Here is a 125673-nt window from a genome sequence, read left to right on the forward strand (position 1 = left end):
TGCAGATCTTAGGAAAACATTAATTCCAAAGAATCAAAGATTTCGCCCAAATATGTTTAAGTTTATAGAACTACTTAATAGTTCAAAGAAAAAAGTGTTAAGAAAACTAGCCATGTTTTGTTTAAAAGGCTTTGAAATGCGAGAAAATGTCTTGTATATGTAGGAAATAAAATTATATATTTTTCACAAAGACAATACGCTTGCAATAATGTTACACGTGTTGCAATTATTAAACTACATTTTTACATTATGTATTAACCTCATCCATGTGACATTCTCACTAAAACAAGTTGTATTTAATTCCTTTTTTAAATTGATATTTCTTCGAAATGATGTATGTTTTGTATTTAATTAAAACGCATGCTGTTATTGCATATTTATGTTTATGACGATGAGCTATATGTATGCTTAAGTCGAAATAAACTATTCTGTTCATTCTGTTTATTTCGATATGTGATGTTATTTTCAAATTCTGAAGGACCATGCATATAAGGTCCTTAACAACTTACGAGGTAATTGGCATTGGGATATGAAAAAACCTATTCACGAGTGTCCAGAAAGTATGCTTTGATTCTGATTTTATCGTCAATATGTACTATATCGTATTAATGTATGCATTATCTTGAACCAAAATATTCTTTCACTTAAACAAAAACAAAAAATAAACAAACAAAAACATGTGTATTGAAATGGATACAAGAAAACAAGACAATAGCCTGAGATATGCACGCCCATAGCAACAATCAGTTCAAAATTATTTTACGTCAACAGAACCTTGATGACTTATATGCATTGACATGCATACCTATACTCGACAGGATAAATAAAAAGCATGCTTATCAACTGAAACGTTTTTCTTAAACTATACAATTTATTTTATAAACAAATAACTGTATGATGCATACTCAAACCACAACACAATTAGTTCAAACAACGTTTCATTGATAAAATCAACATATTGGTAATCTGACTGGGCTAATCCACGGTGTACCAATACTAAGTTTGTTGGTATTGCTCTGCCTTTAATTATTTAATAAATGGAAATTATATTTGTGTTATTTATTTAAATTAATGCTTTTATTAACTGTGTTTAAATAAAGACATGTTTTCATTGGAGTCTAGTTCACAAATAACATAAGCGCCAAATATGCTCAGTACAAATATCTAACGTCAAGTTTTAAAAGACGATCGATTTGTTCTCTGATATTTTATCAATCAATATTTCCCATTATTAAGTTTCTCGCCAGTGATATTCTATAGTATAACTTTATATGTTTAAATTACTTTCCACAGGTGCATACGAAGACCTTCTGTTTAATCGGTGATTTAAATTACCTTTTCCTATAAGACAGAGTTTTAAGGAATTAACACGTATCATAACGTTCATCTCACTAGATTTTTATTTACAACATTACCATGAACGGGAATGACAATGGGTACAGTGCAGTTGCTCGAGTCGTGGCACGGCTTCTGTTTTCTTGGCGATCTTAAGCCTATGTTCGGTGTCTACTTGGTACTAATTAACCGGGTTAGTATCAAATTCGATTCCGATGAAGAACAGGTTGTTCCGCATGGATTGTGATCTTAGGAAGGTAACGTCATCACTGTTTAACTGTCGTTTCTTTTCGATATCTGCTAACTGGAAATTCAACAGCAACTTCGACGTCGGCGGCTACAACCTTGTCTTCTTCAAGAGCCGAAGGTTACGTCGCTGCCGTTCACTGTACAACTTCGTGTACGCAGTTGCCTTTCATGTTCTTATTCTTATGTTATACTGCAAGTTTACATAGAACATGAAATCTCCACATATTCGATGATTGCATGTTGAAATGGCCGCATGGGCTAACGTATTATAGAAACAATGAATATCACAAAACAAAAATATCCCGATTCATACACACGCATAAAGACCTTATCGAACGAATAAAGAATGTATGGTTAAACAAAACAAATGAAAACGGGTACGATATTCTTTCTATGGATGTCTGACAACTACACTTATATACGATTGGGTCGGGAGGAGACAAAAAATCATTATATTCCTAATTTATTGTAATGTAATGGATTCAACGTGAGCCAACATTAATATCTTATTTTTCAAGTTTAATTTAATTAAAGTGTAACCATTCGTCGCTTCTTAAGTTTCCCACTATAGTCTCATAGTTTAAAACATAACAATATTTGTTTTAGTGACCATAAATCTGTGTTAAGCAGACATGCCGAAAAAAGAATATCATAACAAATGTCCTTAATGAAAACATGGTTTTTCCGTTTATCAAGATAGTAGAACAAAATAAGTATTGTCAGCCCTATTCGACGATTACGCGGGTATGCCTTCTTATTGGATGAATGGTTTCGTAGCCATTTTGACGGTTAGAATTAACCGATTGTTGAATCGTTTTTGGCGGTTTGACTTTTGACAAAAGCGCAATATCGTTTTGCAACAATCATCAAAATACAAGTCACCTTTACATGTAACAAATAAAAAGTATTGTTTTGTTCGTAAATATCGTATTTGTTCCTCAATCATGACGATATTTTAACCGAAACAAAGAGATTAGCGTGTTAAAACAAAGGGGATTCCTCACTATTGCTAACGGAGCGTTGTCGCCGAACGATATCAGATTTAACTATTTGTTCGCGAAAGAACTCTGACATTTACGATCTATGTCATAAACGAACGGAAATCAAATGCAAGTACAGTGTATAGCAACCAAGATGTTTATAAGATCACATCATTGATGAGCATGTTAAGTAAACAAACGTTAGCCAAAATTTGGTACATTATCACATTAATGTATTGAAACAAATAACACCACATCCGATAAAACGAGCGTTTTCAATCTTGTTGATTAGACCAAAAACTTTGTTTTCGATTCATCATAATTTTGATGGTCATGGAGTTATTCAATGCTGTTCTTTCATCAATGTTTAAAATTAAACAGACAATAATTTAAAACAAGACTAGCAATAAATACTTACTTTACATTACTCAGCTAAAACAATAGAAAAGCTTGCGAAAAATTCCGCATCTAAATCCTGCAAAATAACTCATGCATAGTCAACACTTATCAGCCAAAGTATTCTCAATCTAAATTACTTGATGCCACCATATTGTTGATGAATAAAGAACAGCTGTTTTTGCGTGCACAACTGCACCGCAGACAGCGACGGAATGACCGAAAATGACTGCTGGTATAAAGCATCAATCGCCGAACTCTATTAGGGTCACAGAGTTTGATGGCAGCATATCGGGTCCTTCACTTTCATGGATGAATTACACAGCGATAACTATGCCGTTAAAACATAGATAGTTTCCATTCGAGTGACTTTTATTAAACAGTTTCCGTGCTAAACATAAAATGTTTGTTTAGTGACATCGATGAAGGAACAAACGTTGAACTCAGCGACTCTCCGCCCTTCAAGCTGTTTATGCTAAACCCTCAATGTGACAAAATGCTAATAGGCAGCGTGTTTGAAAGACGAGATAACTCTTCATGTTTGATTTCTTGATTGAGTTGCAGCATCCTGACATGAGGGGGTCGGGGTTGTAGCCAAAGTTTACTTCAAAGATGTTTGCATTTGTCGTTAATAATCTTTGCTGAATAGGGGAAGTTGAATTAAAACTCTTCCTTACCATAAAAAATAAGGTGAACACTTCCTGTTCATGTTACAATTTGAAGCAAATTGATATGGCAATGTTACATATATTCTCAGTTTTAAAACGGGCATAACCTTTAATGTGTGTGCATAATTTGATCGTGGAACATAAAACACACAGAGTCAATATGCTTTGGTGAATAGTTACCTTTCATAAGAGTTGTCTTCTTCTCAGAGCAATAGCTGAAATATTAATAAACCAATACTTCATATGTTATACCCTGGCAACAAAGTAGCGGGTATGTAAACTGGATTCATAATGAACGCTATGAACATTGGCATGTAAAATGTTTATTTATACCCATATTTTACATAGTTACATCTTTATACCCATAACTTTTACAGGCGATACACACTTACGTATGATATTATAATTATAAAAAAATAAACAATATGACACAACTTTTGAAATTGTATTATATTATGTTAATGTATTAAGTATCATGGGCACAACTCTGAAAATGTTTTATTTTATGCCATAGTGTTCTGTACACATAAATATAATGTCCGGTCTTGTATGATAAAACCATTATCAATGACAAATGTAATTTAAAACATGTTGAATAATACAGACAAAAGAAAACCAGAAGTGGTCTTACTCATAAGGTTTTGTTTTTTTATTACTGTGTTGTCAGTCAATTTACAATATTTTTCTATTTTAATTCATGGCTATTGTGTGTCCGCAGTGACAAGCCTAGTTTTCGTTTTTATAATATTAGTTTTGATTTTAACAACACCAAAATATTTTATAGAGATTAATTCAGATAACATGAATGATTGCAACTTGTTTTTATTTTTAATAAGCATTGTAATTGTTATCAAGATTTTTCTTTTTCATTTATACGAGTACTGTTGTCATGTTTTAGACGTGCGTTTAAAACTGAGCCGCGTATTGCGAAAACGGGTCTTATGTCATATGAGCTCAGACGAACCTGCACATTCGCTATTGGAAAAAGACACTTTTTCGTATGACGCGGTTAAATCGACATATCGTTTAGAGTTGCTCAGCCGCTCAAATACTTACAAATTTATTACTCGGCCCGCTTACCACAACCATACATCAACGCTCGTCCAATGATGTTGATAAATATATTCATGACAATCCTAGTAGTTTAACTCTTATAGTTATCTATCGTTAACATGTGATTGCGCTTTTGAAATTACACAACTTTTGAAACTGTATTATTTGATGTTATTGTGTTATGTATGATGGACACAACTCTGGATACAACTCTGGACACAACTCTGAAATTATATTATGTCATTGTGCTATGTATAATGGGCCCGAGGCCTTGATTTACTGAATAAACTGTTCTGTTCTGAAAAAAAGCATGTATATGTATTTACAGATGCATCGCGTGTGAAACATCTAAAATATTGGAAGGCGATAAAACTGAATAATTTACTTTTTATTATAGATAACCAACCACGCGTAAGATTAAATTTTATGGGTAAAATTAGCAGGACCCATCAAGCCATACCCACTGGAATTTATGGTGGGCCATTAGATCTTTTAGAGAACTCCTATATCCCACCTAAATGAAGTACAGAAAAAGTGTGCAGGAAACTGTAAAAATAATTTATAACAATATGACTATTTGCATTCTAATTACTTAAACATAAAGGGAGTGGATTTAACTTGCATGGAATGTAGCTGGGGTTCTTTGCTTTGGGCTCGTTTCTGTCCATCTCTACCGACATTCATGACTGACTCCCTGGGATCGCTTCGTGTGTTTGGTCGAGCATCTGAGAAAAAATCAAATGGGCAGACATACCCATTACATACGCTTTACACTTGATATGTTGGTAAAACAGGAGTGTTTTAATATAGATTAAAAGACATTTTCTTGTTTAAGTTATAATATAAAAACTGTGATAAAAAGGAAAATGAGGCGGTTTATCTAACTTCCAACACGGGATATCATATTTTGGATATTGTCAGGAAAGATTGAATGGCTGATCTCTTAATTATATGGTCGCACGGTTGAAAAGAATGTGCATTAAAACACTAACGCTGCTAAACTCTTAATTTGAAAAATATACAAGATATACATACATCAAGAGAAGTTAATTTATGGTACCTAAGTACTGCGAGTTGAATCTTTTTTTGGTTGATGTCATCCTCAGCATCGGCATCCTTTCTGCTCTCGAGGAGGGGTTAATTATAGGAACAACCACTTACATTTACCATATAGACTGCTGTGTCAACTGCGTCCACATAGGAATATATTATATATTTTACTATATATTTTGCATTTAAACACAGTAAATGAGATTCAAACAGGAAAGACACTGTCATCTCTTGACTATAATACAACTCAGCCCCCAAATCTAAAGCAAACAAGCCTACCGGCCTTTAGGTGTTCCAATATCAGATATTTATGATGCGGCAGGAGACGTGGGCTTCGACTGGAGCTGATAAAGCCGATTTGGCGTTAAACAGACACGTAAGCAAAACTTTTATAATACAGTTTACAGAAAAAAATATGAACCTTGGTGTCTTCGACATTACTGAAAATAACATAATATTCAAGTTGGCTTAGACAAGCACAACACAAAAAGAATCACATTTTACTTTTATCCAGTCATCTTTGCAGTCCTCCGTAATATACATTTTTGTAGAAATTAAGGTCTAAAAATAGCGAAAGTGTCATGTACATGTAAATCTATTCAAAGACATTAAATTTACCCAGATAATAGAAGATTGGTCTGAATATGATACTACCTGTACTGAAATGATCATTCAAATACTGGTGTTACGACAATCAAACTATTTTGAATATGAAACACAATTTCTTGACTTGTTATTCGAGTTTCATCGAAACTTGGCCTATGTCGAATATGTGTAATAGACAAATAATCTGTTTTCTTTTTTAGTTAACAATGATCAAATTTATGCACTGGCATGAAATGTATCAAGAATCATTTTACATAATTTATTTCTTCACCAGTTTTAATGAGCTTAAACAATTTTTACATAAAAAGTGAAAGGATACATCAACACTAAAAAACTACCAAACATGTACCTGACATAAACATCAGTTATTTTATTTATCTCTTGACACAAAGTGCTCAAGTTTGAGATTTTCTTCTCTGTAACCGAATGAATTTCTAAAGCGGCATCTTATTGGTAGGTTAACACAATAACATAAACGTTAACTTATTTGGCAGTGTATCAACACTGAACCGTGTGTTTGCATGTGTATTTTGTAAGCATAAACAAGACAGAACTATAACGTTAAAACATGTAACCACAATTCTTATATAACTTTGAAATAATTGCACACGTTCAAACATTGCTGCTCACTAAGAATGTCGCATAAAATGTCACACAAATAAAGAGACATTTTTGATAGACTAACAAACACTGCTGCTATGCACAACAGCTAGCTGATCATGGTTTTGCAACAGGTGTAATCAGTAGATTATATTGTTGTTTTTTTGTATTTGGTAACTGATGGCAGTGCTTGAGAGTAATAGTATCGACTGTTGTTTCACAATTTAGAGAACGCATTGCATAATCGACCTGTAATGATTTCTGGAATAATTTATATACGTCCAGGACTGCGGGGCAGGTACTGCATTATTTGGATAATGCCATACGATCCGGGACATATGAAATGTATGGCATTGACAGACAGAATAATAGTAAATATAAGTACAATATGTATACTATATGTCATGATAAAAATATATTATGTACATTAAGAGTTATTATTGCACTAAGATGTGTTTTGTGTTTAGAAACATAAACATTTTACCTCTGGGGTAAATAAACAGGTCATACAATTTTCATATTTACCTCCAAACGTCTGTGAAATTTTATTAAATTATCTTCAGTACTCTCTGAAAATTCAGAGGTTCAAGTTCAGGAAACAGACAGATTGACAGGCAGATGGAAAAACTGACATAGAGATCGTTAGGGTAAACTTATTGTCCCCTTAGATGAAACTGTTAAAAAAGTCTAAACAGCAAGGGCCTTACTTATGTTGTGCTTATGGCAATTAAAACTAAGCAAAGTGATTTTAATGAAAAATATTATTCCGTGAAGATATGTTTTAACTAATTGCCCTTAGCGAGCAAAGGTTTTCCATGTCCAATCATACGAACGAATATTGTTATTGACTGATTAACATTGATAAAAACGCGATTCAAAACGCTCGTTTTTATTGTCTTCATACAAACGAGCATTGTGTATCTCGGTAAATCTATGGTATTTAACCAAATCAAGCGAACTTGTGAGTTGATAAACCCCGTCACATTTTAATTGCCAACGCTCGCAACGCGAAACTCTGTACACAACTTCTTGAATCATGAATTGATACACTTTGAGGTTTACTGAAACCTTTACTATCTGTTATAAAATAATGTTCCGCATTTTTTTAAATAACAAAGTAACAAAGGATGCTATTTAATGGTGTTATTAAATGATGTTGTGTGGAGACTTACAGTGGTTTTGCTTCATTCAGCTATAAATGTAGACACTCGCTACCAATATGTAATTTAATCTAATACAAATACTGCATATACACATATTGTTTAAGGAAGAAATGGTGATAATTCGGCTATTCTTGCATCTGCCTCACTGCCTGATAATGATGAACAATAAGATCAATTTACGTACGGTAAAATCCTAGTGTTAACGTGGAAAAATGCTGGTCCTTTGAGGGAAAATTCTACGCGCTTTTCAAAGGACACCAACACGCCACCCAGATAGCTTTCGCGGATTACAAACACTGGTTAACAAAGCCTTGGCCACGAAAGTCCTACTCTGAATCACTCAATACCTCCTCCCAGGCGAACTCTAGACGGTTAACAAGAAGCAAAATTTGACAGTTTAAACCGATTTGAATTATATATTGATATCTTATGAATGTATAATTACACTTAATTTATGAAAAATTACTCTTTTTGCACTCTTTTTCTCGAACAGGTTTTTACGTTCATATTGAACGAAAATCAAGTGTAGCTTTAAGCTGTTCTACCAAACATATTGCGGTCGTCCTTTTGTAAAATAATAAAAATATATTTTTTCAATCTTTTATCAATTGCACATATGTTGTAGCTACGTCCTAGCTTTCCGTGCACTACTTATCAACGCAGTTACTTCCCTTGTATTCAAACGTGTCAGTTAATCATCTTTAAGTAATTCAGTATAATAAAATTGATGATAAACGCAATTCTGTTTCTGTAATAAACAAATAATGCGTTGTTTGCAATCTACGTTTTTCTCTCTATCCTGTTATATAAAATAAACATGGTCAAAACACAAAAATATACTTGTAAATATGAACATATTGCAATTATTTTTTATATATAAATACTTATCACAACCCTGTATGTATTGAGTATTGATTTAGGTGTTAATTTACTGGAAAATATACAGGATAGGCTGCCTTTTTTTGTTTCTCCTCTCACTGTTAAAACATGAGGCAGAAACAAATAAGTACCTTTCTATTTAATATGTATTATATTACATGTATATAGATTTATCATAAAAATTCCCGTGTAAAATTGTATTTTTTATATGTATTGATATCAAATTTATGATATTTAAAATACAGCATTTAATACCATTTGCCACGATACTGCTTCTTTTTGTCTCATGTGTATGTAGTTCCAAGTAAGCAAGAAAGAATTCTGTTCCTATTAAGTATGAAATGCATAACATATACAACCTGGATAAATATTTTTGAAACGAAAAAATACGCAATCAAAGCGGCGCAATAGGGGGCGTTGTGGTTCACAAACGCAGCTCTTGTTTAAACTATTTTGGTATGCAGGCATTTAAAACTGTATGTAAACAGCTCATACATAAAAACATTAAATTTTTCCTATATCAGTAGTTTATAAATATAACACCCAATACACGATAACATATATAGCATACATGTTTGTAAAAACATATAGGATTATTAAATTCATTCATGCCATTACAATATGTCATAATTATTTTGGGATAGATGTCAAAACAATATTTTGTTTTTTTAAGATACCTCAACTTTAATAAAAAGTAAACGTATACACAAGCTACGCTAAAAAAAGTACAAGTACTATTTAAAGCTGTACTGACAGTTTTTAAACGCACGGTACATCAACCAACAATTATATACTCGTTCTATTATCTAGAGTAATAACCCGTTCACAGCTAACGGTTAAAACAAATGGAAGGCAGGGAATATGCATTTTTTTATGAGAGGTTGAATGCTAACGGTTGATAATATAATGGGTTATTTGTATTGATCCGTTGGGTAAATGCATTGTACGTCTGCTTATGAAAACACTTTGACTGCTGTTATGTTTTGCTTTTGTGTTTTTGAAATAGTCATATTTAAGTTGTGCGAACAATTTCTGTATATTTATTCTCTTCTTAATTGTGCGACTTTTTAGAAAAAACGATATATTTGTATTGAAGTTTTTTTATTACTATTTATTATTACTCCACATATGGTACAAGTGTCAATACAAACCATTATAGCATATAAAGAACGAAAACATTATATATTAAATATTAAATAAATTATAAAGTATTTATAAAGTTAATTTTAAATAAATAATATGTAAAATACATAAAGTTTGAGCAATTGATATATGAACAAATGTATTTAATTGGTATTAAATTGGTACTCATAAATATCTTAATTATATCTTAAGAGAATACACTACTCAGGCTTTATGAATACATGAGTACTGTATATATGCACACAAAGTTGTAGTTACGCCTTGTACGGGTTCTTATTTTAATTGCTGTGATTGTATACATGAGTACTGTATATATTCACACATTGTCGTTGTTACGCCTTGTACGTGTTCTTACTTTAATTGCTGTGATTGTATACATGAGTACTGTATATATGCACACATTGTTGTTGTTACGCCGTGTACGTGTTCTTACTTTAATTGCTGTGATTGTATACGTGAGTAATGTATATATGCACACATTGTTTTCTTTACGCCGTGTACGTGTTCTTACTTTAATTGCTGTGATTGTAAGAACACATCATTTTTTGCGTTTGAAGATTATGTTTTATGTAAGGCTACAGTAGTCGCGTCAAATTTAATAGTATACTATGTAATGCAATACTATTAGATATATTAGTTTTTCATGAGATGACAATATGCTATTGGGCGTATCATGCAAAAATAAACTCAGTCATACACAATTAAGAGCACACACACACGCGCGGACACATACACGCACTGCTATTTTTGTTACATACATATACACATCCACTGAAAATATTTTTGTTACATACATAGACACCTCATTAAAAAAGGCCATTATGGCTGTCTAAACTTTCGATTTTCGTGTTTTAGACTGCCATAGAGTGGCGTCTCTTAATACATACTAAACAATTTAAAATTATATTCTAGTTTTGCTTGGTAAACCGTTGCGGCAATTTAGCGTGCACTAGGTTGCCACAATGTACGGGAACTTTTTATGAATGAAATAAAATTATGAACACATGCATACACACACGAACATAATATTTACACTATGATAAATTCAATTATTAAAACTCCAAATATGACTAAAAATAAATAAGTAATTTTATTGTTTCTTTCAGTTGTATGCACTAAATAATATCTTGAAATAGTGATTTATGATTATATTTACTGACTTGTATGTTGAAGATAACACCCTTTTTTAAAATACACATCGAACTTTAAATCAAGAAGAAAAACTATTGTGTGACGGATTACTAAATGAATATGAATGTGGATTAGCACTAAAAGAAATGCAAAATAACAAAAGTCCAGGATCTTATGGCATCACCATTGAGTTTTATAAAATATTTTGGAATGATATCAAAACGCATTTAATTAATTCACTAAACCATTCATATAATATTAAAAACCTAACTACGCTTCAAAAACAAGGTATAATATCACTCATTCCAAAACCTGGAAAAAACTTAGAATCCTTATCAAACTGGCGCCCAATAAGCTTACTAAATAGTGATTATAAAATTGCAACTAAAAGTATAGCAAACAGAATAAAAAATCTATTACCATCAATCATTTCAAAATCTCAATCTGGTTTCATAAAAGGACGTTACATTGGTGAAAACTTTCGTCTTATCCAAGAATGCATAAACTATTTCAACAATTCAAACAATCCTGGTCTAATATTCTTTGCAGACTTTGAAAAGGCATTCGATTCGCTTGATCATTCATTTATGTTCTCTTGCTTAGAAAATATGAATTTTGGTGAAAGTCTCATTCAATGGGTCAAACTATTCTATACCGATATTAACAGTTTAATCATTAACAATGGCTTCTTTTCAAACAGTTTTAACATCGAACGAGGGGTTCGACAAGGATGTCCACTCTCTTCATCGCTATTTATTATTTGCATCGAGTATCTATTACATCACATCCAATCAAATAAACACATAAAAGGCATATCACTAGAACCTGATGAAGATATCAAACAGTCACTATTTGCTGACGATGCAACTTACTTCTTAAACGGCAATTACGATTCTTTCCATAACCTAATAGAGTCCCTAACCCTTTACGGAATGACATCGGGTCTTAAACTAAACAAAAGTAAATGTACTGTGCTACGAGTAGGTAAATTAAAACAAAGTAATGTCCTATATAAAAAAGAAATAAAATTTAATTGGACATCCGATGATGCCACAACGTTAGGAATTACTTTCACAAATAATGAAAAGGATACAGTTCTTAAAAACATACTACCTAAATTACAGAATTTTATAAACTGCTTAAAACCATGGCATCACCGTAAACTTACACTGATCGGAAAAAACACAGTATTGAAAACGTTTGCACTTCCTAAATTAATTTATGTATAAACAGTTCTCCCAAATCCACCAAATGATATTATTAACGATATAAAATCAGCAATTTTTAATTTCAAATGGGACGGTAAGCCTGATAAAATAAAACTAACTCAGTTAATTCAATCTGTAGAAAATGGAGGTATCCAATCAACGAACATTGACGCATTCTTGAATGCAATCAAATGCAGCTGGGTTAAAAGATACCTAGATAATACCAATACGAGTAAATGGAAATTATTCTACTAGAAAATCCTAAAAAAATATGGTGACTCCTTACTCTTTGAATGTAACATCAGCAATACTATCTTACATGAAATTGCAAACGAAAACATATTTCTTGCTGACGTTCTATCAGCATGGAGTGATGTCACTCATAACCTAAAAACCAAAACCAATAGTAAAACAATTTTATGGAACAATAAAGACATAACTTCAAACAATAAGACGATTTTCTATAAAGATTGGTTTGAACGAAGCATTAAATATGTCGACCAATTATATGACTACAGAATTAAAGATTTCTACTCTTTTGATGATATATGCTACATATACGGAATACCTTCAAATAATTTTCTGAAGTACTACACACTAATCAAAAGTATACCCATACATATTAAATCTGAAATCAATACAAATAAAACACCATGTACTCAAACAACATTCGTAGAAAACATACTTGGAAGAAAAAACAAATAAAATAAAATATTCGGTGTGTAAAAACAAGTAGAACAAAACCATAAAGCATACTACAAAAAGCATGTTTTGTTTCAGCCACTACTGATTCATTCTGGTGGGGACAACCCTATTTTGTCTGGTGAGGATTTTAAATACTTTGAACTTATTTTTGTATTATTTGTTATAAAACATTATTATTACTAACAGTGTTTCAAATTTGTATTGCAGGAGTGCTTGAATATGGTGATTATCTGTCATGAACTTCAGTGTGCATTTAAAAAATCTTGATAAAATTTGATAGCAAGATTGCATTGGGTAATGGGTGGTTATTGTATGTGATGCCAGTGGGCTAAACGGTACATTCACTTTTACTAAAAAAATGTAGGTGGGTTTTGGTTAATAACTTCAGTTTAGTTGGTATTGTTATGGGTGGCTTTATGGATAGATGGTTTCGGGTCATTAAGTTTAGTTTACATTGCCCTATCTTGGTGGATTTTAGATGTATAGCTAGTTTGTAAAGACACTTAGATGAAATTGCATTTTTACAATTCAGTTAAAGGTCAATCCAATGTTTCTTAGTTTTGAAAACAGCAATGTAGTTTCTGGTCAATTATTTTAGTTCTTATTGATCAATCTTAAACGTTGGATACAAAAAGCTTTTATTGAGACCAGTCATTTGTTGTATTTGTTCATAGGCTGGTCAATTATGGTTGGGATCACTGTTATTCAATATAGAACTTCCAAGTTATTAGCCTTGCATGCAAGATAACTTCACACAAAATTTTATGTAATACAATTTCTGAATTTAAGGCGCATAACGTCACCAAAAAACAATCAAAGTTAACGAAACTCAATAAGTAAGTGGGGGAGGATGATCGACCTACAAGCCAACAGGTAACGAACACGCCCGATCAACCGACAACGAATCAGAACACGGACTGGAAAAGAACATGTAGTTGTGGGTAGGTGTGTAAGAATAAGGTGGGACTGAAGATTCATCGCACAAAGATGGGATGCGCACCAATCCTAAATCTGTTGCAACGCGCAAGGAAACTTGGTGAGACGGAGGAGGAGCTGGATCAGGATGAACACCACAGTGTCCAGAGCCTCCACGCATCAGAAAAGGGTGATGTAACCATCGATAACGCAGAGAGGACTGAAGATCGAGCTGCGGTAGAATCTACAGAGCGGCGGAAGAAAGTGATGTGGCCCGCAAGTACAGAGAAAGCGAAGTGGAAGGCGTTTGAAGAGGAGCTGGAACTGGTGATGGAGAACGTTCTGAAAGGCAAAGTAGAGAGCAAGCTGCATGTCATGTCTGAGCTGATCTACACATTTGGAAAAGAGCGATTCGGAACAGCTAAAGAGAAAGTCGGACAACCCAAGGTTGGCGGGAATATAAGACTGCAAAAGATTTCCAACCTAAGGGGAGAACTCAGACGCTTGAAAAGCAGACAAGCAGAGGACGAGGAGAAACAAGGTCTGGCAAAACTGAGAGATGGTGTACGGAAGGAGATTCAGTGTTTACGGAGAGCAAAGAATCTGCGCAGGAAGAGACACGAGAGAAGGCGAAAGAGAGCTCAGTTTACTAGCAATCTATTTCAGTTTGTAAAGCGTTTGCTCGGAGAAAAGAAGACAGGCGAACTTCAATGCACAAAAGAGGAGGCAAACAAGTACATCAAAGATATGTACAGTGACAGTGACCGTCACAAGGAACTGGGCGAGTGCGACTTGTTGCTCACACCAGATGAGCCTGAACATGACTTTTATTGCGCAGAACCTAGGTTGCAAGAAGTCACGGACATTGTAAGGAAGGCCAGAGCGTCTTCAGCACCAGGACCCAATGGAGTACCGTACAGAGTATACAAGAACTGTCCCAAGATCTTGCTACGGTTGTGGAAGCTTATAAAGGTTGTTTGGAGGAAAGGAGAGCTTTGCAGAGAATGGCTGAAGGCAGAGGGATGTTTTATTCCTAAAGAAGAGGATTCATCAACCCTTGGTCAATTCAGGACTATCTCTTTGCTGAACGTGGAAGGGAAAATACTCCTCGCTGTCCTTTCAAAAAGAATGACCTCTTATTTGCTTCAGAACAAGTACATAGATATAGCTGTGTAAAAAGGAGGAGTACCCGGTGTATCTGGGTGCATCGAGCATACCAGTGTCATCACCCAAATCATCAAGGAAGCACGCGTGAACAAAGGAGACATCGCAGTGATCTGGCTTGACCTAGCAAATGCATATGGTTCTGTTCCGCATCAGATGATACAAAAGACTCTACAATTGTATCATGTAACCGTTCGATTTCGGCAGATGTTGCGGCACTATTTCGACGGCTTCATCATGAGATTTTCAACAAGGGCAATAACCACTGAATAACAGAGACTGGAAGTAGGCATCGTTACCGGGTGCACAAATTCAGTGGTGCAGCCATGAATCTGATAGTGAAGTCAGCGGAGAAGCCATCCAGAGGACCCAAAATGACTTCGGGGTGTATCCAACCACCAACGAGGGCATTTATGGACGATATGACTATTACAGCAAAGTCGTACGTCGAGGGAAGTCGGATGCTGCAAGACATTGGCGAACTTATCGAGTGGGCCAGAATGAAGTTCAAACCCCAGAAATCAAGGAGCATGGTTTTGAGGAAAGGAAAGATTCAAGAAAGTGCAAGATATAGAATCAAAGATCAGCTCATCCCGACTGTTAAGGAGCAACCTGTAAAGTGCCTCGGGAAGTGGTTTCGAGACTCACTCAATGATCAACAGAGTATCAAAGACACGGTAGTGCAAATGGAGAACTGATTGAAAGATGATGACACGTGTGGTCTGCCAGGTCAATTCAAGGCCTGGATTTACCAACATGGCATCCTACCACGCCTATTGTGGCCGCTGCTGGTGTACAGTGTACCGTCATCAACAGTGGAAGCAATGGAGAGGACAATAAATTCATTCCTCAGGAGGTGGATGGGGGTGCCAAAGAGTTTCACCAGCCTCGGTTTGTACTGCACAGGCAGCAAGCTGCAGATACCTCTCAGATCACTGACGGAGGAATGCAAGGTCACAAAGGCTCGGAAAGTCATTATGCTACGAGACAGTAGTGATGAGAAGGTTAGAGAAGCAGGAGTGCAGGTCAACACCGGGAAAAGTGGAGGGCTGACAAGGCAGTTGAAGAGGCTGAGGCTCGTCTTCGGCACAGCGAAATTGTCGGTAATGTCGCACACGGGCGACTAGGCTTCGGATGCGTCACCCGTTCGCAGTGGAGCAAAGCCAGTGCAAAAGACCGACGCACCCAAGTGCAGGAAGAGATTCGCCGAATGGAGGAAGAATCCAGGCTCACCAGAGCTGTTACCCTACGGAAACAGGGAAAATGGCTGAACTGGGAGGGAGTACCCCAGAGAAAGCTTACATGAGTGCGATCTGGACCATGGAAAGCGCCAGACTTCTTGCTCAAGTCTGTCTACGACTTGCTGCCAAGTCCAACAAACCTAGTGACTTGGGGTCTTGCCGAAAAGCCAGATTGCAAGCTCTGTGGAAGACCAGCGAATCTGGAACATGTCCTGAGCTCATGCAGGACAGCCCTGTCTGATGGTCGATACAGATAGCGTAACGATAGGGTTCTTGCTTCAATCGCCGATCATCTAGATCAAGCACGAAAAGCGCAGAAGACGACCAACAAAGGCCCCTCATTCATTTCCTTTGTCAGAGCTGGAGAAGAAGGGGCAAAGGCCAAACGCTCATGTGGGATTCTTGGAACGGCAACAGATTGGAGAATGGAAGCAGACTTGAAGAAACAGCTCAAGTTTCCACAGGAGATCACCGTGACAAACCAGAGACCCGACATAGTTCTGTGGTCAGCTGCATCAAAACAGGTTGTGATGGTGGAGCTCACAGTATCATTGGAGGAGCGGATTGAAGAGAGCTTCGAACGGAAGCGCGAAAAGTACCAGGCCCTCACAGATACCTGCACAGAGAAAGGCTGGAAGGCATGGTGTTTTCCAGTGGAGGTGGGCTGCATAGGTTTCCCAGCGCAATTACTGTGGCGCACTTTCAGCAGACTGGAGGTTACAGGACAGGTCCGGAAACGGGCAATATCGGTTGTTGCACGTGAAACGGAGTCTGCTTCCTTGTGGCTATGGCGGAAGAGAGAGGGGAAGTGGATAGGGGGACACAGGGCTGTCGATTAGAGACTGGCCACCGAGACCTGGCAGATAAGGAAGTGTAGCGGAGGCTTACTATCTCCTGGCCGATAATTGATCACTTCCGGTCGGCACACCATAGGAGGACGTAGTGGGACAGTGCCGAAACGTCCGATTAATATGGACCCACCTGATGAAGGAGATAGTAGCAGCATCACGGCTGTATCTGACTAAGGCATGCAGTTAGACTCACACAACAAAAATAATTTCAGAAACTGATACCGTGTCTAAAAACAAATCAGAAAAGTGTTATTTTGAAGAAAATTTCAAAGTCCAAGGCCCGTAACTTCGTAGAAATCAATTGAAAGGGACAAAACTCGAAAATGTTCATGTATTTAGGCTCACACACCCAAATTCAGGCTATTACCTGCGAGCGTTTCAGAAAGATGGTCCGCAAAACTGTGATTCGGGTAACTTTGCCAAAAATCAATGGACCGAAACGAAATCCAACTTTATCTGTAAGTCATGCAGGTAGACTTACCCACCAAAAACATGTTTTATATCTGATTGTGTTTAGGAGAAACAATCCGGAAACGGAACGGACGGACAGACGGGGTATACCAGTTCATTGTTAAATCATAATTTAGGGGACTGAAAACTGCCTTACCTTAAGCAGAATGTTTCTCGGCTTCTTGTTGCCCGCTTTTTAATGTTTCTTTCTCGACCGACATGGAAGACTTTCTCGACAGAACCGTTGTCGGCTGAGCACAGGATGTGCCAATTATGGGCTCAGAAACGTAATAAACTTCGAGTATATATAATCGAGCTGTTGGTTAAGCAGTCGTGTTTCACTTAACGTTATCAGACATTTAATTTTGAATTCAAATGACAAAAACTTCTGTGTGATACTGTTATATTCGCAGTATAAAATCGAAAGGAATCTTTTAATAGGGAGGGAACCAAGGCCAGGGGTGTTTGTATAGAAATAACTCTTAACAGAAGGTAATTAGCGGAATGACGCATTTTTGTTTTTCATTTCGAAAAAAAATGAAGGAGAACAGACAGAGAAGTGGTAAGAGCTAAAATATATTCGTTATTTATTCTAAATTTAATGGACTTCATTTCATTTTAAAACAAACTGAAACTTTCAAGCTCCAAGATCTCGAAAATATTTACTCAGTTTTAAGAATAACTGCATAAGTTGCATATGGATTCGTATTATTACTTCGAAGTTGTTGCATAAAAAGATTCTTTCTTGTTTATACCACACATTAGTTTTATTTAAAGCTTGTAATATTTATACAGATATGTATTGGTTCACTTTTTGCAGTTTTCGAAATGTGAGCTTAAGCTAATTCCGCTGAAAAGACTACATCTTTTGCACATGTTCTTTAAATCGGAGTCTGGTGTTAAAATTGTGTGCTTTAAACAATTTTACATACATTATTTCAGGGTTGAGTTTCAAACGGTTTTAATGCTGAATATGTTCGATGAAAAACAGCTTATCTTTTGATTTACTTTACAATAGCCAAACATACAGGAAATAACAAAGAAAAGATGCTATAACCCTCTGCCTTCTGCAAATACCAATTACTGTTGTGTTCAAATAGTGTACAATAAAACACTGTGAAATTTACTTAATTTATGTTTTAGAGTGCCAATTATACAGAAAATGTCACATGAAATAATAGCGGTCCAAAAATTCTGCCATTTATACCCAGGATTGTGGTGGTGAGCAATAAATAACATTACCGTTGGATATTAGCTCCAAAGTCGCAAAATGTAAAGAACAATGCACACAGAATAAATGAGCTAAATGTTATCTTCTGCAACAAAAAACACAGCATTGTGGTGTTGAACCTGTGGGCATTAAAGTGTTAACATTATTAAACTAACTTTTAATATAATGTTTGCCAAACAAACAAGAAATACGTAAGAAGTAAAGTAGGCTTTCCTTCTTAATTCGCATTGTTTTGTAGAGGTTATTGTCAGCATTATTGTTCTGACTCTGTCGTCACTTCAGTAGCTTGTTGATGTCCTTGTGGTCGATTGTCTTTCCATAAGTATAGTCTTTATTCAATTTGCTCTGCGGTTTCTCCTGCAATCTCTGTACTGGTCCTTACTTCGGGCACCGGCTGCTGTCCGCTGGCGAAATTCTTTTGTATACTTTTCAACTGTTGTCCACCTATGAAAATAGATTTAAAAAAGTTTATTACTTGCTTATAACATATCCATTGCGACTGTTGTGTTTGCTATGTCTAACATGTAATGGTTTTATATGTTACCTTTACAGTATTTAGTCAACCACAAGTGATTCAGATCAACAACAACAAAACATTACAAATAACCAGACATTATGACAATAATACATAACAGAAGCCCCCAACAAAAACAAACAACAAGCCTGCTGACCTTTTGGTCTTCCCAGATCAATTAGCCCGCGGTCGACATGGAGAGCTGACACAGCTTCCAAGATGGGGCATATTTGGTCTTCATGTCCTGTCCACCTGCATGATCATGGGTCATGCTAATTTGATTTGGTAAACATGTTCACGGAGCCAGGAGGGCTGGACAGGTGTCCGTGGCCTCACATTGAATACTGAGAATATGTACTAAAAAGAATTGTGTTGAATTTTTTCGATGAAAGGTCCCCTTGATATTATTGTAAAGTTAACAGCTTGGTGATGTTACTATTTATGTTATCCTGTTTGATGGTGAAGTACATCAATATATGTCTACCATCTTTTTCACAAAAAAAATGTTTTTAAGCAATTATTACCAGTTTTTCCAACACTTTTGAAATAATTGCTTGCCCTCACAATGTTTATTCTTCCGTTCGTAACCTGTCCAAATAACAGCCTTGCAAAATACTTTGCTTTTAGAGATCTTTGAATGACACGTGAGCCAAACTTTTATAATACAATTCACAAAAACAAATCAGAGAGTCTGGAAATACTGTTAAAATGAGTGTTTTTTTTGCAATTAACATTGCCCTCATGGAACTAGTTAGTACAGTGTTTATTGCACAGCAAAGAATGTCTTTCTGATAAATAATATAAAATAACAAAAGATCCTTGTTTACTTAGAAAAACATGTTACATCACAAAGAAAATACAAATTTTCTATAATCTGTGCATGTCTTCAGTTTGAACATGTGCAAAAGATGTAGCAACAATGTCATTGAGTAAACTGAAGTAATTGTCATGTAGGTTGTAAATGAAAACGGAAGACCTCGTATATATTTTATCTACTTTTAACCATTTATAGCATTCATATAACATTAAATTAATAATATATAAATCACTAAAAACAACAAGCATTTTAATAATATAGACTCTATTCCACTCTGAACACTAGGATGTCGTTGTTCAGCTGTCCCACAACTTTGGAGGATGTTTGTCTGCTGTATGATATTGAAAATGGGCTAAGCAATCCATCCCTTTCCCGTGTAGCCAGAGTGGCCAGCTTCCTCATCCCCTCACCGTCCACATGTAGTATATTAGATGACCGGTATCCACATACCAACACCTGGCCTGCAGGGGTAACATGAACACCACGCGGGTCTAGAAGTTCTGAAAGTGTGTATATAACAAGGACTGTTCCATCCCTAGCCAGTGTGAGAAGATTCGCCTGGTAGCTGTTTATGTAAAGCTTGTCCTCTGTGGGACTCAAAGCACATGCCCGTACTGCAAATCAAAGTAACATCAATATATTAAATAACTGTAAATGTTCAATATTCTTAATGAAAAACTGCACTGATATTGTATTTCATATGTGTTGTTAAAATAGACAATTACACCGCATTAATATGTCCGTAAATGCAATAATAATAAATAGTAAACCGTTTAATGAAGGTTCTGAATATATATATATATATATATATATATATATATATATATATATATATATATATATATATATATATATATATATATATATATATATATATTGTGTACATTATTTACGTGTGAATATGCGACTGGTGAGTTAGAAATGACATGTAGTACTGTACTATTACACAGATGGAAACAATTACACAGTACATACATTATGTGCCAACTGTGGTCAATTTGTGCCGAAATAATAGATTTCCTACATAAGTATACATGCTGTCAATGAATTCACATGACACTGAAATTAACACAAAATATACCCGTATATTAACAACAATCAAATTTGTTGAAGTGATATATGCGGACGAATAAAATTTGTTTATCTCGGTGCAAATTGACAAAGAGAACAATAACTGTAAAATAAAAGGTAAAGTGTTACTGTGTCCATCCATCCCAATTCTCCTTATTTATATAAATACACCCAAGAAGTTTTATTTTGAAATCTGGCATAGTATCGAAAATATAGCCCTGACAAGTTATTTCATTAAAACAAACTCCATAGTGCAAAAACTCTTTAAAAAGTAGTAGTTATGGTTCTTGAGCACAACAAATCCTCATTGATATCTATACACCCAGTTTTATGTTTAACTATTGTGTCTAATGTAAGCTATAGCCCTGAAAAGCTACATAATATAAAAACAACAAAGGATACTAACTCTTAGTAAGTTTTTTGTTATGGTTCCTGCGCAGAGCAGTTCAACACATTAATATATATTATAACGCCCATGAAGATGTTGAAATCCTCCTATATATTCTGAGATATAGCCCTGAAGATTTACATCATACAATTACAACTAAGGGCAATACATCTTATCTAACAAAGTGTATGGCTATGGTTCTTGAGCATGGCGCTGATATCTTTACACCCATTAAGTGTCATATTGAAATCTTCTATAGTTTTTTAGATGTAGCCGTGAAAAGTGTGACACGCCAAAACCCTAATCCTCCGCCTTTGGTGGGGGATAATAATATGAAATGTATTTGTGATTTTCATGTGTTTAAAAAAATATTATTAATGAAAACATATTTGAAACTGTTCTGTTAGGTTGTTCTTTAATTACAATTATCAAGATTTTGAAATGATTAATTATGTGTGTATAAAGCTGAAAATTTCTTAAAATTAAAATAAACAATCTCATTTTTTTCAACTTATACAATCTTAAAAAACAGTATTAATGACAAAACCGCCTGTACATATAGAGTAGTCACCACAAAATATGAAGACTAGGTAAGAAAGCGTATCTTTCCAAAAAAAAAAGTTTCTGTTCCTAAACATTTCATGTAGTGACAGCCAATATACATGCTTACTCGTGTGTTTATAAATAAAAATGATACGAACATATTTCAATCTGTTCTAGCAATAAATTGACACATGTTTACATTCAATAAATATGTAGGTTTACAATGACTTTTTATACATATTCCCAATAGCATCAAGATGAATCCATAATCATTCTTACCTGTAAAATAAGCAGATCTATCCTCATAGAGTCTGCAGACCAGTTTCCCACTCAGTGAGTACTTGTACAGTGCAGTGCCAGAAGAAATGTACAGGTCTCCCTGTTGGTGGGCAATACCTCTACACGTATGTGGTAACTGAAATTTCCTGGATGGCACCAGCTGATTATTCTTGACTGTGATAAACTGGACCCCATTGTCTTTTACTTACATTTGCATCCACAGTCACTGCAACCTCACTGGCTGTGATATAACATATGTGCCACAGATCAGCAGTCACAACACAGTGACTCCCCAACTGGAACTGCTGGTCCAGCAGCTTGACTTTCTTATTTACCATGTCTACAACCAGGATCTGCCCATCTGGAAGAACACACACACACCTGAGATCCAGCATGTGTCTGAATCACTTGGCACGTTCACATGGTACTCAGACTTCCTATTCACAGTGAATGTATAATTTGAAAAGATTGGAAAGTTTTTATCCCAATATGTTTCAAATTGTTGTATTTTTTTCTGACATTTTGTACTGGCTATAATGGAAAGTTCCAGCCAACCCAGTACTTTTTGTATGGCTACATGGGGTTGAAACAAATCATTGTAAAGCCTGATGCAGGTGTTGTTCACACTTATGAGAGGACCTATCTTAAGTTTCATCTCTTTTTTTGTTTTCCTTTCCTAGGTCTCTTCCGGGGGATATCTCTTGTTTGTCCAGATGGGCCATTAAAGGTACATACCCACTCGCCATGTAAATAGAGCATAATACGCTAAATAGGCTGTAGGTGACGCCGATCCTAATTAATGCCCGGGCCGAAACTAGATCAGCCCGACAGGCAGCCGACGGGAGTTCAGCGTGCACTAGGTCGCTTCCGGGGGATAACTCTTGTTTGTCCGAAATGGGCCCTTAAAAGTACATACCCACTCGCCATGTAAATAGAGCATAATACGCTAAATAGGCTGTAGGTGACGCCGACCCTAATTAAAACCCCGGGCCGAAACTAGATCAGCCCGACAGGCAGCCGACGGGAGTCTAGCGTGCACTAGGTCGCTTCCGGGGGATAACTCTTGTTTTTCCGAAATGGGCCCTTAAAGGTGCATACCGACTCGCTATGTAAATAGAGCATAATACGCTAAATAGGCTATATGTGACTCCGACCCTAATTAAAACCCCGGGCAGAAACTAGATGAGCCCGACAGGCAGCCGACGGGAGTTTAGCGTGCACTAGGTCGCTTCCGGGGGATAACTCTTGTTTGTCCGAAATGGGCCCTTAAAGGTGCATACCCACTCGCCATGTAAATAGAGCATAATACGCTAAATAGGCTATATGTGACTCCGACCCAAATTAAAACCCCGGGCCGAAACTAGATCAGCCCGACAGGCAGCCGACGGGAGTTCAGCGTGCACTAGGTCGCTTCCTGGGGATAACTCTTGTTTGTCCGAAATGGGCCCTTAAAGGTGCATACCTACTCGCCATGGGAATAATGCACAATCATATAATATATTCTGAAACTATGTACCAAACTTGCTAAATAAGCTTAATATTTCAGCGTCATAGGCTAAATAGTCTAAAAAGGATGTATGTATCAACCTTTGTACTTTACCGGCTTAATAGGCTAAATATGCTAAATTGGCTAACTTCACACACGTGGCCGATCGTGACAAATTGCAGGAGAAACGTAGTGGAGTCTTTATAAGCGCAGTATGATCGCGGTGAAGTCTTCATGATCGGAGAGCTCTACGCTCTCGCCACGCTTATTTTGAACATGCTCAAAACAAGCGTAGCGGGATCGTGGCCAACAAGAATCGTTGTAAAGTCTTAAAAAGAGCGTAGTAGAAGCGCCGTAATCGTACAGGCAGCGGGGAAGCATCGTAGATAGATCTTCATGATCGTAGCAGAAGCGCAGTAAAAGCTCTGCGTAGCGTCGAAGTATGATCTTGAATGTCGCGGCAGTAAACGCAGTAAGCGTTTGACGTAGGGGCATCGTAGAACGGTCGAAATGAAGAACATAATTTTCAAAATTGCTCGATTTAGACTCCGATCGGCCTCGATCCTTTTTTCAGATCGTGGCTTGATCGGGATGATCTTCGTAAAGTCGTAGCTATGTGAGAACGGAGGGTTAGATAGGATTGCTGGGACAACCTCCGGGTCCTTACATAATGCAGCCTCAGGCGCGAAAGATCCTCATAAACTTGAAAATACAAACACACACGCACGCTTGGAAAAGAACGCTATGAAAGTATTTATAAAGAACAGCATGTTTTGAAAGATACAGCTTTTAATTCTTTATTACCAAAGACATCTTTCTACACAACGGGGCGAGATTTACATTAATTGGTTTGTATTCTACGATCAGGTACATTAAGGATTGACATGTATATATATTAAATATATAAAATATAGCTAAAAATAATAGACAGAAAATCACCTGTTAAAACGATTGATTTTTATACATTCGAAACTTGAAGTTTTTGAGGAAAATACAATTACATGAAGTAAAAGATATGCTTGTATAAATCAAACTTTATGGCTTTTGGTATTTTCAGTCGTAGATAATTAAGGTTACATACAAAGCATTTTTGGATATCTGTCACCTAATAGCTATATGATATAAACTAATAACATGATCTATGTTAGACTTAGTTAAAGTACGTATTATTTAAGTATTATCCCATACTTTACTTCCTATAATAGAACGAAACAATAAATGGTCTTTAGGAATGTGTTTCCTCAATGACAATTAATACTATCATACTATTAAAAAGGAATATATAAGGTGTATATGTTTTCTCTCTATCTCTTTCTACGTCTGTCTCCGTCTGTCTCCGTCCGTCCGTCCGTTTGTCTGTCTGTCTGTTTGTCTGTGTACCCTACACCTACCCCATTCTATCCTCTCCAATAGACAAGGACCGAGAGAGAGAGAGAGAGCTCTCTTATCTCTCTCTCTCGAAAATAGTGAGAGAGCTTATCGCAGTCTATTTCATCTATCTCTTCTCTACTCTCTCTCTCTCTCTCCTCTCTCTCTCTCTCTATCTCTCTCTTCTCTCTTTATCTCTCTCTCTCGCTCTCTCTTCTTTGTTGTTTTAAATTGTTGAGTGTAACCTTTTAAAATAACCTTTACTGGCAGGTGTGGATTTATTAGTTGCTCGCAAGCACAACTAAGGTAAATAGTGGTGTTTTGAACATTGGTATGCAGATCACTACCGTTTACCATATCACTCAAAAATCGAGAATTGACGGCATTCCGAGCCAAGAAATAGTTCACATAACAGTTTTGCCTAATCAAAATAGTCCACTGTGTTACGTTATAATCGCGTAATACAGCTCTCCTTAAAGGTCACAGGGGCAGGTCTGCAAATAGATGCATTCGCGAAGACGCGGCGGGACTTCTCTAGATGAAGTCTAAATTGCACATACGCGTGTCCATATGAGGCTATTAGCCTTTATGACAGCCGATTCCTTATATGATCAACGGGGAAAAAAACGGAAAAATTCTGCGATATTTTTGTGAGTCACATCACTCGACTGGGGCATTCCAATGAGCATTTCGGATGGGGTTATTTGGCTTGATGCTTTTGCCAGCAGGTCGCACAGATGTGTATAGCATATCTCATTTTGCCTTTTCCTACGGCGGTATGGTCCGTTTTGTGCAGGCACTTGTTTCTCTGATATGAAGCACAAAACTAAACTGTGGAATCTTCTTTGAGTCGATTTTCAGCTTTTTTGTCTTGAAATTAACATGAGTTCCTTTTGATGCTGCCATGACCTTTAATTAAGAATCAGTTCAAAATTGCTATTTCCAGATATAGAAATTCAATACCCCATTTCCCATTTCTTTTTTCCCAATTCAATTTCTCTCAATACTTCTGCGTAATATCATTTTAGACCTTGGAATTGATACGATGAAGATAAAGAATTCGTTTAAGAAGTTCTAATCTGCTTTTTCTTTCAGTTCCATTTGTTTGTGAATCAGATATTATTTCCAACCTTCCAGCGATACATAAATTGAGTTCAAGATCTTCAAACGATATATTTTTGCTGACAAATAACATTTTCATAGAGTTTATATATGTTTGCAAGCAACTTCCCTTTTTAAATTATGTGGTTACACTACACTAGATTTTCCTACCATCGTTCTTTCCACTGTTTATAAAATTAATACTACACACAAGTAAACAAAACACAAAACAGAATACTGTTTTAATCTTGAGATGACGTTGATTTGTACTTTGTTTTTACTACATTTTTACTGTAAATAAATGTTCGATATAGAGATACTGATTGACAACCGACAGAATTATCTACATGACAAAATAATCCTGTCCACAATATTCCATCCAAATAAACCGAAGTCACAAACGATAACACTGACTTAAAACACTAATTAAAATGTGTTCTAGTTAATTTTAAACAACACTGTGTGTTCGTCTTTTACAAGAACAAGTATGATTTACTAAATGATCAATATAACCACTATTTCTTTATGTTAAGCAAAACAATATTAAAAGATTTTTTTTTATTTGAATATGCAGATATATCCCACTTCATTCATTATTGTTTCATAATGATAAGTAAAGCGCATTTCATTGGGAGAATAATGTATTCGTATTCGCTAAAACTGAAACAAAAACACCAAACCTGTTTGTTTTGATCAATTTTGATATTATTGTGTGTGATATATGTTCAAATGATACTTCGCATTTTACTCGGTACTTGGTCACTAAATCGTCCGGGGAAGACATAATTGACTATCGATAATCTTAGATAACACAGTAATTCTTGTAAGATGAGGAAACAAAAACTACCGAAATAAAATAGTGTCATGATAAGACGAAAATTGTTTCATTATCCAACCACAAATGTTTGCTGTACTCGTACAGTCGGCATGAAAATCGTTCTTGAAAAGCTACCGAAATTAGGCAGTTTGCTACAATGAGTTTGACTTCAATGTTCTATCGAAACATATTGTGCTAACATGTTCCATTTATCAGATACAAAGATATGTTTATAGACCCGCTTTATGCGAAAATGGGTCTTAAACCATATGCGGCTAACGTAGCTATGGTCCAACCTTCGCATCTCGCAGTAGGACACGGGATACCTAACTAAAAAACTTCGCGGACAGCTCAGGCACTGACAAGACTGCGCAACTACACAGACAGAGCTTTAGCTACGCTATCCAACACGCCATAAGACGCATTTTCGCATGACGCGGCAATAAAAGTATGCTTTGAATGTGTCGAAACAAAACGCCTGTTTATAAATATTAAAATACAATATGTTCCGATGATGAACAAATAAACTCAAAATAAGCAATGTAAGGACACAAATGATGTGATCTCCCGTAGTATATTTTTTATTTACGAACATTAACGTGTAGTTTGAATACACGTGTAATTAATAACACACATTTCATGCGGTGAATATGCGACTAACAAGTGACAAAAACAACAGCAACTATTTTAATCATTTTGTTTAATTAAATTATTTAACACGTATTTTTGTTACGTTATTTCAAAGTCAGGATATTATATTTTAGCGTTTCCGATTGAGAAAATCGAAAATGCCGGTGGAATCTGTTAGCTGGCGATTCTAGTTGAAAATGTAAAAGAAAAGGATGATTGCCAAAAAAATCAATTTTGCTCCATAAATTTTAAAAGACATCGCTTAGCAGCTGGAGCGTGCACGTCACGACCGGGGCGAGAGTCACCCGCAGAAGATTTTCTTGAAGACTCCGAAAGAGGGACTGGAGCACAGGTACTTGAAAAACAAATTGGTCCTTATATATATAATCTCTTATATATATATATATATATATATATATATATATATATATATATATATATATATATATAAGGACCCCTAAAAAAATTCAAGTACCTGTGGACTGGAGCAGCGGAGGTGGCAGCGTAGATGACGCCCGGGCGGACCTTGGCCAGAGATACAGGCCAGGATTTCGAGGGGGGTGGCCTTATGAAGATAATGGACGGCGGTACTTAGTAAGCTCAACGTGCAGGTAAAACCGTTCTGGGGTTCGGGTCGACGGCTTGTGGCGTCTAGAGAGGCCATAAAAGCGGCGTAGCACGCGAGGAGCGGGAAGAGTGTCATTTTGTCATCACTCCCTTGGCAGAGTAACCCTGTCCTTTTAAGGACAACCAGACATATATTATCTTTAAATTGTCTACCAGTACATACTAAAGTCTAAGTGGCCATAGGCCGTGCTCTGGTCTATTTGGATCAACATTATTTCGTTGGCGAATACCCGGAGAGCCGAGGTAAATTTGACCTACAATGGCTCAAAATTAAAGATTTTTCACTAAAAATTCACAGGGGCACATGTAGTCGTTAAGACTCCGCTATGACCTGTAAATAAACTGCTGAATTACACACATAGTTTAAAGGAGCACTATGTACCTTTTTCAACGCGTAATCGCCATAAACGCCCCATCGGGTAATAGATAATCCACTGATAAGAGATACTATGACGAACTTCTCGAATATTAAAGCCATACAAAAGAGTCATGTGTGCTGACACATATACGTTATAAGAAATTCTCAGGTTATTTTCTAGTCGCAAAACTGTAATTTTCGCCGTCCAATCGGTTCTGAGAATGCTTATGAGGGCGGGGTTAACTGGAGACTATTATTGTTGATGGACGGCGGTCAATGAAGTGAGCGTTTACCGCAGATTGTTTACCAATTTACGAATATAAAACGGTAATTAAAACAGTATATTAAAGACAACGTCGGGCATTATCCCCGCACCTTTTAACTGTAAACAAAAGTTACTTATGAAAAGTTAAAGCAAATGGTGAGCAATTGAATCCTTGTGGCGGGTAAATTGTGAAAACTATAACAGAATCTACGCGGCAGGAATTTAATTTCAGTACATGTATATTTCGCTTTTCTGTAGCCACGTATTCATATTGGCTGACTATATATTATACTATATTATACTATACTATATTGTATTGTATTGATTAAAGTACCTTCGCACGCATCTAAAAACACGTGTTTTATATGAGTGCGAAATTGTTGCTGTCGTATGAAAAGCGTGCGTGTTGCAACAGACCAGGTACTGTAACTAAATATCGACGTGAAATTCAGTATCATTATGTAATATTTTATTATGAAATATTTAAATTGGAATAAATGCACACGATGAAAAAGTATTGACCCATTGAAACTATACAAAAATATGTTAATTTACGACCTAAACATTGCAGTAGATGGTACGTTCTTAAAAATATTTGTGACGGGTGGGATAGTAGAGGAGTTACATGTTAATGTCAGTACATGAAAATGAATAAAAATTGAAATGGAAAAACACTAAATTAAATATTTAAGAGGCGAAAAATATTGAGTTTTGTTTAATGTGGTTCGATTGAGAATTAATACGATGCTCGTTGATAACAATACATTTTCCTTAGCCCCAACTTAGATAAACGTTGAATTTCTTTATTCATCTGTGTTATTATAAGTGGAGTTTGTGTGGATCCTGTTTAAATTCATGATGAATTGAAAATCAATGTCATTTTCCTCCTTGATGTTTTTTTTTCAAAATCTCACCACTTAAGACAATTAAAAGTCAAAATATATCCCAAATCCCCAAGAAATTACAATGGCACACAACGTGGGGCGCCAATGTAACCCAGCCAAGGCAGTATAAGTTCTCCTTATACCCAACCCTGCTACAGAAATATAAAGTGTATCTTTGAGGCCCAGTTTGTACTAGAATTGTTGACATTGTTGTTATTTAACGGATCATTTAAAATGGCATCTAAAATACAATTGTGTTGCTTAAGCAAGTGAATATTTTAAAATATTTAATCATTCTAATAATATATTTGATATACGATAAAAATCTAACCAAAGTGCTGTACAAATTTGTAGTATTTGTCGATGGCTTTACATAGAGAACACTTTCGAAAAACTTTTGTTAACTCTTGCTGACTTAGGTCCTTGATCATCGTCACAAACTTTTGTTATTCCCCATACAAAAAAAGGGAATAAAGCACTACAACAAATCACTAATGTATCACAGTGCTTTATTAGTGAGTAATTATAGTGATACAAATGGCATGCAAATGAGCTAATGGCTCACTATTAATGAATCACTAATGAATCACCCTTTCTGAGCTGGCTGTTAATAAATCACTAATGTATCACTATCAATTGAGTACTAATGGCTCACTCTGCTTTAATGAATCACTAATGTATCACTATCAATGGAGTACTAATGGCTCACTCTGCATTAATAAATCACTAATGTATCACTATCAACGGAGAACTAACGGCTCACTGTGGGCTTAATAAGTCACTAATGTATCACTATCTATGTATTACAAATAAACTTCTGCACTTAAAATTAACCACTATATTCTTCTGTAGGACTGAATTGTATTTTTTTTCATTAATGGCTCACTGTGCTTTAATAAATCACTAAGACACCACCATCAAATATATCACTTATAAACAACTGTACTGTTTTTACCCATGTCATGCAGGATACAAATTTAAGTGTACCTCTATGCAAAAAAGTTTACTATTTGTCAAGACGTTTTTTTAATTGTTTCCTCGCATAGGAATTTCTCTCTGTTACTGCATTATTTAGGTCAGCAATCGGAAATGTACGGAATACCGTTAAGGCCAACGTGGTTACACATTAAAATCCAGAGGACGAGAATGCGAGGACAGGAGAGTACCATGACGAGAATGACAATACGATGACGACACTGTGACAATACGATGGCGAGTATGTGAGAATGCGATGGCGAGAATGCGAGAACGCGATAGTACGATGACGACAATGTAACAGTGTGGCAATACGATGGCGACAGTGCGATGGTACGATTAAAAAGTTCCCGCAAACTTCATTTGCATACAGGACTTTGCGGTACCTTTGCCGCAAAGTTCTTGCAAAGTTGCCGCAAGTTCTTGCAAAGTAATTGCAAAAATGTTCTTGCAAAGTTGTCACATGGTGAATTTTTTGTATATTAAATTGCAAGCATACAAATACAGCCTTTCTTTTGAAAATGTAAGAAATGTCATATAAATGCAGCAACAAACATAAAACTAAAATTCCCTGGAATTAATTATTGCCATGGAACAATTTCCAGCCTGCATGGTAAAAAAGCCTGGAACATTTTCCATGGTTTTCCAGATTACATGGAGTATTCGGATGGTATTTTTTCCATGCTACTTGATAAACTTCCAATACTACATTCAACCTTATTAATACACAAAGGTCGTATTATAATTCCTTTATCAAGATGCAAACTGCACTTATATAGTGCATGTGACAGCTGCTTTTAAACTAATATTTGCCATACTATTACCTTAAATATCACTTATAAAAGGTCTACAATGATGTCATAAGAAGCATAAATGTAAAGGAATATTTATAAATAATGAAAAGCACAAACCTTCAGTTGTTGTTATATTCCTAGACAGAACTGTATGCATCATCACTCTTTGACAACACTTCATGTCACTTTGCAAATTATATCAATACATTATTCATTTTTTAAGAAATCGTTGGTCATGGAAAAACTCATTAATTCTACTGTTTGTGAAATTACTTTAACTTCATTTTAGCAACAAGTTTAACCTGTATATTTTCTACCAACATTGTTTACTCCACTATTTCAATATAAGAGGTTAACTGTTTGCATTTGAATTCAGCCAATCAGAAAAGGCTGTTAATTATATGTGATAACCAGGCGTGCGCACACAGGGCTTATCAGATAATTTGTTAATTGAAAACCTGGATTGTAGTTTGATATTGAGAGAAATGAGTGGTACTGTATACAACTATCTTGAACAGGGTTAAGGAGTTTTAACTAGTAGAAATTGCTTTGATTGAAAGTTACTACTACTACTACTACTACTACTACTACTGACTACTACTACTACTACTACTACTACTACTACTACTACTACTACAACTACTACTACTACTAATACTACTACTACTACTACTACTACTACTACTACTACTACTACTACTACTTTTACTACTACTACTGCTACAACTACTACTGCTACTGCTACTACTGCTACTACTACTACTACTACTACTACTACTACTACTACTACTACTACTACTACTACTACTACTACTACTACTACTACTACTACTACTATTAATACTACTACTACTTCTACTACTACTACTCCTACTTCTACTACTACTACTACTACTACCACCACCCCACCGCTACTGATACAACAAAAACTGCAACTGCTACTGCTAGTACAACAATAACTACAACAACTACTGCTACAACAACAACCACTACTACAACAACTACTACTACTACAGCTACTACTATAGCTTCTACTACTACTAATACTACTACTACTACTACTACTACTACTACTACTACTACTACTACTACTACTACTACCACTACTACTACTACTACTATTATTACTACTACTACTACTACTACTACTACTACTACTACTACTACTACTACTACTACTACTACTACTACTACTACTACTACTACTACTACTACTACTACTACTACTACTATTACTACTTCTAGTAGTATTACTACTACTACTACTACTACTACTACTACTATTACTACTACTTCTACAACAACAACTACTACTACTACTTCTACCACTATCTATAACGGATCACTAATAAATCAAAATGTTACGTGTAATGAATCACTAATTGATCACTATCTGAGAATTTTAAGTGAAATGAAGCACTAATAGATCACTATCTAAAAGTTAAAGTATAATCGAACACTAATGTATCACTTTTACGTGGGGAGCAGAAGAGTAATCCATTAGTGATTCATTTAATGAACTACCAATGGACCACTACAATGTGCTACTAAACAGTGATACATTGACGATACATTGATGACACATTAGTGATTTATTAAAACATTTTTTGTTTGGGTCTTAAAGAAATTATGGAATATGAGGATCTCAATCCATTTCCCACAAGTGTTCTTAGCATAAGCGAATGACTCTCCGCTGATTAAAACAACCCCTAGATAGTTGAATGAGTTTACGATTTAAACTTCTTTGTAAAACTATTTGTTATTGAAAGATAAATATTCATAAAGCACACCAGTCCTTTCTCTGTCTACCATCTACCTAACAATGATAAGTATATCCAGTTAAGCAATGTTGAGTATAGAGACTGTCTAGCAAGTATATAATTACAAATAATAAGTGAGAGCATTGTTCAGAAAAACAAAGAGTTGGACAATAACAATCATTACAGGATTCTTACTGTAAATGTTGAAATAAACACAAATAATTGCGCAAGTAAATACTGCTTAACAGTGCTAATGCCCCGCATAATGTATTTACATTCGTCGTAAATTGTGGTCATTGAAGTGTAACCATTTCGTTGGTCGTCTACAAAACATATACTGATATAAATATTTCTTTGATAAACGCGTATGTCAAATTGATAAGATAATTTTAAACTAAGCAACTTGTTGTACAAATTCAGCTTAAGGTTTTCTGTATGTTTGTCTGCCAATCCATTCCTTTGTTTATCCGTTCGCCTTACTGTCAAGTTCGCAAATAACTCAAAAAGTACATTAGATATTATCATGGAACGTTGCATATATATATTTAGCTATCGGTTGAGTGTCTTTCAATTCAATCTATCATTCATCTGTCCTTCTGTCTGTATGTCCGCAAAAACTGATAAATTTTACGAAATCGAACAGTACATAAGATGTAATGCAACTTAGTATACATATGTAGCTGTTTCTCTATCGGCGGTCGCTCACTTCCTCTGTTCGTCCGTCCGTCTGCCTGTAAGTCCGCTACTAAAAACTAGAAAAGTACATATCATATAAGTGGGTCCTGCAATTTCTCAGAAAGCGCTGAATATTCTTTGATATAACTTGGTATATAAAGCACCATATGTGGTGATTATGCAAGACCTTTTGGTTATTTGCTACAGACCAAAGTTCTGGTCTGTTCACTGTAAAATATAACAACACTTAATATTGACATTATTACCAACTACATAAAATTAATATACGTATTTGGGTTTGGCTGCCTGCCTGCCTGTCTGTATGTATGTCTGTCACTCCGTCCGTCCAATTGTCACACAACTCAAAATTTTCAAATCAAAATGATAAAAGGTTACAGATTCCTAGCATATTTAGTATGACTCAAACTAAAGAGCAATAATTTCATCTGTTTAATGAACTTGCAACCAACATACGATGCCATAAACGAGATAACCATTCGTTTTTTTATTAAATGTGATATTAGTATCATTATTAATTTGAAATAAAGTATCTTCTTTTACATACGTATTTTATTGTTATTATTTGTTGCTGATTTTTTCGTTTGAATTCATATTCGGCTAAAGTATTTGTTTAAAGGGATCTATAGAGTAAGTTGGTAACATACAGAAACAATAACTACTCACATCTGGAATGTTTCTCGGCTATGTTCACCCTTGCGTAAAACTGGAGGTCAATTGTTTGTGCTAACTAATGTGAGATGTGAATTTGATAATACACACACATACATATAAGATAATGACAATAGAAAGAAGGAAGACACTTTTAGCTGTAATAAGTGGAAGAATAGCATATACCCTATTACTGCCGCTCGATTGTTTTTGTTCATCAGATAAATCTGTGTCATTTTGAGATTAATATCTCCGAACAATAATCGGAATATGTATTATTGTATTGCTCCGTTACCCGCCAGTTGCTTGGATCGTAACATTTGTATTATTACATGGCATATTTTCCCTTACTAATGTTCAATTCGTCCCTCCGCCAGTCAAATCCTATTGACCGATGAATCCTTGGTGAAACAGAATGCAATGAGGTGTCGTTGATGTAAAAGTTTTACAAGCGCTTACATCTGTACCTCCAACACTAATCATATGACTTTGTATGACATATATCCACACTACCATGATTCCGCTTTAACTGTGAACCCGATTCAATCACAATCCTAACATTTACGTGAGCGTATACATGTTCTTGAGGCCGCAAAAATGCTAAACATATATGAGTCCACTCCACCATGGAAAAGAATTAATATAAGCTTTGCGCATGTTTTCTAATCCATGAATTTGTTTACTTCGCAACAATGTATTGAATTGTATGATTACGAAATGAATAAATACGTTTAAACAAACACTAATCATGTTTATAGCGTAGTCCATTTCTGCCGTGAGTTTGCAATTAATTGCTTCTTAACTTACCGGGCCACCACAAGCAAAATGACCATTCAAAGCAAGAAATATACACAAATCACATTCAAGGATGAGCCTCGCACTATGCGGTTTTCTCTTCATTTAACATTCAATACTCAAACTTGGAATTTCAACTTCGGTGTGCTGGTAGCCTTTTCCGTTACTGCAAAAACATTCGATTACAGGTCTTTATTCCCGTGTACTCTCAAGTAGATTAGTGCCACCTGAAATTGAAACTAAATAATGTTTGCGTAACGGTTGACCAAAAATAAATACCGTGATTAAATGCGTACATCTCTGTCGATATAAAAATAAATGCTAATAATAACTTAATTACCTTGGATGATACACGTGACCTAAATAATCTCCAAATTCTATCCACATTAAGTCGTTGTTGCAAATACAACCCTACTAGAAATCAATTGGACAGCCTTCTTTTGTTAAATTTCAAACGTCCAGTCCGACAATCGAACATGGGATATCATAATCGTTTAGGCGTAGGTTATGATGCCCAACCAGATGGCAATCATTTTAAAGTTGAAAAGCAAACATTTTAATTTGAGAATCAAATCATAATGCAATATAAAATTATAGCTGCAATTTCAAATGATGTATTTTTTTTAAAGATATTCAAATGTGTGAGGTCTTATATTTCTTCAATTCAAAATTGAATACCAAACGTGCACCAATGCACAAAATCATGTATATTTTATTATGTTTATAACAACTTTACATATATTTACTGAAAAAAATTCACTGTATTTACTGCGTTTTCCACAATTGGTGTTCCTTTACCTGTCATGCAGCTTTATATAGAAAATTACAACTTAATTATAATGCTTCGTTCTTAGCTAGACTTTGTTAAAAATGGCATTATGTAATGTTTTAATATCAATTAATTGTGTATCCTTCCACACTCATATCATGTACCCAATGTCAAACTCAAAAAAGTTCAATTCACAAAAAATCACAATTCGAAGAAAAAAATCGGCGTAGAGCTGCATACACACATTTTAATCGATTTTTCCAGTTTTTCCTGGATTTTCTGTTTACTCAGTACTGTTCAAACTGTTGAAATCGGATCAAGCTGAAACTTCGTGATAATGTGAATAGACATATCTCGGCCAAGCCGTTTCTAGCTTATTTAACTAAGGAACTCAATTATTTAATTTTTGCTAAATAAACCTTTATCGATCATATCGCAAATGTTTTTTTCTTCTTATTAACAACAAACTTAATGTCAATTTATGTGTGCATACAATTTCAACAATCTTTGATAACCAATAAGATCCCATGAAGCACTTCTTATAAATGGTAAACGAATGATTCAATTAACCGTGCCTGCTCGCGTCAACTTTAAACTTATTTTTCGTGCAAAACATTGTCACTATAAATAGCTACATCATTCCTTTACAAATAAGTTTCAAACAGACCTTAAAGTCGTCACTCGTGTTTGTTCTTTTAAGGAATGTATTTGTAATATCCGTTTTAGTATGGTAAGTTGTGAGCCTTGTAGCTCCAGACACGTCGATATATTGTGTCAATTAGGTATCCAACTTGTTCATTTCTTTCAGCGTTATTGTCTAATGTCACTTTTGATATTAAATTGTGCAGTAATACAACTTATTGAATTATATTTTTTCCTACGAAATTAAATAGAATGTTGTTGTTTTTTATGTGTACCAATAACTGATGCATTTTTGATAGACATTTAAACAAGGATTTACATAAGCCTATAGCACAAGTTGAAAAATGTATGTTTGAAAGGCAATCTACAAACGGACAATATAAACATTAATTAAATCATCAGTTTACGGATCAGTGCAAGAACAAACCACAAGGCAAGATTTCAGTGAAAATTTCAACAGTTTTAAACAGCGAAAGTTGATAAATACAAGACATATGTGTGGCTCTTTCTAATATGTACTGTAAAGTTTTTATATTTCATTGTGTTTCTATAAATGTATATAATATATACATCAATATTGATAGTCATAACAATGAATTAAAATTTTGGCAGCAAGAAGAGATTAATTTCCGTTCATCGTGTCTCAAAAAGTTGCATGTGGCTCTGGTGTATAAAGAACTTAGTTTATAATTATTATGCTTTTTTATTGTGTTAATTTTTCAATCGCAATGCTATGATATCATTGTTTTATATTATATAATTAAGATGTACTTATTATTCTGCTTTTATTGGCAATTTTGCATGTACATGTACCTTAATTAAATACTTCCGATAGTCAGAATGATTTTTTTTTATCATGTCCCGAGTTTCATTTTTCATAACATATATTTGCTCTATTCAACAAAGTTTAAATACGCCAACAATCGCCGGATATGTGTTGACGCTATATGAAATCCTAATGAGATAGAAATACAAATATATTTATTATCAATTGGCTTTGATACTGAGCGACACTAGTATATTGTTGATGTTTATTAATGAGCCAGTCTGTCAGTGAAATATTATAAGTGACAATTAGTAACCATAACATGTCGTCTGTCACTACACTTTGTAAAGACGCAAATAAGTATCAACGTTAAATTCCCTTCTCGCGGCTGCGTTTTAAAGCGACATTGTACGATTTTGTATGTGTGTTAAATTGAGAAAATTTGTTAAAATAACACAAAATAGGCATGAAAACTTAAATATTGACGACGAATTTCATAAAATGCAGCAAAGACAAATTAGCGCCCCGAGCCGATTGTGACGAAGATATTTCGTACATATTTTCCTACAATAACGGAATAATTCATCTTTTTAGGTAGTATTCGTGTGTCGTATGAATAGATATCGTTGCACGAATTTAAATGAACCGTTAAACTAAATTTAGGTTCACATCGTACATGCATGATTTTCATGCTGGCGAATTCGACTGTACAGACATTTTCGATTTCAGAATTAAATAACTGACTTATTTTGCTTTTTTCGACACATGTTCTTCTTAACTTTTATTTTGATTTATATTGAAATATATGTTTAACTAGTTGTTTTACACATTTTATATAGATTAATAAATATTTTACAAAATCGTACAGTCTCGCTTTAATACGGACAGGAGCTTTCGTGTGGGATGCATGGTCTAGATATACGCGAGAAACAAACCTGAGCGTTGATTGTCGCAGGAATATAAAAACTGACTTAATAAAGTTGGATTGTTTATTATATAGTTTACGGTGAAGTGGCCATATCAGTCATTGGAGCCATAAGAAGTCATTCGTATCGGAGTGACTGTTGGCTGAGGTTTTTCGATTATCAGTGGGGGTTTCGGTTGAATCCGAGGAACTGAATTAGTGACTGGAGCACCAACATATATTGTGAAGTCTTGGTCCCAGTAAAAATAAGTTAAACAATCACTTGTGTTTCTCAAGCCTTAAATCGGAAATATTCAATACCCAGTACATATTGTATAGCTTTTGCCAAATAAATGTGTAATAACTTTAAAACATCACTTGCCAAGTGAAGAATAATAACAAAAGAATATAAATTATACATTTACTTACCTTGGGCGACGTTTTTTGCTTTTCTCTGGTTCCCTCACAATTTAATTCATATACGAAAAAAATATCCGGTGTACAATTGGTCCCGCCTGTGGTTAAAGGTTTTCGATATAGGTAAATCGAGCATAGTGCTCGATTGGTCATTGTCGGCTCGGGAACTACTTACATGTACCCCGGGTACTCTTAATTATACTTACATGTGCCCCAGGTACGGCAAATATACTTAATCCTACCCGGGAAATTTAACGCTAAATCGATCGTTGTCGGCTATTTTTTTATTACTTATATTCACATTTCTGTCAATTTTCTGTAAAATGGCCTCTATCTTATCGAAACTCATACTCAAAAAGCATGTTGATGCAGTTTTTTTTAAAGAGAAGTCTGTTTAAGATTATCGGTAGCGCGTTTGACGACATCTGGAATACAACTCGGGTACAGTCTAATATCGACCGGGTACGATTAAGTCTATTTACCGTACCCGGGGTACATGTAAGCATACTTAAGAGTACCCGGGGTACATGTAAGTAGTACCCGAGCCGACAATGATCAATCGAGCGTAAATAGTAAACTATTCAAAACCATTGGAACTCTGCAGGGGCTAAAGCTAATATATTTAACCTAAAATCATGTATAGTGTTATATTGTTTAAGCCCATATACTACTATGATCATTTGTGGCAAGTATTCTTGTACAGTTAAGCTGTCGATCCTTACATCTTCGAACAGTCATTAACGAAGTATGTATTAGGAGGTTTCCAGTTCATAAGCTGAAAGTCTATTTGAAAGGTACAAAAACATTTGACTCTTTTAATCCAATTTCTATACTCAAACCCGGTTGAGTCGCGGGTCGTTTTGACTCGCGGTATTTCATTAGCGCCCTCTGGATTGTGTTTGTAAACAAACCTGCGTGACCTACTTTTGAAATCTGACAGAGAACATCTTTTGCTGCCAGTATGAATAGAGTTTTGGTAAGTAACTACCCAAAAACGATTTAAAACATCAGTTTAAACCAAAATTATGTAAAAATCCATGTTTAAATGAAATTTCCCTTTCAACTTTTTCACTTTTTAAGTTCGTCTGCTTGCGGTTGCTTAGGTCAGACACTACCAATATTATTCTCTTTGTGAAGGGGTTAAACACCACCGATTTTTTAAAAATTATTTCGACAGGTCAGGCTCTAAAGCATAAGAATGAATGAACATGAACAGTTATTTGAATATAGAGAATTAAAATTAGACACTGTTTGAACATAACTGTGATATTTATTTTATTTGATGTCTTAAATTCCATATGTTCTAATTGTTATATACGTTATTGATTGTTACTTTGAATGGTATGTCAGATCTTTATGTTTATTCATGTTAAATTTTATATTAGTGTCGTTTAACCTATTTACCGCGAGTCAACCGGGAGGGAAAATAAACAACAATGGCGGACAGTGGTGTTGTTTTGTTGATACCGCAGTTAAAATTGAAGGATTTTCGTCATAAAAAAGCTATTTTCCAATGAAGTTAAGTCAAATATATTTGTCTTATAAATTATTTATCGGATATTTGAAGATGGTTTCTAGACGCAAATGAATATTCATTAAGTACCGCGACTCACCCGGGTTGCAGGCTAAAACCTAAAAATCTTTTGACACATAAGTATATCGCACCATGGTGCACAAGGTCACATACATTATTAAATGCAATATTATAGTGGAAATGAAATATTCTTGTCACAGGGTCTAAAATCACAACACATGACAGTATTTTATGCTACATTTATTAGAAGCTACACATGCATGCACTATTATGATTATATTAACAATACGTGAACAATCGTACACACAGAATGGTATTTTGCAATCTTAGAACAATTAAATCCAGAATTTATCATGCCACCAAACTGGACATAATTGATTAACAAATACTATTCAGCCTCTAAATGTTTGGCGGTGTGAACTGGGAGTTTTGTACATTAAGCAAGACTGAATGGTCTTGAGATCAGGAAATGTGAGTTCTATATACCAAGTTGTTAAATTCATTGTACTGGCATGTCTCCAGTTCATAAGCTGATTGCCCCTAACCTTATTCTCCTCCTTTTAAGTCCTGTTATACTTTGTGTTTATTAATGAAATATGGTAGTCAATACTTAATATAAGTTTAGAGATAAATGATATGATCAATTTATCACAAAGCAAAAATGGTGAAAATAATTGAAGGATTCCCTCCTGTTTTTAACAGAATAGATTATACACTCTGTTAAAAAATTGTAAGTTGAGCTAATACAGGGTAAGAACTAAACAAAAGGGCCTGAAGCCCAAAGTCACTCACCTGAAATAACAAGATATTATTGTGACAAATCTGCTGACCTAGTTTCATGAAGATCGGAAAATAAATGTGGCCTCTAAAGTGTTAACAAGGTTTTACTATAGCCATATAAGGAAAAATGCTCCGCCCCTGACAGCCATGTTTTTCAACCAACCGGCATCATTTTTTAACTTTTTCAAGATATTATTGGGATGAATCTTCTGACCAAGTTTATGAAGATCTGACAATAAATGTGACCTCTAGAATGTTAAAAAGATTTTACTATAGCCATATAAGGAAAAATGCCCCGCCCCTTGAATATCATGTTTTTCAAGCAAACATAATTATTTTCGAACTCATCCAAGATATCATTGAGACCAATCTTCGGACCACATTTCATGAAGATTCGACAATAAATGTGGCCTCTAGAGTGTTAACAGGGTTTTACTAAAGCCATATATAGTCATTTACGGAAAAATGCCCCACCCCTGGTGGCCATGTTTTTAAAGCAACCAAAACCATTTTCGAACTCATCCAAGATATCATTGGGACAAATCTTCTGACCAAGTTTCATGATGATCGAAAAATAAATGTGACCTCTAAAGTGTTAACAAGGTTTTACAATAGCCATATTAGGAAAAATGCCCCGCCCCCATGGTAGCCATGTTTTTCAACCAACCGGCATCATTTTTGAACTCGTCCAAGATATTATTGGGATGAATCTTCTGACAGAGTTTCATGAAGATCGGACTATAAATGTGGCCTCTAGAGTGTTCACAATATTTTACTATAGCCATATATAGCCATATAAGGAAAAATGCCCAGCCTCTTGGCAGCCATGTTTTTCAAGCAAACGTAACCATTTTCGAACTCATCCAAGATATCGTTGAGGCCAATCTTCTGACCCAATTTCATGAAGATTGGACAATAAATGTGGCTTCTAGAGAGTTAACAAGGCAAATGTTGACAGCGCACGACACACGACAGACAAAAGGCGATCGCAAAAGCTCACCATGAGCACGTTGTGCTCAGGTGAGCTAAACACATATATATCTTGACCACAAGTAAAAATATGGAAAGTTATTAGACCAAAAAAGGCCAGATTACTCTTTATATTTAAATTAAAAATCGTGTACACTTTTAACAGTAATTATTGTATGTACTGAACAAACAAACGATACTTAACAAACAAACGATACTTTTAATGAAATGGACTGACAAAAAAGTGAGGGCTGTGCCACAAGAACTGTAATTTCCTTTTTCAAAGGGCCAAGTTAAAATAGGTAATACAAGGGAGCAAATATACACAAAGTGAAACTTCAGATGCAACAGCAGGAGAGAAACCTTATACAATATGGTAATTTATTTATGGCCAAGAATACAGGTATATTGCCAAGAAGTGAGACACACAGCAAATGCACTAGACAAGACACATGTATGCACATGTATACATAACAAATGGACAAACATGAATAAATCTTAGTTCACCACCTTGGTGAAAGAATCAGTTATCTTCATCTTTTTCATGTTCAAGTTTCATTAAGATCAGACAATAAATGTGGCCTCTAGAGAGTTAACACGGCAAATGTTGATGACACACAACGCAAGACGGAGAAAGCTAATTCCAAAAGCTCACCATAAGCACGTTGTGCTCAAGAGGAGCCATTTTTAACTGAAAATGTATACTTGCTGTGTTTTTACAAATGTATAAATGCATACTGGTAATATTATTGTATGCTTGTATATAGTTTTAGCCTTTAAATTGTTTGAATTGCTATTTGTATTACAGATAAGCAGTAATTTGTTGAATACTGGTATGTACTTGTCTAATCAAATATGAGGTGTCTAAGAGAATAAGATCCACATAATGTGCATTTTTTATATTATAATTGATATGTATTGGCTTGACAAGTGTATAGTCATGTATCACCGTTGTTGTTCTTTCATGGAGTTTGAATGTGAAAGTTAATCAATTTGTATATTATATCATATACAATTTTACAATTTATTAAATAATGTGTTTTCATATCAACCATTAAAATTCCATACATTCATAGTAAAATACAACATGTTTAATATATTTTAAAATATTTTTATTTATACTGTAATACAAATGATTAAATCCTTGATATTAAACTCTTGATATTTCATAGACCTGCAAGGCTGCATCTAAAAATAGGGAAGGACTTGATTTTTCGACTTAATTTACTACATGTTGTTACATTTTTTGTTACATGTTAGAAGTTTTTAGATACAGTAAAAAATATGCCATCATGTGTACTTCAACCAGTTGTCAAGAATATTATAATTGAACATTTTCAATCATTAAGAACAGATGCAAATTGTAATGTTATTCTTAACTACGATATATTTCACAGATTTTAGCACAATAATAAATGTTAGTAGGATTTAATTTAGAGTGAAGTAAAAGGTCGTGATTGTATAAACTTAAATATTTCAATTCCAAAAATTGGTTAGAATGCATTGTATTGTTTACGTGCTTTGCGATATGAATATTTCACATTGTCAAATGTTGAATCAGTATGTTGCCGTATGCCTATATTATTCTGTATTTAACTTGTTTACTTTTGTCAATGAAGAGGAATGGCTACTAGAATGTTATACCTATTGCGTAATTTTATTATTAATTATTATAATTAATAATGCATGTCATTAATTATGTAATCGTCACTTTTACATGGTGATTTTGAATTGCAGATTTGTTAAGCATTATCAGGAAACCTTGTTTATTATGATTGGCACTATGTACACATATTAACAGATGTGAAATCTCTATGATCTCATAAGTGATTTGTGTTTGTGTGAAGTTTCTCATATATGGTTACACAAGTTTCATTAAGACTGAGTCATAAATGTGACCTCTAGAGCAGTAACAAGGTTTTCCTAACATTTGACCCAGTCACCTAGCTTTTGGTCGCACTTGACCCACATACAAACGCGATTCCTATATAATGTCAAGATATACATTCTGACAAGATTGACCAAAGATGGTTGACACTGGACATAAACCGACTACAATAGCTTAAACCATGAGCACGTTGTGTTCAGGTGAGCTTAAAATATAAACTTCATCAATTTCAAATACAAAGAGTAAGTAAGAGTCAGGCACACAATAATATACATCTGGGTGTATTAAAATAGTTGAAAACAAAAGGATAAAGCAGATTACATGCACAAAGTCAATCTGTAAATTGAATACATTTAACATTCTTAATGGACACAAACACATTTCTTTTCACACAGAAAATGAGCCAATAATAGTAACATTATCGGGTACCCCTGCACAATTTTATATGACCCAAACAGTATTTAGATTCCATTCAGCTTTTTTATAAACATAGGCTCTAAACAATCTTACCTTGCCTCTACACACTCTTGAAAATTACCTGTTCTAATTTCACTTAAAAAAACACAGCAAAAACACTTGTTTCCATTTAACAATTAGCTATTCACAGAAATACATGTACAAGCAAAAAAAAATTACATCATTTCATACAAATACCTTATAAAGCCTTAAAACAACAATCTATTTACATGTATTATAATTATATTTCCTATAAACTGTTCACACTCATTTTACAAGCAGTCTTCGCATTTGTAGCAAACTTGTATTTTCAGTTTTTGAACTTTTTTTCTAACAAGTGTAAGCTACACAAAAGTAATACATATACTAAGACTCCGTGCCCATTTCAATTACAATGGATCAGCAACAACTATAGCTATAACATTAACATGACCAATACCCCCACAATGCCTTGCAACAGTTGTGACAGCTAATCAGCTATGCCTATGGTTATTTCAAGGGTGCATAACTGATACTTGACCCAGAATCAAATTTGGTCTACATATTGTAAAGATAAATATGCTGGCCAAGTTAAAACAAAATTAATGTTGCTTTCTGAGGGGTTAAACGGTTTTCCTAAGATTTGAATCTATTTCCTAGTACATCTATTTTGACACGCATGGTCCAGATTTGAACTTTTCCTAAATACTGTAAAGATGAACACTCTGAGCAAGTTTCATTAAGCGTGAAACATCTGACCTTTAAATTGACCAAGAGCTAAATTTTTGCAAAACATGATGCGGGACACAGACTGATACAACAAGCAAATTCGTTGAATTGATATCCCCCGCCAATATGCTTCTGGACACAAAAGTGTTATATTTGACACTCAAAAAGCATTTTTTTCAAGACACAAAGGGCCATAACTCCGTTATTACAAGATGGTGTACAATGCCATTTGGCGTGCATCATCCTCTTATCCATATATACACTCATACCAAGTTTCAATGAAATCAGCCAAAGCACTTCCAAGATACAGCGGACACTAATAAAAAGCATTTTTTCAAGATACAAAGGGCCATAACTCCGTTATTAACAGATGGTGGACAATGCCATTTGGCGTACATCATCATTTTATCCATATCTATTATCCATATCTATACTCATACCAAGTTTCAACAAAATCCGCCAAAGCACTTCCAAGATATGGCTCCGGACGGACGGACGGAAGAAGGAAGGACAGACGGACAACGCCAAAACAAAACCCCTCCGCCTATGGCGGGGGATAAAAAGTCCACTCTATGCACTACAAACTTAAAGTCTGATTACATCTTATTAAAACAAAATATTTCATTAGAATTGTATTTGCATTATTTGGATGCCATTCCAGTAGAATACAAGCATAAAAATCACAATAATCAATGCCCCATTACTATTAAATGTGCTATATTACGGTAACTATTGCAACTAGTGTAATTTTGTTGCCAGTTCAATGGTGAAGATGACCAATCAGAAAAAAATAGTGTATTAGTAATATTTTTAAGCATATGATCAAGGCTTTCTATTTTTTCAACATAATTATATTTAATGCCAACATATTTTCAGGGTCTTCAATAAATTGTATTTAAGTGATGTTTTGATGTTTTCAAACATAAGAGCATGAATGTTGTAAAGCTTGTGATAATACTAGTATGGAGTTTTAACATTCAACAATAGGTAGGGAGGATATCCTCTTATAATAACAAATTGACAATTGCAAAAATTGTCAGATTCCCAAAATTAAGTTATAAAGATGTTAATCAAAATTGTAAATGCATATTGAAAGAATATTTTGGCACATAATTTTTTGTTAACACATATCAAATTTAGTTTTAAATTTTATTTAAACTGCTGATGTAAACAATTGTGTACCATATAATCCAAAACAGTATGCAACAGTTTTAGTACATATCAAACCATTAAATTTATATATAATTTTTTGTAGCATACCAAAAAATCTAAACAAGAAGTATCATTGAAAACAATGGATGCTCCCCTTATGTTCATAATAAAGTAAACAGGTATTAATAATAATTAAAATGACAATAATAGTATACACTCACTCTTTCTTAAAAATGGAACTCCAACCCAAATAACACTATGATCACTAAAGTACACTGGCTGAATATGAGTCATGACTTGATCCTGTCTGTTGTAAAATACCATGTCTAAAACATTGCCTGTCTTAGACATTGGACTTGGAATCAGGTTTCGAAATGTAGAAAACTTCTGACCATTTAGGACTACCTTGTTGAAGTCCCCCAGAATAAATATCCTATCAGTGTCCAGAATGACCGCAGTGACCTCAAACCTCATCAAAAGGTAGAGGACCATGCAAGGTACCTACATAAGAGATTGGTCAAATATTGAAGGCGCTATGAGAAACTGTAACCAAAGTTTGACCTTGAGAAAATCTATTATTAGCATTGTTGACCTTGACCTCATCAAAAGGTAGAGATCCATGCAAGGTACCTACAGGCCAAATATGTAAGAGATCCGTAAAATATTGAAGGCGCTATGAGAAACTGTAACAAAAGTGTGACAGAAGGAATGAAATAAGGAAGGACAATAGCCTCTGTGATCTTGACCCCAGTGACCTCAAACCTCATCAAAAGGTAGAGGTCCATGCAAGGTACCTGCATGCCAAATTTGTAAGAGATCGGTAAAATATTGAAGGCCCTTTGAGAAACTGTAACAAAAGTGTGACGGAAGGAAGGAAGTAAGGAAGGACAAAATGGCAACTAAATGCTCCACCTAAAATTTTTGGGGAGCATAATAAAAAGTGATAGCACTCGGGTACATGGAAAAATGTACCTTGATGGAATCACAACACCATTTTGAGGTTATTGACAGGGGAGTAGTGGTTGGTGATTTTGTTTTTGAAATACAAAAAAATTGCATTGGGACAAATAAAAAATATGATAACTACTATCACTATAAAAACTGCAATAGGTGCAATAAAACCAGCAGCCATTGGTTGGTGATTTTCATTAGGCTCATTGTTACCAGAACATCCTTGCATGCCATGTGTAGAAAATAAAACGGTATTGTTATGGTGACCAGTTTCTGCCATTGTGATATTTGTATCATTACATGACACATCATAAATGACCAATTTCCAGCTTATACCTTCTCCAGTGAAATCATATTTTACATTAAATTTGGATTCAAGCAAATAACATGTTGCTATAATATTTGTGTTACATGCACCAAATTCTGCTTCACCATCACTAATGGTGTAGTCCTTGTTAATACTCAGAGACAATGGGATTTCAACATTCTGCCCTTGTTTGTATATTGGTTTTGGATAATTATTCACTGAAATTGCATCCACTGTAGCAAAATGTGAAGCAAGAACTAAAATCAGAAAAAAACTACCCATTGTAGGAACAGCATGTTTGTTAATTTTAATGGAAGTGAATCCTACATTCAGGGTTTGATTGTTGGTGGAGTGGATAGCCACACAAGATGCTGGCTGTTCACGAGTACTCGGAACTGGTACGGTCCTCCCTTTTGTTTTTATTTTGTTTTTAATGATGTCCAACATTTCAGTGCATTTACTTTTTATGAGACTTACTAGAGTGCAAAGGTTAAGCATCGCCATAGGTTTATTGCACTGTTCTTCTACAACAGTTTCAATATCACTGTCCAATTCTTTTTGTACCATGGTCACAGGTGGTGGCCTTTAGAGACTATGAATCTGAAAATATACAAAGCATGAAATGTATGAGGACCTTGCGTGTGTCCAAGCACTCCTACCTATCTTACTTGACTCATCAAAGTTAAGACTAATTTTGAAATACACCTGCAGTTTATCAAAACATTTGTTTATTACTGAAAGATAGTTTTTAACTTTGTTAAACTGAAAGATAGTTTTTAACTTTGTTAACACCTGAGTAACCAGAGGAAACCCCACTTGCCTGCTATGGTTACCAGCAACCCGACTCACATGCTGCCAGGAATGGATATCAAACCAAAGTCAACTAGGTGAGAAGCTTGTGAACCAAATACTGTGCCAGACAGAGAGACACTGATAAATTAGCAAGGGAATTGCTCTTATTTAGTTTTTGATATTGCTACCTACCAAGTCTCTGAGGTATATGTCCATATGAAAAGTATGTCCTAAATATCTCAAGTTAGAGAAATCACGAAAATGCAATACCGGTAGTCAGTTGCTTGTATTAAGCTTGTTTCCAGTTTAAAACATTACTTGTGAATTGAAAATAAACCATTATTAAAAAAATCTATTCTTATATCAATAAGAAATTGGGAATAAACCTAACCGTACTGCTTCTGAATTATTTTTGTTTTCCCTGCACTCAAAACATTTCATAGAAGTTATTTTGCTAGATAAGTCTACCATGTACTACCATGGTAACCCTTGAACTGGTCCAGTTTTAACAGCAAGGTTATGATTTTAATTAACTTGGTAAACAAACAGGATTTAGTGTTTCGCAAACATTGTGTGAAGAATCATGAAAAGCTACCTATCGGTTGAGGAGATGTCATTTAAAGAAATAGTTGACAAACAAAATTAATTGACATCAGACAGCCACCCATTGCAATCACCCTTTTAACCTGTTCTTATAAGCGCTATTAGCTTAAGTAAGCCAAATTTAGGTATTGTTTGAACTTGTATCTCTCAGTATGACCAACAACTGGAAGGCAGGCATGTGGCTTTCATACACAAACATTATTCCGGTTAACATTATGCCATGTTATTTTCAAATCCTTCTTGCTTGAGGAAGCAGAGGAGCTTAAAAGATTTTAATAGATGGAATGACAGACAAATCAAAGCACTAAGTGACTTTTTTATAGCCCACGCCCCTCCATACCAAATGCTTGTGTTTGTATAATTATATTCAATAAGTTGTTATTAAGAGATCGACATTTATATGACAATATAATGCTAGTAGCATCTAAATGGTTCATTACATACACATAAGAACTAAACGAATTGTATACACGCAGAAAAATTGCAATTTATTTTATTAAATTAATTTTCAGGGTTTATATATTCAATGGGCAAAAACAACAAGAGCTGTCAGAACACAGCGGGCTTAACTATTTGAGTGCTTGACAGTATAACGAAAGCCATCATGGGGAAACTGTTCATATTCAATAAGGTCAAGGTAATACAAAATGTATAGTCATATTCTAAGTGGGAGAGGACCATAATTGGAACATATTGATCACTAATGTTTTAAAGAAGTTGTTCTTTATAGACGATTCTGAGTTCAGGTATATTTTCCACAATCTATTGAACATTTGTAAAGACATAAAACAAACTAATAAGATTTTATTTCAAGTTTGATAGCAATAGCTTGGGTGGGATGGTTGGACAGTCCTTCAAAAATAAAATAAATATTTGTGGGTTTATTTTACCATGTTTCAAAAAAAAAAAATCTTTTTGAGTGGGGGGGGGGTGAGGTGGGGGTGGAGAGGGGGGGTATAATGTGGGGGGTGGTCATTTATTAGGTGATCTTTCAAAAATAAGAAAAAAAAGGAAAACTAATTTTTTTTAAATGTGGGGGGGGATTCTGGGGTGGGGCGTGGGGGATGGTTTGGGTGAAGTCCATTGTGGTATGTCAGGTAAGTGTTGTTTTGTCAAAGTATGAATCAAATCTGATCATAAATAAAGAAGTTATGGCAATTTAAGCAAAATTTATTAGTTTGACTCTGAGAGTCAAGGTCATTCAAAGGTCAAGGTCAAATTCAACTTGCCAGGTACAGTACCCTCATGATAGTAAGAACATATGTGAAGTCTGAAAGCAATCTTAGCCATGATACTTGAGAAGTAAAGTGGATCCAAACACAAAATTTAACAAAATATTCAAAGTTACTAAGACAAAAAAGGGCCATAATTCTGTTAAAATGCCAACCAGAGTTATGCAACTTGCCCTTACAGTCCCCTTACGATAGTTAGCGAGTTTTCCAAGTCTGAAAGCAATAGCTATTATACTTTAGGAGTACAATGGACCAAAACACAAAACTTAACCAAATGTTTAATTATCTAAGTATAAAAGGGGCCATAATTCTGTCAAAATGCCAGTCAGAGTTACATAACTTTTATCTGCACAGTCCCCTTATGATAGTTAGTAAGTGTTGCAAGTATGAAAGCAATAGCTTTGATACTTTAGGAATAAAGTGAACCTTAACACAAAACTTAACCAAATTTTCAATTTTCTAAGTATAAAAAGGGAACAGAATTCTTACAAAATGCTTGATACAGTTGACTGCTCTTGTTTAAAGATTGGAGTCATGTTGGTAAAGAAGTATGCAAAATATAAAACCAATGTGACAAGGTACATAGAAAATAGTTGAGGTGGTAAGCAAACTTTTACATAGATTTTTCAATAACATGCATATTCTAAGTGAAAAAGGTCCATAATTCTTACAAAATGCTTGATAAAGTTGTATGCTCTTGTTTATAGATTGGGGTCATGTTGGTAAAGAAGTATGCAAAATATAAAAGCAATATGTCAAGGGACATAGAAAATATTTAAGGTGGTGCGCAAACTTTAACATTCCAACGCTCAAGCTGACACCGGGGTGAGTAGGATAGCTCCACTATATATATTTCATATATAATAGTCGAACTAAAAACTAGTCATAGTTTACTTCTAAAGCACTTACATTTATATGCACACAAGATGCGAAAAATTGTTTCTTTGGTCTCTCAGATGCCTGGTCAGGGTCTGATGTCCAGAATTGTTCAGCGTATTAATAGCTGTAAACAAACAAAGAACAGATTCAGAACACCTTTTTTTAATGCTCTGCTGTGAATTAGTGAATTACCAGTTAACGTTAATTGCTAGTATAAGTGCGCAGTTTATACGGTTTGGTAATTTCATATTATAGCAGTCAAGAGTACTTACACACATTATCAATAAATTGAAGCAATGAACGTGTTTTAATAGGTGTTGAACATTATGTGATCAAGTGTCTAGTTGATAAATTCAGCCATGAATTGAACATATGCAAACCCATTCTACATCTACACAGTATAAAAATATCTAGCCCCTTTTTTCTGGCTGTTAACATGTTTGTTAGTTAGTGACATGCTTAAAACAAGAGGACCATGGTGGCCCTAGGGTTGCTCACCTGAGTAGAAGTAACATTAAGCACAGCTTGTTAATGTTGTTTTGTGAAAAGAAAGGGTTTGTTGTTTTGGCAGAAAAAGAAATATATGCCTTATAAGGTGTTTTTTGTGTTTGTTTATGCAATTTATTTAGACATTTGCTTCCCATTGCGATAAATGTTTATTTTGGTTCAAAGTGACATGAGGCCAGTAATTTAATAATGAGCATAATCAGCAAAAGAAAATGAAAGTTTATTTTTTTCACAAATTGTAGTCAAGCTTTGAGATCATTAGATAAGCATCTCAGCATCTTAGGATGTTATACGGGATTACTTGTTTTTGCAAGAACAGCTTTAGATACTGTAATCAACTGTATTTTTTCAATAGTGTTCATTAAATAGTTTTTGCATAATTAAATACAATACGCTGAAGTGTTATCATATATCAAAGTATATTATAACATGAATAAACAAGTATGAGAATATCTACTAGAAATTCATAATTGATCATCATTTTAGGTACCAAACATCTGACACCTTAATCTTTCTCATAGTTAAACAAGTGTTCCGCGGTCGGAGACATATGCCCCCAAATCAGGCCTTGACCATGACCTTGACCTTTGACCTAGTGACCTGAAAATCAATAGGGGTCATCTGCCAGTCATAATCAATGTACCTATGAAGTTATCCTAGGCCTAAGTGTTCTTGAGTTATTATCCGGAAACCATTTGGACGAACCAACAGGCCAGGCCTACCGACCAACGGACCGACATGTGCAAAACAATATACCCCATCTTCTTCCAAGGGGGGCATAACCCTTGTCAAAAAATAACCCACTTTCATACCAAAACACACTTAAACCAACATAAAACTGTGTTTTTTCTGAGTTTTTCTTAGCGGAAGTTGGTTTTTGCTAATTAAAGTGAGTTTTATGTGCGCTAAACTGTGCTTAACTGAGTTTAAAGTTGGTTATTTTAAGAAGATGTGTGTTTAAGCGAGTTTTTTTCTGTAAGAAGTCGTTTTTTTGTGAGTCAAAAGTGAGCCTTTGTATTTATGAGTTGGTTTATGTGTGTTTAAGTGTGTCTTTTTGTTTTATAAGCGAGTCTTTTACAACAGAAGTTGGTCTTTTTTTAAACAGAAGTGGGTTTAAGCGAGTTTAACTTGGTCTTTTTGTAAATAAGTTGAGAGCTGCAACAAGGCTTAAAGACTCACTTTAACACACTTTTCAACAAGTTGGTCTTTTGTTTATTAATATAACTCATCAATGAAACAATAATTCTTCAACTGGGTCTTTGTTTGATGTTTATAGCCATAAATAAAACAAGTCAATTGTACAGGGGCTTTTTTTACAGCTTGTTTGCCATTGTCCCTATTGTACATTTGTGTGCTCCCCATAATTTTTAGGGAATATTGGATGAAAATGGCTCTTTCAGAACATCACAGGTTCACAGATGGACAACAAGTATCACTGACAAAAACTATAACAATGGTCAAGCTTAGTTTTATACATGAAAATGAAAGAGCTTGTGTTTCACTTTGAATTTTTTCTTTGTTTGTTTTTATTATAAACAATATCCTATGATTGTTTTATGTCTTAATTTTTTATTTTTTTTAAACAATCTCATATGATTGTTTTTATTTGTTTAAAACAGTATTTACTTGTTAAATCTGCATATTTAAATAATTATGGTATTGGAAACATTATTTTGGAAATAATCTATTTATTTTTGTACATAAGTTATGCAAGATTTTGATATTTGCATATGATACCATCATATCCATTTTCTTAATTTGCAATAAAATAATAAAATGCCAAACATGACCTGTGTTACATAAACTGTCAACAAAATAACAAGACAATACCTAAAAACACCCTTATTTCACACCACTAACAATAAACAGATAACAATCTGTCAGGCATTTAGAGCTTAACAGGGTACTGATTATCTAGGGGTAGATAAGGCTACTGATGGGGTTTGCCTAGAGATAAGGCTGTGTGGAATAAGATATAAGGCTTTTGATTGGCTATTGCACTGAGGAAGTTATCTCTTTGAAAACAACAACTTTTGAAAAACAAGCTGGTGTCAGCAATTGAATATTGAGCTAAATTTAATTCAGCAACATTAATATAAAGAAGTGAAAGACTTATAATGGTAGTGTAAAATGTCTTGAAATTTTGCAGCATGAAGTATTGTGTGATGAAAACAATGTGTTTTTTACTGCAATGTGGAAATCAATAATAAGTTGGTTGGAAAGGAGGTTGAACTGCCTGTTGTTTTTTTTTGGAATACTGAAGAACAGTTTTAACAGGTTTGTATTGTCATTTCTTCACCCCTTTTTTTATTTAGTTTATTGAATTAATTATGATCATTATTATATTTATGTATTGTCACTGGGAAATGTAAATGGATAAGTTATTGTATTGCAATTTAAAGGATAAACAACACATTTTGAAGCAAAAATAGATAAACTTACACATGAAAAAGTGTAAATGTTGTGTACAGTGAATAATTATGGTTGTGTTTCATGGTTATTGTCATCTAAAATTTTATTTATATCTATTTCTGGCTATTACTGAACGGATTTCTTTCCCTCATATTTAATTAGAACTTATATATTTTAATTTTGAAGGTTAAACTCTTGCCACAAGGCAAAATTGACATCGATGGGAAGATTCTTTGGAAAGAATGTGCATCATCGCCTGCCTGATGTATGGACTTTTAAACCTGGTTTTTACCCTGCACAAGCTGGCAAACTTGAGGGGAACAAGAGTGGGAAAACCTCGCCCTGTCCTTGACCAAGAAAGCTCGATTTGTTGAGAGGTAAACTATACAGGTTATTGCATTTACAATGCCACCAGACCACACAGCCAAATGAGACCACGCATCTTGGTGCATTTTCAAACTGCATTTTCTACCAAACGCAATTTCTTTTAATAATTGATGAAAAATGCTAAGTCACATGTGATCACGGGATTAAAATTTTAAAATAAACAAACAAAAACAACAAGCAAATACCTTAAATTTATTATTATTAAAGCAACAAGATTACCATAACAGCAATATTTCATAGTTAAGTGAAACGAAAACATAACCAATCAACATGTTTAAAGAATGCCTTGCCCTTTTGAAAGTGATATGGTATTAATCCTTTGCAGATCAACTGGCATAAGAGATGCTCAAGAGGAGAAGGACACAAGCAGCATCAATGGTACAACTACATGTCGCTCCAGCGCCCGCTTTCCAGGTCTCTACCAGCTGCTTTCCAGGTCCCTCCACCCGCCAAGATCAGGTCTAGGTCCTTGCACTGGCTGCTTTCCAGGTCCCCTAGCGGTCAAGGTCTCTCCAGTAGCTGCTGTGCAGGTCCCAACACCGTATGCCGTCAAGGTCCCTCCATAAGCTGAAATCCAGGTTCCTCATTCCACTGCGGTTCAGGTACCTCCAACAGCTGAGATCCAGGTCTCTGCAGCAGCTGCGTTCTAAATACTCCACCCGTGGTCCATTGCGGTCAACCTTTTGCTTTAAAATCTTCCATAAATGTCTATTATTGTATAATGTATTGTAAATATAATCTGTTTGTATTAATTTGCGGTGTACTATTTTTGTCATATAAACATAATTTTCGTACACATTGTGTTTTTTCCCTTTTAACCACATGGGGCTTATATTGAACTGTTGTAATTGCTTCACAAAAACCATTTTTTCTAGAACATATCAGTCCAAAATTATTTTTTTTTCACACTGCAAAATCCCACAAAAGGCTCACAAAAAACCTACTTTCTTAAAAAAACTCACTAAAACACTGTTAAAACCCACAAAAATCAACTTACCCAAACCCACAAATTGCTTTTGTTTTTTTCACAGATAAAATACTGTTAATAACTAGGTTTAAAGCGAGTTAAAAGCATGTTTTCACTGTGAAAAAACTAACAAAGGCGTGCTTACAGCTCACTTTTTGCTCACTTAAAAACTGTGTTTAGCCTGCTTATAGCTCACATAAAAAACACACTTTTTACCCACTTAAAACCAACTCCACAGACAGAAGTTGGTCTAAGCATGTTTAAAAAACCTCAAAAAACCAACTTGTAGAAAATCATACTCACTTTAAACCCACTTAAGATGGTTAAAAAACCCACTATGTTGGTTTAAAGCGAGTTAAACCAAGATTTAACTCAGAAAAAACCAAGTCGGTAAGCTAAAAAACCCAGTCGGTAAGCTAAAAGTGTGTCTGAAAAACCCGATTTTAGCACAGTGCAAATACCGCAGAGTTAAACACAGATGCCTGAAAAAAACTCACTTTAAACCCACTAAAGACGGTTAATAAAACCACTATGTTGGCTTTAAGCGAGTTAAACCAAGATTCAACTCAGATAAAACCAAGTCGGTAAGCAAAAAGTGTGTTTAAAAGACTGGATATTAGCTCGGTGCCAATACCGCAGGGTTAAACCCAGTTTAAAACTGGGTTATAACCGGATTTTGCTCACTTTTTTGACAAGGGAAATAAAGAAGTAAACACACACAAGAAATTTGAAAATGTATCATATCCGAACAACTGTCAAACTTAATTTGGAATTTAAATGCACAAAAAATCTGTAGCATAAATACTTTATTTTTGAAAAAACAACTTCTAAAACACTATTTAACCAAACAGTTTAGTGCCTTTAAAAATGTGGATAATTGTTGTTTTTTTACAACCCAATAGTTCACATTTTCGACCAAGTTTTTTTTTAACTTTGGCATAAAGATTTCTAAAATTTGTCCTAAAGAACTCGTTTTTGCCAACATCTGAACCACATTCGAACTTGGTGTTGTCAAGATGTTCATACTGTTTCATCAAGATTGTGTCAAAAGTGTGTCATCTACATAGTAGCTAAATGTTGAAGGCACACCAACAACGCACATCTCAAGAAACAAAAGAAGACCTTTAGCAAAAACTGCTCAAGTGAGCTAAATATAGGATCTTGCATGAGTGGTCGTTTTGTATTGAATTTATTAAACAAGTCATCTAAATAAGATAAAAACAAGGCTTGCAGAGTTTTTATCTTTATTTAGATGACAAGTTTAACAAATTCAAAACAAAATGGCCACGAATCTAAGATTCTATTTACAACATGACCAACAAATTTTCTTTTTATTTTATGCTCTTTTCACCATTTATTCACATTGTAAAAGAGTTTAACTGAAGAAATTTGCTGGAATAATGACGTCATTTCACAGTTATATATAACTAGTGTAATAACACCCGTGTAATAAACAAAATTGAGCATTACGTTTTTTCACTCCTGGAGCGTTATAAAAAAGGGTAAGATTTATGGTACAGCTCATTTAACTTGTTTTAATGCACTTTTCATCTATGATTTGTTAAAGATTGCATAAAACCAGTTTACTGTATGTCACTTTGATGAAAATCAAATGTAACTGAGCCACGTGAAGGCTCTTTGAATGGAACATAAAACAAGAGCTGTCAGAGGACAGCGCGCTCTACTATTCAAGTGCTTGACAGTATAACGTAAACCATCATGGGGAAATTGTTCATATTCAATAATTTATTAGATCTTTCAAAAATAAAAAAAGGAAAAAAAAAATTGGGGTGGGGGGGGGTAAGAGTGGTATAATGTGGGGTGTGGTCATTTATTAGACGATCTTTCAAAAATAAAAAAAGGACAAAAAAAAATTGGGGGGGTGGTGGGGGGGGGGTGAGAGGGGGGGAGTATAATGTGGGGTGGGGTAATTTATTAGATGATGTTAAAAAATTGGGGGGGGAAGTTGGGGGTAGGGGGGTGAGAGGGGGTATATTGTGGGGTGTGGTAATTTATAAGATGATGTTTAAAAAAAATTGGGGGGGTAGGTTGGGGGGGAGGGATTCTGGATAGGGACATGGGGTATTGTTTGGGTGAAATCCATTGTGGTATTCAGGTAAGTGTTGTTTTGTCAAAGTAATAATAAAATGTGATCATAAATAAAGAAGTTATGGCAATTTAAGCAAAATGTTCAATTATCTAAGAGTAAAAGGGGCCATAATTATGTCAAATTGCTTGATACAGTGGTCTGCTCTTGTTTATAGGTTGGGGTCATGTTGGTAAACAAGTTTGCAAACTATAAAAGCAATATGTCAAAGGATATAGGAAAAATTTGGGGTAGTACGCAAAGTTTAACATAGATTTATCAATAATATGCATATTCTAAGTATAAAAGGGGCAATAATTCTGTCAAAATGCTTGATACAGTTGTATGCTCTTGTTTATAGGTTGGGGTCATGATGGTTAACAAGTATGCAAAATATGAAAGCGATATGTCAAGGCACATTGAAAATATTTGGGGTAGAACGCACACTTTAACATTTGCTGCATATTCTAAGTGGAAAAGGGGCCATAATTATGACAAAATGCTTGATAGAGTTTTCTGGTCTTGTTTATAGGTTGGGGTCATGTTGGTTAACAAGTATGCAAAATATAAAAGCAATATGTAAAAGGATATAGGAAAAATTTGGGGTAGTGCGCAAAGTTTAACATAGCTTTATCAATAATATGCAGATTCTAAGTATAAAAGGGGCAATAATTCTGTCAAAATGCTTGATACAGTTGTATGCTCTTGTTTATAGGTTGGGGTCATGATGGTAAACAAGTATGCAAAATATGAAAGCAATATGTCATGGGCCATTGAAAATATTTGGGGTAGTACACAAACTTTAACATTTGCTGCATATTCTAAGTGGAAAAGGGGCCATAATTATGACAAAATGCTTGATAGAGTTGTCTGCTCTTGTTTATAGGTTGGGGTCATGTTGGTAAACAAGTATGCAAAATATGAAAGCAATATGTCAAGGGTCAATGAAAATAATTGGGGTAGTACGAAATCTTTAACATTTGCACGCTAACGGCAAGGCACGGCACAGAACGGAAACGCAGACGCCGGGGTGAGTAGGATAGCTCCACTATATAAATTTCATATATAATAGTCGAGCTAAAAATCTCAAACTGCTAGCCACACAGTATTTGAATAATGAACTGTGTAACTTTAGAACGTAACCATGAAAAGTATTAATTATGTCAATGAACAAAGAGAGTAGTCAAGTACAGAAAGTTACATAATTAGTAACTATAGCCAAAAACTGTTTAATAATATTTGGCGTACCAAGAAAGGTCTACAAGTTCATAGTATTTTATCATAATTGATTTTTTTTAATGGGATTGTTATAATGAGATATATCCGTACTCCAACTTTTTCTTTTACCTATATAATTTCATGTAACGAACCCCAAAGACCTTTTACCTATGTACCTATTAACCATCTTTTCTTATCCTATCCTAAACAAGAGGGCCAAGATGGCCCTAGTTCGCTCACCTGAGAGGAGTCGGTTCATTCAATCTTTACCAAATGTCAAACTTGACCTAGATATTGTCCAGACAAACATCCTGGTCAATTTCATCATTATTTCATCTGAGAGTCATGATCAATGTACCTATGAAGTTTCATGATCCTAGGCGTAAGCATTCTTGAGTTATCATCCGGAAACCATTTTTCTAAGTTGACCATGACCTTGACAGCCAATGTGTGAATACGTTTTTTGGCACTGTGATCTTGACCTTTGACTTAGTGACCTGATAATCAATAGGCTTCATCTGCAAGTCATGATCAATATACCTATGAAGTTTCATGAACTTAGGCATAAGCGTTCTTGAGTTATCATTTAGAAACCATTTTTTTTATTTCAAGTCACCGTGACCTTGACCTTTGACCTAGTTACCTGAAAATCAATAGGGGTCATCTGCGTGCAATGATCATTGGACATATGAAGTTTCATGATCCTAGGCATAAGCGTTCTTGAGTTATTATCCAGAAACCATTTTACTATTTATGGTCACTGTGACCTTGACCTTTGACCAAGTGACCTGAAAATCAATAGGGGTCATCTTCGAGTTATGATCAATGTACCGATGAAGTTTCATGATCCTAGGCATAAGCGTTCTTGAGTTATCATCTGGAAACCATTTTACTATTTCAGGTCACTGTGACCTTGACCTTTGACCTAGTGACCTGAAAATCAATAGGGGTCATCTACGAGTCATGATCAATGTACCCAGAGCTCCAGATAAGGGTCGTATTTTCGTAATTACGAATTATTTTCAAGTCCGTTACGTATTTATTTTAAAATCTTGTCGTACCATTCAGAATTACAAAATCAAGTTACGAATATTATTCTTACATCGGTTCGTATCGATTTTATATTGAGTTCTTTTCGCGTATTGAAGATCTTTGCGGTGCTTATATAGAATGGTTATTGGATTTGTTTAACAAAGCGCATTTTTTCCAATAAAAGCGGCGTTTACAGTCTGTCTGTCAAAAAACAATGGCGGCGCCCAGAGAGCGTCCTAAAAAACTGCAAAGCGTCCAAAAACACGCTTTTAACATATTGTACGCAAAGTGAGCCGAAGTTAAATGTTTAGAAAGAAATTATAGAAAAGATCTTATACGATGTTGTATGTTCAGTTGCCGACACAGTCGGAAAAGCTAAACAAAAACGCAACACGACGTGTCCAAACTTAAACACAAAAACATTGAACGAGTGGAAGGGACAAGTCCCGTGGCTAATCGTTGAAAAGATTGAAGGGGAGACCCGTTTTAATTGTGAAATATGTAAAAATTCATCTAAGGCATGCAATCTAAGCACAGTTTGGGCATATGAAGGTATTTGAAAAATAAAATTGTATAATACTGAAAAGACACTGTTGAACTCGTATAAATAAAGTTGATAGTATGTTTTTTTTATATTATTTTGCATGAAAATAACCATTATTATTTATTTTTAGGTCATTTAGAAAAAATAAGAATATTTTTCCAAAACTTAGTAGTAACGTTAACAATAAAATTTCAGAGTTAAGAATTCTTTTTCAAAATCTGGTAGTAATTTAAGAATTTCACAAAACCTTATCTGGAGCTCTGGTACCTATGAAGTTTCATGATCCTAGGCCTAAGCATTCTTCAGTTATCATCCGGAAACCATTTTACTATTTCGGGTCATTGTGACCTTGACCTTTGACCTAGTGACCTGAAAATCAGTAGGGGTTATCTGCGAATAATGATCATTGTACATATGAAGTTTCATGATCCTAGGCATAAGTGTTCTTGAGTTATCATCCGGAAACCATTTTACTATTTCAGGTCATCGTGACCTTGACCTTTGACCTTGTGACCTGAAAATCAATAGGGGTCATCTGCAAGTCATTATCAATGTACCTATGAAGTTTCATGATCCTTGGCATAAGCGCTCTTGAGTTATCTCCGGAAACCATCTGGTGGATGGTGGACGGATGGACCGACATGAGCAAAACAATATACCCCCTCTTCTTTGAAAGGGGGGGGGGGGCATAATGAGAAAACTGCTCCCCTCCCAGCAGCCATGTTATTCAACTGACCGGAACCATTTTTTAACTCAACTCTCATATCAAGAAAACAAATGTTCTGAGCAAATTTTATGAAAATTGGGCCAAAAATGTGACTTCTTCTATGTTCACATGTTTTCACTATATACACATAGAGAAAAATGCCCCACCCACTGGCGGCCATGTTTTTTCAACGATCCTGACCATTTTCAAACTCGTCCGAGATATCAATAAAACCAATGTTTTGACCAGCTTTCATGATGATTGGGCAAAAATTGTGACTTCCAGAGTGTTTACAAGGTTTCTCTATAGCCAATTAGGGAAAACTGCCACTAAATACATATAGAGAAAAATGCCCCGCCTACTGGCGGCCATGTTTTTTCACCGATCTGGACCATTTTCAAACTCATCCAAGACATCAATTGAACCAATATTTTGACCAATTTTCATGATGATTGGGCAAAAATTGTGACTTCTAGAGTGTTTACTAGTGCTGCAACAATACGCCAAAAACCGTATTGCAATATATTGTCAGTTCAAAAACCCGTATTGCAATAAATCGCAATATATTGCTTACTTGTACCAAAATTATAACTTGCCAATTACCTGATAATCCCGTATATTCCAGTTTTAAAGCAAATTCTGGTATATATTTACTATAAATGTGCTCAAGAATAGCAAGAAACACAAACATTCGCAAATTTCCTTAAGTATCAAATACATTTTGGCATTCGTTACTATTTAAAGATGTGATGAAATAACGTCCAACCGGGGCGTTTTTTTTCCACTGAACACGCGTAATTCACCTGACGTGATGTTCCCGTTTTTATACAACACAAAATACACCCATACTTTCCATGCCACGTTCTTCATGTCTGTATAATTTTCGCGCGCTTTTTATTGAGACAATTGATAAAGCACTTTTTATTTGACGCTAGAATTTTTTATTGTCGCATTAGCATTAAAATTTGGAAGCGTAATTCCGAAGTTCGGAATACAAATTTAATAATGCTCAATTCAGAATTGAACAAAACATTTACAGCTGTGCGCAATTAATTCAACGATAATCTGTTCAAAAGCATGGAACGAATGCTCCGATGTAACAACGCTACTCCGTATAATACACTTTCAGAATGCTATTTTTATGGATTTTTTTTTTTTACACTTCTTTGTTTTGTTTATCTTGTTATCATTATTTCGAATGGCTTTTCTGGACGAAATGTGAATGAATTTTTGTAAAATGTTCGTACCGGTATGATGAAAATCGTATCGCAATACAATATGCGAATTGCGTATTGCGATATATACCGATAAACCGGTATATTGTTGCAGCACTAGTGTTTACAGGTTTCTCTATAGCCAAATAAGGAAAACTGCCCCACCCAATGGCGGCCATGTTTTTCAACGGATCGGAACCACTTTTGAACTCAACCAAGATATCATTAAGACAAACATTTTGACAAAGTTACATGAAGATTGGGCATGAAATGTGACTTCTACAGTGTTTACAAGGTTTTTCTGTTTTTTTGACCAAGTGACCTAGTTTTTGACCCGGCACAACCCAGTTTCGAACTAGGCCGAGATTTCATTGGGACAAAGCTTCTGACCAAGTTTCATGAAGATGGGACAAGAAATGTGGCCTCTAGAGTGTTTACGAGCAAATGTTAACGGACGTACGGACGGACATACGACGAACAAAGACTGGTCACAAAAGCTCACCTGAGCAATCAGGTGAGCTATAAATAATCATCATACCCAAGAACATGGTTGCTGGTCAAAGAATTACGTACATATCGTGTGGAAACTTATGCTCTACGGACTGACCAACCTACCGGAGTTATGGCTGAGACATGATGTTTTAAGCTGTTTTATTTCAGAAGTCGATCTTTGACCTATAAGTATGAACTTGACCTTTAAGGTAGAGAGACAGGTGTAACACATGACAGGTCATGTTATGATGGTTTACATTTGTGACCTTTGACCTCTTATTGTGATATTGACCTTTGAGGTAGAGAGAAAGGTCAAAGTGTGAAATGTCATTTTATGATGGTTTACATTTCTGTCATTAAAAATCAATTAGTGAAAAGATGCGCATCCATATTTGTGCATACAGACCATATTAACCGAGACAAAGAACTTATTATTTGTTTTCCAGATGTTTTATCGGAAAATGACTGAGAAACAAAGCCATAATGTAAGGCGGGCAGCAATTGCACTTGAGTCTTGACTTAATCATTTTGATTTCAACATATCATTTGGAACCAAAACCTATGGAATTCATATGAGAAATGAATGTTCAATATGATTTCAGCATATATTTTTTTATTATTTTTGAAGCACAGCTATTTGTTCACCAGTTTTTGCTCTTATACAGAGCCTATGTCCTTTAATCATCTCAAATAACATAAAGAACACAAATATATTGCTAAAAATATATATACACCAGATAGCTGTATTCTGCGTTGTTCACTCACGCTTTTACTAAGCAAAATGCATTTTGTTTTAAATGATTTCAAACTGTTGCCAATCACGAAACTTATATCAAAGTTTTATGGTACCGTGTATGAAATGTAAACTTATCCAGATATGAAATTACCTCAGTTGTTAGAAACTAGATCATCATCCAATTATAGCCCTGACATTGACAAAACTATCCAAACACATGTGCTGAGGAGCAACAGAACAACTCATTTATAGCAATATCAGGGGGAATATGTAAGAAAATTCCATTTTACCTTAAGAGGGCACTCTACAGATTTTTAGGCTTCTCCCTCGGGCTAGGAGGGCAGGGGTATGGTTTCTAGATAATTTACACTCACTGACAATGTCAACACCTGTAAACAAACCAAAGACATCATAAAAATTTGTCTGGCTTTGACTAGACAAAAATATAGGGAAATTATTTTAATTTTATACGCAAGGTAGCATAACATATGAAATGGCTTTACACACGGCATATTTTTTAACTTACTTAACCATGCAATTTGCAACTCTAGCCAATAAATTTGATATGTTCACCTATTTAACAGTTGAAATGCTGCTTAGTGCAAACAAATTCAAAACAAAGTATAAACGAATAAACTTGGATAAATACAATCAATACTTTTCATGTTTTTACCTTTCTATGCATGTTTCAGTACCCATACAATTTTGGAGCTTTTTTGCCAAAAGTACAAGGACACTGAGGATGGAAATATTGCTAACAGCACACTTTTACCAAAAGCAGTCGTGATTTAATAGTTTAGACACTGTGCAGAAACACTAAGTTTAGTTTGCATGTACCAAGAGCTCATTCCCCACAGTGGCATTTCCCCTAACATGAGTAAAAGATCACTGGAGCTTAAAATTGTAAGTAACACAGTATTTTGAGTAAGCATGTTAATTTTGAACGTAAACATCACCAAGAATGCTTCTACTGGATCCCAACTACAAGCAAATTTAACTTGCATTATGGTTACCTGTACTCATATACAGGTGAATAATATGGGGCTTACCAATCCAGGCTGCTAGCACTGTTAAGCCGTGTCTGACTGGTTCCGAGCTGCTGAGCGTAGAACACTGACCCAAAAGACAACAAAAGATGGCGTCTGATCTTCTAAAGGAAGTTTATCTGCTGCAAAAGAGAGACAAAGAACCTTAAATTGACCAAAAAGCAAACTAATGAATTCAAGCTGGAAAAAAATGTCCCTGCAAACCTCATGTTCCCGAAGAAGTTTAAGCATCTAGAGGAATAGAACCAAGATCAACATTGTGAATGACTTGCAGAGAGCACATGATTGAGGCTAAGGTCAGGTGAAGGCAGAATGAAGAGAATGAAGCGCCATTACGAACATAGAAAAAGATATCATATACTGGTGCTGTGCGAGACATACATGTTTACTGAGACTAGACAATTTCGAAGAATTTGCATGTTACTTAGATTGGTAATCATTACTTGTTGCATACGCCTGAAAGTTACAAGAAAGTTTGCTGCGGGCAGCTTCTGAAGCGCGCCATAGTACTCATTCATATGTTGTTCTTCTGACGCCAGTCTTGCGTTTGCTCGTAATTGTTTGGACATTGTAGCAGAAAATTTAAATGGAGTTTTTTTTCGAACAAAAATTAAAAACAAGCTTTTTTATCTCATTAAATCTATGTTACCACACAAAATCTAGTGTTTAAATTTTAGCTATTGCAATAAGGAACTCTGATTTTGTATAAGTTAATTTAATTTTACACAATATTTTGTGAAATATTCATTGATTTTGAGTATTAATGTTATTCTAAAGTTAAATTTCATAGGCAAAATTAAATTGTTTGAAGTTGTGAAACAAAAATCCATAATTCTAGTTCATCAAATCAAGATTAATATAGCTTCTATTATAACTACAGCAATTCATTTCCTGTAAATATGTGTCAGGCCATTGAAGGAAAATGAGGGACGACGATACAGACATCCTTCTGCAGTTAGGTCTGTTGTGGGCTGCTGAGAGTAAATTATCCATGGGAAGTGATGTACACTGTTTAACGTTGTCCATCCAGCTTTTTTTTGACAGCTTGGACAGCCACCTCCATCCAGCATGCACTGAAAAACAGTCCTGCATAGTGTCATGCCTGGTTACGTGGCCAAACCAAGCCAGCTTTTGTCATTTGACAGACACCAGTAAGGTCTCTTATGGGCCAACAAGTGTTGCATTCCTCATCCTAACATACTCTTGGCCATGTGCTCCATGTTGGAGATGCAAAGAAGTCTTCAGAGACACAGTTTCCATCCGCGTACAGTAGGATGGAAACTATGAGGGACTTTTGGAGACTGTACTTGGTGGGGAAACTGATTCATCTGCTTGTCCACAACCTGCTCAGTCTGACCATCGTTGAAGTCACCAAGGCAATTCTTAAGTACCTCAGTTGAACGGGTACCATCCTTGGACAGGGTTAGTCCCAAGATTTTGAAGCAGGTCACTTCTTCCAGCTTCTCGTTGTTCATGGTGATGTCTGCACTGGTGTTGGTATTGCTGTTCATCATGGCCTGTGACTTCTTCATGCTGTCCTCATCCCAGGTGCTCCTGTCCTTTCATAGTCTTTTGGGGAGTTCTTGAAGTTCACTGCTGGTGCCACACATGAGGTCAATGTCATCAGCAAATCTCAAGTGGGAGATGGGTTTTCCACCGATGGAAAAAGAAGTGTGGTGGTAATGGAGTCTCCTGGATTATCTTCTAAAGGAAAAGGTTAAACAGGACGGGGGAGAGCAGACATCCTTGACAGATGCCGCCTGATACCCTGAAGAAGTAATCCATCGGTGCTTTGAGAAGAATTGTGCTGCTGGCGTTTTCCTAAAGTTCTTGGATGACTTGCACCAGCCCTATTTCAAAGTTAAATCCTCTCCTAACATGCCACTGGCCATCATTCCACACGCCGTAGAAAGTCAATAAAGTTGTGGAAGAGATCACGTGGGTGATGAAGGTGTTTATCTATGATGACTATGTAGTTGAAATTCTGTTCCACTGTGCTCCCCCCATTACTGAATCCAGCCTGCTCTTTGGTCAGCAATTCCTCAGGACTCCTTTTCAATCTATTATGGATGATGTGTAGCATGACTTTGCTTGGATGATTGATGGGGCTGATGGGGCAGTTATTTTCGCACAGCCTAAGCTTGCCCTTTTTCGGTAGGGATATGACAAGAGACTGGGTCTACTCTATGGTCTGCCGCTTCTGGTCTGGAATTGTTCTGAAGGAGACTAGGGTCTGCTTAAAGCAGGTAGTTATAGAGGTTGATGCAGTATTCAGTTCACCTGTTTAGGACTGCAGCACACAAGAAAACAAATGGGTCGCATTAAACGGTTCTTGTTAACTACATGTATTTAAACATGTTGACTGTCCAGCAATAATGTTTTCATAATATCAGTTTAGCGTAAGTTTCTCATTAATATTTTGACATTAAAGGAAGTTTTATTAAATATATAAGTCACAAACAATGAGGCGGTGTAAATTGATATATTAATACATGGCTTTACAGAGCATTGACTTTTTTCCATGTTATTTAAACCCCATGTACACTGCTCTGTGTTGTTTTAACTAAAAAACAATTGTGAATTATTGTAGAACACTCATGGCAAGTCAATTTTTACATACATATATTTATACACTAGAAATGGCGCGGCAGAGGCCGACGCGTATCCCCACGCCGCATGTTTGACCCAAGGGCGCCCCAGGGTTGATCATGGGGCCATGCATAGTTGAGATTGACTGTATTGTCATAAGAGAAGTTCAGTATCAATTAGAAGTGAATGGGTGTAAAAATAAAGAAGTTATAGTAAAAGGCAATTTTGGGAGGGTGTGGCCTATGTGGGCGGGGTGCCCCAGGGTTGGTAATGGGGCCATGCATAGTTGAGATTGACCGTATTGTCATAAGAGAGGTTCAGTATCATTTGAAGTGAATCAGTGTATTAATGAAGAAATTATAGTAAAAGGCAATTTTGGGCGGGTGTGGTCTATGTGGGCGTGGCGCCCCAGGGTTGGCAACGGGGCCATGCATAGTTGAGTTTGACCGTTTTGTCATAAGAGAGGTTCAGTATCAATTTGAAGTGAATCAGTGTAGAAATGAAGAAGTTAATGTAAAATAACCTAAAATTTTTTTATAGTAAATGGATTTTTTTGGTGGGTGTGGCCTATGTGGGCGGGCGCCCCAGGGTTGGGATTGGGGCCATGCATAGTTGAGATTGACCCTAATGTCATAACAAAAGTTCAGTATCAATTTGAAGTGAATCCGTGTAGAAATGAAAAAATTATAGTAAATGGAAATTTTTGGTGGGTGTGGCCTATGTGGGCGGGGCGCCCCAGGGTTGGGAATGGGGCCATGCATGGTTGAGATTGACCGTATTGTCATAGGTGAGGTCCAGTATCAATTTGAAGTGAATCGGTGTAGAAATAAAGAAGTAAATGTAAAATAACCTAAAAAAATGAGTGATAATTTCTGACGCGGCCCCACCCCAACCCCTATAACTTTTGACCCAGGGGTCAGATCAAAATTCCAAATAGTGCACCGTCGCACATATGCTCATAGCTACCATGTGTGTAAATTTCAAGGTTCTAGTGCTTTTAGTGTAGGAGGAGATAGTGGCCAGGACGGACGGACGGACAGACGGACGGACAGACGGACGGACGGACGGCGGAGATCACCACAATATCCCCACCTTTTTTTCAAAAAGCGTGGGGATAAATACAAAAAAATTTAAAAGCTGAGCTTTCAAATTTTCTAGTTCACCGTGCCACAGGACAAACATAAACAAGAATATCAGTGAAACTGATGGATGCTCCCTGATGATGCGCTTTGTCAATCTTTTTGTTAATAACCACCTAAAAAAATCTATTATTAGCCTCGGTGACATTGACCTTGACTCCAGTGACACCAAACCTCATAAAAATGTAGAGGTTTATGCAAGGTATGTACATGCCAAATATGAAAGAGATCGGAAAATTTTGAAGGCGCTATGAGAAACTATAATAAAAGTGTGACGGAAAAATTTATTATTAGCATTGGTGACCTTGACACTAGTGACCTCAAACCTCATAAAAAGGTAGAGGTCCATGCAAGGTACCTACATGCCAAACATGAAAGAGATCGGTAAAGTATTGAAGGTGCTATGAGAAACTGTAACAAAAGTGTGACGGAAAAATCTATTCTTAGCCTCGGTGACCTTGACCTTAACCCCAGTGACCTCAAACCTAATCAAAATGTAGAGGTCCATGCAAGGTACCTACATGCCAAATATGAAAGAGATCGGTAAAGTATTGAAGGTGCTATGAGAAACTGTAACAAAAGTGTGACGGAAAAATCTATTTTTATTTTCGGTGACCTTGACCTTGACCCCAGTGACCTCAAACCTCATCAAAAGGTAGAGGTCCAAGCAAGGTACGTACATGCCAAATATGAAAGAGATTGGTAAAGTATCAAAGGTGCTATGAGAAACTGTAACAGAATTGTGACGGAAAAATCTAATATTAGCTTCGGTGACCTTGACCTTGACCCCAGTGACCTCAAACCTTATCAAAAGGTAGAGGTCCATGCAAGGTACGTATATGCCAAATATGAAAGAGATCGGTAAAGAATTGAAGGTGCTATGAGAAACTGTAACAAAAGTGTGACGGAAAAATCTATTCTGAGCCTCGGTGACCTTGACCTTGACCCCAGTGACCTCAAACCTATCAAAAGGTACAGGTCCATGCAAGGAACCTACATCCCAAATTTGAAAGAGATCGGTAAAGTATTAAAGGTGTTATGAGAAACTGTAACAAGTGTGACGGAAAAATCTATTATTAGCCTCGGTGACCTTGACCTTGACCCCAGTGACCTAAAATCTCATCAAAAAGTAGAGGTCCAAGCAAGGTACGTACATGCCAAATATGAAAGAGATCGGTAAAGTATTGAAGGTGCTATGAGAAACTGTAACAAAATTGTGACGGAAAAATCTAATATTAGCCTCGGTGACCTTGACCCCAGTGAACTCAAACCTCATCAAAAGGTAGAGGTCCATGCAAGGTACGTACATGCCAAATATGAAAGAGATCGGTAGAGAATTGAAGGTGCTATGAGAAACTGTAACAAAACTGTGACGGAAAAATCTATTATTAGCTTCGGTGACCTTGACCCCAGTGACCTCAAACCTCATCAAAGGTAGAGGTCCATGCAAGGTACCTACATGCCAAATATGAAAGAGATCGGTAAAGTATTGAAGGTGCTAAGAGCAACTTAACAAAAGTGTGACGGAAAGAAGGAAGGAAGTAAGGAACTACAAACTGGCAACTATACGCTCCACCGAAAACTTACTTGATAAATTCTGTATTATCTATTTTGAAAACCACAGTCATCTAAACGAATAATTATCCCCACACTTTTTGAAAAGCGTGGGGATATTGTGGTTATCTCCCCCATCTGTCTGTCCGTCTGGCTGTCCGTCCTGGCCACTATCTCCTCCTACACTATAAGCACTAGAACCTTGAAACTTACACACACGGTAGCTATGAGCATATGTGCGACCCTGCACTATTTGGAATTTTGATCTGACCCCTGGGTCAAAAGTTATGGGGGTTGGGGCGGGGCCGCGCAGAGATTTTCACTCATTTTTATGTTATTTTACATTAACTTCAACTGATTTACTTCAAATAAATACTGAACCTCTCTTATGACAATACGGTCAATCTCAACTATGCATGGCCCCATTACCAACCCTGGGGCGCCCCGCCCACATAGACCACACCCACCCAAAATTGCCTTTTACTATAATTTCTTCATTTCTACACCGATTCACTTCAAATTGATAGTGAAATTCTCTTATGACAATACGGTCAATCTCAACTATGCATGGCCCCATTAACAACCCTGGGGCGCCCCTGGGACAAACATCTCAACGATGCATGAAAATACAGTCAATCTCAACTATGCATGGCCCCATTACCAACCCTGAGGCGCCCCACCCACATAGGCCACACCCACCCAAAATTGCCTTTTACTATGATTTCATCATTTCTACGCCAATTCACTTCTAATTGATACTGAACTATTCTTATGACAATACGGTCAATCTCAACTATGTATAGCCCCATTATCAACCCTGGGGTGCCCCGCCCACATAGGCCACACCCACCCAAAATTGCCTTTCACTATGACTTCATTTCTACACCGATTCACTTCTAATTGATACTGAACTATTCTTATGACAATACGGTCAATCTCAACTATGTATAGCCCCATTACCAACCCTGGGGTGCCCCGCCCACATAGACCACACCCACCCAAAATTGCCTTTTACTATGACTTCTTCATTTCTACACCGATTCACTTCTAATTGATACTGAACTATTCTTATGACAATATGGTCAATCTCAACTATGTATAGCCCCATTACCAACCCTGGAAGGCCCCGCCCACATAGGCCACACCCACCCAAAATTGCCTTTTACTTAACTTCTTCATTTCTACACCGATTCACTTCTTATTGATACTGAACTTCTCTTATGAAAATACGGTCAATCTCAACTATGCATGGCCCCATTAACAACCCTGGGGCGCCCCTGGGTCAAACATGCGGCGTGGGGATACGCGTCGGCCTCTGCCGCGCCATTTCTAGTTGTAATATATTAAAGTTTTGGATCTCTTCTCAACAAGTTAACAAAAGTCAGTGTAATCGAATGCTAAAGAGTTTACTGTAAATGTACAAATAAGGATGTGTTATTTTCTTGAAAAATACAAGTACAAGACTTATAATTAAACTAGAAATGGTGCGGCAGAGGCCGACGTGTATCCCCACGCTGATGTTTGGCCCAGAGGTTCAGTATCAATTTGAAGTGCATCAGTGTAGAAATGAAGAAATTATAGTAAAAGGCAATTTTGGGTGGGCGTGGCCAATGTGGGCGGGGCGCCCCAGGGTTGGCAATGGGGCCATGCACAATTGAGATTAGCTGTATTGTCATAAGAGAGGTTCAGTATGAATTTGAAGTGAATCAGTGTAGAAATGAAGATATTATAGTAAAAGGCAATTTTGGGTGGGCGTGGCCTATGTGGGTGGGGCGCCCCAGAGTTGGTAATGGGGCTATGCATAGCCGAGATTGACCGTATTGTCATAAGAGAGGTTCAGTATCAATTTGAAGTGAATCGGTGTAGAAATGAAGAAATTATAGTAATTGGCAATTTTGGGTGGGCGTGGCCTATGTGGGCGGGATGCCCTAGGGTTGGTAATGGGGCCATGCATAGCTGAGATTGATCGTATTGTCATAAGAGAGGTTCAGTATCAATTTGAAGTGAATCGGTGTAGAAATGAAGAAATTATAGTAAAAGGCAATTTTGGGTGGGCGTGGCCTATGTGGCCGGGGGGCCCCAGGGTTGGTACTGGGACCATGCATAGTTGAGATTGACCTTATTGTCATAAGAGAGGCTCAGTATCAATTTGAAGTAAATCGGTGCAGAAATGAAGAAGTTAATGTAAAATAACATAAAAGAATGATGAAAAATCTCTGACCCGGCCCCGCCCCAACCCCCATAACTTTTGACCCAGGAGTCAGATAAAAATTCTGTCACTATCACCGTCGCACATATGCTCATAGCTACCATGTATGTAAGTTTCAAGGTTCTAGTGCTAATAGTGTAGGAGCAGCAGGTGGCCAGGACGGACAGACGGACGCACATCATTACAATATCCCCACTTTTTCTCCGAAAAATGTGGGGATAATTATTTATTAAACTACCCACAAACATACACTCCAAGGAAGTAATTAAAATATTTAAGCCAAATATTTATTTTTATATTTTTCTTTTACATTTAGAAAAAATCAAAATAAGCATTGATTTATATGTTTTTAATTATTATTTTGTATTGTGTTTATTGCCTTGTTATGGCATTAAATGTGGCCTGTCAACGGCAACCTCTAATAACTAAGTTCGAAACAATAGGGAAATCCTGAGGATCAAATGAATCTTAATGCAGTCTCAGCAAATTTTTTCCATGGGCATCGCAATAAAGTATTGGTATATGGCAAGTTCCAAATGGAGGACAATTATTGGCGTCCAAAAGATTCTGTTAGGCAGGAATGTTGCAACAATTTAGTTTCAAAAGCGCATTATCTGCAAGAAAACAAATAAAATGAGCACTGAAAACACATATTTCAGCAAAAAGGCATGTAAAAGAAAATCTACATAGGTTTGTGCAAAGACCCATTATTCCCAATCTATACATTTCATGACACGAATTTCCCTGTTTCAGGGTTTTTAGCCCTAAATTTTCCTGATTGATGTGGTACCGATATTTTTCCTGATTGGGAAAAAAATGCTGAGTCAGCAACGGCTCTGATCTGCAGATGTTATGAATATAACAGATACAGTCAATTAGAGTAAAAGGATAGCCATGGACTCATTATAATGTATAATTTATAAAACATTAATTCACCAGATAAATCATTATTTGTTAAAAGACAAATGTTGTGCCTCTTGAAATATGACTCAGTTAAAATTATTTGTTTAGAATGCGAAAATCATTTGACACAAAACTGATCTAGCCATAACACAATAAACTTGGTCTCCAACAGACAACCTGTCTTAAATGCCATTGGTTGTCTCAATCCAGCAACAAATGAGGAACTGCACAGAAAATCTTACACTATTATGGTATTTGGGTGTTGATATAATTTAGAAACCATCATTGACAATATGTATACTAAAATAACTTAAATATAACTAGGAAATTCATCTAATAAACAAGGGCTGTTTGTAAAACATGCATGCCCCCCATATGGGCTCTCCGTTGTAGTGACAGCCATTGTGTGAGTATGTTTTGTCACTGTGACCTCGACCTTTGACCTAAAGACCTGAAAATCAATAGGGGCCATCTGCCAGTCATGATCAATGTACCTATGAAGTTTCATGATCCTAGGAATAAGCGTTCTTTAGTTATCATCCGGAAACCATTGTACTATTACAGGTCACCGTGAAATTAACCTTTGACCTAGTGACCTCAAAATCGATAGGGGTCATCTGCGAGTCATGATCAATGTACCTATGAAGTTTCATGATCCTAGGCATAAGCGTTCTTGAGTTATCATCCGGAAACCATTTTACTATTTCGGGTCACCATGATCTTGACCTTTGACCTAATGACCTCAAAATCTTTAGGGGTCATCTGCGAGTCATGATCAATGTACCTATGAAGTTTCATGATCGTAGCCATTAGCGTTCTTGAGTTATCATCTGGAAACCATTTTACTATTTCAGGTCACCGTGAGCTTTGATATAGTGGCCTGAAAATCAATAGGGGTCAACTGCGAGTCATGATCAATCTACCTATCAAGTTTCATGATCCCAGGCATAAGCGTTCTTGAGTTATCATCCGGAAACCATTTTACTATTTCCGGTCACCGTGACCTTGACCTTTGACCTAGTGACCTGACAATCAATAGGGGTCATCTGCCAGCCATTATCAATCTACCTACGAAGTTTCATGATCCTAGGCATAAGCATTCTTGAGTTCTCATCCGGAAACCATTTTATTATTTCGGGTCACTGTGACCTTGACCTTTGACCTAGTGACCTGAAAATCAATAGAGGTCATCTGCGAGTCATGATCAATCTACCTATCAAGTTTCATGATCCTAGGCCTAAGCGTTCTTGAGTTATCATCCGGAAACCATTTTACGATTTCGGGTCACTGTGACCTTGACCTTTGACCTAGTGACCTGAAAATCAATAGGGGTCATGTGCGAGTCATGATCAATCTACCTATCAAGTTTCATGATCCTAGGACTAAGCGTTCTTGAGTTATCATCAGGAATCCATTTTACTATTTCTGGTCACCGTGACCTTGACCTTAGACCTAAAAATCAATAGGGGTCATCTGCGAGTCATGATCAATGTACCTATGAAGTTTCATGATCCTAGGCCCAAGAGTTCTTGAGTTATCATCCGGAAACCACCTGGTGGACAGACCAACCGACAGACCGACATGTGCAAAGCAATATACCCCCTCTTCTTCGAAGGGGGGCATAATAATTTCAAATGAAAAAAAGCACATGATGTGAGAATACTGTGGTATGATTGTGAACAATGATTGTAATAACAAATACATGTACTATCAATCAGAGAGAATAATGGACTAGGATCAATGGTAAACATTATAACAGCATCCAACATCAACTTGTACCAGTCAACCACAACAAAATATAAAAGTAGTTTTTCAAACCATGACACATCAAACAACAAAATAAAAGTTGAGGAATATCACTAGTCGACTAAGGCACAATTTTAGCCCTCGCTTTATTCCTCTATCAATTGCATCTTGCTGCAAAAAGGTAGACACGTAAACAAAAACAAACTGATGGCATCTTACAAATTGAACAAACGTCTCATAATTAAAATACATTCAAAAAATAAGATAAATCGAGTTGCTAATCAAACTAATTTTATATATTGAAATCATATGTTACTTTAACGGAAAACTATTTAAAAAGGATTCTTTGAAACTCATAAAAAATTTACTTCAGCAATAAATGTGATATTTTGTGACAGTGGCCAGAGGCGTATCCAGAATTTTTTCCGAGGGGGGGGCTCAACTGGGGAGGGTGCGGAAGGGGTGTTCCCTTCCGTCGTTGATTTTTTTTTAATGGTACCTTCAAATGATGCAATTTCATGCTATCTAATCAGCATTTTGCATGATAAAAGTGCATGTAAAACAAGAACTTGAGTTTAGACATCAAGTGTGACAGACACACAGACAGACAGACACACAGGGGTAAATCAAATGTCTCTCAAACCAGTATTTTGTTTTAATAACATTACTATGCTTAAAATAATTATAGACACGACTAAAATAAGAAAAAAACAAGATGTGTTTGTGAAACACAATGTCCCCCTATATGACGTTTGACCTTGTAGGATGACCTTGACCTTGTGAAGGATGACCTTGACCTTTCACCACTCAAAATGTGCAGCTCCATGAGATACACATGCATGCCAAATATCAAGTTGCTATCTTCAATATTGCAAAAGTATTCATTAAATAAGCGATTTCGGCCACATATATTTGACCTCTGACCTTGAAGGATGACCTTGACCTTTCACCACTCAAAATATGCAGCTCCATGAGATGCACATCCATGCCAAATAATTATCAAGTTGCTATCTTCAATATTGCAAAAGTATTTATAAAATAAGCGATTTGGGCCACATATCTTTGACCTCTGACCTTGAAGGATGACCTTGACCTTTCACCACTCAAAATGTGCAGCTCCATGAGATACACATGCATGCCAAATATCAAGTTGCTATCTTCAATATTGCAAAAGTATTCATAAAATGAGCGATTTTGGCCACATATATTTGACCTCTGACCTTGAAGGATGACCTTGACCTTTCACCACTCAAAATGTGCAGCTTCATGAGATACACATGCATGCCAAATATGAAGTTGCTATCTTCAATGTAGCAAAAGTTATTGCAAAATGTTAAAGTTGGCGCAAACAGACCAACAGACCAACAGACAGACAGGGCAAAAACAATATGTCCCCCACTACTATAGTGGGGGACATAAAAACAACAGTTTAATTGCATTAAAAATCTTACTTCAACAGAAATAGTTCAAATGCATGCCTTTTCCATGCATTTTTTCGGTACTCTTCATTAAACTTGCGCATAAATTGCAGACCACTGCGCTAGTGTAAACACATTATTTCAAGTGTTTGATCTATTTTAAAGAAAATTCGTTTATTTTTCACGATTTCCAGAAATTGTTGCATGGAACAATCTGTGCGCGCACATCGCGAAAATATGAGTCATGCCGATATTCACATGTTCAGTGGGTATACCCTGTCCCGAATTGATGATAATTTTATCAAATCTTTTAATAGTAATATATATGCCGAAATTGTATTGGAACAAATTGCAAACGTTGTTTTTTTTTCTCCAGTTCTTGAGCACTTTTTCATGTCAATGTTGCTCAAAAGAAGATCGACCGTTAAAACAGAAACTTGTTAAATGGTAAATAAAAGTAATAAAAAAAAGTAAAATTAATCTTTCGGTTTCTCTAAATTTGTTCAGTGAATCGAATTTTCGGACAGACAGACAGACACACAGGGGTAAATCAAATGTCTCTCAAACCAGTATTTTGTTTTAATAACATTACTACGCTTGAAAATAATTATAGACACGACTAATATAAGAATAAAAAACAGTTTAATTGCATTAAAAATCTTACTTCAACTGAAATAGTCCAAATTTATGCCTTTTCTGTGCATTTTTTTCGGTACTCTTCATAAAACTTGCGCATAAATTGTAGACCACTGCGCTAGTGTAAACACATAATGTCAAGTATTTGATTTATTTTAAAGAAAATTCGTTTACTTTTTCACGATTCCCAGAAATTGTTGAATGGAACAATCTGTGCGCGCACATCGCGAAAATATGAGACATGCCGATATCCACATGTTAAGTGGATATACCCTGTCCTGATTTGATGATAATTTTATCAAATCTTTTAATAGTAATATATATGCCGAAATTGTATTGGAACAAATTGCGAACGTTGTAGTTTTTTTCCATTTCTTGAGCACTTTTTCATGTCAATGTTGCTCAAAAGAAGATCGACCGTTAAAACAGAAACTTGTTAAATGGTAAATTAAACTTATAAAAAAAGTAAAATTAATCTTTCGGTTTCTCAAAATTTGTTCAGTGAATCGAATTTTCGAAGTTTTGTTAACCTCATGTCTATTGCAATTGTGTACTCTTGCTTTTCGGATGTTACCTCTCGACTCAAGGTAAACAACGCGCGAAGTGTATGTCATTTGCGGATGTGTATGGAACTATCGGCTTTGTGTGGTTAAATACGCTCTAAATAAACAATTTTGACATGGATTTAACAGGAATAAAATAAATCTTTTTATGTACATCGTTTATTGCGGCAATGTTTGAATTCATTCAGAAATTATTTTAGTTGTTTCCTTAACCGCTCGACTAAAGGTAATTGGAGGATATTGTTTTTCACGACTGAAGGTAATTGGAGGATATTGTTTTTCACAAGTCCCATACGGCAGCCATTTGTAAACATTTACCTATAGCTAAATGTATCGATGAATTTCATAAGTTGAATGTATCTCCTTCAGCCAATCAAATAGCGCAGTTTATCACTTACAGTCAATGAAGCGTGCAGTTTAGCTGGCGAAGGTTAGATCGTCTGTACACATGCCTGGGGCTAATCACACAAATTGACAACTGTTAATGGCCTAATTAGGGGCATATGACAGGAAATACACCAGTGGATTGGAACTGTAAGGGGCTCATTTTTTTTAAATAATATCTAGCCAGCCAGCTGGGGGGGCTTTAGCCCCCTAGCCCCCCACCTAAATACGCCTCTGGTGGCAAAGCTTATAGAAGTGGCGCGGAAGAAGCTGACGCGTATCAACACGCCGCATAGATGTTGTATTAAAAGGCAATTTTGGGTGGGCAAGGCCTATGTTGGTGGGACCCCTGGTGGGTAATGTGGGCATGAATGGTCCAGATAGACCGTGTTTTCATAAGAGATGTTCAGTATTAATTTGAAGTCAATTGGTGAATAAATGAAGAAGTTATGTTAAAACAAAATTAAGAGTAGGAAAAAAAATTGAGTACGCAAATTTTGGGTACAAAAAAATTATGCCCCCAAAAAATTGGGTAAAAAAAAACAATTGGGTATGAAACAACAATTAGGTACAAAAAAAAATTGGGTAAGAAAAAAAAATTGTGTACCAAAAAAAATTGGGTGCGAAAACATTTGGGTATGAAAAAATTATGCCAAAAAAAATGTGGGTATGAAAAAAAAATTGGGTACGAAAATAAAATTGGGTACGAAAAATAATTTGGGTACAAACAAATTTGGGTACAAACACAAATTAGGGTACGAACACAAATTTGGGTACGAAAAAAATTGGGTACAAGCAAATTTGGGTACGAAAAAAATTTGAGTACAAAGAAAAAAGGGTACGAAAAAATTAGGGTACGAAAAATTGGGTAGAAAGAATTTGGGTACAAAACAAAATTTGGGTACAAAACAAAATTAGGTACAAAAAAATTGGGTTTGAAAAATAATTTGGGGATACGGGGAAGTAGTTCCTGTGGACCTCTCGATAAATTTGAAAGAGGACAGTAACCAAGCTGCCTTTACCTTTATCAATGGCCCTGGGATGGGTAATGTGGATTTGGATGGTCGAGATAGACCTTGTTGTCATAAGCGATATTCAGTATTAATTTGAAGTTAATTGGTGAATAAATAAAGAAGTTATGTTAAAACAAAATTTTGGATGGGCATGGATGTCAACTATCTCCTCCTACATTATTAGCTCTAGAACCTTGAAACTTACACACATTGTAGTTATGAGAATATGTGCCACGGTGCACTATTTGGAATTTTGATCTAGCCTGTGGGTCAAAAGTTATTATCATGTGCGTCGCATGTTGTTAGTATTAAAAATGAGTTTTTTTTACCCATTTTAAAGTTTTGGGTGGGCATGGTTCTCCACTATCTCCACCTACACTATTAGCACTAGAACCTTGAAACTTACTCACATTGTAGCTTTGAGCATATGTGCGACGGTGCACTATTTGGAATTTTGATCTGACAGCTGGGTCAAAAGTTATAATCATGAGCTGTTCATGTTTTTAGTAAAATGAGGGTTTTTTAACCCATTTTACCATTTATTTACCCATAACTTTTGACAGAGTGTTCAGATCAAATCTGTCGCCATCACCGTCGCACATATGCTCATAGCTACCATGTGTGTAAGTTTCAAGGTTCTAGTGCTTATAGTGTAGGAATACAATACAATATCCCCAAGCTTTTAAAAGCGTGGGGATAATGAAACAAACTTGAAAAGAAACGTGGTGAGTTTCACAAAGACAAACATACAGTAACATGTTATAATGAAGTGAAATGCTTTTGTATTATCATTTCTTTAATTGGCCTTGGCTACAGCTCAGCTTTTGCTAGCATTTGCATTTCTACATGGCCTACCTTATTTCTCTGAAAATAAAATAGATGATTGACAGAATGAGTATACAGACTAAATACATGAATCATAATTTGCCATCCCAAGTGTTTTTTTATGTAACCATGACAGTACCATATCAAAATAATGGTAAAACAATAAAAGAGCCAAAACACAATCCTGAATTAAATTGTATACAATTTAAATAATGCAAAGGTTTCCAATAATGACCTGTTTTCAATGTAAACTATCATCTACAAATAATTTTGTTATAATAATTACTACTACGTGTGTTTAATATCAGAAAACAATACCATCAGCAGAAAACATCAAATGTGTCTAAGTTAATTACAAGACATTGTCTAGTCTCAGGCCCTTTCCTTGTATATCAATGGGTTCATTAAACAGATCCATTTCCAATGCAAGATGGTAAAAAAAATCCCAATTAAAATCAAAAACACATTTTTCTTAAAGCAGCGCCTTATGATTATTCATATTATAATTCAATTTTATTTCAAACAAGCCGTGTTCTCATAATTTGGAATTTAACAAAGACTTTAATACAAATGTAATTAGTTTTTCCCAAGTCAGTGGACTTTTTCCCAAATATGGCCAGGGATTCGTACGAGTCGAATAAGTTTACTTTAGACTTCTATGCAAAAAATTCATTTTCAAAACAGAATACAGTATCCTTGTCAAAAAGCCAGCTCTTGGTGAATAATTCAACACTTGATTATTGAAGTAAGGCTGAGCCCAGCATAAACGACTCCTTCAAATACTTTTTGAATTTTAAAGGCGTCATTCAAATGTTTTTATTTAAGCATGGCAAAGAGTTGTTGTTCTGTTTAATGGGCCATATGGAATTTCCTACTAGCCTCAAGGAAGCAGTGCTCGCGGTAAAAAGCCAATTTTGGCTAGTATTTCATAAAACACAAAATATCTGATTGTTTTTTCTACCCAAATTGTGCATTTTCTGGCCAGTTTCAGTTGTTTATTGTACATTTGTCTTTTGATGTCTGATTTTTAAGCACATGTTGCATTGTATGCATAGACACAAGATAAGCCTCAACTGTATTTCTGTTCATCTATGCTTAAATATAAAGAACACATGAATCTGAGGCATAACCCTACAATATTAAGTGTTCATAAATTCTACAGAAGTCTCGAAAACTATCAATTTTAATTTACCTAGCAAAAACGGTGCTTAAAAACTGAAACAATTTTCCACTAATAAAAAGCATTACTCGATTGAAATAATTGCCTTATCCGATAAAATGGGTCTAGAATCAGAAAAAAATAAAACATGAATGCATTTTTTCCCCGAAAAACTTGACACCTTTCACTCCAACTTCCAAGCGACTGTACTGTGTTGTGTACACATTATCTCGGAAGAAGAGACGAAAACTTCCAACGTAACTCGTTCAACTTAAATCACGACAACCGCAAACTTATTAAGAAAAAACAAATGCTTAAAATTTGTCGTGCTTTTAATACTTGTTTCAAGAAAGTCAATGATAAAGATGTTATGTTACAAATGAAATAACGAAATGTTTGAGAACACCACCCCCCCCCCCCCCCCCCCACACACACACACACACTTTACTGTGCGCGTTGGAAAACAATAATTACATTAAATGTGAATTATGTCAATATGAATTATGAATATTTCAATTTTGATTGTCAACTTTTACACTATTCTATTTAATAATAAGTGAGGTTGATACTTTACCAATGATGAATTTCCCTGCAACACACAAGTTTTATAAACACTCGACCGGCGCACAACCCGAGTATCAACATACATGTAGATTCGTGGGTTCGACAGTCACATGACTTGTACATTTCGACCCTTTTAACCAATGAAAACTGTATCCTGTCAAAACCCGGTGCCCGGCCTACAAAACGCGCACATACCTCGTGACTGGGAACCAGCGACAAATCGACATAGTGCATGCTGGGCAGCACGAGTTTGTACGGTCTCTTGTGCACGGGACGTTGAGGTGAGTAGATGTGTTTATGTGCCTATGTCCCTATGTGAGTATTGTGTGTGAAATAGTGAGCCTGCGTATAGTTTATATTGTATTATATGGTATTGTATTGAATATGTGTGTCGGTAACTGTGAGCCTGTAATTGTGAACCTGTGCGTGTAACCCTGAGTACGTAAGTAGTTCCAGGGGGTTTAGCCTGTGTATGTAAGCCAGTGTCTAGCTGTGAGCCTGTGCGTATTGTATTATATTGTATTTTATGTGCGTTCAACACGTATTTACCTGGAAGGCCATTCCCAGAAGATATAAGTGAGTCTGTGACTGTGTATGTAAGCCGGTGACTGTGTGTTTAAGTACGTGTTTGCCTGGAAGTGTATTCCCAGAAGTACATGTATAGTGCCATTTCGTGACGTGGACGAGCCGACGAGTGTACCCGACGAGCCGACGCGTGAAGCCGACAAGTTCCCTCGAAGACGACGAGGACGATTGGTGCCGTCCAGATGTGGATTCCAGTCGATGCCCATGTGAGTAGTCTAGTATATTATCTTTGCTAGCGGTTGTGATAATTGCATTAAAACCCACGAATAGCTAACCGGGTGAAAACACTACAATGGTAGTACGGGTGGGGTTTGTGTAATTGTGTTTTAACGGTTAGGCTAGTTCTATATATAACTTTGTTGCAAATAAATCGGCATCGTGAAATTTAGTTTGGACCGTCGCATCAAATTTAATTTAAAGTTCGTTTTAAAACGTTATTTCTATAATTTAACAGATGCACGCATTTTTCGTCTATTTTTAGTCGTGTGTAAAAACAGACGGCATCATAGTTTTTTTCATTGTTCACATTCGCCGGCCGTGTTATCAGTTGGCGAAATATTTGTTAAAAAACGTGATTGTCCAATGCTGTTTGTAACAGGTTCATTGCTTGTGTAATTAACGGACGGCCACGTGTTTTTTATTTGGCAATTTCCCGTGATTAGTTGGCGCGTATTCTGTGCGCAGCAGTTCATAATAAACGTGTTTGGTTGACTTCTTTGTATCAGTAAAGTCCGAGGAAATAGAAGTTTACGGGCACGAGTTTTGTCTATATATAATTCTTTTTAGAGCAGTGTTATTGCGAATGTAAACTGGGTCCCGGGAAATTGGTGCTTAACGAAAGTTAAAGCGACGTGTTTTTTATTTGCAGTTTTTGATTAATTACGTAAAGGAACAACAGCGGTAGCGATTTTATTTATCGTTTATTAGTGAGCAATTTTATGTTAATTGTCGTCCAGTTCTACGCTGATTGGAATTTTATTTTTCCGAAGTATTTTTTAATTTTAAATAAATAAATTGGCAATGATGAGTTGCGTGGGCAGCAAGAGTCGCTCACCGGGGCCACAATTAATACGAGTAAATTTTGACCCTCCCAATGTATTGACATCTATTCCGGGGGTGGGGCCAAAATTGGCTAAGGTCATTGTGCAGTTTAGGGAGATTACGGGGAACCTGTCCCCAGACTCGTTGGGAGTGATTATTCGGCGACCTCTGGATCGAGAGGATATGCGGTTGTTGGACTTCCGTCCTAACCCAATGTTGTTGGCTGAGGCCTTTGGGGAAGGGGATGAAATCCATGATGAAGGGAAGGGGCGGTTGTTATTAGGTGGATCAGTTGACTCGCACGAAAGGTGGGGGGTAGGTATGCCTGTCCGAAAGGAAGGGCCCTATGCTCAGGATCTGATAAAGGCTGAGCTTGCTTCCCAGATATCCGACTTGGAGGCGGATATCACGGCTTGCTGGGAAGAGCTTCAGGTTAGAATGAGGGAACCATTGCCCCTTTTTACAAAACCCCAGGTACCGATAAACCAGCCTATCATATACAATCAGCCTGCTACGTTGGCGTCTATTAACCAACATAGCATGTACAATCAGCCTGCTAACCTGGCGCCCGTTAACCAACTTAGCATACCAAATCAGTCTGCTATGTTGGTACCCATCAACCAACTGGTAATACCTAATCAGCCGGCTACGCAGACGCTCATCAACCCGCATGTAATACCTAGCCTTCCTGTTGCACTCCTGCATGCAACTACACAAAACCCTGCTACTCCGAGTAATCAGGATGTGATTACCCCGATACCTAAAAACTTGCAGTTTGACGGTCGTAGCAATTGGCCAGTATTCCGGGGCAAGTTTGAGCGCTATGCCAAATTGCACAAATGGTCAGATGATGAGCGCGCCGATGGGTTGGTTTGGTGTTTGGTGGGAAAAGCTGCGGATTTCTATGCAGTAATAACTGAAGGAAGGGAAACTGTCTGTTATAAGGAGTTACTGCATCGTCTGGAAGAGCGTTTCGACGCCAAAGAGCTCCCTGCTACTGCGCAAGGGCGTTTCCAGGCGATTTCTCAGGCGGTAGGAGAATCATTGGATGAGTGGTCAGATCGCGTACTCACGCTAGCCACTAAGGCATTCCGAGATCTGCCCCAAACATACGCCACCGAGCAGGCAGTGGCAAAGTTTTGCTATGGGCTACATGACAAAGAAGCACGCCTGCAGGTGAGCATGCAGCAACCAAAGTCGATAGGAGAGGCAATTGAAAAAATTAGAATGTTCCATCACATTCAATTTGCATGTGCCCCTACCCAAATGGATGAGCAGGAGGACTTGAGATGGGTTCACGCGGTTGGCGAGGAACCAATTCCAGAGGTGGTGAGTGGGTCGGCGCTCGACAAGTTGAGCCAGGTGGTTGGTCAATTGCAGGGTGCCGTGGAACTGTTGTCCTGCCCTTGTGGGACCCCGGATGCTGTTCGCCGCGTCGAACGACCGGTTCCGTTGTTCCGTCCCGACGTTCACGAGGGATGCTATGGCGAGTGTGCGGCCGAGGATCCCTATCAGGAAGGCACCTGGAGCCGCGGCGGTCCACGTGGGCATCGGAACCAACATGCCTACGAAAGGGGATCCGGCTCAAATGCTTACCATGGGAGCGCCGGGAACTGGCGAAACAACGGGTATCGTAGTGGATACCAACATTCAAATTTCCGCCCTGAGGGATCCAAGCGAGGAAGATATGGGTCTAATTGGGGCGAATATCCTGGTATGGCGCGGCGGGGCATATCTTGCTTTAAGTGTGGTGGATTGGGACATTTCCAGCGGAATTGTCTTGAAAATACCATGTCCTTGGCCAACCATGAGGAGAAAGCGCCCGTAGTGGTAGCGGATGAGCAGTCGGGTCAACCGGAAGTGGTTCATGAAAACCAGCCAGGTTTGGTGTCCCAGTTCTGCATGAAGGTGCAGGTGGGAGATATCGTGGTTGACGCAGTGGTTGATTCGGCAGCAGAGGTCAGTATTATCTCTGATCGGATGTATGAGGCCATGAAGCAGCCACCTCCCAAGCTGGGTGATGTCAAGTTGTTGATGACAGGAAGGGACTACTCCATGCCGAGTTTTGTCGTAGGCCCAGTTGAGTTAAAGATTGGCAACTGCTGGTATCGGGAGCATTTGCATGTAGCTCCGACAGATGTCGATATGCTTCTTGGGTTCGACATTTTGGTAAATCCAGGCAGAGCCATCATTAATATGGCAGAGGCCACCATTATTTTTGATGGACAGGTTTTGAACCTTGAGAGGGGAGTCCCACAGCATGCCAAGGACGTGCACGATGCAGTTCCCTTGGTGCAGCCAACTGTGCCAGATGTCGTCCGTGATCCAGGGATGGTCATTGGCAATATCACTGAAGGAGACCATGGGGATCATGTGTGCGTGGATGCATTTCGCGTACAACGGGTGTACGGGGAGTCTGCGGAAGCAGCCAGCCGAGAGGCGGCAGAAGTTGCCCAGGGAGGGGAAATTGGCCAGGCAGCGCGAGTGATGGCCAGGTCGGCCACTGAAGATGGGGCCAAACCGACCGCCAGACATGTGGATCCGGCTGATGTCGCTGCGGCGGACCGCCGGAAGTGTGCGACCGGATACGGAGTCGCCGCGGGTGACCATCGAGGGGGTGGCGCATCCGGATACCGAGTTGCCCCGGACAAAAGAAGGGAGGATGAATTTCGAAGGCCTGTTAGGCGTGGCTTAAGAGGGTGGCGACCCTCTAGTTCTCGCCGCTGGGAGCGGTCCCAGCGTTGGAAATTAGGTTGGCGACCACCAGAGCGTCTAACTTCCAAAATCTGTTCCGCCTAACATTGTAAATGGCGAGGTTAATTGTTAGCAAAACTAGGAAAACAATTAAAAATACAATATTCCCCCAATTTAAACAATTACAGTAACGTTGCAGTCACATAATACTAAACAGCGGTATGGTCACCTATTTTTGTGATCCTCTTTACTACTCTGATGTTTAGTTACTGGAAACTCTATCCTATTCGCGGTGTTGTTAATGTATTACGTTGTACGCAGAATAACAAAAGTATAGTTCTCTTAAACATTTTGATTATAATAAATTTGCTTGTGTTAAGACATATTCAAATGTTTTTTGGAAATATTGCATTTTTACAATTTAAAGCCAACACTATGATTGGTGGTAGTAGTATTTGTTATAAAAGTAGATTTGAAATAGGATTGTTGTATCAAAATGGTTTTTATAGTAAGGGTATACTCTAGTAGTAACACTAAAAGCAGCAGCAGCAGAAGTAGCAGTAGCAGTAGTAGTAGTAGTAGTAGTAGTAGTAATAGTAGTAGTAGTAGTAGTAGTAGTAGTAGTAGTAGTAGTAGTAGTAGTATTAGCAGTAGCAGTAGTAGTAGTAGTAGTAGTAGTAGTAGTAGTAGTAGTAGTTGTAATAGAAGTAGTAAGTAGTAGTAAAAGTTGTTGCTGTAGTAGTAGTTACTTTAGTTGTAGTTATAGTAAAAGCATAGTTCATATGAAACTAAGTTCTAGAGTAATGTTGAAAATTTTAATGGATGAATGAAGACAAAGTTCATTAAATAAATTTTATAAATGATTGATGATTGTTTCCTGGGAGATATATTTTATATCATAATAGTATGCCCAAATACTTAATAAGAACTCCACATATACTACCTCCATACAATAAATGAATATTACCTAAAGTACGCGGAGTATAAAAGTAATAGTTCTCTTAAACATTTTGATTAATTTGATTAGATTGTTTTGAATATATATATATATGTCCTATTGTCTCAGTTTAAGCCCAGTCTTTTATTGCAATATTGTTGGAACTATAAACTTGAAATTAATCTGAGCAGTGCTCTGCGAAATGAGGGTTTAATGAATAGGCATAAAGTGTCGTCCCAAATTATCTTGTGCCGTCCGCGCTTTACTTCCTGTAATGTTTGTATTACCGCGCTAAGTAGTGCTTTGCACAATCACGGATGTGTTTGATTATTTCCCGTGAAGTCTGGTTTCCCTTATGGTCGGATGTGACATTGTCGGACGACCACTGTCACACTCCATACTGTTTGTGGCCGGAAGTGGTATTTCCCGGAATTGTTCTTTTAAACAATATTTGCAGGTCTTTTGAATTTTTTACGTGACCATGCTTGACGGCAACTGTCATGATGCATCAATTTCATTTTTTGTTAATGGCCGGAGGTGTTTCCAGGTGCATGTACACTTTATTTTGTTTTTATTTTTGTAAAGTACATTATTTCTCAGTGGGATCTCCACATTCTAATACATAAGGGAATGTACTTGTTGGACGAAAGCCAACAATAATGTTTTTTCTTGATTAAGTAATTGTCAGACGATAGCCGACAAGAATGTTCTTTTTTATTTTTACTAATTTGATGGAATTTTAAATATGCAAGAAACATATTGGTCACTAACCGCTAGAATGCAGCGGTCTGTATGTACCCCGCTTGGCAAAGGCACTCCTGTGCCTGCGGGAAGGGGGAAATCATAGTCCCATTTGAGTCTCTGTCTTTTCTGCCTTGGGTGCGACTGTACGATTACCATGATGGCGGCGGCCCAAGAGGAGAAAAGTGGGAGGAGTGTAGTGGGTACAATAGTTTTTGTTTTATTGTAGTTGTATTTCCCTCCAGATAATGTCAATAAAATGAATTTGTAACATTAAAAGCAATTAAAGGTATTATACTTGGACAAAAATAAGATTATTTTTATTCTTATACTTTTAACCTTTTGCCACTTAGATATGTATTTAACGCATTTGTAGTCCCTTTGTTAAAATTCTTGTGATTGTATAATATAACCAAGATGATTTTTATTGTAGATAATGCATTTCCATGTGGGGGTGAGGACCTTCTCATGTGTGCTGCAAAGCGGATGTATTTGTCGCATTTATGTTATTTGTTAAAATTTGTGAAAATAGGTTGTAAGGTGGGTGCTCCTGTCCATTCATTGTGTAGACAAGAAAAGGACAGGAGTTACAGGACCTTGTTTTGAAAAAGAAGGCGAATTTTTTGGCAGATTTGTTTTTACACAATTTTAGGCTTATATGCATCATCAAATTAAAAGCAGTCACAGTGACTATTGATTTAATTTAATTATGGCTTTATGGTTAAAGCGTATAGTTTCATAGTTGTGCAAATTAGCAATTCACTGAAACTGTTTTTGTTTATCATGTCTTTGCATTTTGTAAGCAAGCCTATTTGCACCAAGGCATAACCAATTGTGGGTTATTGTTGGTTATTATTCTAAGATTATGAAAAGGGGGTTATTGACATTTAATGGAGATGAATGAATTTTAGTTGTTGTATATTGCAGACGTTGCGCAGAAAGAGAGGTCGGACGAAAGCTGGCCGGCATGCAGACCTGACTTTGAGGTGTTAGGTCAAGGTGCTTACGCGAGGGGCACTATTACTTCATCGGTAGCTCCGGTACGATTCCTTCGCTGTGTGGCGTCGTCCCAAAAGGAGAAAAGTGGGAGGAGTGTTGTGCCGGTGCCCGGCCTACAAAACGCGCACATACCTCGTGACTGGGAACCAGCGACAAATCGATATAGTGCATGCTGGGCAGCACGAGTTTGTACGGTCTCTTGTGCACGGGACGTTGAGGTGAGTAGATGTGTTTATGTGCCTATGTCCCTATGTGAGTATTGTGTGTGAAATAGTGAGCCTGCGTATAGTTTATATTGTATTATATGGTATTGTATTGTATATGTGTGTCGGTAACTGTGAGCCTGTAATTGTGAACCTGTGCGTGTAACCCTGAGTACGTAAGTAGTTCCAGGGGGTTTAGCCTGTGTATGTAAGCCAGTGTCTAGCTGTGAGCCTGTGCGTATTGTATTATATTGTATTTTATGTGCGTTCAACACGTATTTACCTGGAAGGCCATTCCCAGAAGATATAAGTGAGTCTGTGACTGTGTATGTAAGCCGGTGACTGTGTGTTTAAGTACGTGTTTGCCTGGAAGTGTATTCCCAGAAGTACATGTATAGTGCCATTTCGTGACGTGGACGAGCCGACGAGTGTACCCGACGAGCCGACGCGTGAAGCCGACAAGTTCCCTCGAAGACGACGAGGACGATTGGTGCCGTCCAGATGTGGATTCCAGTCGATGCCCATGTGAGTAGTCTAGTATATTATCTTTGCTAGCGGTTGTGATAATTGCATTAAAACCCACGAATAGCTAACCGGGTGAAAACACTACAATACGTAGTCTCATTTATAAGACGCGCAAAGAATTTAGAGATACTTTTTATATGGGCTAAATTCTTTGGAACGTCTCATCGTTAAAGGACCTTTTTTGTGGTGGAAACCAGAAAGTTTAAATTTTCATCAATTTGCGTAAAATTGCAAAATAACATTACCAACTCATTCAGTTTTAATTCAGAAGTTCATTTTTACATCAAATATCGTCGATTCGAAGTTAGAAAGGCATAAATTCTTCAGTTAAATTTCTGCTTAAATCGCAAAACAATCACTGACCTGTAGCCATGTCATGAAACTGATTTAAATATGAACCAATCAGAAGAAGGCATTACGGTGTAACGTGTACGCGTAATTTTATTTAACATGAGCTTTTAACACCGACTTTTACGTAACTAGATCTAGTATGCTAAACTTTGTCGATTTAATAAGCATATGTTCAAAACAGATATGGTGCAGTTTCTATTCACTGTTTTAAGTTTCAGGAAGTGTTTATGCATGTCTTTTTCGCACCTCTGTCTGTGTTGTTTTATGTACTTACATTCTACGTTACAAAGGACGGTATACTGTACGATCTGTATCAATATTATTTATGTACAGTATAAAAATAAAAGATGTAATTTATTTCAGAACTTTTAAATTGTCAATTTAGAAAAAAAAACAATGCTAAATTAATCCAGAAAAGTATAACATCGGTTTACTATGTAACGCGCTCCACCACAACAGACGAACGCAAACTGTATTTTGAGCTGTTTATTCTTCCACTTTAAACCAGATGCTTTACATCGAGGTCGTGTTATCGATTTATATCTACACAGCGAGCGAATCGAGAGATATTGAAAAATTGAATAGTGGTTGGATTTAAATTGCTCAGGCGTGCAAAATTCAAAGTGTCATTACATAATTTTTACGGAACATTATCGAGAAATGAATTATCTACACAGGTATGTAAATATTATTGCAATCCGTTGTTATTAAGTGTCTTATATCGGGGCTTGAATGTTGCGCACAAAATCCTTGCGCAACAATATAGACAAAGAACAAAAAATTCCCACCACATAATTGGTCTTTCACCCTTTGTACGCTCCAAATATTACCCATATAAAAAGTAGCTTAATATTTAAGAGCGTCAAAAATTTGGACTACATAGAATTAAGATTGTTTATCCTCCCAATAACAGTGTGAGTTGTTCATATCGGGGCTGAGCAGAACTATATTAAATAATTATTAAATCATTTAATTGACAATGCCATAATTTACAATAAAGTCTATTTAAAACAACAACACAATTTAAGAAAACAACTTTTTTAGCATTTGGGGTAGTGATGGTGACTAACAGTGGTCTATGATAACTAGTCTCATTTATAAGACGCGCAAAGAATTTAGAGATACATTTTTTATATGGGCTCATATTACCAATATAAAAAGTAGCTTAATATTTGAGAGCGTCGACAAGTTGGACTATATGATAACTAGTTTGCTAAAGTAAGAGACCTTGTACAATTGAAGCTATTACAAAACGCATGAATGAATGACTAAATTTTTATACTCTAGTAAAAGATGTCGTAATAAGTATAAGTAACACATCAGATGTTAATCTGTATGTTTTTGACATCTTTCACGTCTCAAAATGCAATAATAGGTTACAATACACTAAATGATCGCTTCACTGTACTCTCTAAAAAAATATCATAGTTGACAGGAAGGCATGTTTTACACTTTTTAGCATTATTCGGGTGTTATCTTGCGGAGATAATGGTAGGGCATGAATAGGTGTTCACTACTGAATCCCTGAAATATGATACACGTGAAGACTATAGTAAACCATTGCACTAGAAAAGGTTACATTCCACTAAGAAACGGCCGAAAAAAAAAGTCGCAAAAACAGTCGATTTTGATTTGTGTCAAGTTCTTTCTTTTTTCGCTCAAAGTTGTCGCTTTTACATTGAATTATATAGGGAAACTATTTAGTGTATTATGACCTAAACGCAAAACCAGGCCTAGTCACAAAGGAGCTGTATTTACAGAAAATCATCATTTTTAGCTCATCTATTTTTTGAAAAAAAATTATGAGCTATTGTCATCACCTTGGCGTCGGCGTCGGCGTTGGCGTTGGCGTTGGCGTTGGCGTCGGCGTCCGGTTAAGTTTTGCGTTTAGGTCCACTTTTCTCAGAAAGTATCAATGCTATTGCATTCAAACTTGGTACACTTACTTACTATCATGAGGGGACTGGGCAGGCAAAGTTAGATAACTCTGGCGTGCATTTTGACAGAATTATGTGCCCTTTTTATACTTAAAAAATTGAAAATTTTGGTTAAGTTTTGCGTTTAGTTCCACTTTTCTCAGTAAGTATCAATGCTATTGCATTCAAACTTGGTACACTTACTTACTATCATGAGGGGACTGGGCAGGCAAAGTTAGATAACTCTGGCATGCATTTTGACAGAATTATGTGCCCTTTTTATACTTAGAAAATTGACAATTTTGGTTAAGTTTTGTGTTTAGGTCCATTTTATTCCTTAAGCATCAAAGCTATTGCTTTCATACTTGCAACACTTACTAACTATCATAAGGGGACTGTGCAGGCAAAGTAATGTAACTCTGACTGGCATTTTGACAGAATTATGTGCCCTTTTTATACTTAGAAAATTGAAAATTTGATTAAGTTTTGTGTTTAGGTCCACTTTATTCCTACAGTATCAAAGCTATTGCTTTCATACTTGCAAGATTTATGAACTATCATAAGGGGACGGTGCAGGCAAAGTTATGTAACTCTGACTGGCATTTGGACGGAATTATGGGCCCTTTATACTTAGAAAATTGAAAATTTGGTTAAGATTTATGTTTTGGTCCACTTTACCCCTAAAGTATCATAGATATTGCTTTCATACTTGGAACACTCACAAACTATCATAAGGGTACAGTAAAAGGACAAGTTGCATAACTCTGGTTGTCATTGTTACGGAATTATGGCCCTTTTTTGACTTAGTAACTTTTAATATATGGTTAATTTTTGTGTTTCGATCCACTCGAAGTATCAAGGCTATTGCTTTCAAACTTCAAATACTTACATGCTATCATTAGGTTACTGTACCTGGCAACTTGAATTTTACTTTGACCTTTGAATGACCTTGACTCTCAAGGTCAAATTATTAAATTTTGCTAAAATTGCCATAACTTCTTTATTTATGATTAGATTTGATTGATACTTTGATGAAACTACTCTTACCTGACATACCACAATAGACTTCACCCAAACCATCCCCCGTGCCCTCCCCCCCCCTCCCCCCTCCCCCCCCCCTAATTTTTTTTTTTTTTTTTTTTTTTTTTTAAGATCATCTCACAAATGACCACCACACCCTCACACTATACCCCCACCCCACCCCCCCACCCCACCCCACCCCCCAATTTTTTTTTTTGATTTTTTTTTTTTTTTTTTTTAAGATCATCTCACAAATTATCACCACACCCTCACACTATACCCCCCCCCCCCATTTTATTTTTAAAACGGTTATGTTTGAAATACCGTCCAACCATCGCACCCAAACCCCTCCCCCCCCCCCCCGATTTTTTTTTTTTTTTTTTTTTTTTTTTTTTCGCTTTTTTGGAAGATAATGTAATAAATGTCCACAACCCCACACTATACACCCCTCTTCACTCCACTCCTCCCTCCTTTGTGATTGAAAATGAGAGTCCCTTCACCTTTAAAAAGAAAATAGATGAGCGGTCTGCACCCGCAAGGCGGTGCTCTTGTTTTAGTGGGATATGACGCGTTTTGGCAAATTTCACAGAATAAATGCGTTTGTTTCACGAATTTAAGGAGCCTCGTGAGTTTTTAAGAAGAAAATAGGTTTTCAGAGGAAAATAAGAAAAAAAACGTACACAAACTCGTCTTTAGCATCTCAACTCGCAACAATTTGGTCTGAAAGAGCTCATGAACACGTTTTAATAGTTGTTTACTTCTTTTTCTACATAGCTTGTAACAATATTCCAGTATTTTGACCGATTGTAATTATTTAGGGTAATCGTTTTACGCCTGAACGCCCATTATAAATCAAAGCTCCGAACGCGAAAGCCACATGGCTTATCAGGCGTTATAATAAAAATGCATTTTCAAGCATTTCTACGTGAAAGATCGGTCTGAAAATTGGCATGCACATAGAAAATAGGTTTATACGTATCGAGAAGTGCTTATTTTTCGCGATAATAACAGTAAACGTTGTCTTATAGGTTACAATACACTAAATGATCGCTTCATGTAGGGCTGTACTCTCTAAAAAAATATCATAGTTGACAGGAAGGCATGTTTTACACTTTTTACCATTATTCGGGTGTTATCTTGCGGAGATAATGGTAGGGCATGAATAGGTGTTCACTACTGAATCCCTGAAATATGATACACGTGAAGACTATAGTAAACCATTGCACTAGAAAAGGTTACATTCCACTAAGAAACGGCCGAAAAAAAAGTTGCAAAAACAGTCGATTTTGATTTGTGTCAACTTCTTTCTTGCATTGTACATACCATATCTTTTTTATTGCATAAATCGATTCCGCTTAGAATGGCCTTTAAGAAAAGGTATGGTTATGGGGGTCTCTATGTGCAAAATGTTGCATTTATTTTCGCTCAAAGTTGTCGCTTTTACATTGAATTATATAGGGAAACTATTTAGTGTATTATGGCCATAACTGCGATTGATGTCAACATACTCGATAAGACTGCCAGAGTTAACTCCCATCTTTAAATCGCTCAACCACGTGATATCGTAGTTCATTTCTGATTGGTCAGAGATCTGTTACCTATGTCATAAGTTCACGCTTGATAATTTTTACTATACCAACATAGTGTGATAGTGCAGACGATATCATTTTCGTGGAGGATTTTTATACTTTTGTGTTTTGTAGGTATTACACAATTATTCAATGTGTAAACATTTGTAGCCAAAGACGCCGCATAGAGACGTGTCAAAACAATGATAATTTAACTTTGGCTACTTTGGCGGGATAGAAGCAAAATATGTCGTAAGTATGCTATAGTCTGGTTGAGTCGTGGGTAATTATCATAAAGTTGTTACATTACAAATATTTTATAAATAAATGACCATGAATTATTATGAAAATAATAATTAACCTTTCTTCTTTAAGATTTGTTGCTTTTTTCCAAATGTTTATCGTCTTTTATCATCAAAATAATCGACTGTGTTGATAGTGTCAAACTACCATCATGAAAATAAGCTTCCGGTTAATTCGTGGGTTCTGATTGGCTGCCCGAATTTCAAGATTTGCATACTATAAATAGCCTTTAAACATACCTTGCAGGACAGGTTAATTTCTTGTGAAAAAATGTCAACAGACGATGTAGCATGGTAAATACTTCTAAATAAACGAATTTGTGTTACTTTGAAACACCGGTGTGTAGAAATACCGAAATCCCCGTAATTACCGAAATCCCCCGATATCCCCCGATATCCCACGAAATCCCCAATAATATTTATTATTTATCAAAATACTGCGGATATAAAGATAGAACATTGCAAAATACAATCATTTCACTGATGAAAAATTGTTATTATCCATGTTTGGAAGTGAAAAACTAAAATATATACATAATTATTGGGATTTCGAGCCAGAAATCCACAGAAATCCCCCATAATCCCCAATACTATTTATTAATTATCAAAATACTGCGGATATTAAGATAGAATATTGGAAAATACAATAAATTCACTGATGAAAAATTGTTTTTATCCATGTTTGGTAGTGAAAAAACTAAAATATATACATAATTATTGGGATTCCGAGCCAGAAATGCCCAGAAATCCCCAGAAATCCCGAATAAAATGTATTATTTATCAAAATACGGCGGATATTAAGATAGAATATTGCAAAATACAATCAATTCACTGATAAAAAATTGTTTTTATCCATTTTTGGTTGTGAAAAACTAAAATATATACATAATTATTGGGATTCCGAGCCCGAAATCCCCAGAAATCCCCCAGAAATCCCCAATAATATTTATTATTTATCAAAATACTGCGGATATTAAGATAGAATATTGCAAAATACAATCAATTCACTGATGAAAAATTGTTATTATCCATGTTTGGAAGTGAAAAACTAAAATATATACATAATTATTGGGATTCCAAGCCAGAAATCCCCAGAAATCCCCAATACTATTTATTAATTATCAAAATACTGCGGATATTAAGATAGAATATTGCAAAATACTATCAATTCACTGATGAAAAATTGTTTTTGTTCCATTTTTGGTAGTGAAAAACTAAAATATATACATAATTATTGGGATTCCGTGTATGAATCCATAGTGCATGTTTTCACAAGCACGATCAGGAACAGAAATCCCCGCTGTAAAGCTCTTCAAGTGTCAAAAAATCATCTGGGTGGCTTTTGATATTAGAAAGAAGAGGTCAAGACAAAAACAGACAACAATATCTCACTTCTTTTGAAAAATATGGACTTGTAGCTGGGATTTCGGTAATTCTACATTCGCCCACTGAGTACCGAAATCCCCCATGTTTACATCTGAAAGTGTCAAAAATATCATTTGTATTCTTGGTTTTTGGCTTTGCTTGAATGTTAACGTGCAAAAAATAATATTAATGTTAATTATTAAGCACACTTGACAGCATAAGTTGCCGCTTCGGTAATTCTACATTTTCCCGCCGAGTACCGAAATCCCCCATATTCACGCCTTACAGGGTCACTATGTCATCGGTATCATTGATTCTTGCCATCGCATAACTGTTAATGTACAAATAATGATATTAATATGAATTTTTAAGCACTCTTGACACCGTACGCTGCCTCTTAGCGGGGATTTCGGTAATTCTACACAAGAGCATAGACACGCGCCGGTACCGAAATCCCCGCTGTACAAACCTGCAAGAGTCAAAAGAATCATTATATTGCTTACTTATTGTAGAAATCAGTCAGAAAGACAAAACACTATCAACAATATCCCCTTTGGTGACCTAGGTTGAAAAATTATCAATTAGGCCAGGGATTTCGGTAATTCTACATTCGCCCGCCGAGTACCGAAATCCCCCATATTCACGCCTTACAGGGTCACTATGTCATCGGTATCATTGTTTCTTGCCATCGCATAACTGTTAATGTACAAATAATGATATTAATATTAATTTTTAAGCACTCTTGACACCGTACGCTGCCTCTTAGCGGGGATTTCGGTAATTCTACACAAGAGCATAGACACGCGCCGGTACCGAAATCACCGCTGTACAAACCTGCAAGAGTCAAAAGAATCATTATATTGCTTACTTATTGTAGAAATCAGTCAGAAAGACAATAACACTATCAACAATATCACCTTTGGTGACCTATGTTGAAAAATTATCACTTAGGCCAGGGATTTCGGTAATTCTACATTCGCCCGCCGAGTACCGAAATCCCTCATATTCACGCCTTATATGGTCAATATGTCATTGATATGATTGTTTCTTGGCATCGCATAACTGTTGATGTACAAATAATGATATTAATATTAATTTTTAAGCACTATTGACACCGTACGCTGCCTCTTAGCGGGGATTTCGGTAATTCTACACAAGAGCATAGACACGCGCCGGTACCGAAATCACCGCTGTACAAGCCTGCAAGAGTCAAAAGAATCATTATATTGCTTACTTATTGTAGAAATCAGTCAGAAAGACAATAACACTATCAACAATATCACCTTTGGTGACCTATGTTGAAAAATTATCACTTAGGCCAGGGATTTCGGTAATTCTACATTCGCCCGCCGAGTACCGAAATCCCTCATATTCACGCCTTATATGGTCAATATGTCATTGATATGATTGTTTCTTGGCATCGCATAACTGTTGATGTACAAATAATGATATTAATATTAATTTTTAAGCACTATTGACACCGTACGCTGCCTCTTAGCGGGGATTTCGGTAATTCTACACAAGAGCATAGACACGCGCCGGTACCGAAATCCCCGCTGTACAAACCTGCAAGAGTCAAAGAATCATTATATTGCTTACTTATTGTAGAAATCAGTCAGAAAGATAAAAACACTAGGCCAGGGATTTCGGTAATTCTACATTCGCCCGCCGAGTACCGAAATCCCCCATATTCACGCCTTATATGGTCAATATGTCATTGGTATGATTGTTTCTTGCCATCGCATAACTGTACAAATAATGATATTTATATTAATTTTTGAGCACTCCATACGCTGCCTCTTAGCGGAGTAACGGTGATTTCGATTTACGAGCGAGCACATTTTTAACAGGTTGAATTATCGAAATCCGCGTTCTGACACGTCGTTGCTTGGATCGGGTATTGCACACGGTACACGTGTGTATTAGCACCCTACTGTAGTCCCGGCGGGGTGCTCGTTATCGACTGCATCAATACACCGGTAAGCAACAAGTTTAATGATATTAGTATTAATTACTAAGCATAAAGAAAGCATTATAGTACTTTCTTATAGTAGTGATAATAATGATATTAATGTTAATTATTAAGCAAGCATATGTTGCCTCTTAGCGGGGATTTCGGTAAATCCACACAAGAACTTAAACCGCTGTACAAACCGTCAGGTGTCAAGAAAATGAGTCATACAGCCTATCACCCCTGCACAGCACTAAATCACTGCAAAGCACTCAAGTTCTCTCTATATATAAACGAGGTTGTTTGCCAACATAATGAATATGTTGCCCAGCTCTTGCCACGTGGAGGCCACCTCTTGAAAGAGCCAAATTTTGAATTTCGTAAAAAATAGGCCGAAATAGTCCCAAATATTTAAACGAGAAAATAAAAAAAAAACATAGGCCGAACTATATAAATAAGACGTTAAAATTTGCAGATGTTGTTTTGAAATAAAACTGCACAGATTTAGACAAGCTTGTCTGTCAATGAATAAGTTATCCTCAATTCCAAATCAGAATATAGTAGAATGTAATAATATTTTTAAAAAAAATCCAGGACATACACCGGCATTTTGGCCGGAATGTGTATATAAAAATATAATACATAATAAGTGGTACATATCACAAAAACATACAGTACAAATATTGAAAAATATATATACAACTATGTTACATATACATATGCAAAGAAGGTAGTATAGTTAGAAAAAAAGATAGAAAGATAGAATAAAAAAAAGAAGAAAATATATATTTACAACTATGTTACATATACATGTGCAAAGGAGGTAGTGTAGTTAGAATAAAAGATAGAAAGAATAAAAAAAATGAAATAAATATATACACAACTATGTTACATATGCAATGAAGGTAGTAAAATTAGAATAAAAGATAGAATACAGAATTTAAAACGAAAGAAAAATATATACAACTATATACAACTATGTTACATATACATGTGCAAAGAAGGTTGTAAAGTTAGAATAAGAAAAGAACAATGTAATGAAAAAATAGAAAAAATGTATATACAACAGTTACATATACATATGCTAAGAAGGTGTTACATAATTCAAGATCATGCTTGTAATAACAAAGGTGAACAATGATAAAAAACCAGGTATGAATACCATTAAAATTTATAAAGAAATATAACAGATGGGGCATTTAACTTGTGTTTCATTTAATTCATGATAGAAATATCAACGGAATACATAGGTAAACTATCAGCGGGGTTTTAATTAAATCACAACTTATTGAAGCTGTTAATCCTGCTATCTAATTAGCGGGGTGTTATTAAATTGCCTCCGATTGAAGGTGATAATCTGAATACCGCAGCGGGGAATCTGATTACCCGCTGCGAACATGCGTCAATATGATATAAATGCTTTTGCTACATGTAGCGTACCTGGTTTTGTCAAGTGGATAAACATTGAAAACATTTAAAAAAAATACTTACACAAAATTATGAATAAATTAATCGCACATACATACAAATATATGAATGTGTTATCAATGAATCAATGTAACATTTCTTATTTCTATGTACAACTGCAAATCTTTAATTTAATATTTTTTTTTATTGTTTTCTTTTTGTACTTTTTTTGTAATTTCGAGATGGAAATATATTCAAATATTGAGCAAATATACAATTATATAAAAGCATTGTGTTTGTATGTTTATACTAGACGAGACTGGCACACAATAATCATGTTATTTATCCCCGAGTCCGACCTCTTAAAAGTGCAATATACGATCTGATGAAACTCGATGCGTGCGTGAATAACGATACGTGTCTGACTGACTGACTGACTGACTGACTCATTTTGACAAAGTTTTCGTTTCAAAAATCTATGAACTCGTTCAATATCATCGGTATTTGCAAAAAACTATCAACCTCACATGCATAACTAAGTAATGGCGTAACATACGAATCAAAAAGATTCAACATTATTTTTACGAGAACATGCATAAAGTAAAATACCCAACAGCGGTCGAGCGCAGATTCATGAACTTGGCCGCTAGATGAATAATGTTATGCAGTTAATCTGGGCAAATTTATAATTTCAAAACATTTTTAGTTCATGATTTTTTTCATGTTCAATAAATACATAAGTTCTTTTATCAGCCTGCTACTGTTTCTTATCATAATAGTATATATTACAATAACTCATCAGCGGCCGATCGTATTACACAAAACTGCTCTTTTATAAATATGTCAAGCACGTCCACTTAACAAAAACAATGCGATATTTCTTTATTAAATGTAACATTTTGCAAAAGTAAAGCGCTTTATATATAACAAATAATCTATTTTTGGTTGGGTAAAAAACAATAACAATTTATAACATGTATAATTGTACATAATTTATAAAAAGCAATAGAATTAAACATGCTTTTATAATTGTGATAAGTGTGCGTGCCATTGAACGTTGAGTGAAGCGAGAGATCCGAATTAAATTAAACATAATTAAAAACTGATACTATTCTGTCAGCTTGTACCATCGCGCCAATACATTCATTGTTTCATAAATTGTGTATAAAACAAAACGATTGAAATTATGTCAGAAACCCTATTTTCACATTAAATGACCTTTATAATAACACCAGCAGACCCGAATGAATACACTATACAAATACAATAATAAAACAGGGGAAGTCTACAGTGTGTATTAGCAACCTGCTGGGGCGATCCATATCTTATTAGTTCATATCGCTCAACTACCAAATAAAATAGTGGGAGTCTACGTTGTGTATTAGCAACCTGCTGTGATGATCTCTATTCTATCAGTCAATACACGGGGAACTAAAAATGTATTCGAAAAATAGGTTTACTGCCTAAAGGACTGATGCTCTATTGTTGTGTCCATTAATAACTAGAAACCTGATACAGAATTATTTTTATTCAGGAATAGCAATAGCCATCACTGAAACTACATCACAAAACGAGCCGATATTTCTTTATTTCCGATTCGCATCTCCCGCTTCCGTCAGTTTAGAAATGATGTTTCTAATATGACAAATATATAATATAACAAAGTTTTATTATTTCTTTCTTGTTGATTAAAAAAACAAAACAAACGAACAATGTATAACATAATACTTGTACATAATTTATATTAAAAACTAAATGAATCATTGTTTTATACTTTTGTTAAGTGTGCGTGCCATTGAACGTTGAGTAAAGCGAGAGATGCGAATTAAATTACACATTATTAAAAAATGGTGCTATTATGTCAGTGATAATTTTTCAACCTAGGTCACCAAAGGGGATATCGTTGATAGTTTTTTGTCTTTCTGACTGATTTCTACAATGAGTAAGCAATATAATGATTCTTTTGACTCTTGCAGGTTAGTACAGCGGGGATTTCGGTACCGGCGCGTGTCTATGCTCTTGTGTAGAATTAACGAAATCCCTGGCCTAAGTGATACTTTTTCAACCTAGGTCACCAAAGGTGATATTGTTGATAGTGTTTTTGTCTTTCTGACTGATTTCTACAATAAGTAAGCAATATAATGATTCTTTGACTCTTGCAGGTTTGTACAGCGGGGATTTCGGTACCGGCGCGTGTCTATGCTCTTGTGTAGAATTACCGAAATCCCCGCTAAGAGGCAGCGTACGGTGTCAAGTGTGCTTAAAAATTAATATTAATATCATTAATTGTACATTAACAGTTATGCGATGGCAAGAAACAATGATACCGATGACATAGTGACCCTGTAAGGCGTGAATATGGGGCAACTTATGCTGTCAAGTGTGCTTAATAATTAACATTAATATTATTTTTTGCACGTTAACATTCAAGCAAAGCCAAAAACCAAGAATACAAATGATATTTTTGACACTTTCAGATGTAAACATGGGGGATTTCGGTACTCTGTGGGCGAATGTAGAATTACCGAAATCCCCGCTACAAGTCCATATTTTTCAAAAGAAGTGAGATATTGTTGTCCGTTTTTTGGCTTTACCTCTTCTTTCTAATATCAAAAGCCACCCAGATGATTTTTTGACACTTGAAGAGCTTTACAGCGGGGATTTCTGTTCCTGATCGTGCTTGTGAAAACATGCACTATGGATTCATACGCGGAATCCCAATAATTATGTATATATTTTAGTTTTTCACTACCAAAAATGGAACAAAAACAATTTTTCATCAGTGAATTGATAGTATTTTGCAATATTCTATCTTAATATCCGCAGTATTTTGATAAATAATAAATATTATTGGGGATTTCTGGGGATTTCTGGGGGGGATTTCTGGGGATTTCTGGGGGATTTCTGGGGATTTCTGGGGATTTCGGGCTCGGAATCCCAATAATTATGTATATATTTTAGTTATTCACTACCAAACATGGATAAAAACAATTTTTCATCAGTGAATTGATTGTATTTTGCAATATTCTATCTTAATATCCGCAGTATTTTGATAAATAATAAATAGTATTGGGGATTTCTGGGGATTTCTGGGGGATTTCTGGGGATTTCTGGGGATTTCAGGCTCGGAATCCCAATAATTATGTATATATTTTAGTTTTTCACTACCAAACATGGATAAAAACAATTTTTCATCAGTGAATTGATTGTATTTTGCAATATTCTATCTTAATATCCGCAGTATTTTGATAAATAATAAATAGTATTGGGGATTTCTGGGGGATTTCTGGGGATTTCGGGCTCGGAATCCCAATAATTATGTAATATATTTTAGTTTTTCACTACCAAACATGGATAAAAACAATTTTTCATCAGTGAATTGATTGTATTTTGCAATATTCTATCTTAATATCCGCAGTATTTTGATAAATAATAAATAGTATTGGGGATTTCTGGGGGATTTCTGGGGATTTCTGGGGATTTCGGGCTCGGAATCCCAGTAATTATGTATATATTTTAGTTTTTCACTACCAAACATGGATAAAAACAATTTTTCATCAGTGAATTGATTGTATTTTGCAATATTCTATCTTAATATCCGCAGTATTTTGATAAATAATAAATATTATTGGGGATTTCTGGGGATTTCTGGGGGATTTCTGGGGATTTCTGGGGATTTCGGGCTCGGAATCCCAATAATTATGTATATATTTTAGTTTTTCACTACCAAACATGGATAAAAACAATTTTTCATCAGTGAATTGATTGTATTTTGCAATATTCTATCTTAATATCCGCAGTATTTTGATAAATAATAAATATTATTGGGGATTTCTGGGGGATTTCTGGGGATTTCGGGCTCGGAATCCCAATAATTATGTATATATTTTAGTTTTTCACTACCAAACATGGATAAAAACAATTTTTTATCAGTGAATTGATTGTATTTTGCAATATTCTATCTTAATATCCGCAGTATTTTGATAATTAATACATAGTATTGGGGATTTCTGGGGATTTCTGTGGATTTCTGGCTTGGAATCCCAATAATTATGTATATATTTTAGTTTTTCACTTCCAAACATGGATATTAACAATTTTTCATCAGTGAATTGATTGTATTTTGCAATATTCTATCTTAATATCCGCAGTATTTTGATAAATAATAAATATTATTGGGGATTTCGGGGGATTTCGGGGGATTTCTGGGGATTTCGGGGGATTTCGGTAATTACGGGGATTTCGGTATTTCTACACACCGCTGGAATTGTTACTAACGACGTCGTTTGTGGAAATGGAATTTAGAAATGTCTAATCATCATGCTGAATTATCAACAGCATCATTTCTGTGGAACACTGCTATATGCCTTTTATAAGTGTTTCATAGTTATGGTGCTTTTAAAATAGTTCACTATCTGCCAAGATTGGAATGGTACTAACTACTTGTCTTGTATACAGGTAAAATAAATAATTGTGCAGTGTTTATTTTACTAACATATTGTAGTGAAATAAGGTCACTTCCAACAGCCTTGCTGTTGGGCTAGCTCTTTAGCGACGCGGTTAAAGTGTCTGACTACCACTCTGGAGGTCGTGGGTTCCATGCCCGGCTTGAGCTCAGGATTTTCACATTAATGGCGACGAGGCAAAAAACGAACTGTGAATGCAGGAATGGGTCTGAGCTGTTAAATGGTTTCTCGGAGGGCCATGCGGATGCAAGACATGCTATAGCCAGCGTGTCTGGGCATTGAAACATAAAAAGGGGGTGGAGTGTAGTGAAATAAGGTCACTAAGGCTGTTGGGCTAGCTCTTTAGCGACGCGTTAAAGTGTCTGACTACCACTCTGGAGGTCGTGGGTTCAATCCCCGGCTTTTGCTCAGTATTTTCACATTAATATCATACACTATCACATATAAATATTTATTTAACTCTTTGTATTAAAGCTTGATTCCTGAAAAAGTATGATGCTTATCAAGACACTGGAGTCTTAATTTCCCGAGTAGAACCAATACTTTGTGTGATCAGAGATGATCTTGAGGACCCTCCCTCATTCCCTCAGTGCCAGTGGGGATCAAAGTGGGACTTTCTGATAAAAGTAGCTAGACAGACACTATAATTATGTAATATTCCAGGGCAACCTTTTTACCCGAGGTATTGTCATAGCCAGCTCGTCACCCGCCGTCTGCCTTCCGCATCGTGCTAAAACTTTGACATTTTGCTCTAAAATCAAAGTGCTTCCACCTGCAACTTTTTAACTTCATATGTAGATGCACCTTGATGAGTTCTACATGCCACACCTATTTTGGGTAACAAGGTCTAAGGTCAAGGTCACTGTGACCTTAAAAAAAATCTGACAAGCTTTAATTTATTCAAAAGTGCATATAATCTTGATGATTCTGTAATACATGTAGTTACATATTTAAAACAGTTACAATATGTGTTACTAATTTTTTTGCTTTATAAAACATGGTTTATCTCCATGCACATCCAACTCTCTCAGTCACGCTCGATTGGTCATTGTCGGCTCGGCTACTTCTTACATGTACCTTGGGTACTCTTAAGTATTCTTAAATGTACCCCGGGTCACTGATTACCCTAAAACGATATTGCTTATCTTCAACAAACTAATTTTTAAAAACAAACTGTATCAACATGCTTTTTGAGTAAGAGTTTTGATAATATAGAGGCCAATGTACAGAAAATTTGACATGAATGTGAACATAATTAAAAAAAAAAAAAGCAGACAGCAACCGATTTAGCGTTAATGTTCTCGGGTATGTTTTAGTATATTTACCGTACCCGGGGTACATGCAAGTATACTTAAGAATACCCGCGGTACATGTAAGTAGTACCCGAGCCGTAAATGACCAATCAAGCCTCAGTAACTGTTCATAAATTACAGTCACTGTGTTGCCTTTTAAACTCCAACACAAAAAGGTCTTGACAAATGAAATGTAGCGGTATTTGCACCATATTTGTCTGTGTTTAATGATCATGTAAATAAACTTGACATGCAGAAAAATAATATACTTTTAACATAATTTTATGTCCCCCACCACTATAGTGGGGGGCATATTGTTTTTGCCCTGTCTGTCTGTTGGTCTGTCTGTCTTTTGGTTTGTTTGCTCCAACTTTAACATTTTGCAATAACTTTTGCAATATTGAAGATAGCAACTTCATATTCAGCATGCATGTGTATCTCATAGAGCTGCACATTTTGAGTGGTGAAATGTCAAGGTCATCCTTCAAGGTCAAAGGTAAAAACAAGAAACCGTCGGAGACGGTGGTGCTCCCCAAAGGTTTTTTTTGTCACAATATTGCACTCTATATTCAGATAAAAGGAAACGTCTTGAGGGCACAGTAGTTGGGGGGGACAAGAATATTTTTATATAAAATTTCACAGGGCCATAACTCTGTGAAAAATCATCAGACCAGAACCTGCTGATAATATGCACATCTCCTTTTGGTAACTGAAGCTTCCTATAAAGTTTCATTGAATTTCGGTCATTAGTTGCTGAGAAATAGCCTGGACAAGAATTACACTATATGTACAGTTAATGGAAAATCTCAACGGGCAATAACTCTGTGAAAAATCATCCGACCAGAACCCACTGATAATATGCACCTCTCCTCTTGGTAGTGAAGCTTCCCATAAAGTTTCATTGAATTCCAGTCTTTAACTGCTGAGAAATAGCCCGGACAAGAATTGCACTATATGTACAGTTAATGTAAAATTTCAAAGGGCCATAACTCTGTGAAAAATCATCCGACCAGAACCCGCTGATAATATGCACATCTCCTCTTGGTAGTGAAGCTTCCCATAAAGTTTCATTGAATTCCGGTCATTAGTTGCTGAGAAATAGCCCGGACAAAAATTGTGGACGGACACACGGAAGGACGGACGTATGGACAGACGAAGCGGCAACTATATGCTTCCCCCAAATTTTTTTGGGGAAGCATAAAAAATCAAAGTGGCGCAGAAGGGGACATAATGTTTTCGACAAACACATTTCTTGTTTTTCCTGCATGTTTCCTGCATACATTCATTTTTGTGTATTAAAAAAAATTATTTCTCCTTGTGAAAAATGCACTTCATCGGAAAATAAGTAGGTAACCATAAGTGCATTTTAATTGTGTTTTAAGTATATTTTCAAATAATTTAATTCACTTTTTGGAATAAACAAAACTGAAAAAGTACACACAAGTGTATTAAATTTGCATTAATTACATTTTCATATACATACATGTACCAACGCCTATTTATGAGCAGTAGTCCTAAAATGGTTTACTTATGGTTGAAAAAATGCATTTTGTATTGCTATTATTTCAAAATATAGCTACCCATCCAGTTCAATATACAACTGTAATGGTAAATTATACACAGTGACACTAAGTGAAGTTGGAATATAACATATTTTCAACAATTATAACGTGCTTTTTTCCCTATTGTGTTTATTTATTTGACAAAATTATAAGTAAAATAGATACTTGCATATACAAATTCATTTCATGCTCTGAATGTATTTTTGTTAAATTCTGTGTATACTTTTTGTATTATTAGTACTTTTCTAATGTTTAACAGTGATGGTATTTTTATTATTTTCATTGTATTTTTAAACTGTGTGCAGGCACACATCCACAGGGTTTCATTTTTTGAGGATTTAAAAAAAAATCAAATTAAACACCCAGTGAAATCAATTAAAATGATACAATTATATATGCAATAGTGTCTATTTTACTTATATTTTGTACAAATTAATAACAGGTTAAACTGCATGTACTGCAGTGTTAAAAAAACACTGTTTATTCCCAAATTGATGTCTTATTCCAACTTCACATAACAGTGTGTTCCTAGAGTAATGAAGAGATAATGGAATCTCAAATTGTGTCAAATCATTGTTTCTAATATCTGCATCAGCAGTAACCCTTCTGAAAATGAAATGTGCTTTTTACCAAAATGCACTTAAAAAATTGCATTTTAACTGCACTTGTTTAAGCGAATCGTCTGCATTTTCTAAAGAGTACACTTTATTGCATTTATTAATTAGAATCAAATGAAGCTTTTTTTCATGTTCTTTAAATTCGGAAGTGTATTTTTCTTTTCTTTTTTTTTTTATAAATAATCCACTTTTTCTTAGACAGTGGAGTTTTAAGTACATTTTTTTAATTTATAAAATGTTTAAAGTGTATCTTTTCTAGGTTAGGACATATTTTTACTAAATAGAAACAAAACAACTCATTCTTAAAAGCATTATTAGGTGTTTGCTAAAATTTAAATTAGTAACAAAGTATTTTTTCCATTTGGGCCATACAATCAAAATGTTCACCATGAAAATGCTGACAACTTCAAACATCATTCTTTTTAAGTACAAATGTAAGCGCTTCTTCTGCTTTCTCTGTATTGCAATCCACTTTATAATTTAAAGTGTATTTAATTACATGTTGAACAAAAAGATTGTGAAGTAAGAAGCTAAAGTGACATTATTCAAGAAGTTTCTTCTCTTAAAGATTCACTGACACAACATCCAGTTTAAACAGTTTTTACAACTTTATTCACAACAACAGTAAATATTTGTAGTGGTTATAACAATGACCCAAAGAAAATATTATTTATATGATTTAAAAAAAATCTGACTACATATGTGAAGGATTATTTCAATATCTGTGGAAAATATAGGGATATGGAGTAGCTGTACACACAATTTAAGTGGAACATTTTTAGTACAAATGGGGCATTATTAAGCTAAATGCAGGTCAGAGATAAGCAACTTGGTCAGTGACCTCACAATGACATAATGACCCTGAATACATAAGTGCTTTTAATGAAAATATGTAATAGAAACAGTGATATAAGGATGATGCATGTTTACCATAATTTTATAAACAGCTTATCATTCAAGGTATAGTCGAGCTAAAATTAAATATATATTTTACATTTAAGTTCAAATAAAAAAAATACACATTTTTTTCTTCAAGAGTTCCTGCTGTGTTCAACTGCATGTGTGTAATTTAACGTATTCAGTATTATGGGTATGAGAGTCCATCCACTGCTCCCAGGCCTTGTGGCAGAATCCAACCTTCATGCAAGTTTGTTGTTGTACACGGACTGGAAACCTATGGAATGTATCATGTGTTTAAAATTAACAATACATGATAAAGCTTTTATATACATGATTTGATTAACTGTGTTTAAATTTTCTTTTATTTACTGTGCTCAAGTTTTCATCATCTATTGATTTTTATTCACATATAGTTTATGTATCAAATAAAAAAAAAACAAATGAGGAATAAAAACAGATGAAAAGTAAATAAATTATGATTGTACCATCCCTGTAAAATGAAAAATAATTTTAACTTTAATTATTTGACCCAATATCTATATAAGTAAAGATTTTATCACATGCTATACCCTGTTACACATGTGTAATATACTTTTTAAGCATTTTCATTGGCTTAGTTTTCGTTTATTGACCAAGCGCATTTTGTTATTTCACCGAAATGACGTTGCAACGTCAAATGATGCCCCGAAATGTAAACAACATTTGGGATTTATCATTATGTTTGCGTAAATATTTATTTAATTTGCTAAAAGCATGTGATAAAAAAGATCTCACACTCGTTGTCATATCATACATGTACCATATTTTATTAAACTCGTCTAGGAAATTCATAAGTAAGCTCGCCAAAGGCTTGCTTACTTACAAAATTCCTTAACTCGTTTAATAAAATATGGTATGATATGACAACTTGTGCCAGATCCTATATGTAAGACACAATTTTTTTAAATAAATAACATTTTTTCTACAACAGTTTAAAATCATGATTGAGTAATTGATTATAGAAATAAAGACATTTACCGATCATATATTTGCTGATTGAACTCATGAAGGCATGTCAAATAACGAAAGAAGATCTGCTGATTCCATGAAGATCTGCCAGCTTGGAATAGATATTTCCTTTGTCCAAAAATCTTTAACTGATGTCAGTGATGAGTACCTGTTGGTGTAGTACAATATGAAAAAGTGAATAATACTTCTAATGTAATGAAAATACTATATGTTACTGTTGTGTATGTGTGTTCAAGAACAACAAGATATTTTGATAACTCAGTAACTGATTTGTTATTTCATGAGGATCATCACTTTGGTGTTTTGTGGTTGAAGGTTTGATACACATGTAGGCTAACAGTTGCCTAACTGGGCACATTTTACAATCCAACATAATTTATCAATACATGTATCGTTCTGCCAGAATATTAAATAAACATAATACAAAGAAAAGGAATAGATTGTAACGAGTTGTATAGCGTTGATAACAAACATTAACCAATAAAAAACAAGGCTCCATTGAGTACTTATCCGAACAAAAAAAATTCCGAAATCACATGCAAATTGCAATGGAGATAAAAGCTTACAGCAAAATTAATCATTGCACAATAATTCGAGCGGCGGAAAGCGCATATACTTCACCTGCTGTTGAACAATATAATTGAATCACACACATAATAAACACATAGGGTTTTCACGTATGATAAATTGAAATTTATTTTGATTTATTTATCCTTATCGAATATAATCAAAGGGCAGTAACTGACATATTGATTCCAACGTAAAATATTTTGCAGAAAGTAATCAAGGGATAAAAAAACAACATGTTTACTTCCTCTGTATTGTCGTCGATAAAAAAGACGGAGCCAAAAGCTTCTTAATCGGCGTCTATATGCACAACATACGCGGCGTCCATTTTGGTTTCGACGTAACTACGACTGCTACTTACGTCTCGTAGACTTACGAGAGAATTGTTCGATATCGTAAGTTGCGAAAGTTTATTGAAACGCAAAATGGCAAGTTGCGATAATCGCAACTGGTTTACGAGTCGTAACATACTTACGAGAGCTTATTGAAACGGTCCCCTGAATTGATGTTACCAATCTTTGTATAGTCTTTGCATACAGTAACGTCCCAGCAAACATGCACATATGGGTCCCATATGGGCTGTTTCTGGGCAAATCCATATGGGTAAGCCCATATGGGAGTCATTTGGGACCAATATGGGCTAGCCCATATGGGAATGCCCACAAGGGTCCCATATAGGTCCCATATGATTGCGCTATCGGGAAAAATATGTAAACTTGTATTTATTTGATTAAAAACTCATTTCTTAAAACGTATGTAGGACTAACATGATCTAAACTGCTAATATTCTACCCAAAAATAGAAAATCAATGCATAAGCAAATAATATGCGGCCCATATGGGTCCCATACGGGTCCCATATGGGAGTCATCTGGGAGCTATATGGGCTTGCCCATGTAGGAATGGCGATAAGGGTCCCATATAGGTCCCATATTATTGCGCTATCGCGAAAAAGATGTAAACTTGTATTTATTTGATTAAAAACTCATTTCTTAAAACGTATGCTGGACTAACTTGATCTAAACTGCTAATATTTTACCCAAAAATAGAAAATCAATGGATAAGCAAATAATATGCAGTCCATATAGGTCCCATATGGGTCCCATTTGTGCCGCCCAACAAAGGACAAAATCAGCTACCGGGCTGTTTCTGGGCAAGCCCATATGGGTAAGCCCAAATGGGAGTCATTTGGGACCTATATGGGTTAGCCCATATGGGAATGCCCTTAAGGGTCCAATATAGGTCCCATATTATTGAGTTATCAGGAAGAAGATATAAACTTTTATTTATTTGATTAAAAACTAATTTCTTAAAACGTATGTATGATAAATTTGATCTCAACTGCTAATATTTTACCCAAAAATATAAACTCAATGCATAAGCAAATAATATGCAGCCCATATGGGTCCCATACGGGTCCCATTTTGGCCGCCCAACAAAGGACAAAATCAGCTATCGGGCGCACATTTTTTTTGAAAATTCTGTTTTTGATATGGCTTTGTTTTAAATAATGTATATACTATGATTAATATGAAGTTATTTTCAAGAGATAATTTCAATTTAAATAATCGCGCAGAAAAATAAAGAATTTAAATAATATGCGCATGCGCAGATGTTAATTCCGCCTCGCGAAAACATTCAAAACAAAAACACTCGAAACGGTAAGTTGTTAAATTGTGATATTATACACGTAATTATATATTTCTTTTGAAATCAGATATATATTGCTGATCACTCATCATTTATTTATCTGTTACTTCAATGAATGCCTGTGTGTTTAATAATTTAAATTGCAAATTATTAGATTTCTTCATCGCTTTGCCTTTGTCATGTATTTTCGCGACGTAAGTCGTAACGTTCGTTTGTCGCCATAGATCAATCTTTTAGTTAAACTGCTTAATTCAACTTGATTCTGCCTAAAATTCAATACAAACTATTTATAGCAGACAGGCGCATGTCTGAAAAAATGGAACACTAAATTAGTAATCATGCTAATGCATGAGAATCTTATAAACCCGGTTGAGTCGCGGGTCGTTTTGACTCGCGGTATTTCATTAGCGCCCTCTGGATTGTGTTTGTAAACAAACCTGCGTGACCTACTTTTGAAATCTGACAGAAAACATCTTTTGCTGCCAGCAGAATAAATTTTTGGTAAGTATCTACCCAAAAACGATTTAAAACATCATTTTAAACCAAAATTATGTAAAAATCCATATTAAAATGAAATTACCTTTCAACTTTTTCACTTTTTAAGTTCGTCTGCTTGCGGTTGCTTAGGTCAGACACTACCAATATTATTCTCTTTGTGAAGGGATACACACCACCGATTTTTAAATTATTTCGATAGGTCAGGCTCTATAAACACTTCGTTGATTTTGAGTCAGAAACATGTCTCAAAAGTGACAGATGACGTATGCTGTGTGTGTAAGAAAAGTAGTCCACCTGCATTGAGGAAGTATGTTTCGGTTGTTTTTGTGAAATGGCGTGAATGTAGTGTGTGTGCACATTGGGTACATCTGAGTCTCTGCATTGATGTACGTTTTTTGAGGCGAGATAGCTTCTTCAGGTGTCCCCATTGCGCAGAAGAATGAATGAACATGAACAGTTATTTGAATATTGAGAATTAAAATTAGACACTGCTTGAACATAACTGTGATATTTATTTTATTGGATGTCTTAAATTCCATATGTTCTAATTGTTATATACGTTATTGATTGTTACTTTGAATGGTATGTCAGATCTTTATGTTTATTCATGTTAAATTTAATATTAGTGTCGTTTAACCTATTTACCGCGAGTCAACCGCGAGGGAAAATAAACAACAATGGCGGACAGTGGTGTTGTTTTTGTTGATACCGCAGTTAAAATTGAAGGATTTTCGCCATAAAAAGGCTATTTTCCAATGAAGTTAAGTCATATATGTTTGTCTTATAAATTATTTATCTGATATTTGAAGATGGTTTCTAGACGCATATGAATATTCCTTAAGTACCGCGACTCACCCGGGTTGCAGGCTACTTATCTCATACATTGATAATATTATTATTAATTTAAGCGTATAATATAATGTTTTTTTGTATATGTCTTTCATTACTTGCACGCAAGCCAAGGTTGTCTGCCTGTGGACAAATTTTAATGATTATTTAAACACATATTTGCAGAATATTTAAAAAGTCTGTGTATTAAGAAATAATTAAATTCGTAATGTTTATTGTACACATTTATTTCAGAAAATAAAATATTCACCACCACCTGGTTTGCCAACATTGTCTTTACAAGGAATGTCCAGCAGTGCATGACAGAGGCCGGTCACTCCCATTAAGTCCAGCTGAAGAGCCTTCCCAGTTCATAGGACAAAGTAACTAATTTTTGTGCTTGAAACTTAACCTTAAAATAATTTCAGTTTTGGAATTACTGCTTATAAAATGATAGTTAATTACATAAATAATTAATGTAAACAGATAATCCAACTGAAAAAATATAAAATACACAGTCATTTAGTGATCTATAATAATACATACTTCTACTAATAAAAGAAACAAATTGACGTTGAAGGGCATTTAGGTGCAAGTTGCTATAATCAGCCCGAGCCGTACAACAGCTGTTGGGACAAATCGGGCCCGCCGCCGTTATATCAGCACACATCCGATATTATAATTATATAAGACCCAGCTGTGATATATATTATTGTCAACATAATTTTAGGTAAAGTTTTTTTTTACTCTTGTCTTCAGATGCAGTTACACAGATTTTAACGGTGTTGGAAACAATGAGAGACGAGAACAGGGAAATGAAGTGGATGCTGCAGCGGCTCTTGGCTAGGTCAGCTTCTGATGACGAGCCAATGCAACTGCCAGAGAACATCAGTCTACCAATTGGAACACTTGAGCAAATGGATGAGTTTGAAGAGCATCTTGGTGATGAAGCTACAATCCATCTTTTCTAGGACTGCTGCATAGTTCAAGCTTTTTTATCAAATATATTAAGCAATGTTGTAAATGTATTTGACAGTTCTTTCTCCATTGATCCTAAACCATTCCTTTAAGGCTCATCTTCTAAGAAAGCATACAATCTTTTTTATCTGGAAATGAAATGGTATATATTCCTTTGCAAAAGAAGAAACAGCATTCCAGTTTTTGAAGGTTTTAAAAGACATATATCTATATATATCATGTGCAATTATGAAATACACTAGAATGTATGAAGATATCAAAGATAATAATATGGACTTGTTCTCGAACAAGGATTTGCCATTTATTTGAGTTTTGGATTTTTTTGCAGGGTTTTTAATTTCTAGTTTTTATTTAATGCTTTCCGGTGGTTTATAGAGAAATATCAGTGAATTAAAACTGGTTCAAACAGTGAAAATTATCAGTGAGAATTATCGATAATTTTCATTGTTTACTGTGAAATGATGTCATTTTTTGACGAAATGACGTCATTATCCTTGCTAAATTCTTTAGTTAAACTCTTTAACAATGTATATAAACGGTGAAAAATGCATTAAATAAAAAGAAAATTTGTTGGATTTGGTGGATTATCGATTTTAATTAACTCGTGTTCATAGAGAATATATATTTTCTATGATCACTCGTGAATTAAAATCGATAATCCACCGGATCCAACGAATATCCTCTATATAAAATATTTTGTTTAGTCTTGCAAGTATGTTTTCTACAAATGTTCTTTGAGTACATGGTGTATTATTTGTATTGGTTAAAGATTTTATATGCTTTTGAGTAATGTGTAGTACATCAGGAAAATACTTGAAGGTATTCTGTATATGTAATATATATTTATTATCAAAATAATAGAAGTCCTTAATTCTATAGTTGTATAACTGGTCAACATATATAATGTTATAGAAAAACGTCTTATTGTTTGAAGTTATGTCTTTATTGTTCCATGAAATAGTTTTACTGTTGGTTTGGGTTTATAGATTATGAGTTTCATTACTCCATGCGGATAGAACATTAGATAGAAACATGTGTTTGTAAGCAACTTCATGTAAAAGCGGATAGAACATTAGATAGAAACATGTTTTCGTTAGCAACTTCATGTAAAATATTTTTGCTGATGTTACATTCAAAAAGTTAGGAATCACCATATTATTTTAGAATTCTCTGGTAGAATAGTTAACTTGGGATCCTCCTGCTATGTATGTATGTATCCATGTATATGTGTGTAATACTTTATGTGAATAAAAGTTGAGAGTACTTTAATAAATTTTTAAGTCTTTTAACAAAAACCTTGTATTTCTTGCAGGATAATGCTATTTAGCTCTTGAACCCTTTGATATCGCTCTGTTCCAGCAAGAAGAAATAGATAAAACATTAAAAAAATGAAATTGGAAGTACATGTACAAGAATCTTTTGCCTTATGTTCAATTTGAACACAGTATTTCATGTTTGCAGCCTACATATTATTTCTAACATAACCTGAATTTCCATTAATGCGTTGTCCAAAATTTTACAGGCTCTGTGTACCCATATTGAATACAATGCTACCAGTTTGTAGCTCATATTTAGTACAATTCTGCCCGTATGTAGCCCATATTGAGTAAAAGGGCTACCCGTATGTAGCCCATATTGAGTAAAAGGGCTGCCTGTATGTAGCCCATATTGAGTAAAAGGGATGCCCATGTTGGACCTATATGGGTCCCATGTGGGCACCTATATGGGCCCCATGTGGGCTGCCAACATGGGACCCAGATGGGTAGTGCAACCGGGCTCCACATGGGTCCTATCTGGGCTGCCCCATATACTTTCATGGGGCAGCCCAGATGGGACCCATGTGGAGCCCGGTTGCACTTCCCATCTGGGTCCCATGTTGGCAGCCCACATGGGGCCCATATAGGTGCCCACATGGGACCCATATGGGTCCCATATAGATTGTTTGCTGGGGTATCCTGTAGTCCAAATTTTTGACGCTCTTAAATATTAAGCTACTTTTTATATGGGTAATATTTGGAGCGTACAAAGGGTGAAAGACCAATTATGTGGTGGGAATTTTTTGTTCTTTGTCTATATTGTTGCGCAAGGATTTTGTGCGCAACATTCAAGCCCCGATATAAGACACTTAATAACAACGGATTGCAATAATATTTACATACCTGTGTAGATAATTCATTTCTCGATAATGTTCCGTAAAAATTATGTAATGACACTTTGAATTTTGCACGCCTGAGCAATTTAAATCCAACCACTATTCAATTTTTCAATATCTCTCGATTCGCTCGCTGTGTAGATATAAATCGATAACACGACCTCGATGTAAAGCATCTGGTTTAAAGTGGAAGAATAAACAGCTCAAAATACAGTTTGCGTTCGTCTGTTGTGGTGCAGCGCGTTACATAGTAAACCGATGTTATACTTTTCTGGATTAATTTAGCATTGTTTTTTTTTCTAAATTGACAATTTAAAAGTTCTGAAATAAATTACATCTTTTATTTTTATACTGTACATAAATAATATTGATACAGATCGTACAGTATACCGTCCTTTGTAACGTAGAATGTAAGTACATAAAACAACACAGACAGAGGTGCGAAAAAGACATGCATAAACACTTCCTGAAACTTAAAACAGTGAATAGAAACTGCACCATATCTGTTTTGAACATATGCTTATTAAATCGACAAAGTTTAGCATACTAGATCTAGTTACGTAAAAGTCGGTGTTAAAAGCTCATGTTAAATAAAATTACGCGTACACGTTACACCGTAATGCCTTCTTCTGATTGGTTCATATTTAAATCAGTTTCATGACATGGCTACAGGTCAGTGATTGTTTTGCGATTTAAGCAGAAGTTTAACTGAAGAATTTATGCCTTTCTAACTTCGAATCGACGATATTTGATGTAAAAATGAACTTCTGAATTAAAACTGAATGAGTTGGTAATGTTATTTTGCAATTTTACGCAAATTGATGAAAATTTAAACTTTCTGGTTTCCACCACAAAAAAGGTCCTTTAACGATGAGACGTTCCAAAGAATTTAGCCCATATAAAAAGTATCTCTAAATTCTTTGCGCTTCTTATAAATGAGACTAAATTCTATGGTAACGATCTATCATGAGATCGAGTTGTCTTCCCTTACAACAAAATGGCGACGTTCAGTTCGTTCGACGACGACAAAATAGTTATGAATGTAGCGACTGTCTCCAAAACCGTGACCAAAAATGACACGGAACGAAACACGGATTCTGAGAAAGTGGGATACACGTGCTGCATGTCCCGTCTACATCCGGGTACCGAGGTCGCGTGCGAAAAAAGTGGAACGCCTGGCGCAAACTTTAATGATTTGGTTAAAACAAACCAGGAGCCTCGAAAATGGGTTATAGACACAGTAAAAGATCGATTTCTGAAGGTAATTAACATTAGATCGCTGTATTAAAACTGTTATACGTAAAAAATAAAGTAAACATACAGTTGTTTATTAACAATGACGGATGTCTAAAAATAGATTTTCCTTAGACCTCAAATCTCAAGAGTCAAGGACTCTTGGGACCATATTTTCAAGAGTCAAAATCAAACTTCTGAGAGTCCTAATAATAACGCAGGAGAGTCAATGATTTTTTGCAATTTAAGCAAATTACTGAGATATAATATATAAAAAGCAACAAATAAAAAGATAGATGTATGTTAACATTTATTTCTTACATTTTACTGTCAGTACAACACTATGCATTTAAACACAATATTTCAATGATTAATAAATACAAAACATGTATTCTAATACAACATTAACTTCATGTATACAGCAGAGTAATATGTCATATGTTCTTCTTTCGCACGTTTGGAGGTGTTTGGAGCACTGTCATTTAGATCTAAATGACGCTTTGTCGTTGGCGTCTTACACACACTTTCAGAGTTACTACCGATTCCGAATTCGAAAAGGTTTCTCTGCGACATTTTCCAAATGCACAAGCACAATTACACTTTGCACAATTACACTTTATCCAATAACTTTGTTTGACCGTTTCGCGTGGCTATTAAATTAAGAATGAAATACAAAATGTGAAAAAAAAACATTTCCGCTGGCTATCACAAAAAAACAACATACGGGTGGTACCTAAACACAATAGCCTATATAAATCGGTAAACTATAAAAGGAAATTATTTCTACTCGCCGATAAAGGTGCCTCCGTATTTAATCCCATCAAAAATTCCGACGCCCTTTAATTATTCCATGTGCCATCTTCACTGAAGACGTGCGACAAACACGCCGTTTTCTATGCCTTCTCAAACGGTCAATTATTACGCCTACATGTATTTTGTAATCAATTAGCTCATGCAAAAATTGTCACTTTGCCACAAGGTCAGTTATATCGGTTCTATAGTTAATTTGACGTTGTAGACAGTACATATGCCAGCATAACTTTCACGCGTCTTTGAACTGAGCAATCATGAAGTAAAACAGTGATGGGTGCATTCAGCTTTGGAAATACATTCTGCCATGCTCTGGAAATATCTCAAAATATGCTTTACGGTGTTCTGTGGATATGGATGTTATTATTTTATATTGAATATTATTAAAACTGACGCGGATGAGTCCATTCTGTTTTGGTGGGTTTATAGTTCTTCTTAAATGCTCTGAGCTTTTATGAGTACATACGTACAGCTCAGAGGGTCAATAGCTGGGAGTTGGATTATTGCAACTAGGTGGGTTTAATACACGTCTTTTCCGCAAACAGCTGATAACAAACGCTAATGGAAAGTTAATACACGCGTCATCGAACCAGCAGTGTTTTAATTGGTCAATACTAGATTTCTTAATTAACCAAACTCCGCCTACTGGGTGGACTTTTGCTTCGATGATTGGAAACGGGCGATAACGATTAGCGTGTACTAAATGAGATACTCCGCCCCGAGCCAATTGACATGACGCCTTATCTATGATCGCTCCGCCCACTAGAATTGATCCACCAATCAGCGATCGATTAATCGGGCGCACTCGTTAGCAACGACCTGTCCGCCATTTTCTAGACAAGCAACATGTTAAGGTTCACTTTTATTCCAACGAGTTTCGTTTGTTTTCCTCTTTAAAAATACGATTAAAAATGGTTAAACGGTGTCAATGGGGATTATGTAACTCGGACACTCGATATCCTGACAGATAAGTTGGTGACATTGAAGATAAGTCAGATGAATTAAATTTATACCATTTCCAACGCGACAATGCGGTCTTGACAAGAGCGAGTGGAAGCTTCAAGAATTACCGAGATCCCTTTTATAGAACATTAATTTATTTCACAAACTTGAAATGTCATATAAGCAATAACTAAGCATTATTAAGTATGTATTATGTCACGTGTGCATGTAAAATAATTGAGAATTTTGGTACCCAATTCGTGTAACTTTACGAAATCCTCGTTAAAAATCGCGTTTCTGTGTGTGTCAGAAACAAGTGAAAACCATTTTGTTATTATTTTAATAAAGACGTATCAATAATTGCTATTGTAAAAGAGTTATTATTACTGATATTAGTTAACCAATAAATGCGGTAACTTCGGGGAAGTCGGTACCTGCGCGAGCGTCTGATATTGGTAGCCTTATTAATTTATAATAGCCTGACCGTATTCCATTTCGTACAACGCTAATTTTATATCAGACAATGTCCAAACTTACTGTGTTGTTTTTGCGCTTTAAATTATAGTGATTGATAAATGTCCCATGAGCAATGTTTAATATGATTAATAACACTTTTATACGCAATAACATGTGGGATTGAGGCCCGGCGTCAGAAAGCGCGTAAAACTTCACCGAATTCCCAGTTATAAAGCGCTATTTCGTGTCAAATACACGGGTAGGGGGGAATGTTTCGGTAATAATTGTGTTAATAACACGGGTAAATACCGGTGAAGTGTTAATTTATTGCAAATACCACCATTACACGTAATAACAGGTTCGATTTCGGTAAGCGCGCAAGCGTTTGAGAGCGTGTTTAATGTACCGATTTACCCGTTATAAATAGCTGATGTTCTCTTTAATCGTATATTTTTTTTGCATTTGCAGAATAACTAAATGGCATCAACCCCTTTACAAGTGTAATATGGTGTTAAAAAAGTCCATAAAATCATCCGGAATATCGCGTAAATCTATATGCAGTCTAAAGGTTACGCATGCACAATTAATTTCCTTCTATATTACATAAAAAATAGTTGAAGTTCGATATCAATTTTTACCATGATCAAGCAATGACCCACTATATCATCATACATCATTGGAAAGATAAATGCATAATCTTTTTAAAAAAAAAATGTATGTCATTAAATTCTATACATTGTAACTCAAAATATTCACCTCAGAATAGGCAAACCGGTTTTGACAGTTGTGCAGGCGACCATTTTGGGCTCAAATAGTAATACCTACTTTCAAAGCCGGGAACCATCAACAGAAAAAGTAGAGCACAAAAATGGCTTTTTTTTCTTATTGCTTACAAATATACCTTCAAATTGATACCAAAACATTCCATTTGCAATGTATTTTAAAAATCCTATGCAGCATGCACTGAACAATGTGTGCTAAGTATCAAACTGACTGCATGTAACCCTAAAAACAGGAGTTCCGGTTTGGGGTTATGTGACCTTTAAGAGAACCCAACCCCTTCAAATTTAAATTAAAGGCACTTTTCCCACAGGTATAATCTGTTTGGAGAAAGATCACAAAGTTCCGGTACAATGACACACAGATTAATTCATAAAAGTTGCCGTTGAAAGCGCCATGCGTAACAGCGTTTCGCGTCAAGAATTAAGGTAGAAAAGCCAAACTTGGTTACATCATACATGCAGCACTTAGACTCCATACAAGGCATGTCTTTCGATTCTAATAGGCAAAGCTGATCTTACATATGACTTAATAAGTGAAAAAAATCATCAATGGCAATATTTGTGCATCAAAGCAGGTTTTGAACTGGATTCAAACAAACTTTTTTTTATTTTTTTTTTTGCACATTTTAGGTAAAATCCATGTAGAAGCAGCAATTCTGATGTCATTTGACCCAACAAAAGGGCTTGCTTGCATAGAAAAACAACACACTTGACTTTCTGACTAAAAAAAGTCATCGTCAGACATGAGCTTTCTGGACCTATGATTCCTCGGCTCGAGTTCCGTCTAGGGCAGGCTCCGGAAAGTGTCAGTCTGGCCCGGGTGCTCAATTCCGTGTAATCTGAGAAAACAAAAAGGTTTTTTGTGCACATTTACCCATTACGGTGCCAACTTATGTAAGTTAGATACAATTAGAGTAAGCGTTCAATAGTCTTTCTTGCTTTATTTGCTGCAAATGGTTAATTCACCACGCCGGCATCACATTGTCGGGCACACCGGCAAAGTTATCGCCACAAAATTTGGTTTCAGAGCTGCAGTCAATGTAAAACACCCAATTTTCCTAATTTTGGTGACAAAAGTGTGCCAGGATATCAAAGAAATCATTTTACAATAGATTTAATTGAAAATAACGGCGTACTAACCTGCAAAGACACCGATCCTCTCGACACGACTGGGCGAGTGTCGAGGGCCGTCTCCGAATCAGTCATGCTGTACAGTTTTTGATGGCCTGTCTCTTCAGCCGGACTTGTAAACCAATTGGACGACAGTTCAGGCAGAGCTATAGACCCATTTCGACACCGCCTACAAATGCACACTTAGGTTTACGCATAATATTAAGGTCACTTAAATACAGATTCCCTGGTGTTTTTCATGCAGGGTCTATCGCAACAACATTCTTCCAGGAAAGAAAGCATAATATTATTATCATTTTTGTGTTTTCAGCTGAATACTTGATTTTACTTGAACTCAGCAAGATATCCAAACAGGTAAAATATGGCAAAGTAGTGTTATTCTGAGTAGATCTGCCTGAATGGGTTGAAGGCGAAGGCAGATAGAAGTGTCGGTCCGAAATTGGCGGGCATTTTTAACAGTAAAAGGCTCAAAAAGTAAACAATAATAATAAATACAGATGAAATAATGACATGCATTAGGTTCATTATTGAGATTGATGCAAATTAATGTCAAAATGGCACTGAAAAACAATACCGGGTGTTTAAGTAGTCTTAGAATATGTCTCCGGAACAGGTTTCGGTGTGATTTTCCAGCATTTACCCCCTTATGACCCCAAGTGCAACAGCCCAATTGCAAACAGCCCTAATTTGGGTCCAAATGACATCTGGCAGTTATGTTTTGCAATACAGAGAGTTTTTGATGGTCAAATGTCAAAATTCTGGCAGACAACTAACTTGGTCGGATGTGCTTTTAAGAGAACCCAACCCCTTCAAATTTAAATTAAAGGCACTTTTCCCAAAGGTATAATCTGTTTTGAGAAAGATCACAAAGTTCCGATACAATGACACACAGATTAATTCATAAAAGTTGCCGTTGAAAGCGCCATGCGTAACAGCGTTTCGCGTCAAGAATTAAGGTAGAAAAGCCAAACTTGGTTACATCATACATGCAGCACTTAGACTCCATACAAGGCATGTCTTTCGATTCTAATAGGCAAAGCTGATCTTACATATGACTTAATAAGTGAAAAAAATCATCAATGGCAATATTTGTGCATCAAAGCAGGTTTTGAACTGGATTCGAACAAACTTTTTATATTTTTTTTGCACATTTTAGGTAAAATCCATGTAGAAGCAGCAATTCTGATGTCATTTGACCCAACAAAAGGGCTTGCTTGCATGGAAAAACAACACACTTGACTTTCTGACTAAAAAAAGTCATCGTCAGACATGAGCTTTAAGTCTTTTGTCACACCTGGACCTATGATTCCTCGGCTCGAGTTCCGTCTCGGGCAGGCTCCGGAAAGTGTCAGTCTGGCCCGGGTGCTCAATTCCGTGTAATCTGAGAAAACAAAAAGGTTTTTTGTGCACATTTACCCATTACGGTGCCAACTAATGTAAGTTAGATACAATTAGAGTAAGCGTTCAATAGTCTTTCTTGCTTTATTTGCTGCAAATGGTTAATTCACCACGCCGGCATCACATTGTCGGGCACACCGGCAAAGTTATCGCCACAAAATTTGGTTTCAGAGCTGCAGTCAATGTAAAACACCCAATTTTCCTAATTTTGGTGACAAAAGTGTGCCAGGATATCAAAGAAATCATTTTACAATAGATTTAATTGAAAATAACGGCGTACTAACCTGCAAAGACACCGATCCTCTCGACACGATTGGGCGAGTGTCGAGGGCCGTCTCCGAATCAGTCATGCTGTACAGTTTTTGATGGCCTGTATCTTCAGCCGGACTTGTAAACCAATTGGACGACAGTTCAGGCAGAGCTATAGACCCATTTCGACACCGCCTACAAATGCACACTTAGGTTTACGCATAATATTAAGGTCACTTAAATACAGATTCCCTGGTGTTTTTCATGCAGGGTCTATCGCAACAACATTCTTCCAGGAAAGAAAGCATAATATTATTATCATTTTTGTGTTTTCAGCTGAATACTTGATTTTACTTGAACTCAGCAAGATATCCAAACAGGTAAAATATGGCAAAGTTGTGTTATTCTGAGTAGATCTGCCTGAATGGGTTGAAGGCGAAGGCAGATAGAAGTGTCGGTCCAAAATTGGCGGGCATTTTTAACAATAAAAGGCTCAAAAAGTAAACAATAATAATAAATACAGATGAAATAATGACATGCATTAGGTTCATTATTGAGATTGATGCAAATTAATGTCGAAATGGCACTGAAAAACAATACCGGATGTTTAAGTAGTCTTAGAATATGTCTCCGGAACAGGTTTCGGTGTGATTTTCCAGCATTTACCCCCCTTATGACCCCAAGTGCAACAGCCCAATTGCAAACAGCCCTAATTTGGGTCCAAATGACATCTGGCAGTTATGTTTTGCAATACAGAGAGTTTTTGATGGTCAAATGTCAAAATTCTGGCAGACAACTAACTTGGTCGGATGTGCTTTAAGAGAACCCAACCCCTTCAAATTTAAATTAAAGGCACTTTTCCCACAGGTATAATCTGTTTTGAGAAAGATCACAAAGTTCCGGTACAATGACACACAGATTAATTCATAAAAGTTGCCGTTGAAAGCGCCATGCGTAACAGCGTTTCGCGTCAAGAATTAAGGTAGAAAAGCCAAACTTGGTTACATCATACATGCAGCACTTAGACTCCATACAAGGCATGTCTTTCGATTCTAATAGGCAAAGCTGATCTTACATATGACTTAATAAGTGAAAAAAATCATCAATGGCAATATTTGTGCATCAAAGCAGGTTTTGAACTGGATTCGAACAAACTTTTTTTTATTTTTTTTGCACATTTTAGGTAAAATCCATGTAGAAGCAGCAATTCTGATGTCATTTGACCCAACAAAAGGGCTTGCTTGCATGGAAAAACAACACACTTGACTTTCTGACTAAAAAAAGTCATCGTCAGACATGAGCTTTAAGTCTTTTGTCACACCTGGACCTATGATTCCTCGGCTCGAGTTCCGTCTCGGGCAGGCTCCGGAAAGTGTCAGTCTGGCCCGGGTGCTCAATTCCGTGTAATCTGAGAAAACAAAAAGGTTTTTTGTGCACATTTACCCATTACGGTGCCAACTAATGTAAGTTAGATACAATTAGAGTAAGCGTTCAATAGTCTTTCTTGCTTTATTTGCTGCAAATGGTTAATTCACCACGCCGGCATCACATTGTCGGGCACACCGGCAAAGTTATCGCCACAAAATTTGGTTTCAGAGCTGCAGTCAATGTAATTGACCCAATTTTCCTAATTTTGGTGACAAAAGTGTGCCAGGATATCAAAGAAATCATTTTACAATAGATTTAATTGAAAATAACGGCGTACTAACCTGCAAAGACACCGATCCTCTCGACACGACTGGGCGAGTGTCGAGGGCCGTCTCCGAATCAGTCATGCTGTACAGTTTTTGATGGCCTGTCTCTTCAGCCGGACTTGTAAACCAATTGGACGACAGTTCAGACAGAGCTATAGACCCATTTCGACACCGCCTACAAATGCACACTTAGGTTTACGCATAATATTAAGGTCACTTAAATACAGATTCCCTGGTGTTTTTCATGCAGGGTCTATCGCAACAACATTCTTCCAGGAAAGAAAGCATAATATTATTATCATTTTTGTGTTTTCAGCTGAATACTTGATTTTACTTGAACTCAGCAAGATATCCAAACAGGTAAAATATGGCAAAGTAGTATTATTCTGAGTAGATCTGCCTGAATGGGTTGAAGGCGAAGGCAGATAGAAGTGTCGGTCCAAAATTGGCGGGCATTTTTAACAGTAAAAGGCTCAAAAAGTAAACAATAATAATAAATACAGATGAAATAATGACATGCATTAGGTTCATTATTGAGATTGATGCAAATTAATGTCAAAATGGCACTGAAAAACAATACCGGGTGTTTAAGTAGTCTTAGAATATGTCTCCGGAACAGGTTTCGGTGTGATTTTCCAGCATTTACCCCCCCCCCTTATGACCCCAAGTGCAACAGCCCAATTGCAAACAGCCCTAATTTGGGTCCAAATGACATCTGGCAGTTATGTTTTGCAATACAGAGAGTTTTTGATGGTCAAATGTCAAAATTCTGGCAGACAACTAACTTGGTCGGATGTGCTTAAGGGTTATGCATGCGCAATTAATTTCCTTCTATATTACATATAAAATAGTTGAAGTTCGATATCAATTTTTACCATGATCAAGCAATGACCCACTATATCACCATACATCATTGGAAAGATAAATGCATAATCTTTTGAAAAAATGGATGTCATTAAATTCTATACATTGTAACTCAAAATATTCACCTTAGAATAGGCAAACCGGTTTTGACAGCTGTGCAGGCGACCATTTTTGGGCTCAAATAGTATGACCTACTTTCAAAGCCGGGAACCATCAACAGAAAAAGTAGAGCACAAAAATGGCTTTTTTTCTTATTGCTTACAAATATACCTTCAAATTGATACCAAAACATTCCATTTGCAATGTATTATACAAATCCTATTCAGCATGCACTGAACAATGTGTGCTAAGTATCAAACT

At 35.9% G+C, this 125673-nt stretch overlaps 2 long non-coding RNA genes across 5 annotated transcripts; one reads left to right on the forward strand and one right to left on the reverse strand.

The window, feature by feature from the left end:
• Positions 1-81865: 81865 nt before the first annotated feature.
• On the forward strand, positions 81866-114865 carry LOC127873682 (uncharacterized). Of its 3 annotated transcripts, none has more exons than XR_008046325.1 (4): positions 81866-82423; positions 88558-89357; positions 112880-113007; positions 113384-114865. It is a non-coding gene; the product is annotated as an uncharacterized LOC127873682 (long non-coding RNA). The 3 variants fall into 3 exon arrangements; XR_008046326.1 differs by having other exon boundaries at positions 81875-81913; XR_008046324.1 differs by lacking the exon at positions 88558-89357.
• Positions 114866-120724: 5859 nt separating this feature from the next.
• On the reverse strand, positions 120725-124983 carry LOC127873683 (uncharacterized). Of its 2 annotated transcripts, XR_008046328.1 has the most exons (6): positions 124465-124983; positions 124077-124163; positions 122791-122950; positions 122403-122489; positions 121118-121277; positions 120725-120816 (listed from the first exon to the last, which is right to left on the reverse strand). It is a non-coding gene; the product is annotated as an uncharacterized LOC127873683 (long non-coding RNA). The 2 variants fall into 2 exon arrangements; XR_008046327.1 differs by lacking the exon at positions 124465-124983 and having other exon boundaries at positions 124077-124287.
• Positions 124984-125673: the final 690 nt, after the last annotated feature.

The sequence above is a fragment of the Dreissena polymorpha genome, chromosome 3 (assembly GCF_020536995.1).
Source record: "Dreissena polymorpha isolate Duluth1 chromosome 3, UMN_Dpol_1.0, whole genome shotgun sequence".
NCBI lineage: Eukaryota > Metazoa > Mollusca > Bivalvia > Myida > Dreissenidae > Dreissena > Dreissena polymorpha.